Raw genomic sequence first — 144179 nt, 5'->3', positions numbered from 1 at the left:
TTTCTACAAGAACCATTAACCTTTCTGAGAAGCCAAAATGGCTCACAATGTCTTCGGGTTATCTCTTTCTGGTAACAATGCCATGAGTATGATATTTAACAATTTACAAAGCCCTTTCACCTATATACACTATCCTGTTTAAGTTTCACCACAATCCTGTGAAATAGGTTAAATTATTACCCCCTATTTACAGAAAAGGAAATCTGAATGTCAATCTGGTCCAGCAAAGCAGGCATATGACGGCACTGGGTCTTGGTCTAAATGTAAGTCCCAGAAACTGTGTTATCTGACACCTGCTTCTAACGTAAACTGCCCCGTCCGCAGCTCCCTGGATCAGGAAAGTCAGATCAGGCTGATGTCTGTGCATCAGTGATCACTGAGTGGACTAGAGGTGGACACCTGGCCTGAGGCAGCCTGTCCATCAGCTGGCTAATGGCTCATGAGGATGCCTGGGGCAAAGAGCTCTACCCCAAAGGAACAATGTGATTAAGCCCAGCCATTTGGACTAGCTCTTTTTGGCATTTAGATTGAAGAATTGGCCCATTAATAAGTAGAGGAAAATAGGGCATACATATCTTAGAAGAAAGGCAGAGAGATCACAAGAGGGAGAAGGCACATACCATGGGAGAGACAAAGGGGGAAGCCAGTCCCTCATGCTGCCTTGACCCCTGATCAGCTTTCTGGTTCCAGTTTTATTACTGTGATAAATCTTTCCTAGGCGGGCTCAATGTTTCTCTGCTCCTTGAAACCAAGGGAGACTTTCCACTTTCCACCTTGCAGCGTTCTTTGCTGACTTAGCCCAAAGCACTAGCCCCTGTCAGGTACCTGAAAGGAAAAGTGGGGCAAATGGGTCTCTCAAACCTCGGTAGGAGAGGTGGATGGTCTTATTTCTAGATTTTCTGCTACTCTCCTTTGCCTCTGCCCACAAGGCAACCAGCTAGTCGGGTCAATAAACACAGTTCATTGCAGTCTCCCCAGTTCAACTGGTGAGACCAACAACACACAGAATACACCCCTGAGTCCAGGTGGCTAGTCTGGTTCTTTGAAGACCAACTTCACAAAGATCAAAACTTCTGAATCAGAGAAAGTCAACTACGATAAGGTAAACATGTAGGTTTTTTTTTTTAATTTTTTTTTTCAACATTTTTTATTTATTTTTGGGACAGGGAGAGACAGAGCATGAACGGGGGAGGGGCAGAGAGAGAGGGAGACACAGAATCAGAAACAGGCTCCAGGCTCCGAGCCATCAGCCCAGAGCCTGACGCGGGGCTCGAACTCACGGACCGCGAGATCGTGACCTGGCTGAAGTCGGGCGCTTAACCGACTGCGCCACCCAGGCGCCCCAATGTAGTTTTGATTTACAACTCTGAGGCTGTGTTCCAAGGGGAAAGATTCTTTTTTTTTTTTTTTTTTTTACGTTTATTTTTGAGACAGAGAGAGACAGAGGATGAACGCGGGAGGGGCAGACAGAGAGGGAGACACAGAATCGGAAGCAGGCTCCAGGCTCTGAGCCATCAGCCCAGAGCCCGACGCGGGGCTCGAACTCACCGTCTGTGAGATCATGACCTGAGCTGAAGTCGGATGCCCAACCGACCGAGCCACCCAGGCGCCCCGGAAAGATTCTTATAAACAAAAGGGCAGGGGGTTTTTTCATTAAGAAAAATGCTTTTGAAATTATACTGCAGAGCAGTGTGATTGCTTTAGAAAATCTGTTCTGTAAATACTTCCCTATAACTAAAAGATGTAGCATTTGGAGGAAGGGAGGTGTCCGGAGGAATTTTCTACCCCAAGGAAAGACTTTCTTTGGGAGAATATATTTCCACTCATCTAGATCTCACAAAAGGGAAGATAATCTGATCTACTACCCAACACTAGTCCTTATACTCTTGCCTTTTTTTTCCTCTCTCTTCAATTTTTCCTTTTCTATTTTTCCTTCAGCTATAACTTTTTGCGCAGTTAATGTGCATCATTTTTATTGTGTTCAGACTTTGGAGAGGAGCCACTCCCTAAATACTTCTTACCTGTTTTAACACGAAGCACGCGAATACAAGTGCCCAGGTGTTTAAAATCAGTGAATTTCAGAAGGCAGCTGGCTCTGCCATCCAGAATCCAGGTGTCAAAACACCATGTGATCAGCTTGAATTTCTGGCAGTACCTAGAACTTCCCAACCAGGTATATCCTGACATGAAGCAGAATGTAGAAAATATCTACAAGCCTTCAAAGCTAAGGTAGAAACGTCCAAGCCCCTATTTTTTGTTACCAGGGAGAAAGGGCAGTGGGTAAATCAGTTAGGAATGTGTTTATGCAGCAAATAAGAACAACAGGGGGGGAAACCACCTAAAACACTGAAGAAGGGAAGATTCAGTAGCCTCTCAAACAGTGAAGTCAGGGCATAAATAGGGCCTTTCTTTACAATTCAACATCCTTAGCAAGTGTCTTTCCTGCTCTGATCACAAGGTGGCTATTGCACTTCTAGTTCAGGTGAATCTGTCCCTTTAAAAAAGTTCTTCCCTGGGGTGCCTGGGTGGCTCAGTCAGTTAAGCCTCTGACTTGGCTCAGGATCTGATCTTATGGGGGTTCCTGGGCGTTCCTGGGTTTGAGCCCCACATCCGGCTCTGTGCTGGCAGCTCAGAGCCTGGAATCTGCTTCAGATTCTGTGTCTCTGTCTCTCTCAGCCCCTCCCCCACTCTCTCTCTCTCTCTCTCTCTCTCTCTTTCTCTCTCTCTCAAAAATAAATAAACATTAAAAAAAAATTTCTTCCCTTAGGGCACCTGACTAGATCATGTGACTCTTGATCTTGGGGTTGTAAATTTGAGCCCATGTTGGGGAGATTACTTAAAAGTAAAGATTACTTAAACATAAAATCTTTAAAAGAAAGAAAGAAAGAAAGAAAGAAAGAAAGAAAGAAAGAAAGAAAGAAAGAAAGAAAGAAAAGAAAAGAAAAAGGAATTAAAAAGTTCTTCCTAAAAGCTTACCCAGTAATTTCTGCTTATTGGCTAGAACTGGCCCACATAACCAAACATTCCAGCAAGGGAGTCTGGGTAAATAAATATATTCATTTTCTGGCTTGTATAGCAGAGGGCAACAGGAAAAAGGCTTTCAGTAAGCCAACCACCAGTGTCTGCCACAGAAGGAATAGTAGAGGAAAGGAAGTGCCCTAAAGTTACCCACTGAGATGGGAAGTTCTTAGAGTTACTCCCACAGGTGAATGTCCCTTTCTAGACAAGACTGTGTAAATAGCTCTTGGTTACTGCCCAATGTTCTATCTGAACAACTTGTGTATGATCAGGCAGAGAAAAGATGCCTTCTGAGAAAGTCTATGGGGAGAAAAGTACTATCTGAACTGGAGATGGTCCGACTGGAAAAAGTTTTGCATGCCTCTGCTTGGCTAACTGCTACCTGATTCTTCGTTCCAGTAAGTATAGCAATTCCTCCAGAAGCCCACCTTGATTTCTTATACTGAATGATATGCTTTCGCTATGCCCCCAGGTAACCTTGAAGTCATCTCTCATAACATCTCTCTCTCTCTCTCTCTCTCATTTGTAAGGCTGGTTTAATGTCTTCTTTTCCCACTAGACGTGGAAGTTCTAAGAGGATAGAATCCATATCTGTCATTTTCACTGATACTCCCCAAGCACTTAGCACAACATCTGGCATATGATAGATGCTCAGTAAATTTTTATTAAATGGAATTAAACTGATCTGGCTCTCCTACTGTGTTGTGCTCCTTTGTAAGTTGTCGCATTTATAATGACATAGTTATTTGTGTGATTATCTTTTGAAGTAAACTCTATCTCCAACTCATAACTGAGGGCTCGAACTCATAACCCTGAGATCAATGCTCTACCAACTGAGCCAGCCAGCCCCCCACCCCATGTGATTATTCGTTTAAAATCTGTTTTCCCACTAACCTATTAGCCCTTTGAGAATAAGGAGTAAGTCAATTTGATTGACTGATGTATCTCCAGCCTCTTTCATATTGCCTGGTATATAGGTAGGGGTATATATATGTTCCATGAATACCTGTTGAATGAATGAATGAATGAATGATTACTTTAGTAAAGATGTGCACCCTCTCTGACCCTCAGTTTCCTAATCTGTAATAACAACTTGCAAGTTATCATGATTAAGTACCTGGCATGTGTAGAACTCAAAAATATTAATTCCTTTCCTCCCCATTGTGACCACAGACTGAATCTCCAGGGTTTGCCATAAGGATGAAAGAAAAGAGAACAGGGAATTCAAGGAATTTATCTGGGATTTGGAACAAGGAACTTTAATCTGTGACAGGAGGAAGGGGGTGTGACAGTCTGCTAGGGCTGTCTACCATGGACTGGGTTGGCTTAAAGACAGAAATTTATTCCCTTACAGTTCTAGAGGCTAGAAGTCTAAGATCAAGGTGTCAGCAGCACTGATTTCGTTTGAGCCTTCTCTCCTTGGCTTAGAGATGGCTAAAAGTCTTCTCCCTGTGTCTTCACATGGTCTTCTCTCTGTGCACGTCTGTATCCTAACCCCCCCCTTCTTATAAGGACACCAGTCACATGGGATTAAGGTCCATCCCTGTGACCTCATTTAACCCAAATTACCACTTCAAAGACCCTACCTACACATAACAGTCCCATTCAGAGGTCCTAGGGTTGGGGCTTCAACATGTGAATTTGGGGAGGACACAATTCAGCCCATAACAGGGAGCACTGGAAAATCTGTTGCTACTTCTCTCTCATTTCTAAATATAGCTCATACACAATCCTCCAGTGGTGGTAAATAAGCTTTAAAATGCAGGCAACCTTCACCTTAATATGAATCGCTTCATCAAGTGGAATGCTCTCCAACTAACCGTGTGCAATCAGTGACACAGGTGGGAGACGAGGTGCAAGAATGAGAAATAAGTAAATTGGCTCACAGGTTGCTACTGGGAAGGGCAGAGGTAGGTAGCCCAAGGGATAATAATAAACAGAACTTATTAGACATTTTCTATGTGTCATGCTAAGAATGAATGACATTAGTCCTCCTATTTATTCCTAACATTAACTCGATGCAGCAGATATATTACCATCATCCTCATTTTACAGTGGAGGAAGCTGAAACACAGAGTGATCGGGTCAGAGCAGAGATCTAAATCAAAGTTTGTCTGAGGCCAGAGCCCACGGTGCTGCTGTCTGGGGACAGTTTTCAACATGAGGACATAGACAGCACAAGAACAGGAGTGTCAAAAAGAGGTACGAGGGCCGGAAAAAACAAACTTCTGCTCTACGATTTTCCAAAAATAAAAGTTATAATTGTGTGCATTAATTTCGACATGCATGCTGGAGGCTGCCGTGCAAGGAATAGAGCTGCCAAATGCCCTGGGATGTACCACCCCACCCCAACACACTAGCCCCGCTGTGGGGGTGCAACTCTTATCTAGGCAGGAAGGGCTGGACTCAGCCCTGGGTGTTCCCCATTCTGGACAGCCTGTGGAAACAGATCCTGTCCTTAAACTCCGCCATGACTCAGGGCTTTCTCTAGGGCATGGTTCTCCACCCCGCCAGACCTAATACTCCTTTCTTACAACAGATATTTTGTAACACTTCCTTTGCCATCATGGAATTAAATCCTTAGATAATAGAACCTACCCACACATAATTTCAGGGAAAAAAAATAACACTACCTAGGGTGACCAACAGTCCTGGTTTACCTGGGACTGGAGAACTTCCAGGGACAGTGGATTTTCAGCACTAATTCTTTATTATAATATATGGAATAAATAAAGTAATTTAAAATGACATGTATTAGAAGCCTTTGCTTGGGGCACATTACATTAGAATAGCCACTGAAGTAGTCAGTTGACTTATCATGAATAAGTTAAGAAATAAGAATGCATTTTATGCCTCTCTGCTAACAAAAAAGTTGGATTTTAAGTCTTAGAAAGGTTTAATTTTAACTTAATTGCAAGAAGCATCAGGTCTCCTGTGTTACATATTTGCACATGACAGTTACAAATGCAGGCTGATACAGTTGTGTCATTCTGGTGACTCAAATGCCATGACCAGCACTGCAGCAGGTAGTGTGATTTTCTGCAATGGTGACATTTCTTGATAAAGTTCCGAATAAAATAAGTATGATCTTCCCTTCATTCAGTTGGTGACTGAATTCCTAAACACTTGTCTGACGCCAATCAGTTCTCCAAATGACACCTGGTTATCCTGCAATTCTGACACTGACTGAAGTTAGCACAGACCTCACAGGTTAAGGGCTCAGTCCCACAACACCCACCCCACCCCACCCCACCCCCGCCACCCTGAGATGCCAGTCACAAGCTGTAGGTCCCCAGGTTACCTGTACTTCTGTCTGAGTTGACGGCAAATCAGAGGTGCACCAGGAACCCCTCCTTGGATTAGATCATTTTCCAGAACAGCTCACAGAACTCAGAGAAACACTTACTTATGTTTACTAGTTTATTATGTAATTAAGGACATGATAAAGCATATCAATGAATAGCCAGTTGAAGAGATACACAAGGTAATGTATGTGGGAAGGGGTGTGGAGTTTCAGTGTCTTCTCATAGCACACCACTCCACATGGCGCCTCCATGGGTTCACCTGGAAGCTCCCCAAACCTTGTACTTCTGGAATTTTTATGGAGGCATCATCACATAGGCATGATCAATCATTAACTCAATCTCTAGGCCCTCTTCCTTTACCAGAAGACAAGGAATGTAGCTGAAAGTTCCAAGCTCCTAGTCATGTGTGATCAGCCCCCATCCTAAAGCTATCCAGGAACCCACCAAGAGTCACCTCATTAGAACAAAAGACACTCCTATCACCTAAGAAATCCCACGGAATTTGGGAGTTCTGTGTGAGAAACCAAGGTCAAAGACCAAATATTAGAACAAAAGATGTTCCTAGTGCTTTTCCCAGTTAAGAGATTGCCTTGATCTGTTGGTATATTTGAGAATCAGGTGTAAAGAGGGACAATTCTTTGTTGTGTGAGACGTCTTACTTATTGAAACAGGTGTCTTCCTCCCCGGTCACCGCCTACTAAATGCTAGCTAAATTCAAGAGCCCAGTCTTGAATTTTCAAATAGCCCCAATTGAGATCCACTTCTCTAGGGTGCCATCATGGAGGTGAGGAAACCCCTGGTGCCAACAGAACTAAGGATTCACCTAGACTGGAGATAACAGCTACCTTGTGGGGTATTGTGATGAATTAAAATGAGATACTATGGAAATGCATAGCACAGTGCCTGCGGCCATAGTAACCACTCAATGAATGGTAATCATCCCAGCTTTACTCTATTTCTTAAACATCCCAAACTTACTCCAGTCTGAGAGCCTTAGAATTTTTACTCCCTCTACTTGAAGTATTCTTTCCCAGTCCGGCTCCTAATCATTTACATCTTAGCTCAGAAGGTCATGTATCAGAGAACTTTTCATAGCCATCTATCTAAAGTAACAAACTTAAAAAGTAAATAAATAAATAAAGTAACAAACTTTATCCCTTCATATACCCGATCACATTACCTTGTTTATTTCATTCACAGCAATGGTCACAATCTGAAATTACCAGGTTCACTTGTCTACTTGTTTATTGTCTCTTTCTTCCCAGGCACCTTGTCTGTCTCACTCACTGGTCGTCACCAGCCTCTAGAGGAGAACCAGGCACTGAGTAAGGTCCTCAGTAAACACTGACTCAACAAGAGACTAGTGTGATTGTTAAACCAACGCATATGTGGCTTCAACTTAAAACTGATTTAGTTTATATGGACCTTAGAACTAGAAGGTCAACCATGAGATATTCCAGTCCAGCCTCTGGCATCTCCCCTTGCTACAGCTAAGGCAGGGAAAGGAGAACCTTTCATAGCATGGACAAGTTAAGACCAGCTCAGTCGGTTAAGCGTCTGACTTCAGCTTAGGTCATGATCTCATGGTTCATGAGTTCAAGCCCTGCATCAGGCTCTGTGCTTGTAGCACAGAGCCCGCTTCAGATCTTCTGTCACCCTCTCTCTTTGCCCCTCCCCCTGTGCAAGTACATGCTCTTTCAAATATAAATAAACATTAAAAAAAAAAAAGATGTGGGGGTAAATAACTCCTCACATACTTAGCCTCGAATACCAGGAACCTATGTCTTTTCATTCCCCAGAGGGACCTGAACAATTAATTTTTGAAGCAGTGAAACAGGAGGAGAGCTGGAGCCAAAGGCCAAGAAGTTGGTTACCTAGTCCGTGGCAGTCCAAAGAAGTGTTATTAAAAATGTTAAAAAGGAAAATGCAGAGGCCAAAAATGCCCATCTGGAGGACCAGCCAAGTACCCATGCCTGCCTTGAAGCTAGAAGCTATGGAGGCTGTGTTTGTCTACCACGGGCATTGAGAAGCCCCTAGAGAATTCAAGTTTATAAATAAATAGACACTGGGCACTTTCTACATGCAAATCAAAGAATGGAAATTAAATGACCATTTCCAGGTGTGCCTGGTTGGCTTACTCAGATAAGCGTCCGACTTTGGCTCATGTCATGGTCTCTTGGTTCATGAGTTCAAGCCCCGCATCGGGCTCTGTGCTGACAGCTCAGAGCCTGGAGCCTGCTTCGGATTCTGTGTCTCCCTCTCTCTCGGCCCCTCCCCCACTTGCACTGTGTGTGCCTCTCTCAAGAATAAATAAACATTAAAAAAATTTTGAGAAATGCCCATTTCCAGCTGCTCTTGTTCCTGAACTTTTCTCCAAGGAGATCGGAGGGTCCTGTTTTCTCATGATGATTGGATCTCTGGATCTTTGTAGACTCTGGGCGACCAAAGGCCTAATTCTTGAGAGAAAAGCCCAAAGAGGCTGCAGGGTGTCTTAATCCAACTTTGTTTTTATCTTTCCCCCATAAGGATTTAGATGCAGGGAATAGCATTGTGGGAACAGACACTGGAAACAGCAAGAGGTTTGGAGTCAGGTGGACACAGGCTTCAAATCCACCCACCAATGATTATTAACTAAGACCTTAGATGATTTACATAACTTGCCTGTGCTTCAGTTTCCTGTTTTTAAAATAAAGTCAATAATACTTTTGCTACAGGGTTCCTATATGGACAAAGTAAAATTGCAATATGCACAAAATGTTTGGTATACCTTTGGGGGGCTGCATGCCGAGTATTTATTTCCTCACCACTAAGGGGGAGGGGGACAATGACCTCAAACTGGGGGAGCATGATGAGGATTTGTGTAGAAAATAGAAAAGCAGAGACAAGAAGGAGGAGGCAAAAGTGACTAATGCAGGAAGAGGTCATAGCTGAGTTATCATGTAGGCTAAAATTACTTTAGTTCATAATCAGTAATAGGAGGCCCCAGTACACTTCAGTGATTCTGCTTAGGTTTTAGCTTCAGAAAACCTGGCTTCTTGTCCCAGCTCTGCTGCTTGCCAGGGAGCTGGGGCAAGCCATGTCACTTCTCAGGCTCCTTACAGGTAAAATGGGGTTATTAATACCTGGCTTATTGTGAAAATATACTGAGACACAGGATGGAAGGCACCTGACTCCCAGCAAGACTCATACTCTTAGTGGCTCTCCTTAACCAGTGAAGAGCTGCTGAGCCAGCACCTGACGGTACAAGAACAATGAACGTGAGCTTCACTTACTTATTAGCATTTCAGCGGGCATAGTCTAGATTATGCTGTGGTTACAAGTAACCCTAAAATTTCAGTGACTTAACTATGAAGATTTCTTTCTTTTTTTTCCTTTAGTTTTTAAGTAGGCTCCCAACATGGGGCTTGAACTCATGACCCTGAGATCAAGAGTCACATGCTCTACAGACTGAGCCAGCAGGCACCCTGAAGATCTGTTTCTGATTCACCCTGCTTTCTAGCATGGTCAGCCGGGGGCTCTATGCCACACCACTGTCATCCTCACTCCAGGCCCCAGGTTGACAGAGCAGCCACTAGCAGGAACAGTGCTGGTTGCCATGACAAGGAAAAGATAAGATGGTGAAGCATCCTGACTTTCAAAGCTTCCACTCACATTTCACTGGCCAAAGCAAGGCACATACCTTCGAGTGGGTGAGAAAGTACAGCCCACCATATGTCAGGAAAGAAAGAGAATGAGAATATTTGTGAGCAGCCTTAATGACTACTGTAGTTAGGGAGCAGAGACTTCAGAGCGATTTAATTATCTCTTTTCCCAAAGAAAGACTTGCCATGGATTAGCTTGTTGAGAACTGGCACGTTACCAAGGATATGTTTCTCTTTTCTTGATGAAAATAAATTATTAGCAAATAATCTTGCTGAGCTGTTGCACTTTTTGCAATATTTTTGTGTTGCTATGCCCACCGCTGGGTTTCAGTACACTAAATTAATTTCTGTAGGCTTCTTTATTGTAGTCGAGAAGATCTTCCTTTCTCCCGTGTCGTAAATGTGGACCTCCTTTATATGCTGCCTAATCACATTTTGAAACCCCAATTTCTGACGGCATCAGATGCATTGAACATTCTATCAAAAACCATGGATTTGAAATGGCCTGTGTTTGTATGTGTGTTTCCTACTAGAAGTTGGTTCTCTTGACCAGAATGCTTCCTTCTCACTTCGTAAAATGCACGTGTTTTCCAGATCCTTCTTTTGTAGGAAGCCTTCCTAAAACTCAGGAGGTGTATTGGTTATCTACTGTTGCATAACAAATTAGCCCAATACTTAGTGGGGTAAAAGAACAATAAACATTCGTATTTCCCACAATTTCTGTGGGTCATAAATTCCAGCAGAGCTGGAAGTTTTGAGTCAAAGCCTGCTGTGAAGTTGCAGTTAAGATACCAGCCAGGGCTGCAGTCACCTGAAGACTTCTCAGAGGCTAAAGGTCTGCTTCCGAGACACAGCCAAAGAGCCACTTCCAAGTGACCTTCCAAGAATCACTCACATGGCTGAGAAGTAAGTGTTCGCTGTTGACAGGAGGTCTCATTCCTCCCTACATGTGGCCTCTCCACAGAACTGTTTGGGGTCCTTTCCCCTGTGCAAGTGAGCTGAGAGAGGCAAAGACAGAGGCTGCAATGTTTTTCATGACTGAAACTCAGAGTCACACACTGTCACTTCCACAGCGTTCTAGCACACATTCAGCATAGGATACCACAGGAGGGCATTATACATGGTGTGAATACCAGGAGGCAAGGATTATTGGAGGCTGGCTTTCACAGGAAGTAATGCAAGAATTCTTTCAACTGACTTGAAGTCCACTCCAAATATAAAAAATAAAAACTAGGGGCGCCTGGGTGGCGCAGTCGGTTAAGCGTCCGACTTCAGCCAGGTCACGATCTCACAGTCCGTGAGTTCGAGCCCCGCGTCAGGCTCTGGGCTGATGGCTCAGAGCCTGGAGCCTGTTTCAGATTCTGTGTCTCCCTCTCTCTCTGCCCCTCCCCCGTTCATGCTCTGTCTCTGTCCCAAAAATAAATAAAAAACGTTGAAAAAAAAAATTTTTTTTTAAAAAAAATAAAAACTAGAAGATAAATTCTGTGAAGGCAAAGACTTTTCTCTTCTGTTTGTTGTGCTTACCTTTGGACATGACCTAACATAATCGATTCTCAATAAATATTGGTGTAATGAATAGGTAAGATGAAAAATCAGGAAAGATTTTTTTGAAAAGCTCTCAATAAAACATTCTAAGTACTATATATTTTTAAGTTCCAAGTAGATACCAAATAAACATTGAGAATATAAGACAAAGTCCACTCCAAGTTGGTCCAAACTCGTCAACTTTTAGTAGTAGCAAGATTTCATCAGGAAGGCAATGTAGCACAGTTTGTAGATTCTGGGTTAAAATCAGGAGAACTCAGCGATGCCTGGATGGCTCCGTCGGTCAAGCCTCCGACTTCAGCTCAGGTCATGATCTCACGATTTGTGGGTTTGAGCCCCACGTTGGGCTCTGTGTTGACAGCTCAGAGCCTGGAGCCTGCTTCAGATTCTGTGTCTCCCTCTCTCTTTGCCCCTCCCCTGTTCATGCTCTGTCTCTCTCTCTCTCAAAAATAAATAAATGTTAAAAATAAAAATTTAAAGAAATCAGGAGAACTCAGATGAGAACAAGCCATTTAACGTCTCTGGGCCTCAATCCCCCTACCTACAACAGTAGAGGTTTGGACTACATGATATCAAAGGTACTTCCAGCAAGAACATTCTAACATTATTTGAATGTCACCATACATTTGAAACTAAGCTTATGAGAAAATATTTCTGATCAACTTTATTGATTAGACAGTTCTTCCATATATGCTAGGTTTGAGGCTAATATGTGTACATAGGTCTGGGTTTGTTTAAGGTTGGCAGGGTGGATTATTAAGTCTATTTGAATAAAAATTCTAGAATTTCTTTCTGGGAAAGAATTTACTTTAATGGAAGTGAGAGTTTCGTTCAAAAACAATTTCTTAAAAATTGTATGTATGGGGCATGTGGGTGGCTCAGTTGGTTAAGTGTCCAACTCTTGCTTTCAGCTCAGGTCATGATCTCACAGCTTGTGGGTTTGAGCCCAGCATCGGGTTCTGTGCTGATAGAGCAGAGTCTGCTTGGGATTCTTTCTGTCTCCCTCTCTCTCTGTTCCTCCCCCACTTGCGCTCTCTCTCTCAAAATAAAAAAAAATAGACTTAAAAAAAATTGGGACAGGTGATTTTAGAAACAGCCCATGTCTACCTATCGAATTATCTAATTTCATAGCACCCATTTGCTCATGTCTGCTACCCAAGAGATGGGCTGAAAATAAAATGGGTGCATTAAAATTTGGGGCCCCTGGGTGGCTCAGTCAGTTAGGTGCCCGACTCTTGATTTCAGCTCTAGTTAAGATCTCGTAGTTCGTGAGTCCACACTGACAGTGCAGAGTCTGATTGGGATTCTCTCTCTCTCTCCCTCTCTCTCTCTAAGTATATAAATAAACTTGAAACAATTTAAAAAACAACAACAACAAAAAAACAATGGATGCTTTAAACGCTGCAGCAGTTTCTTCACACGTCACCTAGAGCTGAACACAGTACTTCCAAGTGTGCTCTGACCAGAAAGGAAGAGAATGCAAACATTCCCTTATCTGGGGCTTCAGAACGTTAGAATTTTATTCAGGGGGGTGTGCATTTCTGAACTCTTTTGATTCACAGTGAGTTGGCAATAATGAAAACTTCACCTGGACTTTTATTAAACCACATCTTCACCTGGACTTTGTATTAAACAGTCTCTTGTTGGAACCACCCCGTTGTTCTTAGTCTAGGTGTCCTCGGATCCTGCTTTATGCCACATATGCATCGGTGGTGTTTTGGTTAACATCCCCAAATTCCTCCTTCCCCTCCCTTCCATTCCATCTCCTGCTGGATCAACCAGGAGCCACAGGAGCCCACTGGCCTAGTTCACACAAATCAGCCTCCACGGAGAGCCGGGTGGACGGTGGAGACTGGATCTGGAGGAACAAGGGCAAGATATTCAGCACAGGTGGTCTTTTCTGGGTCATTAATGAAAATGTGGGACATTCAGGACCATGAATGGAAATCTGCATAGCCGCTAGAAATTTTTCATTTGATAGTCATCTATTACACACAGACTCTCTGGTATAATAGAACAAGGAATATTCTTTTTTGTATATGTTAAAATTTTCATTTTAAGTAGACTCCACACCCAACGTGGGGCTTGAACTCACGACCCAGAGATCAAGAGTCACATGCTCCACCCACTGTGCCAGCCAGGCGCCCCTGACAAGGAAAATTCTTAACATACTAATACCTCCTTCTAGTACTGTTCTTTTTTTTCTTTAGTTTTATTAAGATATAATTCACATCATACAATTCACCCATTTAGTGTATAAATCGATGGATTTTGGTATATTCACAGAGTTACACAACCATCACAACAATCGATTTTAGAACATTTTCATCTCCTCAAAAGAAACTCCATATCCATTCTCGTTCACCCTTCATTCCTCCTCAAACACCCCGAGTCCCTGGCAACCACTAATCTACTTTCTGTCTCTACAGATTTTGCCTATTCTGGAGATTTCACATAAATAGAATTATACGAAATATGGTCTTTTTGTGTTTGGCTTCCTTCACTAAGCATAATGTTCTCAAGGCTCATGCACATTACAGTGTATACCAGTGCTTCATTTATTTTTATTTTAATATTTATTTATTTTTGAGAGAGAGAGTACAAGTGAGCAGGGGCAGAGAGAGAGGGGGGAGAAGGGGACGGAGGATCCAAAGCGGGCTCTGCTCTGACAGCAGAGAGCCCGCTTCAGGGCTCAAACTCACGAACCGTGAGATCATGACCTGAGCTGAAGTTGGACACTTAACCAACTGAGCCACCCAGGGGCCCCCATTTCATTTTATTGCCAAGTGATACTTCACTGTATAGATAGACCACATTTCCTTTACCCACTCACCAGTTGATGGACATTTGGGTTGTTTGGGGCTTTTTGGCTGTGCTGTATAATACAGCTATGAATGTCCGTGTGCAAGTTTTTGTGTGCACACAATTTTCATTTTTCTCGGGTATATGCTCAGAAGAAGAATTGCTCTACTCACACAGGCCATATGGTAACTCTATGTTTAACCTTGTCAGGAACTGCCAGACTGTTTTCCAAGGGGGCCACACCATTTTACATTTCTACAAGCAGTGGGCGGTGTTTCCATTTCTCCACTCCCTTGCCAACACTTGGTACTTGTCATTTTCGTGACAGCCATAGGGTAAGTGAAGTAGTGTCTCCTTGTACTTGCGGTTTGCATTTCTCTGATTGGTAAAGATGCCAAGCATTTCCATGTGCTCATGTGCCACGGGCATGTCCTCTTTAAAGAAATGTCCATTCAGGTCTGCTGCCCGTTTTGGAAAATTAAGTTGTGTGATTTTTATTATTGAATTGTAGGGGTTCTTTATATATTTTAGATATGTCTCTTATTATATATACAGTTTGCAAAACTTATCTCCCGTGGTGTGTGGGGGGTGTCATTTTACTTTGTTGATGATGTCCTTTGAAGCACAAAGCTTTTGGGGCGCCTGGGTGGCTCAGTCGGTTAGGCGTCCAACTTCAGCCCAGGTCATGATCTCGCGGTCCATGAGTTCGAGCCCCGCGTCGGGCTCTGGGCTGATGGCTCAGAGCCTGGAGCCTGCTTCTGATTCTGTGTCTCCCTCTCTCTCTGCCCCTCCCCCGTTCATGCTCTGTCTCAAAAATAAATAAATGTTAAAAAAAAAAAAAGATTTATGAAGCACAAAGCTTTTAATTTTGGTGACGTCCAATTTATCTATTTTTTCTTTTGCTGCGTGTGCTTTTGGAGTTATATTCTAGTGCTGTTTTGAGAGCTACTTTTTCTTAGCTTCCTGTTCAGGTTTAGAAAAATAGTTCTGATTTCCCTTTCCTGCTCCAAATGACTTAGAATAGTAGAAGCTAATATTTACTGAGCACTTACTATGTGCCAGGTTTTTAGCTAAGAGTTGAGACAGCTTGGGTAAACCAGCCCAGGGCCCCAGGGTTAGGGGGATTAATCCAATCCGATTCTGGAGCCCATACTTCACTGTCCTACTGAACGTGTATCTTCCTCATCTTGACATTTGTTTCATTTTTGCAGGAGGAAAACAGTGTATCTGCTGTTAGTGTTGGACAAGTTACTCTGTCCATGTTCTTTGTTTCCTTCCCTTCCCTGAGGTGAGTCCTCCGCCCCACCCTTTCTAGAACTGCCAGAATCTACACAGTCTCCAACACACACACACACACTTGTCCAAAAGGGCAAAACAACAGCCTCGTTCATGACACAGAATAAATACCAAGTCCCTGATGCCACAACTGAAGCTGCCCTATCCCAGAGGTGCTGAGTCTTTGGTCATGACAGTCTAGGGACTGACAGGCAGGAGCAGCTCTGACACCCCTCGAAAGGGAATTCCGAGCTGGGGTTGCCCTGGAACTCACACCGAAAGCCCCAAATTTAAAACACTTTGCCTGTCAATTCAGTCAAGTCGAATCACGTGGGGTGATAAATGACAGAAGCTGGTCAGAGGAGCTTCTCAGTTCTTCCTTTGACTTGGACAATATTGACGTTTAAATTTCAACTTTAGTTTCTCTAAGTACACGAGGTCAGAATTATGTAACAGGAGCCCACAAGCTCCTTCCCCCCACCCTCTGCCCCCTTTCCCACTGTGTCCAGCTGCCTAACGCAGCCATTTGGAATTCCTTCAGAATGTCTCTCAGACTCAGTTTCCCTCTCTAGTTCATCCTTCTTGCCGCTGCACCTGCTCAGGTCCTTCTCATCTCTTGGGTGAACCAACTGGACTTATTTCATAGTCTCCTCTTCAATCCAATTGAGTTGAAACAAATGATCCCATCATGGTTATCTTCCTCAATCGATTATGAGATCTTTAAGGTCAGAGACCAAAAAGAATTAATTTCCCCAGAACTAAGCTTGGATTCTGCCATCTCTAGGCATTTAATTAGCATTTGTGGAAGGATTGCTCAGTGCCAGAATGTGCCCACCACCTGCAATAACAATTAAATGTCACGTGAACCGGGTGTTCCAGGAACCCCTCTCCTGTCCTGCTGTCGTGTGCATGGACTTGGCTAGCATTCGAAGGGGGAGGTCAAGGCAAAGTAGGTATCTTGTCTCATACAACTCGGGAGGGGGGAGGTCATCTGCTGGCCTGTAAATTCCTCTTTATCTTAGTGATGGGAAAGAGTCTGGCCTGTGTCCCTCCTAGACCCATGTCTACCCAGGCCCACCAAGTGACCAGGAAGTTTGTTGTGTTTCCTAGATACAACCACACCTAATTTCCTGAGCCTAAACACCCTTGAACACCGACGAAGGAGTAACCCCAAAAGTTAGGTAAGCATTGAAAATCATTCCTAGTAGCACAGATAGTGATATCCTGTCTTAGTAACCTGCTCCCTGTGACCTTGTGGGGAAAGGTGGAGGTGAGCAGACAGGACAAGGGATCAATCACATCGAGCTTTCAGGAGCTACACCGAATGGATGTTCCAGTTGCTCTCTACTTCTCTCTCCCCAGGCCTCTGTCACCCTCCTCACATCCTGTCTCTAAGTTTCCTAGGTAGCATCCCCATCCCTTAGCCACAGAAAGCTGCCCCATTCCTCACAAGAGGAAGCCGTCCTAAGTTGTCGCTGTCTCTTCTTAAGTGCAAAAATTAATGCCTTGGACTTCAGCTGGATGTTAATGGAAGATTTCCTCTGCCCAGCCTGCTGCTTGCTCTCAAGTAGGAGGAACGTGGGCTGGTCCTGTAGTGGAACACAGTGTGCACGTTCAGTGCCTTTCCCTCTCAGGCCGTGAGGGTGGCCAGCAGAGGCCAGTTTCCTCCTGAATTACCTAAGGACAGATGTCCACCCCCACCCCCACCCCGCGGTCAGTATTACTCATCTGCCAAAGAGAATGCAGGCCAGTAACACAGAGGCAAAGTACTTTTCAGCCATTAGCGTGTTTTTCACCTAGCCCTATGATGAAAACTTTGGCATTATTGTGGTAAAGTCGTTTTTGTTTCCTTCCTGGATCCATGTCATTACAAAGGTCCCTGTAAGTTGAGAATGTTTGTTTACTTCCTATGATAGAATTTGTTGATCCCCACATCTCTCCCCAGATGGAGCGGGGGTGGGAAGGATCTTTGCTTATCCTACCACAGCAGTAAAGAAAAAACTTAGAAGTTTGCCTGTAGAAAGAATTAGCAAGATAATTGCAAAGGGGATGTTTATGGATTCAGGGCCTTGATCTATAAAGTGTCCTTAAGAAACTGGCATCTTCAATTTCAAAGGAAATGGTGAGATTCCTAACCCACATGTGTCCTTTTGCCCAGGGGCCAGACTCTCAACTTGTCCTCCTTGGCTTCCTGCTCACTATCTGTAAGATGAAAGGAACTGATCTAAGATTTCTAGCAGATTCTTAGAATTCAATGTAATTCAATTAACATCTACTGAGTATCTGCTATGTGCGGTTTTGGGTGGTGAAAATGCAACTTTGTATCATTCAGGTAGAAATTCCCAGGAATCCTATAACCTGCTTTGAGAAATTGTTCTAGAACAAAGGTCGACACAAACAGTATTATTTCTTTTGCCTCGTCAACCTAACAGCAAAGGAAGAAAACATTTTCCCAAAATGATTTACCCTAAAAACCCTGAGATCTACTGGGGATTCTTGAGATAGGTCACTGGGGTTTATGGTTTTCCAAATTCCTTCTGCTTTTTCCTTCAGGAGTGACTTCACTTAACCTTGACAGTGACAAAGAAACTTCTTCAAGGAAAAATAACTTTGAAAGGAAAAAAAAAAGGATTTGAATAATCATTCAGATCTTAACCATTCTTCCAACAGGAAATATGAGCATATTAATGGTACCAGAAAAATGTGTCAAAAGAGGCTCAACTGGAAAAAGGTAACTTTTTCTTAAACTCTTTCCAGTAATGGAAATTATTCATGGGAATCCAACAGGGAGAAATCTCTGAGGGTAAAACACTGCTATTTTACTGGTGGGTCTTTAGAAATACCCTAACTTTCCATCCATCCCCATTCTAAGAAATCAACTTCCATTGGAAAATTCCAGCCTCAGGCAAAAAAAAGTCTACTTAATTTACATTATAATGTAAAACTCTGTTTGTCAGACAACTTCTATCACTCATCAGGGTAGCACTGTTTCTCTCTCTTTTTTGTAATGATACGTTACCGAATGATTCTAAACTTGCAGATGCAAGACTATACTTTCATGCATCATTTTTATAGTTTGTTTACTAGAGAAGTTTCTATGAACATGTAGAGCACTGGAAACCATGAGGGAGAGAGGCAGTGTTGTCTCCTGGAGTGAAACTGGCCCTAAGTTTGCTTCTGCAAAGGCCATTTGTCACTGATGATCTATCTTTCTTCTCTTTCTTTGTGACCGGGAGAGGGAGGGTGGATTTGTGAGAAAGAGCCCCCTGAATGGCTTTCTAATCAATTAATTAATCAAGGAATTCTCAGATGCATTTGCCTTCCTACCTTGATTCTAATGTCAGATTCTCAATGAAATTTGCACCAGCACACATACAAACAGAGGCTTTAGATGTAAGAGTCACTCTGGATGATATTCCCTTCCCACTTACCAAAAAAGGTAAGTTTTTTGTTTTTGGTTTTTGTTTTATTTATTTATTTACTTACTTATTTACTTTTGGTTTTTGCTTTGGTTTTACATCTCAGGACACGGTGTCACCTGCTATTTGCTGATCAAAACGTAAATCCAGTTGACATCCTTAATGTCTCTTTCCTACCTCCTCTATATCTCATCCATGCACTTGTCCTGCTGGTTCTGCTCCCAGCTCACCATCCAAGCCTTCCGCTGCTCTCGCTCTCCCCTGCTGCCATCCGGGCCCGAGCCGCCGACATCTCACATAAGGAGTGCCACTCTGGTTTCCTAAACTCTCTTCTCCTTCTACTCTTGCTCCCCTAAAATTCATTTTATCGCTTGGTTTTCAGGTTGATCTTCAAGAGCTTCAATCTGACCGTGTTCCTCTTTGTCCCCTTGACATCTTCCAATGTCTTCCACTACCCTGAAATAAAAGGAAACCTTCTGGCCTTGAAGACTCTGTGTGATTTGGCCCACTTTGAACTTGCTGCGTAGTCCTCATCTCCTACTCACCACTCCTAGCCTCTCTCTACAAAACGGTATTTCTCGAACCCAAACATCAACCTCCTTCTCACCTCAGCATCTATGCAATTGCTGTTTGCTCTCTCTGTAGTTCTCTTTAGATTCTTCTCACTGGACTTTCTTCCCCACAAGTGCTCCACGAACAAGCACCATAGTGATCACATGGGACCTTGTAAGAAATGCAGAAACTGGCACACAACCCCTCACCTACTAAATCATAACAGGCCTTATACAAGATCACCACGTGATTCATATGCAAATTGTAGGTTGAGAAGGTCTAGCTTAGGTCTCAGTGCAGTTGTCACCTCCTCTGAAAGGCTTAACTGACCCTCAATCCAAATTAGCTTCCCAAATCAAAAAACCATGTATTTGATTTTTTTCCGATGGCCGTTAACTTTAGATGAAAGTACCTTATTTGTTAACTAATATATTTATTTTTTTCCCCACTAGAGTGTAAGCTCTATGAAAGCAGGAGGCATGTTTACATTGCCCACTACTGTTTTACCAGCTAGCCTATGTCATCAATACATATTTGACAGATAAATGAATAATCACATATGACTTTAATCTTAATGATCAGAGAGACGGTGAAATAGAATAAGTTTTTGACCTGTATTTATCTGGCTTTATCTGACCTAATAACCAACCGGAAAAAAATATGAATCCAATCAATTGTTTTGGCATAAATCACCTGCTGTACTCCAGTGGAATTTAAGGAAGGAAGGAAGGAAGGAAGGAAGGAAGGAAGGAAGGAAGGAAGGAAGAAAGTGGGGAGGGAGTGGGTAGAGAAAGATGGTTGGCCTTGGAAGATGTCAGGGTAATAAATGAAATGACATTGCAAAGGATTCACAGGATAGGACTACAGAGATAAGTAAGAGATTATGGCAGGCTCCCCAACATGGTGTAAATTATGCTATTATTGGTATTTCTCACCTAGAGCTTGTAAAACATTGAAGACTGAAGCTTTATATTTTGTATTGTATTCCCAGGAACATGTCACTAACTAGTAGCCCTTAAGAAGGAGAAAGTATGTTAGCAATATGTGTGGGGTGAAAACCCTCAGTACTGTGTTTCTCCTTTATTCTCACAGAACTACCACACTCATAACACATCTGACACCAGATGTGCAAAAATTTTTTTTCCCACATCAAGCAATTCTGTGACACCAGCTTGGCGTCCTGCAAATGAACTCAATTCTGACATCTACCTGGAGATGGGATCAGATCAGGTTAAGGGCTCAGTCCCAAGAGACCGTCTCCCATTTCAGATGCCAATTTTAAGTAGTAGGTCTCCAGGTAACCCACAACTTCTGTTCAACTTGGGTAAAATCAGAGGTTCTCGGGGCGCCTGGCTGGCTTAGTCAGTGAAGCATGTGACTCTTGATCTCAGGTTGTGAGTTCAAGCCCCACACTGGATGTAGATATTACTTAAAAAAAAAAAAAAAAAGTCTTTTTTAAAAAAAATCAGAGGTTCCCATGACCTCCTCTCCTGTGGATTTGATTATTTGCTAGAACAGCTTATAGAACTCAAGGAAATACAGAGAGTTACCAGTTTATGAAAACATGATAAAGGATACCCATGAACAGCCAGATGAAGGTCTACATAGGATAAGGTTGGGAGGGTTCCAAAGGCTTCATCCTCCCAATACGCAGTGTTCACCAACATGGAAAACTTTCCAAACCCCATACTGTTGAGATTTTATGGACACTTCCTCATGATCAATTGTTAACTCCATTTCTATTGAGATCAAATTGGATAATTAAACATCAGGAGTTTGTGCTTTGCAAACAGGAGGGAATCAATACCTATGTGCTGAATGAATTAAGAAAAGAACGGCTCCCTTTCCTGATCTTTCGGGATGGGTAACTCCATAAACAAATATTAACCCTCTCCTCACCAAAGGTGGAGATTGTATGGTGAGAACAACAGCACAGTCGGAAGGGTGTGTGTTACAGCTCCTCGAGCAGACCGTCCTTCCCCATGGTGTACACAGAGCAAGGAGCGAGGCCTGCTTTAAGAGCGTAAGAGATGAGGGGCCTGGCTGGGTCAGTCGGCAGAGCGTATGCCTCTTGGTCTTAGGGTTGTAAGTCTGAGCCCCATGTTGAGTGTAGGGATCGCTTAAAAATAAAGTCTTTAAAAAACAAAAAGAATGCAAGAGCCGTATAATCACACCACACCTGTTTGAACGCTCTATTGCCGAGATTTTTAATAATTTTATCTTTGTATTGGATTTTTACACTACATTGATGGGAGCATGTGTGCAAGTAAAGACAGGTATAATATGAGTATCTACTCTTCCTTGTTGTTCCATTTGCATGTGACATTCTTGATGTCCCATGAGTGCAGAATTACTATGGATCCCCATGATGTCGGGGAGTTCAGTGTTACTCAAGGCAGACACAAGGTAAGTGAGTTCCATCTATAACAGAGGGTGGCAGGCACACAGAGCCCTGAGAGGACTTGCTTTCTGCTTGACCCAGAACTTGATTTGAATGCAGAAAGAAAGTAATGGTGCTCTAAATATAAATAATGTTGGGGCGCCTGGGTGGCTCAGTTGGTGAAGCATCTGACTTCAGTTCAGGTCACACGATCTCACAGTTCGTGAGTTCCAGCCCCGCGTGGGGCTCTGTGCTGACAGCTCGGAGCCTGGAGCCTGCTTTGGATTCTGTGTCTCCCTCTCTCTGCCCCTCCCCAGCTTGCGCTCTATTTCTGTCTCTCTCAAAAATAAATAAACATTAAAAAAATTTTTTAATATAAATAATGTTAGTTATTTAACAAATGACGAAAGAATCCCATCATATCCTTATTCATGTACTTCCCTGAATTAGCCAACCATGTTTGCAAAATATGATAACATACAAAGAAAGGGAAAGATGGAAACTCAAAGTTCCTCCTCTTTTCAAGTTTTTACTTATTCCTCAGTAAACCAGAGGTAGAGTGTTGGTAGAATGTCATCATGTGGTGAAATAAAAACAGTTGAATTGGTTTTGTCTGGCACTTCCACTGTCCTGGTAGGAACCAAATCCACATGCATGTGTGAGAAACAAAATATAGATTGTGTAACTTTACTATTCTGCACATAAGTTTAATAGTACTCTTATACTGGCATTTAAAACACACGTTGAGGGGCGCCTGGGTGGCTCAGTCGGTTGAGCGTCCGACTTCGGCTCAGGTCATGATCTCACAGTCCATGAGTTTGAGCCCCGCGTCGGGCTCTGTACTGACAGCTCAGAGCCTGGAGCCTGCTTCCGATTTTGTGTCTCCCTCTTTCTCTGGCCCTCCCCCGTTCATGCTCTGTCTGTCTCCGTCTCAAAAATAAATAAACGTTAAAAAAAAAAACCACACACGTTGAAGGGGTGGGGGGTAGGCAAAATGGGTGAAGGGGAGTGGGAGACATAGGTTGCCAGTTATGGAATGGATAAGTCACAGCACAGGGAAGAGAGTCGGTGGTAGTGTAACAGCATTGCAAGGTGACAGATGGTAGCTACACTCGTGGTGAGCACAGCATAATGTATGGAGGAGCTGAATCACTGTGTTTTACACCTGAAACTAAGGTAACGTGTGTCGACTACACTTCAATTTTAAAAAGTGGAAAAAAGGACATTACATAATATAAAGATGAATGCTAAATGTTATACCAATCTAAAATTTTAATTTTTACTTAGAATGACATTAAGTCGCAAATGAAAAATACCATCACAAATCAACAGAATGAGGCAGAAAAGAGCAAACTTTCTACATTACTTATTTATTAAATATTTATTTTTGAGAGAGAGAGAGCACAAGAGCAGGGTAGGGGCAGACTGAGAAGGAGACAGAGGATCCAAAGTGGGCTCTGTGGGGCTTGAACTCACAAACTGTGAGATCATAATCTGAGCTGAAGTCTACGGCTTAACTGACTGAGACACCCAGGTGCCCCTATCTAGCTAGCTAGCTATGTTTTAAGTAGGCTTTACTCCTAGCACAGAGCCCAACCCAGGGCTTGAAGTCACAACCTCGAAATCAAGACATTGAGATCAAGACCTGAGCTGACATCAAGAGTTAGATGCTTAACCAACTGAGCCAGGTGCCCCGAAAACTTTCTTTCTTTCTTTTTTTAAAAATTTAACAGGCTCTGAGCTGTCAGCACAGAGCCCCATGTGGGGCTTGAATTCACTAATGGTGAGATCATGACCTGAGCTGAAGTCAGAAGCTTAATCGACTGAGCCACCCAGACACCCCGTCAAAAACTTTCTATTTTAAAAATGACTGCTTTTAGAGTGCCTGGGTGGTTCGGTTGGTTGAGCAAGTGGCTCTTGATTTTGGCCCAGGCCACAAGCTCGCAGTGGTGAGATTGGCCTCACGTCCGGCTCCACACTGAGCTGAGTGCAGAGCCTGTATGAGATCCTCTCTCTATTTTTGCCCCTCTCCCCTGCTCACTCACCATCTCTCTCTCTAAAATAAAATAAGCATGAAAATGACTGCTTTTACAATAACCTCAAACTTGCTTCTAGCTAACAATCTGCAAGCTATCTCTCAAGGGGCTTTTCTTAAAGGAGACAAACCTTCCTCTCCACCCCCTAAAAGCACCACAAAACATTTCAAAATGTACCGACTTGAGTACTTTCTCCATCTGGTGCCATTTCCCTTTGATATGAACATACACTCATTCACTAGACATTCTCTGAGTGGAATAGCAGCTCAAAGCTTGAGAGGAACGTGGGTTCTGTTCCCTCTGGGCTAAAGCAAGGCTCATCCAGACCAGAATGACCTGGCAACCACCGGTTATACACGCGGATTTAAAGTTTAACTTTACACCAACAGTGCAGTGCAGTCCAGGGCAAGGTCCACAGAGATAGATCCTGACACCCTTACCTTTTAGTGTCTTCATGTCTCTGGGTCATTGAGACCTTTAGGTTTTGGCCTCCACAGGAAGACTTCAAAGAGATAATGCTGCTTCTGGCCTGTAGACCCCATGGCCTGTAGCCAGTTGGAAAACTGAAACTATTTACCCAACAGAGCTTCTCAAGCCCAAAGCCCTGGGAAGGGAAATACAGGAGGCAGAGGGTGCATTTCTGAATGCTCCCAGGAAGGTTGCACCATAGCTGGTAGAAAGCCTGGCCTGCCAAGTCAGAAGCTCTCTTCTTATCAGCCATGTGACCTCAGGCAAGCAACTCTCCATTGTCTAGGCCTCTCTCTCCTCATCTATAAAGTGGGAGCAATGAGGGGCACCTGGGTGGCTCAGTTGGTTGAGCGTCCGACTTCGGCTCAGGTCATGATCTCACGGTTTGTGGTTTGAGCCCCATGTTGGACTCGGTGCTGACAGCTCAGAGCCTGGAGCCTGCTTCGGATTCTCTGTCTCTCTCTCTCTGCCCCTCCCCAACTCATACTCTCTCTCTCTCTCAAAAATAAATAAACACTAAAAAAAAATTATAAAGTGGGAGCAATGATACTTTCACTGTCTGCTTCAGGAGGTTGTTGTGAAAAGTCAAATGGGATACTTTTATGGGAAAGTTCATTTTCAAATTAATGTTTTCAAATTAATATTTATTAAGCATTCACCATTGGTCAGGTTCTATTCTGGGTGATAGAGATATATCCGTGAACAAAACCAGGCAAATACCGTGTAAAGTTTGTCATTTGTTCACCAGGGATAACAACTATAAAAAAGGTACAAGTAGGTGCATCTGGGTGGCTCAGTCGGTTAAGCATCCGACTTTGGCTCAGGTCATGATCTCAAGGCTAGTGAGTTCAAGCCCTGAGTCGGGCTCTGTGCCGACAGCTTGGAGCCTGGAGCCTGCTTCAGATTCTGTGTCTCCCTCTCTCTGCTCCTCCCTTGCTTGCACTCTGTCTCTCTCAAAAAAAGGAAAAAGAAAAAAGAAAAGAAGAAAGAAAAAAGTATGAGCGGAGTAGCAACTTAAAGTAGGATCACATGGCAGATCGTTACAGGCATGGCACCTGACAAGTCATACTGTTGAGTGTCCACATCCCTTTGTGATGGACTCTGCTATTCCTGACTTGTTCATCAGGAACCCAGGCCCTTAGGAGCCCTGAAGCCTCCATTCTTGACTTTTTGAAGCATTCATGCTGGACTAGACTGTAAAAGAATGAGATTTCTCTGAAGAGATAGACTCTCTAACAGCAGCACTGAGGTCCAGGCAGGTGGGTAAGGCAACCGCACACCCTTTGGTCTCAGTCAGATGACTGCAGCTCTTGGATGACCCCAGTGACCCCAGCTGACCCATGGAATTGTGAAAAATAATCAATCTGTGCGTTGTTTTTTCTAAATATTTATCTATCTATCTATCTATCTATCTATCTATCTATCTATCTATCTAGAGATAGAGAACATATGAGTGAGGGAAGAGTGGAGAGAAAGAATCCCAAGCAGGCTCTGCACTGCCAGCACAGAGCCCGTCGTGGGGCTCCATCCCACGAACCGTGAGATCGGGACCCCAGCTGAAATCCAGGGTTGGACACTTAACCAACTGAGCCACCCAGGTGCCCCTAAATCTGTTTTCTTAAGAGCAGGCCACAGAAGGCCTCTCTGATAAGGTGATGTGTAAACAGGAATGGAAGAAGGAAGTTGTTACGGATTGAATGTTTGTGTCTTCCCAAAATTCATGTGGGGAAGCCCTCTCCCCCACTGTGGCTATGTTTGAAGATGGGACTTCTAAGGAAGTAGCTAAAGTTAAATGAGGTTGTGAGCATGTGCCAAGGAAAGGCCAGGTAAGGACATAGCGAGCCAGGAAGACAATTCTCACTAGAAACCATATCGGCTGCAACCTTGATCTTGTACTTAAATCCTCCAGAACTGTGAGAAAATCCATTTCTGTTGTTGAAGCCACCCAGTCTGTGGTATTTTGTTATGGCAGCCCAAGCTGATAAGACAGAGCCATGTAGGTATGTTGGGGAGAGCACTGCAGCAAAAGGAGGGGCTGGTGCAAAGGTCCTGGAGTGCAGGCAAGCTGAATGTGGTAATGCTGGAGCACAGTAAAGAGGGCCAGATGAAGGATAAAGGGTCAGAGAGGGGAAGACGCATGCAAATCAGAGGGCTATTGAAAGACTTTGACTATTACTTGAAGTTTAAAGGAAAGTCTGCAGTTTGGAGGGACGGAGTGATATGTTTTCAGAGGACATGCATTTCTGTCATATTTGACTTTTATGTAACAATGAACATGTGCTAACTTTTGTAGTCAGAAAAAAAGACTTCAGGACATTTAGAAGACTACATAAGAAAGAGCTAACAAGTACAAGCTGCGTCCTTTAATGCCAACATGTGGGTACAGGGGAAAGCAGGGAGGGGCAGCAAGAAATGAAAGGGTGGGGGAGACTGCAGCTGATGAGAAGGCCTTGGCTTCTTTGAGGACTTGTCCTGTTCTTTGGGAGCTGCACCTCTGTGGGACGGTGCAGGGCAAACATGGGGGCAGACGGTGGGGCAAGAACAGAGAATAAAGTGTGGGCTGAATTCTTTTTTTTAATTTATTAGTTTTTTAAATGCTTATTTATTTTTGAGAGAGATCGAGCGTGAGAGGGAGAGGGGCACAGAGGGAGACAGAGGATCTGAAGTGGCCTCTGTGCCAACAGCAGAGAGCCTAACGTGACACTCGGACTCAAACTGTGAGCCCATGGCCTGAGCGAAAGTCAGACACTAAACTGACTGAGCCACCCAGGCGGCCTTTTTTTTTTTTTTTTTATGTTTATTTTTGAAAGAGAGAGAGAGAGGAGGGGCAGAGAGAAGCAGCGGACAAAGGATCCAAAGTGAGCTCTGTGCTGACAGTATTGGTCCTGAGCCCACTTCAGGGCTCGAACAGGGCTCAAACGGGGCTCAAACTCAGGAACCATAAGATCATGACCTGAGCTGAAGTCAGGTGCTCAACCAACTGAGCCACTCAGGTGCCCCTGAATTCTTTATTGATAGGGATCAACTACATCTGATTTGCCCCAGAACTTAACACATTGCCCAGCTTCTATAGGGCAAGAGCTGGATTATTTCTTACAGAAACAGATGACCTGGCCTAAGCAGTTATTGTGTACCCCACCCCCCATTCTCACCCCTATTCTTTGTTAGTATAGCCGAAGTTTAAAGGGGATCTTTAAATCCCTTTAGTGTAGTAGAGGGCAGATCTTTGGCATAATGAAAGGGTTAAAAGTCCACTGGATTAAGCCCTGCATACCTTGTGATTGGTTCCTAGTCTTTCAAATGTAAGAAATTGGGGCACCTGGGTGGCTCAGTGGTTGAGCTTCTGACTCTTGGTTTTGGCTCAGGCCATGATCTCTTGGTTCATGAGTTCAAGCCTGTGATGGGCTCTGCACTGACAGCCTGGAGGGAGCCTTCTCTCTCTCTGCCCCTCCCCACGCTCTCTCTCAAAAATAAATAAATGTAACAAATTGAGCTGAATCTTCAAGTAAGGCTGAGATCTCACAGGTTCTCAGATAACACTTCACACCTCATCATCATGGGCTGGGACTAGCAGAGTTAAAAAAGCAACGGAAACACTGCCTTTTGTGTTTTCTTGTAAAACCTCCATTCACTTTGTTTTATTCTTTAGCTGGCAGAGGAGTAGATGAATAGACAAAGATGCTCAATGCAAGCCTGGACAGAGAGTACTTTTTAAATGAGCATTCTGTTTAAAGTGCAAATGTGCTTTGCTATCAGCAACAGATGCATTTTCTAAACATTACGTATAACCCATTTCTTTTTCTGAGTTCCAGAGGCGCTAACTCTGATGAACAGAAGGAAAGATTCTTTGTGTTTTGTGAATGATCACCCCCTTAGTCATCTGTTCTGTAAATCTGGCATTTCATGGATCAGGTATTTTAAAAATCCTTGAAGGAAGCATCGGCCAACTATTTCTGATGATAATTTTTTTAAATGTTTATTTATTTTTGAGAGAGATAGAGAGAGAGAGGGAAAGAGAGAGAGTGTGTGTGAATGGGGGAGGAGCAGACAGAGAGGGAGACAGAGAACTCAAAGTGGGCTCCAGGCTCTACGCTCTCAGCACAGAGCCTGACATAGGGCTTGAACCCACAAACTATGAGATATTGACCTGAGCCAAAGTTGGACGCATAACCAACTGAGCCACCCAGGAACCCCTGTGATCATAATTTTTTATCTTCTTGAATAGATTATAAAAATTTGAACATGTTTAGCCCCAATGACCAGTCTTAATGAAAGTTTCAAGTTAATGAAAAAGAAATACAGAATGATGATCAGCACAGTGAAGGGTACTAGAATATGCCATCCTCAAATATGCCACTTTGGCATAAGGACAATTTTGAGCTGAAGGCAACTGAGAAGAAAAAGATACAAAAAAAGCTCTCTGCCCACCCCTATTTGCCTAAAAGTAGGATGTAAATTTGCAAAGGTGTCCCGTCTCTTTTCTCTACCAGGAGGACAGAAGTTCACCACTGGAGATGACCCTAGACCTTATCAGCTCAGAGACAGCACCAGAGAAATCTACAAAACAATTTTTGCTAAAACTAGCCTTTATCTACCATTAATTTCCCCATATATTTGCCTTCCTACAATTTGTCACTCCTAGAAACTCGAAGCCCTTTTTTTTCTTAAGATTTCACTAAACATGTATTGTTCTTTTGCTAAAATGCTATGCAACTAACAAAACAAAGACAACCTACTGAATGGGAGATGATATTTGCAAATGACAGACATATCCAATAAGGGGTTAATATTCCAAAATATATAAAGAGCTCATACAACACACACCAAAGAAACCCAAATAATATAATTTAAAAATGAGCAGAAGACATGAGCATACATTTCTCTAAAGAAGACACACAGATGGCCAATAGACACATGAAAGATGCTCTATATAACTCATTATCAGGGAAATGCAAATCAAGACCACAGTGAGATATCACCTCATACCTGTCAGAATGGCTAAAATAAAAAACTCAAGAAATGATAAGTATTGGAGAGGATGTGGAAAAAAAGGAACACTTGTGCACTCTTGGTGGGAGCCAATTGTGGAAAACAATATGGAAGTTTCTCAAAAAAATTAAAAATTATTGTATGATCCAGTAATTCCACTACTGGGTATTTACCCAAAGAATACAAAAACACTAATTTGAAAAGATATATGCACTCCTATGTTTATTGCAGCATTATTTACAACAGCCAAACTATGGAAGCAACCCACGTGTACATCAATAGATGAATGGATAAAGAAGTTGTGCCGTGTGTGTGTGTGTGTGTGTGTGTGTGTGTGTGTGTATGGAATATTACTCAGCCATAAAAAAAGAATGAAATCTTACCATTTACAACAATGTGGATAGACCTAGAGGATATAATGCTAAGTGAAATAAGTCAGAGAGAAATAAGTACCATGTGATTTCAGTCATATGTGGAATTTAAGAAACAAAACAAATGAACAAAAGAGACACAGTGGGGCAGTTGATTGAGTGTCCAACTCTTGATCTCAACTAGGGTCTTGATCTTAGGGTTGTGGGTTCAAGCCCTGCGTTGGGTGCCATGCTGGGCATGGAGCCTACTTAAAAAAATAATAAAAAAACAAGGCTTTATATATAAAAGGAAAAAGAGAGACAAAGGGGCAGCTGGCTGGCTCAGTTGGTAGAACATGCAACTCTTGATCATGAGTCATGAGTTCAAACCCCACATTGCGTATATAGCTTACGTTAAAACAACAACAACAACAACAACAACAACAACAACAAACCCACAAAAGATTCTAAAGTATAGAGAACTGATGGTTACCAGATGGGAGGGGAGTGGGGGGATGGGTGAAATAGGTGATGGGGATTAAGAGTATGCATATCATGATGAGTACCGAGCAACATATGGAATTGCTGAATCACTATATTGTACACCTGAAACTAACCTAACACTGTAGGTAGAATTGTAAAAAATGCTATACCACGCGTTTGAATGACTCCTCTCTGGGTGCTCCCTTGTATATGCATCATGCACTTGTTAATAAACTTCTGTTTGATTTCCTCTTGCTAATGTCTTTTGTCAGTCTAATTTATAGGGCTGGGTCTGTGAACCTAAGATGGGTAGATGAAAAACAATTTTTTTTCCTCCCTTATATCAGCAACCAATTCCTTATCCTTATGTAACTAAAATAGTCAGCATTCCTTATTGAGGACCCAAAAAACTAGCTCAAGACACAGTCCTTTATTGCCGTTCTTCAGAAATTTGTCTTCCGGCCTTTGGTCAGATGGGTCACAGGGTCTGACCCAAGTTTAGAGAACTACTTAGAAACATTCATAACCAACCAAAGAGGGTTCCTAATGATACAGAGTCTGGTTACTCTGATTTGCTGAGCAAAATAAACAAGTGAATAAATGTATGAAAAGCTGCTTGTAAGACATTAAGTACCCTGTGACTTGTCTTTGCTGGCTTTTGAAAGGAGAGAAAGACACAATTCGTTCGTAATTGGTCAGTGTCCATTTTCCTAGCTCTACTATAATATTACATTATAGCTTTATTTTCCAGAGGTTTTTTTTTTTTTTTTTTTGGCTTATGGATATATCCTCCAAATGTTTTAGAAACTTTATTAATGAAAAGCATTAAAATGTATGAAGCCCTCAACATGCTTAGTCCTGTTCTAGGTGCTTCATACGTGTTAACTTACTGAATCCACACAATGCCACGAAGGAAATACTATCATTAACCCCATTTCACAGATGAGAAAGCAAAAGCACACCCATGTTAAGTGACTTGTCTGTTAGGTTGCAGGCTGGAACCCTGGCCACCACACTGCATTCCCTCAGTTCCAGTGACAAAGAACAAGTGGCTGAACTATTGGCAGAAGGCTCTATTTACAAACAGGGACTTACGTCTGAGGCCACGAATTAATTTAATTTCATACAACCAGGAAAGCAACTAAGTTCTAGCAACTAAGAACTCAGTACGAGTAGTTAACTTACTACCTCTTGCAATCTTCCCCAAAGCGACTACACGGGGCCTGATTCATGGCAACCGAGCACACGTGTTATTTACCCCGTCTTCAGCTCCGTCTGGTGGAAGAACTGAGGCCATACTTAGAATGTGTCATTGGGCTAATTTTATTCTGTAAATAATAGAATAACTGTTGACAATATTTTAAAACATCCCCACCTATTTCCGCCTCCTCTGACCTCCTTCTTATTGCTCCATCTGCATACTTTCTTGGTCACTCCCGACCAAGAAAATTTTAGTCTAATTGAGATTAATTTTAGTCGTGGTGAATGACAAGATTTTTCTGCTTATATTGTCTGTGTATTACTTGTGTTATATTGTAAAAGTTCTACTCACTTTTACAAGGAGTCAGAGATACACGACACACATAAGTGTTTTTCAAATGACAATTCACATTTTGGTTAAAATTAACTCCGGGGGCACCTGGGTGGCTCAGTCGGTTAAGCGTCCCACTTAGGCTCAGGTCACGATCTCATGGTTGGTGAGTTCGAGCCTGCATGGGGCTCTGTGTTGACAGCACAGAGCCTGCTTGGGATTCTCTCTCTCTCTCTCTCTCTCTCTCTCTCTCTCTCTCTCAATCTCTCTCTGCCCCTACCCTGCTTATTTTGTCTCTCTCAAAATACCTAAGTCAACTTAAAAAAAAAAATTTACTCCCAGGAAACTGAGCTCACCTTAGGTAAGATATTAGAACAAATTACAATGGATAAGGAACAATCACAAAGGATAAGAAATGCCAAAAACAAAAACCAAAAAAAACCAAAAAAACCCAAATCAAAACATTCTGGAGGCTTTGAAATGTAAATCTGAAGCGGGGTGGGTTACAAAGGTACCAGCAGGGGTGGGAATGTTAGTTTCCTCAACTTTATACATTCTTTCTTTCTTCTAAGCAGTTTCTTCCAGTAAAACTGGTTCTTTCTCCCCAGGGACCACAAATATCTGATTCTTGTCCTAGCCCAGATGGTGGAGTGCAGGGACCGTCAACAGAAGAAGAAAGAGATCCAGTAAAAATAAAGGTCAGGACAACGCAGGCGCCGGTGCCGCCCGGGTTGGTAACAGCTTGAGAATCTGTCTCAAATGCCATGCTGGAAAGAAAAGTCACATCTGCCTGGAGGGCCCAGCAAATGTTACAGTGTTTTCCTGCACCCACCTGTCTGGACCTGTTGAATGTCACTCTTCACCACATTTACTCTGCATCAAATAGTCCAGACAGAGCTTTCTCATTTCGGAGTAAACGACCATGAGTAAAGACGGCCATGCCTTGAACATTTAGTGAGGGGAAAATAATTACATTACCTTGGGTGGATTGCCTTTTCATGACTGTCAGACAGCCTACCAGAGGAAACAAGTCGTAACGCTAAGGACAGATGCTGAGACACATCAAAAACTCCTATTACTAAAGAATGAAGAAAAGCCTTGGCTTGGGGCAGATTTATACAACCAGATGTCAACACAGCTTTCACAACCTCTTTCTGAATTGCTGACAGAGCACCAGACATCTGCCATGTCGTTTGGTGGGAGAGCGTGACTCTGGTTGTAGACACACTTGAGTCTGCGGCTAGTGTCTGCTACCTACATGTGGAACCAGAGACAGGTTAGCTTGCCTGAATCTGTTTTCTCATCACTGGGGACAATGCTTTTCTCTTCCTGGTCTGGTGAGGATTGAACGAGATAAGCTAGGCGCATCCTCTGATTTAACAGTGCCCTGGTCTCCTGTTGGCTAGGTGGCCTCAGGCAGATTGTCTAACTCACAGTTCCCTCATCTGTCACACCACCCAGGTTTGCTGGAACAAGTCAGTCAGTCAAGTGCCCATCTAGTATACAGTCTGAGCTGCTATTGCTACTTATATTGCTCAATCCACGTTCAAAGGTGTTCTTTCACCTTCAGAAATGGAAACCTGAAACACATAATCCCCTAGATAATAGCAGTTACATAGAACTGATAAGTGGAAGGCGTCATCTTGAATATGCATCAGCTACTTCTTGGGCAGGAATGAAAAAATGGACTTGGGCTAAATTGTTTGCCTAGTGTGATGATAAATTAATAGCAGGCTGTGTTTGCTCACCGTTTATCTCCAGGGAGCTCTGAGCACCATGCTGACATAATCTTCAAAACATCCTGGCGAAAAGGAGCTGATGAGTGATTGAATCACCATCTTCAAGACGATGAAGGATTGTCGTCTGGATGGTGACCAGCTGTTCCCACCACAACCAAAGCAGATAAAGAGCCGGCAGGCCTAAGTCATAGGAAAGATTAGGGTTAAACCCTGGGAGATACATCTTGAAGAGGTTTCCATCCAGGCAGTATTTCATTTCAAAGTACTGAATTATGTGGCTACTATTGAATTATAGCTTCCCACTGGCAAATTGAAAACACAGATTTCTCTACCGTATACACACAACTTGGCTTAACACCTGGGTGATTCCTTTGGGCGGGTCTTCCCCTGAAATGACTCCAGCCAATTTCCATGCCAGGCTATTTGGCAGTTTCCCAGGGACATTCTGGAAAGGCTCAAATGAGCAGGTTATCCCACGGTTGAGTGAGCTTTAAGCAGCTAACCCAGACGCAGTCTGAAGGTGAAACAATGGAATGGGGTTGTTTAGCCACCTGGGCTTGTGAAGAGTGTCCATGGCCTGAACATGGACACATAGGTCATTAGAGCAGTTATAGGACCTTCAAAACTTCAGACTCCTCCACCATCTCTTCAAGCAGTCAACAACAGTAGGACTACACACTGCCTTCCTATGGTTGCCATAGTGATAGGAATGGTATGGTTGCCAGCAGGAGCAAAGGGGAAGCATGGAAGTTGGCATCAGCCACAAGTAGCAGCCCAACTCTGGTTTCCTCCCCAGTGAGAGCCCAGCGATGGGCTGAAGGGAGAGGCAGAGCCCAATGGTGGAAAAAACACTAGTCACCGGCACCAACCTCTTCCCAGCTCCTGGTGATGGCCAGCCAACTTGTTTTTGATAGGTGTGCTACTTCGGACAATGCTTCTCAAGTTTTGACATGCCTATAAATCACCTGGATATTACTTTGTTAAAATACAGATTTTGATTCCATTGGTCTGGGTAAGGATCTGAGATTCAGCATTTCTGAGAAGCTCCCTGCACAGCAGCTTGAGCAGCAAAGGCTCTGGGACTTGCATGTATGAGAGCCCCCTAATGCACAGAGGCCTCCACAAGACAGAATTTACTCCTCCTTTATGTAATCCTGCTCTCTGAATTTGTCAGGCCCACCCAGTCTTCTGTTGCAGGCCCATGCCTGCTTTGTTTCCCTGGGTCTGCAGTCTACACTGGACTCCCTTCTAAAATCTGCAGTTTAACCAGCAGCAATGGGGAAAGGGATGGCAGGCCCTTCCCTTAAAGGGCTCAATCCAGAAAGTGCACATTCCCTTTCCACTCCCACTCTTTTGGCTAGAATTTAGTCACACGGCCACAGCCAGCCCCAAGTAAGGTTGGGAAATATTTTATTTTGTACATATTTTATGCTGTGTTCCCGGTGTCCACTGAAAATTCCATACCAAGGAAGGGAAGGAGAGAATGCGTATTAGGGGACACTAACAGTCTTTTGTGACGGTTGGGGATAAAAATAATGGTAATGATGCAGTTTTGGGGGTGACGGCGGGGTTTGTAGCTGATGGCCAAGAAAGAATTCTTGAAGACGTCTTTGGTGCAAAAGGTGACAAAAGCTTTGGTGCAAAAGCACAGGGACAGGACCCGAGGGCAGGAAGAGCTGTAAGGCAAGGGTGGGGGTGGAGTGGGGGCTGGTGACCGGTTTAAGGAGTTGGGAGAGATAAAGTCTAGAGGGAGTTTCCAAAGAGGCTTTCACATGCTAAAGACTTACTGGAGGCCTAGCTATTGTCAAGCTAAGGTTGTTTTTCCCTCTAGCAAAGAATTAAGACAGTAGGGAGTTCCTGGACTTTAGGCCATTGACGGGATTGTCTTGTTCTTGTAAACTGGTAGAGACTCCTATTTATTTTTTTGTTCTTTCCTGTTTTTGGGTAGTGGGAGTGTATGTATGGAATATCATACAAGGTAGGGGGGGTGCTGTTAGCCTGTACTTTGCCCTCAGCTTGCCCCATGCTCCTCCATCAGTAACAGTAATCGTTATTGAGTACTTACTATCTGGCAGGCACAGCACCTTAAACGAATCACCTCATTCAGTCTTTACAAAAAGCACCGTTGGGAGGCAGTATTATTATTCCCATTTACAGATAAAGAAATTGAGGCTTAGAGAGGTTAAGTAGCCTGCTGCGGTCATACAGCTGAGGCAGAGTCAGGATTCAAATCCAGACACTGTCAATCCAGAGCCTGGAATCTTAGTAGTAGGGAAAGGACTGATTATAGGAACAGCAGGGGGGGGGGGCTAGGCCATTTCAACCCTCAGAGGTGCGGGTGTGGGTCCTGAGTCTGAGACGAAACCCTGCAAAAAATTGACTGCAAAAAATCTTGTGCATTCCACGAGAAACACTATGCTTACCTGCGACAATGTATACGTTGCTATTCTTTGGAGTTTGAAGATTTGTGAACCAAGGAGCTTATTATTCCCCTGATAGCTGCGACATGGTGGTCACCTGAGGCTATACCAGACTTGAAAGGCGATGGTCTGTGGCCCTGCTGTTGTCTCCCCGCCCACCAAGCCCCCCAAGCAGACACTACTCCGAATACCTGGTAGGGTTGTCCTGGGAGAGCCACAGCTGGCCAGGACCAGATGGGGCCACTTCTTGTGTCAGTCACAAGTTAGAGGACATTTGAAAACTGTTTTCCAAAGTTCACCCCCTCCTTCTTCTTTCCATGAAAAGGGCTTTTTGTTAGTTCAGGCTTTGTTTGGGGATTCAGTCGATAAAGAGACCATTTTATTGTAATGAATTACTGGCCAAGTGGTGCCAGAAATCCTAGTGAGAGGCCAGCACTCTGGCTTTTATTCAGCAAGGTGAATGGAAACAGCTACTGGGCGTGGGTATCAAGGGCACTTTGGAGTTCACTGCCATCAGCAACTTCGGGTTTAGTTGCTGGCTGCCTCTGAGTTCAGAGCGGGCAGTCAGAGAAAGTGCTAGCAATAAAATGTAAGACTTTTCCCTTTATCTATGAAAAATGTCAAATGGGCAGGAACTGTGGGCCAGGACTTTTACAGAATGAACTCTTTCTACCTATTATTAAATTGCTAAATCTCCACTACAAAGACTGAGGTCCCTGTAACAATTTCAGCTCATTCTGAATCTCCAAAAAAGCCAGTTTTCTCCGTTGAGCCAACTGAAAGTGGGGAGAGGGGGGGTCAAACAGGCACTAGTAAACCTCAGACTTTGTGGGACTCACACAGACATGGAATATTTAAAGTTTCTTTAAATGAATTCTCTCCAAATGGTGCTCAAGGGGCTTAGGAAAAAGAAATGAAAATACTGGTAAGCCAAAAGTCGTACATTCTAACTTGTTTTTCTCCCATGTCTGGTACATGTGGTGGCAACGTAAATTTGTGAGGACACATGGACTGACAGTATATTTCATCATCTCATTTGTTGTTTTGTTGAGACTCCAAGACCCTGTATATTTAAAGTTTGCAAGATGAATCAGCATTTCTTGGGAAACCGCTCTTAAAATATTGCTACATGCAAACAGTGGCAAGGAATGAGGCACTTAAATCAATGGACCATGAACTCTTCAGAGTTCAAGGAAATCATTAAGGGCTGATAAAGTCAATAGAAGTTTGGGTATGTTTGAAGGCATGTAACACCAATCAGTTCTAAGCGACTGAACCTCAAGTATTGATTAGGAAACGGGTACCCACAGGCCAGGGCCAGCTGTCAAGCTTGGGAGTGTCACACAGACTGGTTCCTACAGAAGACCTCTCTGCAGAGCACGGTGACCAGGGGGTGTCTTGCCATTTATGCCCTTCAAAATAACATACACTTGTTTTAAGAAAGGAAAGCAAGTTTCCTAGTCCATAAAGCAAGGATCGTTGAGATCTGGCCTGTTCACCTCACAAGCAAGATTATGAGGCATCCTTCTAAAAATGCTGTGCCCATAGTCTGCTGGTGGCATTACTATGCAGGGAGAATAGTGCCCTATGTGGCCGGTGGGAAGGAAACGTCTGTTTACAGGCAGAGTTGATGGGTACAAAACCTCCCTGAAGCTCCTCTTTAAGTGTTACCTCTCCCAGCCATAATTCATTCACGTAGATTCTGCACACCTTCTAGATTACAATTATAATTAATCATTTGTATAACTGGCGTTATTAGTATTCTCTTCCTTTGCTAAAAAGCTGCAGTAGCCAGGGACTTTGACTCGTTCCAGCAGTGAATTCCCAGTTCCCTGGACTGGCTAGGCGCATAGTAGAGAAATCAAAGGTGCGTATATGGAAGACAAATGGCTTATATATCCCAAATTTGCCCTTGTCCTTTGATTTTCTGAACCTGGGATTTTATACACTTGTCTTTTAGGAAGAGAGAGTGGCTGGGATGCTGGAGATAGGGTCAGTTCCTAAGGCAGCCAGAGAGGACAAGGCTTTCTCTATTAGTGGTAACACTTCCCAGAGTATTTATAAGTCTACAGCCAACAAAGATTCATCACCACTTGCAACGGGCCAGTTCTCTGAGACCAGTTTGAGGAGGAAAAGCAAGGATGTGAGTCCCTATTTTCACATTCTCTGCAAAATCCTTCAATTCACGCTAAAGTGTGACAAGAGAATGTCCAGTTTCTTTTTAAGTTCATTTATTTTTAGTTATCTCTATATCCAAAGTGGGGCTTGAACTCACGACCTCGAGATCAAGAGTCACATGCTCTTCTGTCTGAGCCAGCCAGGCCCCTCCAGTATCTTACTAGATGAGTCCAGTCTTGTCTAGAGAGGACATTATTTTGTCATCAGGAATGTCAAACAGTCCTCTTCTCTTGAAAAAACACCCCTGTAGAAAGGCTGAGAAACACCTGCTGACCAATACCTAAACAGATGGCAGCGAATTTCTGTACACTTTGTAGGTTAAAGAAGGAAAACCATCATCCAAAAAGTACATTCTGCCAGCATTCCCTTGGAAATGACCCCTCCTAGGTGCAGACAAACACAGGAAATACAGCTTGTCACTTAAATCAATAGTGAAAGTCAGTTTTCCAATTTAATGAACTTTAAGTCCCGTTTTCCCCCGCAACAGTGAAAAGGGCAAGAAATTAATGATCCTTGATTTTGTGTTATCGTCCAAATATTCATACATTGCAAAGTTTTTTTTTTCAAGATTAAAAATAATGTTTATTTATTTTGAGATTCAGGGGAGAGGGACATAGAGAGAGAGAGGGAGAGAGAATCCTAAGCAGCCTCTGTGCTGTCAGTGTGGAGCCCAATGTGAGCTTGACTCTAAGAACCGTGAGATCATGACCTGAGCTAAAATCAAGAGTCTGACGTTCAACCAACTGTGCCACCCAGGTGCTCCTGATATACTGAAAAGTATTAATCATTAAGCCATTATAATTTTTGTCCCGGTTGTAATTAATTTTTACAAAAATCATTTTCTATTCATTGGCAACCTTATAGTATTGGTAGAAAAATGTATCTCATGATCCAAACTCCAGACTATAGAAAAATAGCCATTAGTAAGGGGGATGCTATTTACTTTCCCTTGTTATTTTTTTTTTAAATAATCCCCCCCTGCCCCGCAAACTGAAAGTCTACACACCTTTATCGTGTTCCAGGCCTCCAAGAGTATAAAATCTATAAAATGGGATTCTCAGAAGCAGTAGCCCTAGCCCAGTATTATAAGAAGTGCTTATCTGAGGCACTTTAAATTAAAACAGGAAGGAAATCAATATTTCAGCAAAGCTACATTTACAAGTTGGGACCCGATGTGTCTTTAAGTGGTCTGAGTTAAAGCAATATTGCACCGGTCAAGCAAAGTAAATCAAGACATCTCCCAAAAGGTGGTAGAGTAAGAAAAATGCCAATTTAATCATTTACTTTAGCAGGCAAGCAATTTGTAAACATTCAGTAGCGGCAGCATCCAAGTTACAAACAATTTAAAAAGAAACCAAGATTAGTGATTATAATCGTTCCTTCCCTTTCCCCAAAAGAAAAAAAGAAAAGAGAAAAGATCTGGAAAGGAATGCCTGAAAACACTACAAACATGGAACATTCAGTTATGTCTTCTATCAGCCTTCTATGCGTCCTCTCTGTGTTTTATTTTTAAAGATGTATCTACTCCTAAAATGCATTATCTTGCAATAACTTGTACGTGAGTGTTTGCAATCTAGGAAGTGGTTCCTGCACACGGATGTGCACGTATCACCTCAGTTCAGATCCCATTCGCGAAGGGAATATTTATGTCTTGATTCAATGCTTCTTTGACTTCGAGTGGCAGGGTGTCAAAAAGATGGTCTTCCACAACAAGCCCGCTTTTCTTGAGCAGGCGACACTGGCCCAGCTGGGCTGGCAGGCGGTCCAAGCAGTTGCCCTTCAGCTCCAGCTGAGTGAGCTGGGAGAGCTGACCAATCTTCTCGGGGAGGAAGGTGATGCAGTTTTGCCCCAGATTCAAAGTCCTCAACTTCACGCATTTGAACAACTGTTTTGGCAGAATGTCCACTTTGTTCCCGGTGATATGCAAATGCTGCAGGTTCTGAAGCAATCCTATTTCTATGGGAATCGCCGAAATGTTGTTGTAGCTCACGTCTAAGCATCTGAGTTTCTGTAAACTGAACACTGCCACCGGTAAGGATTCGAGCTTGTTGTTAGAGAAATAAAGTGATTCCAAGTTTTTGACGTGGGTGATGGAGGGAGGAATGGTGGCAATCTTATTATGCCATAATTTTAAACACGTCAGTCGTTTTAAATGCTGGAAACTGATGATCTCCTCAATTGTGCGTATGTTATTCGATTTTAAATCCAGTTCCTGCAAATTTGAGAGGCTGAAAATAGCATGGGGAATTCTCTCCAGCTCACAGTTCTGAAGTTCGAGCTCGGCGACATTCATCATTTTCTTAAGGCTGTTCAGTACCAAGAGTTTAGTGCCGTCATTGTGAATGACTAACTTTGTAAGATGCGGAGCCACATCTGTAATGTTGGAGGGAACTTTGGTCAAGTTACTCTTCACGTGGAGAATCTTAAGGTGCCGCAACTCTCGGAGAGATTCAAGTCCGATCATCTTATTGTTTTCAGAGTTCAAATTGCCTATCAAGTATAACTCTCGAAGGTTTTTGAGCAAATATACCCAGGCAGGAATTTCTGCCACATCGGTGAACTTCACATGAAGGCATCTCAAGTGATCTCGGAGAAAGCTAAAAGCAGTCTGTTCCACTTTTGCAGGGCAGTGGCAGAGGTGAAGCTCTTGGAGGTTAGTCATCTGAGAAATCTTAGCGGGAATTTTAGCTTCCGGAATCAGTTCAAGTTTGAGCACATCCAGGTCTGTGAGGTCAAAGACAGCATCGGGCACGCCTGACAGCATAAACAGATGCAGCTCCTGCTTGTCCTGGGCGTTGCGGGACACGTGCTGCCTGAGTTTTTCAAACGTCCACTCGTGGTTCAAACTGATTTCCCTAAGTTTATTTTCACTGACTTCCGACAAGAACACACCAAAGCGCTTCGAATAGAGCTGGTCATATTGGTCTACCATGTGTAGAAGGAACGCAAAATCATTCTTGACATCTGGAATGTCACTGAAGCTGCTCTCTTCTCTGACTTTTTCAAAAGAATATTCCTTTAAAGGTATCCTGAATAACCAGAAGAGAGTGTAGAGGCAGATAAAACCATAAACACAAATAATGGATATGTAACTGATGAGAAGCTTTTTCAGCATGTAAGCCATATTGTGGGTGCACTCAAATACCTCGTAACCAGTCAGGTGCTCCACTTTGGGCTTGCAGACGTGTTCAAAGCTGATTGCGTTGACAAAGTTTGCGGTATAGCAGAGGATAAAAATGAATTTGGCTGTTTTGATAAATGTTTGGACCACGTAGAGCTTATAGATCAAGTCACTGTCTTCCACGTGAGCACGGAACTTCCTTACTTTCTCGAACAGGGCTTTGGCCTGCTCCCCATCTTTTTTATCAAGGATGGTCATGCTGGGGACTTCGATCACAGGCTTCTCGGCTGAAAATTTGAAGCCTGTTTTGTTGATCATCGGGGTACTGGCACTGGGGCTCCCTTCATCACTGCTGGTAGACACATGCTTTGGTAGAGTCTGGGCACCTGTTATTCTCTGCTTGTTTTCCTCCGAGTCTTCGCACGCTGTCTCAGACAACGCTTTAGTAGTCCACGGAGACTCAAAGCACTTTCCTAATATTGAAACAAAATGTTCTACTTTTGAGCATGTTTTTGGATATTTGAACCAAAAGTTGCTACTGACCATGAGAATAATAGTATGTATAAGAGCAAGGTATGGAAAGTACTTAGAATACCACGGAAGGGCCAGATGGTAACACATCTGATTAATAAATACGTATTGCTGAAAATCCAAGTTTGTTTTTCGGCCTGTTGGATCCTTCTTCTCTTTCTTTGTCTCCTGATTTGAAACTGTCGAATCTGTGTGAGGGTATGTGGCTCTGAGAGGTATGTCAGGTGTCACAGCAGATGTGCCAAAGGAAATGTCACTTGTCGTCCGCCCATCTTGGTCTTGGTCAGTGGCTGCTTCCATCTTGGGGATATTGGTGGTAACGTCGGCATTTCCCGGTGGGGTGTGTGCCTTTGAATTTACAGGAGATGGCAATACCGGCAAGCAGACCACCTGATCTTTGGTAAGTTGCATGGTTCCCGCAAAGATGGCTACCATCAACATAACGACAGCCAGGTAATCCATAAACACGTCCCACCATGGTTTCAGGATTCGGTAAGTTGGTTGAATGTCATTAAGTGAAGCAACTTCCGCAAGGGTAAACATTCCTAGAAAACAAGGAAACGAAAGACTTTATTACAAAGATACAAGTGAAAACATTAAGTAGAAAACAAAACAAGACAAAACCCAACACTTTACTTGCACCAAAGTAAAGTTTTCTCATCCACATCCTAGCTTTTTATCCAAGATAGGTATAGTAGTAAATAAACTAAAAGGAACGAACACATATGAGAAAAATCGCGGTCTGTTGTAGCTTTTCTCTCCTAGCCCAAGAGAAGAGAAAAAAATGGGAGAGGAATAATAAGAATGCCTACTAGGTAAGAAATTACAACACTTTGCTGAAGGTCTACAAGGGTTAGAGTAGAAATGGAGGCAGGAGCGGGGGCAGTTTGAGAACTATTTTAGGGATAGAACTGAAACGTCTTGTAACTTCCTGGACCATGAAGAAGGATATGAGAACAAGATGGTATTTGCTGTGGACTGGACTGATTTAAGGTTAAGACTGGAGTTTTAGGGAGAGGAGTGAGATGACTTTTATTTTGTTCAAGCCAAAATGGAATGGTCCGTGTACACTATTAAATTCTAGATAGCCTGTGTACCAGACTCAGGCTTACTGTTTATGAATGGTGAATGGTGTGCTTCTCCAAGCCTGGGGATGTTTACTTCTAAGGGTTATTCGGAAAGCTTAGATTAAGTAAGGACTATAAAGCTCTTATCACTCTGGTGGAAATGCGCCACAGACAGTTGAAATTAAGGGTCCAGAGTTTAAGAGGAGTCTTATTATACATACTTGGGATTTATCAATATATGTAAACTGAAACTATGGCTTTGGATACAGCACCTGTGGAAAGCATGTGGAAGGAGAAGAGGGTCAAAGACACAGGTGGAATGATCAGTGACATGACACCAAATAGGTCAGGCCCTGTAAGACCTTTGATCTCTACCAATACGGGTGAGCCCAGAAGCAATGAAGGGAATTCCAGCACCAGGACACCTGAAAATGTGGTCACCATTCACTGACAGCTGGCAGCTTTACAGTCTTGAAACTATACAAAGAGTCAAAGTACCAAGGACAATCATCCTAGAAATAACCAAGAAAAACACAATGTTTATAGGGTAAGTAGTAGGAATGGGTTTCTGTAATCATATATGTGAAACAGGTGTTTATCTTCTTGAATTTGAAGTTTCAACTTCTTTATTTTATTTCTTATTATTTTAGAGAGAGGGAGGGAGGGGCAAAGACAGAGGGAGAGAGAGAATCTTAAAAGCAGGCTCCACGCTCAGTTCAGAGCTCAACTTGGAGCTTGAGCTCATGACCTTGAGCCGATGACCTGAGCCGAAATCAAGAGTCAGACGCTTAATCGACTGAGCCACCCAGGCACTGCTGGAAGTTGAAACTTCTTGAAAAGGAACTTTACTATATTCTACTTTCTCGAGATGCTCTCAGGTTCCAACGTTCATATATAAAATGACTTATTTCTTTGAAAAGCTAGTAAAAAACAAAAAGATAAAAGGCCAGGTGAATATCTAAAGTTCTGGGAATACATTATACATTATTTTTTTAAATAAAGGAAGAAAAATTTTTATCTTACAAAAGTTGCCTGGTATGCTGTATTGAAAAGGATTCTGAGGCTGACTCTGACTGTGGCAGGAAATACTGTTACATGACAGGTTACTAGTGTCTCCCTTGGATGATATCAGTACTTTGATTCTGCTTGTTCTCTCTGTTGTAGAGTAAATCTCTGAGAGTTAGGATGGACCATACCTTATTTTTTCTCTCCACATATCTGGTACTGTACAGAGGAGTCACATAATTTTTCTCAATAAAATACAATGAATATCTATTCAATTGTAACAGCAATTCTCATATTTGGAGTTGTTGCGGTTTTTTGGTTTGTTTTAAAATTATTTTTTAACATTTATTTTTGAGAGACAGAGCATGAGTGGGACAGGAGCAGAGGGTGAGGGAGACACCAAATTGGAAGCAGGTTCCAGGCTCTGAGCTGTCAGCACAAAGCCTGATGTGGGGCTTGATCCCACAAACTGCGAGATTGTGACCTGAGCCAAAGTCAGATGCTTAACCAACTGAACCACTCAGGTGCCCCTTGTTTGTTTAAAAGTACATGCACACAAGCAAGAATGGGGCGGGGGGGGGGGGGGGGGGGGGGGAGAGAGAGAGAGAGAGAGAGAGAGAGAATATCTCTTAATAAGGCTCCAAGCTCAGTGCAGAACCTGATTCGGAGCTCGATTCCATGACCCTGGGACCACAACCTGAACAGTAATTGACAGCCAGATGCTCAACTGACTGAGCCACCCAGATACCCCTGCAGTTTTGTTTTGTTTTTTTAAAGTGAAATGTCTCGGGGAGCCTGGGTGGCGCAGTCGGTTAAGCGTCCGACTTCAGCCAGGTCACGATCTTGCGGTCCGTGAGTTCGAGCCCCGCGTCGGGCTCTGGGCTGATGGCTCAGAGCCTGGAGCCTGTTTCCGATTCTGTGTCTCCCTCTCTCTGCTCCTCGCCCGTTCATGCTCTGTATCTCTCTGTCCCAAAAATAAATAAACGTTGAAAAAAAAATTAAAAAAAAAAAAAAGTGAAATGTCTTTTATTTAATCAGGTAAGCATAAGCCCAAGAACTCCAAATACAGTCAGACTATTTACTTTTATTTTGTGAAAATTGGTAGAAATCACATTTCTAGATTTCAAGGGCTTAAGTATGAAATGTCTGGCACCCAGTCTTTATTAAAAAAATGATCAAGTAAGTGGGAGACAACATCCCACTGGAATCCTTTTATTCTGAACTCTTGTATCTTGTGTGTGTCTACAGTTTTGTGAGTGACTGGGAATTTAAGCAAAAAGCAAGATTATTGCAATGCACAGTGGGCCACACTAAATGAGAAACTGTTCACCCACGTGTCACATTGAGCTCTCTGGTCCCTGTAGAGGATGCACAAAACACAGCACCGAGCCACAGGCTACGGAGCAGCTCTTACTTCACATACAGAGACTGCAGAACACAGCTCACAAAGTTTCTTCCTGGCAAAGAACATCATATGGTCACACCCAGGGACGATGGTTTTAAAGGGCCATCAGTATAACTAATAGAAAATATATATATATATATATATATATATATATATATATATATATATATATTTTTTTTTTTTTGCACAAAACACTTCTTTCTAGTAAGATTTTTCTTTACTCTTCAAATAGCTGTATTGGGCTCTAAAAGAGTCAGGATGTTTGGGTTGGAGGATGGAGGGGAGAAGGGAATTTTGAAAGTCATCCTGCTGAGACTACTGGTTACTTCTCTGCCTCCAGTCTTTTATCTACTTATTATTTAATTATTGTTACAGAAGTAGAGTTGACACTAAATGCTCTATTAGTTTCAGGCGTATAAGATAGGGAGTTAACAATTACATACATTACGAAATGTTCACCATGGTTAAGTGTAGTTACTATCTGTCACCAGACAATGCTATTACAATATTATTGTGGGTTTTTTTTTTAATGTTTATTTATTTTGAGAGAGAGAGAGAGCGTGAGCAGGGGAGGGGCGGAGAGAGATAGAGAGGAAGAGCATCTCAAACAGACTCTGTGCCATCAGCATGGAGCCCAACGTGGGGCTCGATCCCATGAAACATGAGATCATGACCTGAGCCCAAATCAAGAGTTGGACACTTAACTGACTGAGCCACCCAGGTGCCCCAGCTATTACAATATTATTGACTATATTTCCTACATTGTATTTTTCATCCCTGTGACTTATTTTATAAGTTGAAGTTATACTCCCTAATCTCCTTCACCTATTTCAGTCATCCCTGCCCAGCCACTCCCCTCTGGCAATCATCTATTTGTTCTTGCATTTCTGAGTCTATTTTTCTGTTTTTCGTTTTGTTTTTTAGTTTCCACATATAAATGAAATCATATGATGTTTGTCTTTTTCTATCTGCCTCCATTATTATTCTTTTTTAATTTGAGAGAGACAGAGAGACAGAGAGAGAGAAAGAGAGAGAGAGAGAGAGAGAGAGAGAGAGAGAGAGCAGGGAACAGGGCCAAAGAGAGAGGGAGACAGGGAATCCAAAGCAGGACCCATGTTCAGAGTAGAGTCTGACATGGCATAATCCTACGACCCCAGGATCATGATCTGGGCTGAGTGAGCCACCCAGGCGCCCCCGTGTGCCTCCATTCTTGACTTCCTTCAATCCACCTCCCACCTGCTGCTCGCCCTTCAGTTAAAACTCCTCTTCTCCCAACATTCTCTATGCCCTAGGTTGGTAACGTCTTCCAGTTTCTCCAAACAGCCGTTCTTCCCTGTATGTAGGTCCTCCCACGCATTATTACCTCTACTTCCTTCCAACTTCCCTTCATGAGGCTATCAGGTTTCTGTTACCTTTTCTAGGAAGCCCTCCCTGACCTCTAGTCTTCTCTGATGTGTCCCACAGGACTCTGTACCTCTACCCATAATAGCCCTTATCACACTGTGGTGGGCTGATTACTTGTTTGATCTCATACTAGATTTAAAATTCAGCGGGGCCAGGTACCATGTCCAGCCTCCTTATTCCCGTACAGCCAATTCCTGCCACCTAGTAGGTGCTTAATCAAGGAAAGACTGTATGGCTCTTGATGGTCATCTTCAGCATCCTCCTCCTCAAAATTCCTCAAGGACATTTATTAACTATCTACACATGGTATTGGCAGAAGAGCATTTTATTAAACTTAACTGCCACATTGCAACTTAGGCCTACAAGAATAAAAACTACAAGTCAGGCTTCCACATAAAAATAAATAGCTAAAAACACAAAGTAAAGAAACTATGGGATCCTTGTAACCAGTGATATTCTGTAGCTGTTAAAGCTTCATCCGTGGTTTTAAATCACCTGGGGCTCAGACTCAGGACAGGAGTCCCGAGAAGAGGAAGTCGATCACTTTCTCAAGAGGAGGAAGAAAAAGCTAAAAGGAGAAGACAGAGCATTAGAGTGCTATAACTTCACAATGACCCCGAATGGTCACTAGCTCAGCCCCCACATCACCCCAGGGTGATGACATCGGAACAACTGAGATTGGGCATGCAAGGGTGGGCTCTCATCCTCCAGCATGCTGTCTTCTCTGCCACTGCCCACCAAGGGTTCTGGGGCTCTGCCATTTCCTCCAGCCCACCTCCCTTTTTCCTGTCTGTTGAACTCCTATTCTTCAAGTTCCAACTCAAACTTTCCCTAAACTCCTGTCACATGGTCTAATAATAATCTGTTTCTAATGTTTGTCTCTTCATCCAGATGTTGAGCTCCTTATGGGTACAGACTGTGCCTTATTATTCACCCTTGATCCACTGTGACCTGTTCTCTCCCCTCTCAAGAACAGAGAAGGCATTTGGTGATGACAATGATGAGGATGAGAGTAATAATGGCAGCTGTCATGTTGCCATCTTCCTTCCACACACCAAACACTGTACTGGGGGCCGTGTATCTGGTATAATTCCCTGCTTTTGTGCAGGATGCATTCCTGAAAATGAATGTATGAAAGTTTAGAGTTTTAAGTTCTGGAGGATGAGGGAACAGTTCTACTTCCAAAATGCTACCTAGTATCATAAAATCCACCAGAATTTCTAAAATTAAACTGACAGATAATACCAAACGCTGGTGAGGATGTGGAACACTCAGAACCCTTCAACACTGCTGTCAGGGGTGTAAATGGGCATAACCACACCGGGAAACTTTTGAGTGAGTATCTACAAAAATGGGACATATGCATACTCTATGACCCAGCAATTCCCCTGTGAATTACATACCTATGAGAAACACAGATCTTCATCATAAGGCATGTACAAGGCCATTCCCAGCGGCACTCTCTGCAATAGCCCTAAAGTGGACGCCAGCTAAATGTCCACCACCGGTAGAACGAAAAAGTGAAATGTGGTAGACTCACAAAGTGAAGTATCAGGCATCAATGCGAATGAATGGTCTGGTTACATGGGTCTGGCCAGTTTATAAAATGCGATCTGTACACTTAGGCCATATGCCTTTTCAGGTATGTATGTTTTAACGTCAATAAAAAGTTTCAAGAAGAAACAGGAAAAGAAGCTGCAGCACAAACCCCTGCCCCACGGATGTGCAGTGACAGCGGACGGAGGCTTCGCTTTATTCCCACCCCAAGGCACACACCTGCTGGCTGGCGTCACAGGCCAGGGAAGCCCGTAACCTTCTGGCAGCCTCCCTTCACTGACTATCCTGCCTGGCCTGGGAGAAGTACTCCTCTCCCTGGAGTACAAAAGACCGAATCTGCTACGGAAAAGAGGGTGCGCAAAATGCACGAAATGTGCGAAAGCTGGGGTTGGGAACAGTCGAACGCGCACAGATGGAACACGAGCGGAACACTGCCTGAATTCCATCTAACCTTCACAACGTTACTCTCATCTGCTCAAGTGTTGTTATTTTCCCCTGACAGACAGAGGAATAGGCTTGCAGGAGTGACGCTGTGGAAGTCAAATAATAAGTGGTGGAGTCTGGATTGAAAAATCTCATCTAGGGCCAAACCACATGTTCCTTCTAGCAGACTATCCTGCCTCTCTTCCTTACTTCGCGTGTTTGCAGTTTGCAAACTACTTCTCTATAAAGTTCCTTGGCTGATTTTCACAGTAACTCCCAGTGAATTAGGCACTGCTATTGCCCAACAGTATGTGGAAACCTGAGGCACAAAAAGCTTAAATGACCTCCCTGGGCTGATTAAGTGACAGAGCTAACAGAATCTTTCATCTCCAAATCTCATTCTCCATCACCCAGTCCTCCAATGGCTGTGCTATTGGCTAACGGCTGGCTGCTGAAGGAGGGAGCCAACCACTGTGTTCAGCTTTGAGGAGACAGAGGAATGAAATTATGTAATCATAACCTTCCTTAAGGTAACCTTTCATGACATTCACTCAGAATTCAAGAAAACCATGAGCCAGGCACAGCGAAGGGGAATACAGAGATAACGTATGTAACTCAGTCTGTGCCCCCAAGGAGTTCCCAGTCAAATGGGGATGAGAAGCATTAAGTGTGCTATTACAACACTGTAAGAAAACTGCTCTGACTGGGTTAATACAAAATACAGGAGGAACAGCACAGGACAAACCCATGTCTGCATCTGATAACTGGGATAACTGGGAGGGCTCCACAGAGAGGTGGTTTCTAACTTGAGATCAGAAGGAGGGGGACCATCATGCGGTGGTGGGGAGGGGAGGAAATATAATTTTGACAGAAGAAACAGTGCAAAGGTGTGGAGATATTGGGAATTATCTGTTACAGAAACTACAAAGTAACTACAAATAATTCTAATGTTATCCCATTATTAGTCTAGTATGCTCCTGTACAGGTATCACATTTTATGGGTAAGTCATGAGATAGAAACTAACCAAGGCATGGATGGTTTAAACGCAGTCTTAAGGAAGTGCCTGGACCATAGGGCAGGAAACCAGTACTTTCCTGCAATGTCAGCCTCTTGATAGCTCTTATCTCAAGCACAGGGCTTCAATAAATGCATCTGTTATCCTATTTTACCCATCAAAAACTTAGTAAAAACTTCCTACCTCCCAGGGAGTGTTTCAACCATTAACTGCCCCAGAACGCAGTTAGCACTTTGAAAACAGAAGTTGCTTTTCATATACACGAGTGCACACAAAGTATATGAAATACATACTCATATAATATAGCGTATTAAGTACATGATGATCTTCAAGGACTTTCTCATGTGAAAGTCAAGTCAATGAGAAGATCGGTATGTAACTTCTGTATCTTTGATCTCTTTAGTGAATCAAGACTCAAAATGGATATACACAGGGGTGTCTGCGTGGCTCAGTCACTTAAGCATCTGACTCTTGATTTTGGCTCAGGTCATGGTCTCAAGGTTCATAAGACTGAGCCCCGCATTGCGCTCTGTGCTGACAGAGCCCACCTGGGATTCTCTCTCATCCTCTCTGCCCCTCCTCACCTCGTGTGCACTCTCTATCTCTCAAAATAAATAAATAAATTTTAAAATAAAGAATGGGTATACATGGTTATCAGCAGATATTTTTTTAACCCAAGGAAGGCACATTTAGTAAGTAAGTACATTCTTTGGGCTCTCCTTTATAATATGTCTTGTAAAGGACTTAAAGAATTACATTACGAGGATGAGGATTTCACATTCCAAGGCTTCTCTGTTTATGGTACATGTGAAAATCAGCTTAACATTCCTGTAAGCACACATTTCTCATGGAAATTGAAGAAAGCTCTTGTACTAGAAGTGAAAGAGGGAAGTTAATGGATTTGGCTGAACAAAGACGAATCAGAAAAGATTCAGTCTAAATTCTTTTCCGATACACAATTCTATTTTCTTACCTGAAAGTATGACCAATAACAACGGAATAAACCAATGACCAATAGCCAGGTTCAAAAATTAGAAGCTATGATGATTGGATAACCCTGTGAATATACTAACACTGAACTGTATACTTAACTGGGTGAATGGTATGGTATATGAATTATATCTCAGTAGAGCTGTTACAACTGAGAAGCCAGACCTCAATCTTTGTTTATTTTACTGCCTCAACTGCCTTTCAACAGAAACAGGATAGTGAAAGTAGATAGGGTTGTAGCCTAACTGTAGGTATTCAAGCTAGGCTGCATTCTAGGTTCAAATATGTTCTAAAATGATTGCTATTCCATTTGATTACATTGAACTGGTTCTGGAGAAAAATCTTTAGGACTTTCCTTATCCTCACTGAGCATCCATGCCTCATCTATTAAATCTTGGCAACAATACCTATCTCTTAGGGGCATGTATTGGAAACAACTCAGTTTTTAGGGTCTGACACAAAGGAAGCCCCAAAGATGTCTGCTGAATCTGAGTGCAGAAAAAGGATCACAAAGGGGAAAAGCAAGTCCATTTTAATTAGTCTTTAAGTGAAGATGATCAGGTAAATTTCTTGAATTTTGAATAAGCATATAGCACTATATACAAGACAATACAACTTTGTACTCAACTTCACTTCTTTCAAAAACATTTCAATTAAAATTACTTATTTTTTCTTAAGATTTTATTTCTTTTTTTTAAAAAAAAATTTTTTTTTCAACGTTTATTTATTTTTGGGACAGAGAGAGAGACAGAGCATGAATGGGGGAGGGGCAGAGAGAGAGAGGGAGACACAGAATCAGAAACAGGCTCCAGGCTCTGAGCCATCAGCCCAGAGCCTGACGTGGGGCTCGAACTCACGGACCGCGAGATCGTGACCTGGCTGAAGTCGGACGCTTAACCGACTGCGCCACCCAGGTGCCCCTTAAGATTTTATTTCTAAGTAATCCCTACACCCAACGTGGGGCTCAAACTTACAGCCCTGAGATCAAGAGTCACATGCTTCACCGACCGTGCCAGTCAGGTGCCCTACAATGGAAATTACTTGTATTAGGCAGTGGCAAATTATACTAGAAAGAGCGTAACTTTGATGCCAAAGACAGCGGGATTCAAATGTTGCTTTTTGTTCATGTTTATTACCAGTATAAACATGGGTAACTTAGGGTCTATTGGAAAACTTACATTAATGGGATTATTATTAACATATAGCAAAATCCCAGCATCAAAACAGAAAAAAAAAAAGGTCACCTAACTTAGAACTTTAAAAATTAATCCCATTTGCACCAGGAGGAGGCCTTCAACACCCCTATTAAAAGGAATACAAATGGTTCTCAAATGTTATTTAATGTAGAGTGTAGAGTAGGAAGAAGCATAAGAGCTTAATTAATTAACCTAATATATATATTTTTCACAGAGGAAGGAGTTTCCTGTCCAATCAGATACTAATTTTCATTTTCTTTCTACTGTGTTCTATGAAAACCTAGTCAGTTTTCTTGGCCAAAGTGGGCAAATGGGAGAACACTCAGACTGTTGAGGATCAAATTCTCAAATCCTTCAGTGAAATAACTCAAAGCAGAACAAATTAAAGTTCATAAAGAGGTAATAAACTATCATCACTACAAGTAACCCTTCCTCAATATCCAGTGTGCATGTAAACACAGAAGTGTATGTATACACGCATGCACACGCATGCCACACCCAATTCAGACATCAAAATTCACATGATCAAAGAAAATAAATGGTTCAGATGCATAACAAGAGAGTAAGAATGTTTTAGTTTTTTCAGAGGTCTGTATCCCTGGTATTATGTAAGTATTAACTGTTACAGATGTTACATGGTATTAACAAATATTAAGGGTTTGGTATTATAATTATGCAAGACACTCTATAGCTGATGTAATTCCATATACAAATACGACTTACTTAGTGTTACTTCCTCTTAAAAGACTACGATAAGAAATTTTCTTTTAAAAATTGTTTTCTTTTGGGGTGCCTGGCTGGTTCAGTTGGTAGAGCATGGGATACTTGATTTTGGGGGTTGTGAATTCGAGCCCCATGTCGGGTGTAGCAATTACTTAAAAATAAAATCTTTAGGGGCACCTGGGTGGCTTAGTGGGTTGAGCGCGCCTGACTCTTGATTTTGGCTCAGGATCAAGCCCCATGTTGGGCTGAGCATGGAGCCTGTTTAAGGTTCTTTCTCTCTCCTTCTGCCCCTTCCAGGCTTGTGCACGCTCTCAAAAAAGAGAGACAGAGAGAGAGAAATTAAAAAAAAAAATTTTTTTTTTAAACATTTATTTGTTTTTGAGAGGCAGAGTGAGACAGAGCACAAGTGCGGGAGGGGCAGAAATAGAGGGGGGCAGGACACAGAATTCTAAGCAGGCTCCAGGCTCTGATCTGTCAGCACAGAGCCCAACACGGGGCTCGAACTCACGGACCTTGAGATCCTGACCTGAGCTGAAGTCAGATGCTTAACTGACTAAGCCACCCAGGCACCCTGGGAGAGAGAAATTTTTAAGAAAAGAATTAAAAAAAGAGTTTTCTCCTAACACGACTTTGGTCTAGATACCTCAAAAATAATTGAAAGAAAAAAAATGTTTAGGGACCCCCATCCCTTGATTTTACAAACCTCTTGCCATACAAAACTTACAAAAATCAAATTTCACATGGGGCAAAATTCACCCATTTTGCTAATCTCCAAAGACTTTTAATAAATCCATTTAACACCTGAAAGAAGAGGACTTTAGAAAATTCAGAACTTCTGAGCTACAAATACAAACTTACACAAAAGTATATTTTAGTACTTATTTGGAGTTTCTCTCTACAGTACTGCTATTCACAGAGAAAATCTACTTCAAAGGTAAGGAATATAACTAAATACATTTTAGTAGACCCAAGGCAAAATATCTTAGGAATTAACAAAAAATGTGCCAATACACTGTTGTGTATTTTCTTGCTTTTTCTTCTAGCTCTTAATAATAAAAGTCATGGCCCATGTTTTAAAGCTAGAAAATGAGATCTTATTTGTGGAACAAAAGAATCTTGAAATCAAAGGTTCCCACACTTCATTTTAGGCAACATCAGAGTTTCTTTCACAATTTATCACTAGCATTGCTTGACCAGGAACTCAGGCCACCAGAATTTCACAAATCCTTTAGTACCTACATACCTCGCTTAGTGTACCCTCTACTAGAAACTTCATTTCATTCAACAAATATTTACAAGGTATCTATATGCTAGGTACAGGTGCTGGGGATAAAAAGGGAAATAAAAGTAGGGAAAAATTAGTAGCTGTCCTTACTGAAAAAGCAGCTGAGAGGAAACACCAACAGAGAAAGAGGTATGGTAATGGCTTGATTAGCCCCTAAAAAGAGAGCCAACAGCTAACGGACCTCAATAAAGGTCCACACCATGAAAGCCATCCCACTCAACGACAAGTGTTTGGTCAAATGCTTTTAATACTAACTTCATCCAGTTTGTGAGGCAGCCAGTGGGATTTCTGAGGGGAGTTCTGTTTGCATTTCTAAATTCTTCCCACCTGTAAGATAGTCATCTTAGCCCAAACTGACCATTTTCTTTTTTCTTTTTTTTAATTTTCATTTTTTAATGTTTATTTATTTTGAGAGAGAGGGAGACAGAGTGCAAGCAGCAGAGGGGCAGAGACAGAGGGAGACAGAGTCTGAAGCAGGCTTCAGGCTCTGAGCTGTGTCAGCACAGAGCCCGATGCGAGTCTTGAGCCCAATGTGGGTCTTGAACCCATGAACCGTGAGAGCATGATCTGAGCCGAAATCAGATGCTTAACTGACTGAGCCACCTAGGTGCCCCTGACCATTTTCTTTTTAAGTTTACTCACCTTTAATATTGCCTCTCCAGAGTTATGACTGGCACATGCCTGGAACTGATTGAAGGAGAGTGAACTATCAAGGAGTTCCCTGATCCCCTTAGTACCTTTCCATGGTCCTGGGAAGTCTTGCCACATTCTGTTCCAGTTACCTTTAGGACAGAAAGCCCTTCTCACCACAAACCCACGGACATCTGCTCTGGATATAGACAGCTGGGAGCCTACCAGTCCTTATTCCTGATTTAGTCACAACTGCTAGAAAGCACCTGAGTACCTTGCCTAGTGCTCATCTTACTAATCCTGAGAGAACTTCTCAAAGTTAGTAACAGATACTCAGGTATAGCTACACTATTAAAAGGCTACTTGGCAGTTTATTAGGAGACCCCAGCCATCAGGACTAAAAATGAACACAGAGTTAGACAACTGTTGCTCATGATTGCGGCTGAACTGTAACTTTCATCTGTCTCTCTCCTTTTCTTCCTCCACTTGCATCTGAAGTCCTAACCTAAAGAGGAGAATTTCTTTTACCTGCATGTCCCCAGGCATGACACGGGAAAAAATTTAATAAAAGACGGAATCCTGGTGACCTATAACAGCATTCTAGCAGTGGGCACAGAAGGCACCGAACCTATGAGCCAAATACTGTTAATGACAGTGACATATAATCATGCCGAAGTCAACATAATCAGCTTTGACAGGAGTTCTTCAAAGTCCAAATGGACAACACTATACAACTCTTTTCAACGGGTTATTCTGAAGGTAACTTGTTTTGATAGACCATGCAGTTTGGCTCATGATTAAACATTCTGCAGAAAAACAAGAAGACAAAGGTAGGTTTGGGCACGCCCTCACCAGGAGATAAGACCAAGGTCTGATTCTAGAAGGAGGGCAGGTGATAAGCCAGTGTGAACTTTGGGACAGAGGCAAAGAGGCACCATTTTAGCACATAGCTAGGTGATATAAAGGCCACGCGGGAATGGGCCTGAGAGAGGCAGACTCCCTGAGACAATGAAGCTGCCAAAACCTGACTGTCCTTCTCCCTGTCCTCCTGAGGTTTTTCTGCCCTTCCGACCATGTACTGGATGCAGATGTTCTGCCCATATCTAACTGTGTGCGCAGTTTGCCGGAGTCAAGAAACATTTCAGTCAGAATACACGTCAAAGTGCTGAATAAGTACCTAGCACATGGTAAGTGCTCAGTGAGAGCTGCTGCTATTATTCACCGTGTTGAATAAGGCATTTTGGATAAAGGACCCTATAAACATTCTTTACTACTAGGTAATAAGAGAAGTTTGTCTTTCATGATGTGCCCATGTAAAAGCAATGGAATCCAGATGTTCTCCACTTAGCTGTGGCTTCCAAGAAATTCAGCTAAATTTTATATAGGCGTTATAACCATTAACCCTTGGCCTGAATCTTTGTTTATGTATTCACTCCCTCATCCCTCCATCCATGAAAGAGGTCTGTGTAAGTTCCTGGAGAAACTCTGGTGAGCACATCCGGACAGATTTCCTTTCTCATAGAGCGCACAGTGTAGGAGAGACAACTATTCATGGAATTGAAGATACAAAATGGTCAACCGAGAGGAGCTACCCAGCAGAGGACCAGACAGGCAGATTTGCCCTGCAGGGAGAGAAGAGTAAGCTTTGTGACCCCTTGCTTTAACAGGCCCCTTTCAAGGTCCTGCACCTACTTTTCCATCTCTAACTCTGTGTTCTTTTCCTTAAAGACAGCTCCCCAGTGTCAGATAACAGAAGATCCTGACCTTCCCCTGCTTGCATGGCATCATGAAGGTGGATAATAGGGGCTTTTCCTCCAGCTGGCAAGGTCAAGGAAGAAGTCCTGAGTGGAGCCAGGTGTGGACAGAGTGCGGGGGTGCTAGGCCAGATGAGGAAAGAGCCTCTGAGGAACTGAGGTGTCGGCAGCCAGCAGGCAGCCTGCAGTAAGCCATAGGGAAGTTTCTGATGTTATCAAACTAAGGGCAGCAGGGAGCCACTGATGTGTTCTGAGCTGGAGATGGGAGGTGGGTGAAAATCGGGATTGTGTCTTTTCAAAGATTGCTGTGGGCCTCAGGGAAAGGCTAGTGATGGAAGACATGAGATTAGGAATGCAGCTACTGATTACTCTGGGCAACAGATGACGGTGAAGACTGGACTGTGGGTGGACAAGGGGCGGAGACGGTAGCCTGGATGACTTATGAGCCAACAAGCTGAAGAAGTAACAATCGGACTTAATGGACTGGGTGAGGAAGGCAAAGGAGAGAAAGATGTCAGGGATGACCCCCAGATTTCTTTCAATTCTCTACTTCATTGTTTCATATGCTTGTTCTTTTAGATCCATTTACAGGATTTCATGTTTTCCTAAACCCTTCAAATCTTCTTTTTCCCCTCCACGCATCTTCCAGAATCCTTTATTTCTTCTTTTTTTTTTTTTTCCAAATCCTTTTTAAAAGTAAGCAGATTATATATAAGTGAAAAGAAATATAAGCCCTCACATGCTAGGGCATGAAATCTATAAGCAATGTTTGAAAAACACTGCTTTAGTGCTATCAACATACAGATGATTGGGAACTATGTTTTTACTGTACTTCTGGGTTGAAGCACAATTTCAAAACCAAAAATAGTTCTGCCTTCATCTATATTTAGAGAACACATACATATAATGCACTGCACTCTACAACACTATATGCAATATAATCAAGAGACAGCCAGTATATAATACTGTAAGAATCCTATAGTCAAAGCTTGTGATTTTTTGTGCTAATAAAACCTGTTTTCTGTAATAAACTAAAATAGGAACTAGTAAAAAAAAACAAACAGGGGCACCTGGGTGGCTAAGTCAGTTGAGCGTCCAACTCTTTTTTTTTTAATTTTTAAAAATTTTAATGTTTATTTACTTTTGAGAGAGACAGAGACAGAATGCGAATGGGTTAGGGGCAGAGAGAGAGACACACACAGATCCGAAGCAGGCTCCAATCTCCGAGCTGTCAGCACAGAGCCTGACGCAGGGCTCAAACTCATAAACTGTGAGATCATGACCTGAGCTGAAGTCGGCTGCTCAACCAACTGAGCCACCCAGGCACCCCGAGTGTCCAACTCTTAAAAACTTTTTTTTAAATGTTTTTATTTATTTTTGGAGGACAGAGAGAGAGAGAGACAGAGACAGAGACAGAGCATGAGCGGGGGGTGGAGTAGATCATGAGATCATGACTTGAGCTGAAGTCAGATGCTCAATCAGCTGAGCCACCCAGGTGCCCTATCCCAAGCGTCCAACTCTTGATGTCAGCTCTGGTCATGATCTCAGAGGTGTGGGATCAAACCCCATGTTGGGCTCTGCGCAGAGTGTGGAGTCTGCTTAGGATTCTCTCTCTCCCTCTGCCCCTCCCCAACTCACACACATGTGTGCGCTCTCCTTCCATCTCTAAAAAACAAACAACCCCCCCCCCCCCAATACCTTCATTAGACCTTTCACAGGAGATACAGAAAGGCAGCAGAGTTTCATTCTGTACTGTTTTCTTTAGGTTAATATTAAAATGAGTTTATATCTCATAAGTAAACAATAGCCAGGGAGTCCAATGGCTGTGAAGATGGGGCAAAGATATAAGGGGGAATAGTATGAGAACACAACCAAATACTTTAAACCTATACAAAAATATTCAAATGGCATAATTTATGCACAAATAATCTAGAGTCTCTTTTTACTGAACTAATAATTAAAAAAAAAATTTCAATTCCTGTAAGGTGGTAAGCATAATGGAGAAGAATGTGGCTTCAGGAGGTAGCCTGCCTGAGTTTTCATCCCAACTCTACCTCTCACCGCTTCATCTGTAAAACAGACATACAATTAATGTCTCACCCATCATTAGTGGTGTAAACCTGGGCCTTCATTTTCTTTTTCAATGAAGTGGGGATAAAATACCACTGTGGCAAGAGAGACAAAACATCCAGTATAATCTTGAACACACAGTAGGCATGCTAACTGAATGTTCCCACACACACCACTCTCCGAACCTGGCTCTAGATGTCCAGAAAAAAAATTAAGGAAGGTTGGAGCCCCTGAAGAAAGCACTGAGAGAAAAAAGGACCATGAAGGATTTGAGGGAGAAGAAAAAAACAAATGAAGAAAAAAGAATAGGGGAAAAAAAATCAACAACAACCCAAGATAAGAAGGAGGGGACTTCAAGATAATAATAAAGGTGTAAATCAAATACCGTAAAGGTTAAAAACTATCAAAATTCCTGGGGCGCCTAAGTAGTTCAGTTGGTTGAGTGTCCGACTTCGGCTCAGGACATGATCTCATGGTTCGTGAGTTTGAGCCCCGCATCTGGCTCTCTGCTGTCAGAGCAGAGCCCGCTTTGGATCCTCTGTCACCCTCTCTCTGCCCCTGCTTTGTTCATGTTCTCTCAAAAATAATAAATAAACATTAAAAAAAAAAACTATCAAAACTCTTAAGAATCATTAATGACCTTTGACAATCTCTATTACAGTGGAATTCATTACTGACATTCAAAACCATCTTATTAGGTTTAACAAAAAAAAATTCTCCCAAAGGTCAGCCTTCTAAAGTAATGAATATAAAACTTTATTTCCAAATTAGTGATAAACTGGTAAACTTGGCTGAATATAACTTTTGTCCTATTTCAAAGGGTTTGATAAAACAATGTTTTATTCAGATTCAATTTACTTAATCTTATTTCTAAGTGCTTAACATCTATTTGTGTTGCTCTTGTAAAAATTACAAATCATCTCTAGAAAAGCAGATCTGATAGGATACTTAACTGGTAGCCCTTCACTTGCTATAGTGTGTATGGAATTAATGGTCTTTTCCTTTTCCCAAATTATGATGAATTAGTGGAGTTTTCATAGAAAGCCACAATCATGATGATATAATTTATAACATTCCCCCTAGTTATAAAGAATTAGTGAAGCTGTAAAGCCAAATCACAATTGAATAGTCCATAGTTTGTAAAAAGTCCTGAAACTTTTCATATTGGGAAGGTACAATGACCTTACCTATACGTACAGTTACCTTAAGTATAAACAAGCATAATTTTTAATTTAGTACACTGCTACTTATCTTAGATGAGTTGCTTCTTTAAAGATTACATGAAATTACGGACCTTAAAAAATTTGGGGTATTTACTTTCTGAAAAAGCATGACATCTATTCAACTCTGAAAAAATGGCTCAAGATAACATTTTTGAAAAAAAGTGTTACATACTCAAGTACCAACGTATTTATTGAAGCATCTGCTGTTTTAATTGTAGAGATCATAAACAGTGTTCCTCAATCGATTTCATGTCATGGCCCACAGAGAAAAGGACATTTTTGCACGCCCTTGGGTAAACTGAAGAGGGTAAACACAATCAAGGCCGTGGGCTTCAGGCTCCACCCAAATGAGCGGATATTTCAACCATCTGGTACCCATTCCTGGCACAGATTGGCAACTGCAGACTAAAGTATATATAAGATATTTGATGTAAATTAAGGTCTAAAATCTTCCAAGTGATAGAATTTACCCATCTGAGGTGTGATAATTTTTGGAATGATTAAATGTTATTTTCCATTCTTCCTCATAAGAGCCAAACCCCAGTAAAAACAGATCATTATAGCCAAGAAACAATTTGCTCATTTATCTAATTTTACATGCGACACTTTAGAACTACAATAATGTGTAGTGTCTTGATGGACCAATATCATTAGGTAGAGGCCTGCTAATGCTAAAATGGAGGATGGCTGTTCAATCGCTCATGGACTCAGCATCAAGCACTGTATGTGTGTGAAAGTATTAAGGATTTGAGGTTGAAGTTAACTTACCTGGCCTATCACAGACTTCAGGAAACCTTTGTTGTCATTAAGCCCTCGAGCTCCTATCACTACATGTTATCAACAAATACTTGGCTTAAGTAATGTGATAGGTGCTGAGAATATGTATATACTAGAGCAAGACACATACAGTCCTTGACCTCCCAGAGCTTAAAGATCTGCCCATGCTTACTTTAAGTATGTATACTGGAAAACAGGAAGCATGAACCACTACCACCATTCTGCCCAGAATTATTTAGGGTCAACGGTCCTAACACATCCTGATCTAAAACGGCAACAAAGTAAGTGTATGGCTGTCAAGAAGCCTGTCAGAGCTGAGACCAGTACTATGCAATAAAAGTGAAAATATAGTTTGCTTTCTGAAATGGAAAATGTTTGAGTGACAAATGCTAAACACAAGAGGATGCCAGGAGAAGGTATAACTGGGACTAGCTCAGGAAAACCATGAGTTGTCACCTTTACAGGCCACCTGAGCTAGAAATATCTGAGGCTGTTATGCGAGGCTGATGTATCAATACAAGTCCAGATTTTTTTTTTTAATTTTTTTTTCAACGTTTATTTATTTTTTGGGGGACAGAGAGAGACAGAGCATGAACGGGGCAGAGAGAGAGGGAGACACAGAATCGGAAACAGGCTCCAGGCTCTGAGCCATCAGCCCAGAGCCTGACGTGGGGCTCGAACTCACGGACCGCGAGATCGTGACCTGGCTGATGTTGGACGCTTAACCGACTGCGCCACCCAGGCGCCCCGAGTCCAGATTTTTGTTAGGCAAATAATCTGTAGACACATCGTATCTTAAATATTTCATCCTATAGCAGTTGATTGAAAGTAGTTGGTATGTCAAGACAGTCTTTACAACTTTATGAATGGGGACTGACCTTCTATCATGGTAGTATGTTGCGTATTATAATTATTTTCCAGCAAGAAATCTAAAATGTTTACAAAGATGAAATAGATATAAACCATCTAAACAGTATCTCCTATCCATTAGGAAATGTGCAGAGAATGTACAGAATAGTTGTCCTATACGAAGCAGAAGGCCGCTGAAGCTGCTCGTAGCTTGGAGTGCCCTGCAAGGTGGGCTGAGAGCATCCGTATTTTGGCAAACACGTACGTAATTGTGCTATTAGTGTGCCACACCACACCAGCTGAGAAACTGACCCAAATTATGCAACACATTGATGGATGATGTTTGTTTAGTCATTTGACAGTGAAGAATACAGGAGGGCAGGATGAATGATAATTTCTCTTAGGAAGAGAATATATCAATATTATCTTTCAGAAAACGCTCTGTAGACGGCGATGAAAGGCTACCTGGAGTTGTACTGAGTGTGAAAATATAAGTGCCGAGACAAAAAGCCTGGAGGGAAGTTCCATGCTGTGTATGCTTATGTGTCTGGTGTCACCAATTTTTACCACAAATCCATTAGTTGAGGATAAGAGCTATAAACTGCCCTTTCCATGTTTATGCTCTTAACCGTGGATGGCACACCTTCTGGAAAGGGAAGGAAAAAAGTAAGAGGTGTTGAATCCCATTATTACCTACATATGGCAACTGCTACATCTTCCAGAGTAGGTCCAGATGGGGGAGAAAAAAAATCCCAAACACTCATTTTCTCCCAGTTTGACTCCCCTCCCCCACAGTTTGACTTTTAATCGACATAGTTCTTTGTTCCTGTGGTAGAGACAACTGACTATCCTCCAGAAACCATTCTCCCTTCCTACTTTTTGGTAACAGACACCTGCTACCGTCACCACTCAGTTGAGCCACATGTACTGTCCAGGTAGAGATCATATTTTCTAGTCTTATTTGCAACCGGGTATGGCCATGTAACTGAGCTGGGGAAACAGAATGTGAGAGGTGCCCGTTCACTTCCTGGTAAGCTCCATAAAGACAAGGCTACTTGATTCAGCCTTCCTTTTTCCTTTTTCCTGCTGGCTGGAAAAGGGAAGCAGGCACAACCTTAGAAGCCATGGGTAAGGCACAGCAGAGCTGTGTGCCAGCCGCAGGCTGCTCGCATCTGGACGGAGCCATTCTATTTAAGATGCAGCTGTTACAGCAGTTTAACTGGTACCATAATTAATAAAATTTCAAACTACTCCAAAATGCATCTTAAATACGAGGGTCCAGAAACAGAAAGATTTGGATATTCTCATTTGTGAGTACTTCTTTGTGGTTTCCCAGAACACGGAAGAGTGGAGGCTTTCCCAAAAGTAGGGTTCAGGGAAAGCATGACACTGTCAGATCCAAATTATTAAAAGGGCAATAAGGAACCCCTGGAAGGGCCTGAACGAGGAGGAGGGCGATGAGATCACTGCCCTGATTTAGAAAGAATTCTGCCCAGAGTATGGAAGTAGGACTTGAGGTAGGAAAGACTGGAAGGGGGGAAGTGAGTGTGAAAGTCATACTAAGTTGAGGTGACTTCCAGGTAAATTTAGTTTTTTAGCTTGAATAGCTAGGACTGGTGTAATACACTAAGTAGAGATTACTAGAAGTCACTTGACTTAAATCTCAGGGGAAGGATCCAGGATGGAATTATTCATTTGTGACTAATCAGTATATGAAAGATGAGAGGACGCAAGGGGAGTACAAATGGAGAAAAAGATCAAAGAATCCTGGGGATCACTACCATTTAGGGAACAGGTGGGAGAAAAGGATTCCGTGAAGGAGGAGAAGGGGGTCAGAGAAAGAGAAAGAGAACTGTGTTCTGGAAGCCCAAGGGGGCAAGTCAAGGATGTTAAGGAGTAAAGAGTGACTGGTGGGTTGGCAGTCAAGGTCACTTGAGACCTGAGCCCAAGCACTGTTGGCAAAGAAGTCCAGCTCACTGAGTGTAAGGATATTAGTGGGAATGGGAATGTTTGCTTCTGGAACGTGGGCTGGGAAGAAAAACAAAAGGCTGGAACAATAGCAAGAAAGGGAAGCAGGTTTGATGGAAGGGTGTACTTTTTAGGATGGGAAAGGAGTGGGGAGTTGGAAGTTAAAAATAACAGGGTGCAAAAGAACAGAGATGTTTTTATATGGCTGTTTGCTACCTGGAACATAAAGTTAAAAGATAGTGCAGTAAACCCATTTCTACAAGAAGCTTCAGCTCAAGGATGCAACATGCTGTTCTGACTAAGTTAAGGTAAAGAGATACAGAATTCATAGTTCTAAAGAAATTCTTTAACCGAGTTTGGATATATATTGTTTGCTTTTTGTCTTCAGTAAGTCGGTAAACATTAATCTCGCTATCCACTATATTACTTACCCAGTTGTAAAACTTTAAAGGGTCCTTTGTGGGGAACGTTGAAAGAAAAAAAGAATTCCACAACTCCTCTCACTTTGAAAAGAAAACACCACACACAGACCTGTGAGTTAACAGCTCTGTGTACGTTCAAGTAATCTAAACAGCATCAGGAGCTCTCACCCCCTGAAACTGTTAAGGTCGAGCATTAAAAGAACTCAAGTCAGATTACATTGAAAAGAAGAAGGTGGTCAAAGAACTATCTATCATTGCTAAGGAGAGTGTTAGTGACCTAAAGCAGCTTAATTTACTTCTCGTTTCCTCGGCCACAGCATGGAGGGGAAGACGGGGTGAGGAGGAGGTAGTGTATGATGCTGGCATCTGTCAGTGACAATCTTTCTGTTTTTACTTGAGAGAGAGAGGGAGGGTGAGACAGAGAGAGAGACTCCACTGATGTGTAACCTTAACTGACCGAGCCACCCAGATGCCCCTGTGAGTGACTATCTTGGCTGTGAGATACCATCACATAACAAGGAGACCGCTGAACATTCACAGGAGACAGGAGGAAAACTGCCCCCACCGAGGAATCAACACACACCCAAGCTCATGAAACTGTCACATCCCCCTGAGCAGTTTTAATGCCTGTTCTAGTTTTATTGAGAAAAAAAAATGAGGTTTAGAAAGCGTGAATTACCAAGATCACACAGCTAACAAACAAACAAACAAACAAACAAACAAACAAACAAGGATTCAAAGCCCCATCTGACTCTACCAAGCCCATTCCTATCCCCTTGAGCTTGTTTTAAATTGGAAATCTGGGGTGTCTGGGTGGCTCAGTGGGTTAAGTGTTCGACTTTGCCTCAGGTCATGATCTCACAGTTGGTGGGTTCGAGCTCTGCGTTGGGCTCTGTGCTGACAGCTCAGAGCCTGGAGCCTGCTTCAGAGTCTGTGTTTCTCTCTCTGCCCCTCCCCCAGATTGTGCTCTCTCTCTCTCAAAAATAAAATAAACATTAAAAAAAGTGTTTTTTTTTTTTAAATTGGAGATTGGCTCCAATTAAATTAAAAAATGTCCCCCTATTTATGAATTATTAGAAGGAATGCTTAAGTAAAGGAGACATAACCCTGGTGTTCAAAGGCTGCCTCAGGACACAAGGAGCAAAGTCCAAAAAGTGAAATGACCATTTACAATCCCACTGCCATTTCATAACAGGATTACCTAACACCTTTATCATCATCTCAGCTTTTAAAAGCACTTACGTGGATTCCAACTAATCTGATCCTTACAAACCCCTGGGAGACAAAGAAATAGTGTCAACGTCATTTTTTTAGCCAAGAAATTGTTGCAACAAGGCAGTGGCCCAGCTGATACTGGAAGCCGAGAGCTCTGTAATGTCAAACAGTGTACTTACTAGAATAGATGGTCTCACAATTTTACCTAATCTTCAGGAGTAGTTAGTGAAGTCAGACCAAATACTCACTAGAAACTCTTCTTGCACTGCAGCTTATGAAGCTTTCCTTTTTATTCTGAATTCATTTACTATAAACTGTAACTGTAATTCTTAAAGAGTAAATAACTCACTTGGGCCTGCCAGCTCTTGGTGCAAGATATGTCCTGACTGCCCAGGGTGAACAGAGTACTGCTGTAGCTATGACTGTAGGAATCCTACAGGAAGGTTAAGAGACTTCAATCAGTGCTAAGAATGTTAGTCAGTGGTGGGACTGCCTGCATTTACTACATTCTTATAATTCTACCTTGACAAATCAATTTCCTTCAGTGCTTCTGAAAAGATGCACCTTTGGCTCAGTCTCTGAGAATGAAAAATACTGGTATTAGGGAAAATAGTTCTACCTATTATTTTTAATTCAATGGTTACACAATCAAGCCCATCAAGTTACATCCTAATAATCTATACCTAATGGCTACTTTCCATAAAGTATAGTATGTGAGCAGGTAGTGTGTTTCTCAAGTAACTTGGGTCTTTATTCACTAATAACATAATCACAAGGAGAAGAAAACCAGACCTGAATTGCAAAAGCGTCGCTGAAAGATGGTAATACCACCAATACAAATTACAGTCCTCCTATAAATCAGAGACCATCCTCAATCTCACAGAGAGCTTCCTGCCCAGTAAAATCTGCCTTGATTGGTTTTCTTTCTGTTGTTGCTGTTGAAAAACCGATAGAGACAGGTGCCTGGGTGGCTCAGTTGGTTAAGCGTCAGGACTTCAGCCTAGGTCATGATGTCGCCATTCCTGAGTTTGAGCCCCGCGTCAGGCTTTGTGCTGACAGCTCAGAGCCTGGAGCCTGTTTCAGATTCTGTGTCTCCGTCTGTCTCTCTCTGTCTCTGCCCTACCCCCACTTAGGCTCTGTCTCTCAAAAATAAACACTTAAAAAAGAAAAAAAAAGAAAGAGTGAGCCAGCCCAGGCAGCATCATGAGAATTTCACACACACACACACACACACACACACACACACACACACACACACACACCCCAAGCAGCAACATGGGAATTTCAGGCACACACACACATACCGTTTAAAGCCCAAGTGAGTGCATCTAGTTTTTAAGGAAATACTAACAACAAGAAACAGGTTGAGGGTATTTTCCACTGGTTTAAAAATAAAGCGTTCTACCCTTTAAAAAAAAAAAAGAATCTTAGAATTATAGCAACAGGAAGCAGCAGCTGGATTTATCATCCTTCATTTCCTCTCAGAGTTGTAGTAAGGAACTCCCCATTGAGACAAAAGCAATGGAGGGGTAGCCTACTCCTGCTTGGACCCAGAGCCACATTATGCTGTGCACTGGCTGGCCACTTCAAAATCAGCCCACTCACTTTGTCTTCCAAAGCTTTCCATGACCAGGTCCTAGGCTTTGACAGAATGAGAAATCTGACCAGAAGTTAAACACACATAATGTAATAGCCCAGGGTCTAGGAAAGCCCAGGAACAACCCCTCTGCCCCAGATCTCTCTCCGGGGCTCCAGCAGGAGAGCTGGGCTTGGCTTCCTTCAGCCACTTGTGTGTAGCACAAGTTCTTTATTTCTCTTGGCCTTGGTTCCCTCATCTGTGAAGTGGCAACAGGACCACCTATTTCACAAGGTTGTACACGGGCAACAAGACAATGAATGTCAAAATACCCTGCAAGTCCCTCGTCAATAATAACACCCCAGAGTAACAGCAATACATACCCTTGTAGAAGGGGTTTTACCAGTTCCAAAGCTTGCACAAATATTATCTTTCCCTTTGACCCTCAAAATGATTCAGTAGCTTAGGTGGTGGCGGCTGCATCATCATCACCACCAACACTGTTATTAGTAGTGTTTTATAAATGAGCTGGTCTAGAAGAACATCATAGGAAAACTGCGTCTTCACTCCCTAGCAAGCATCCAGATCATTGGAATATACTTCTGGCAGCACATGAGAGGTAAGTATGAGGCTGGGAGTTATGAAAGCTGTGCACAATTCAGGTCTGCTACTCTGGGCAAGTCCCTTTAACCTCTGCAGGCGATATGATTCATCCATCTGTCATCGGGCTGGTGGGAGACAAAAATAAAATTAGACCTGGTTCCAGCTCTTGAAGAGCTCACTTGCAGGCGAGAGTGGGGGATGGAAAGAAGTGACATATAAACAGGATTAATACAAAATGGTATTTGCTTAAAAGATGGAGTTGAACAAAATGCCTTGGGATCACAAAGCAGGAAATGACTAACTTTGGGGAACTCATGGAAGAATTCCTTTCATTTGTCAACTGGGAAAAGAAGGAAATCAGACCACACATTTATCAATGTCTCTCCGAGCTAAAGCTCTGAGAAAACTAGGCTTAGAGAGGCTGTCAGCAATATTGATACACAGTACAAGTCTTCCTGGACACCTGTGCACAGCTGATACTGCATTTAAAACGATGCAGGTGGGGCACCTGGGTGGCTCAGTCGGTTAAGCGTCTGACTTTGGCTCAGGTCATGATCTCACTGTCCGTGAGTTCGAGCCCCACGCCAGGCTCTGTGCTGACTGCTCAGAGCCTGGAGCCTGTTTCAGATTCTGTGTCTCCCTCTCTCTCTGCTCCTCCCCCGTTCATGCTCTGTCTCTCTCTGTCTCAAAAATAAATAAACGTTAAAAAAAAAAAATAAAATAAAATGATGCAGGTATCTTAAGCAGTAGAAAAGTGTACTTTAGAAACCTCTGAGGGGTATCTGGGTGGCTCAGTGGGTTGAGCATCCAACTTCGGCTCAGGTCATGATCTCGTAGTCCTTGAGTTCGAGCCCCGCATCGGGCTCTGTGCTGACAGCTCAGAGCCTGTAGCCTGTTTCAGATTCTGTGTCTCCCTCTCTCTGACCCTCCCCCATTCACGCTCTGTCTCTCTCTGTCTCAAAAATAAATAAACGTTAAAAAAATTAAAAAAAAAAAATCTCTGAGCAACAAGATTTTTCAGAATATTACTCAAATACAAATCATACTTGCAAGTCTGTAGAAGTCTGTGGGAGCTGGGTCTATAGTTAGCCCTATTTGTAGTAGTTATAAGACTTAGATCCTAGAGCCAGACTGTCTGGGTTAAGCTCTGGACTCTACCTGTTCTCTAGCTGTGTAACTAGCTAAGCTACTTGACCTCTCTGTGCTTCAGATGAAATGCTGGTGGTGGTGGCAGGAGCAGGGGAGGAGGAAGAGGAGTAGTAACACCACCACCTACACCTACCTCACAAATTTGTTGTGAGGACTGAAAGAACTACTATAGGGCTGCCTAGGTGGCTCAGTTGGTTAAGTGTCTGGCTCTTGATTTCGGCTCAGGTCACGATTTCAAGGTTCATGGCATTGAGCCCTGTGTGGGCTTTGTGATGGCAGTGTGGAGCCCGCTTGGGATTCTCTCTCTCCCCATCTCTCTGCTCCTCCCCCTGTCGCGCGCGCGCGCGTGTGTGTGTGTGTGTGTGTGTGTGTGTGTGTGCGCGCGCGCGCGCGCGCGCACATGCACGCACTCTCTCTCTCTCTCAAAATAAATAAACATAAAAAAAAGAACTACTATATACACATACTTAGAGCAATTCTTGGCACATGATAAAGGCTGAGTTAGCTAGTATCATGATTTTCAGAAGTATAAGAATTGGCATTTTTTGGATTGCACTTCTACAGATACTCTCTTAAGCCTGAAAGTTTCCAATTTGGTCTCAATCCACAATTTTCATTTTTCAGAAACTTATCAAAAGTTCAATTAATCAAGAATGAAATAGGGGTGCCTGGATGGCTCAGTTGGCTAAGCGTCTGACTGCCTTAGGTCATGATCTCACAGTTTGAGTTCAAGCCCCACATAGGGCTCTGTGCTGACAGCTCAGAGCCTGGAGCCTGCTTCAGATTCTGTGTCTCCCTCTCTCTCTGCCCCTTCCCTGGTTGCACTCTGTCTCTGTCTCTTTCTCTCTCTCTCTCAAAAATAAAGATTTAAAAAAATTTAAAAAAAAGAATGAAATATAGGTTATCTGCTTCAGAAATACATACCCCCAAATTCTGCTTAAGTGAAACACACTAAGTATGATTTAAAAAACTGATTTCCAGGGACAGATCTGAAACTAACATAGGCAATACAGGTTTATGGTGATAGAAATGCTTGCACTTTAGAAAACCAGATGCCTTTAAAGGGACTATACCAGAGTTTTGAATGATACTTTGGAATTATAAAAAAGCTGAAAATGAAAGAGGGAGAACGCCCATATTCTCACAAAATTTTTTTTAAATTTAGTTTTATGTTTAAAACATTTTAATACTTTAAAATAAATATTCAAGGAATATTAAATATGCAAATGTAGCTACCCACTGAAAAATATAAGCGTTTAAACAACAAAGCTCTTTTCACTTTTCTCACTGAATTCACGCAGAATTTCAGGAAATTACTTGGGCTGCTAACAGTATTCATCATTTTTATGTAGTAGCCATCATGTGAAATGGATTGTATCCAGATAAAATTAAACTTCTGTAAATCAAACTGCCATATTTTAATTGGTAGCATTAGCAACACTCACCAAACCAGAAGATTCTGCATTTAATATTTAATATATTAAACATCATCATCCCATTGGCTCTCAACCAACATCAATACTTGCAGACTCTTGGGGCCTGTGGTTTTCATCTTAGTCAATAATGCTTAGCTTCAGGCCTCAAAATTAATCATTAAAATCTGCTGCTGCAAAAAATGTTCACTAGAACCCCACAAAAATAAAGAGAGGCAGGATATTTATCAGTCTTATGTTCTAGAAAGAATGGGATACTTTTTCTCAATACAAAACAGGTTTGTTTTGTGATTCTACTTAATGCTTTATAATGTATCCATAGGAAATGAAGCAAAATAATTCAAGCTATAATTTACTTAGATTCAAGTACATGCTAGACACATTTGAGGAGGGGTTTTACAAAAGTCCGTTTAATTGGCACAAAACTTTGAGACAAATTATTTCCCTAATTTTACAGGTGGAAAAAAAAAGCTTATAAATGTTAGGTAATATCCTCATAAAGTCACAGAGCTAAAAACTGAAAGACTGGGAAGCAAAACTAACCCTAAACACACACACACACACACACACACACACACACACACACACACACTTGCTTGTAGGTTATCCAGGTAATCATTTCAGAGACAGATAAAGAAGACTAAAAATGTTTCTTAATGAGGGAATTAGATGAGTCTACTTCATTTTGCTAATTAAGAATTACAAATGATATAAAACGAACCTAAAAGTGCTCTGTGGACATACGGTCAAAAATTTAGGAATAAACCTTATGAGAACAGAAATTTTAGGTGCCCCTGTAAGGTCAAAAGGCCATTTTCTCAACTAACCAATCCTTATAATCAAAGTTAATTAAAACCAAAAAGTATAGTGATATTTTAATAATTTTATAGAAAAGGTTTACTTAAAATAGGGCTCAACATTCAAACAATTCAGTGCCATTAAGTTTCATTGATGTACATTGAGAATGTTCATTGAGTTCATTGAGTCATTGGTGTTCATTGAGTATGCTCAGAAAATAGAGGAGTAAGATTCTTTCACGCTTTTATCTGCTTAATTATATTGTGTGACGTTCTGCTGTATTTGGTGCAATGATTTATAACTCCTAGAGTACCTGAGGGCCATAAACTCTTCCTATTAGCAGGTTTCCAGACTGTCCTGCCTTTTACTGTTTTATAATAAAATACTAAAATAATGTAACTAGTTTATGCATCAGGACAGCTGTTACTTTAGGCTCATACAAAAGAGAATTTAATAGTTAATCAACCCATCTAGGACAGCTTTATGATAAACATGACTCTAAAAACACTAGGTTGTTCTAGGAGAAACTATGCAAAGTTGATCGCATATTCCCAGAATAATGCATTCTTTGGGTACCCCAAGTTCTACTTCTAGAAGCAACAGCAAAGTGCTAGTAGAACTCTAGTTCTCGCCCTGACTAGCTATTGGATCCTAGCAATCTCTAGGTCTTAGGTTCTCTATCTATAAAACAGATAAGACTGTATTAGATTATCTCTTCCTTCCTGACATTAAATTTTAAGATTCAGTTCACACTTAAAATCCAAACTCTAATATATCCTTCAAAGAGAGCCATCTGCCTCCCTTCCTCACCCGGAGGCACAGTCAGCTGCTCAGAGTAGCTGAGTCCCCACACTGCTTTATTCACAGTTCATTAGGGTAATCATTAGGATATAATTATTTGTTTACCCAACAGAGTATAAGTGTTTCCAGAGGAGAAACTGTGCCTTACTGATCTTCGTGTATGTCATATAAGACTGAGATTCTAATTGCTTGGTATATAAAAAATATGCAACAGATGTTTTAAAAATAAATTCTTTGAACTACCCTATGAAGCAGGCATTCATTTGGTACCTCCTTTGTATGGGCTCTAGACCACATTCTGGAGATGAACCAAAGTTCCTGCCCATAAAGCACTTGCAATTTAGAAACAGGGCAATCATGTGTGATGATGAATAATAATACAAGTTTAGTACGTTTTAAGTCATAAGTTTTAAGTGAGTTTTATAGAAAAAAACATGCTCTTGGAGTTTAATATATCTAAGATCTTTTGATGCTTTAACATTGTGTGAGAGACCTTGCAAAGGCTTACCATTTCCCCTCTTCCAACTATTCTCCATATTATGGGTATGACTCTGTAGCATGCTCTTTTTTAAAAAAAAATTTGTTAATGTTTATTTATTTTTGAGAAAGAGACAGAGCACAAGTGGGGTAGGGTCAGAGAGAAAGGGAGACACAGAATCCAAAGCAGGCTCCAGGCTCTGAGCTGTTAGCAGAAAGCCCCAAGTGGGCCTCGAACTCACAAACCACAAGATCATGACCTGAGCTGAAGTCAAACGCTTAACTGCCTGAGCCACCCAGGTGCCCCTGTATCATGCTCATTTTTATTATTTTTTAATTAAAAAAAAATGTTTAATGTTTATTTTTGAGAGAGAGAGAGAGAGAGAGAGAGAGAGAGCGAGCGAGCACGCGCAGGGAAGGGGCAGAGAGAGAGAGGGAGACGCAGAATCTGAAGCAGGCTCCAGGCTCAGAGCTGTCAGCACAGAGCTCAACGCAGGGCTCAAACTCACGGACTACAAGATCATGACCTGAGCCAAAGTCAGACACTCTACCCACTGAGCCACCCAGGCACCCTTCATACTCATTTTTTAATGATTCAATTGTTCAGAAGACAAAGTGATCTTGATCTCAAAAGAGCAGAGCCTGATTCAGAGTGGACAAAGACTTAGATACTTGAAGATAAACAAAAGAAAAAACATTTAGGGAAGACTAATACAAATTTGTAATGGGAGGTGTAAGTTAAATGTGAAGTTACCTCACGCTGGAGCACGGAAAAGAAAAGGAGTAAAAAGGTATGTTTTTTAGTCTGGAAGTGTTTAGCTTTCAAGTTCCAAAACATCATTTTGTGTAGTACTCGTCTGTTTTCTGGTATTTATTTCTCTTGTTCATGCACATCCCCGGCGGTTAGCAACAAAAGGGAGTAAAGGCTGATAGCACTGGTACATAAAGGCACCGTGGAAGACAGGAAGCCCAGCACCTGAAGGATGGCCAAGAAGCCCTTCAGACCCTTTGCTGACAACTCATAATAGGCTCTCTGCATGAATACATGCTGACACATTTGCATGGAGGAGACTGAGGGGAACCGCTCTTTGCATTTCTTTTTTTAATTTTTTTTTTTTTTCCAACGTTTATTTATTTTTGGGACAGAGAGAGACAGAGCATGAACGGGGGAGGGGCAGAGAGAGAGGGAGACACAGAATCGGAAACAGGCTCCAGGCTCTGAGCCATCAGCCCAGAGCCTGACGCGGGGCTCGAACTCCCGGACCGCGAGATCATGACCTGGCTGAAGTCGGACGCTCAACCGACTGCGCCACCCAGGCGCCCCGCTCTTTGCATTTCTTAAGTAGCACCTGAATTGAGATGAGCCGGGGTGCACATTGCAAACCCAGATTTCTGGGCTCTGCTCAGACGTCTCCCTTTCTACATGAGTCGCACCACGCAGTAAAGCAAACTAAACGTAGCTTGGGAACTCTGGCCAGCAAGGCTGAGGTGAGATGACTCAGCCGGTTAGAGCTGTGACCCTTTACTTCTGGACTCATTATTCTGGTTCTTATCCCATGGCTGCTACAAATGCACAAGCACGGACTGGTCTGACTCCAGAGCCCATCTGAGAACATGGAGTGGCTAACACAGCTTGGCACGACACATGGGCAGGTTTTCCCGAAGAAAGCCCCAGTTCCTGGTTGACAACCAGCTCCCAAGGGTTTGGCCGAGAACACTAACAAAAAGGTCACTGTCCTCCTTAAACTGTACAATTCTATTATTTAGAAAAGGCACAGAAGTTAGGGAAAGTAGAAAAGTTGGGTGGGAGGTGGGATTGTGGGATTCTGTCAGCTAAGTACTATAAATCAATTTCCAAAGCTATGAAATTTATCATGGTAATAATAATAAAATTTCTTTCAGTGAGACTCTACTTTTTTCTATTCTTCAGGAACTGCAATGCATTTGCTTCTGTCTGAGCTGAGTGTTGCCACACAGGGTTCTCTGTATGTTGCTTATTCACCTGGGCTAAGTTATATATGCCACCAGATCACCAGGAAAAAAATGTGGCAGCCACATAAATCATGTGTTTCTACTCTACATCTGAAGCTTTAGCTAAAGGGCAGAGAAGGGCAAAGAAGGGCAATCTCAGGTTCAATCACACTGACAGATGCCGTATCTCCCTTCCATATCTCCCTTCCTCGCTAAATGTCCCTGGTGAGCAGGGCCAGGGTTGGCCTACTTTTGAATACAAGAACAGGTGTTGCAAGAGGACTTTCATTTACCCTCCCCATGTTATCACCCAGACAAAATTCCCCATAATAATAGACCTGGTCTCTCTCTCCGCCTTCCCCTTCCTCTTTCTTCTCTTTGGGACCTGCCTGCCTGCAGAGATGGTGCATTCCGGACTCCTCTCTTGTTGAGTGTTAGAATGCTTTACCTGCTGGCTGCCAGCTTCCGCTGTCCTGCTATGTTGGGGAAAAAGCGGGTAGTCTATCTAATTCAAGGATGAAATTTCAGAAGACGCACTTGGCTGCAGACCCAAAGCCACGTTCTCCAAAAAGTACTTTCAGTAATAAAGATGGCATTTTGCTGCCCATCAGCCTGACTCCTTTATCTTTCTCAGTGGCTTTTTAATTTGGGCAATGGAGGAGTTATTTTTGGCCCCCCTCAAACCTCAAGAGTGGGTAGGCCACTTGGCCTTACAGTTCGGGGCAATTATTTACTGAAGATATATGTACACTACACAATGTGGCGAGAAAGAAATGAAAATAATCTGTCTGGTCTAATCTGTTCATGGGTGGCTGTGACCATATCCCATCCCACCAGCTTCTCGGGAAGGTAGTCCAAAACATGGTATCCAATTTGTGTGAAATTTAGAGGGAAACAATTCATCTAAAATATATTCGAAAGAGAAACAACTCTATCAAAAATATTATCGATGCCTTAGCCCACGGAAATAGGTTTTTGACCTATGAGAAGCATGAACCACCTGGAAACTTTCTTCCAAATACTTTACAAGCCAAATGATACAAGTAAAAAGTTTATTACCCTTAGTATGATTTGTATGTTCTGAAGGGCACCACGAAATGTCTTCAAGTTCTTCCTTGTTTCTAACAGGTGAATATTTTACACTCTCAATCCTTTATAAAAGCATTATTAAAAGCCTTCAAAATGAAGTGTTTCTGTGTAAAAGTTCTACAGCTAGCCATTTGCTTGCAACTGAAAAAGCCAGTCATGGGTAGAATCGTAACAAGCAGAGACACCAGACAGCTAACAAAGTGACTTCAATATGTGTCATTATTATAATTCATCTCCACAAGTACCCTGTGAACTAAGTACTACCATCAACCTTAAGTGAGGGGAGAAAATGGTGTTCAAGTGGTTTACCACTCCGCCCAAGATTACTCAGGTAATTAACATTGGCAGCAGGGAGACTCAAACCCAGGTCTTCTGATGGTAAAACATAAGTGCTTTCTATGAAGTCATGATGCTGGAATTAGGATGCTAAGGTGCCTACACCCTCCCTCCAGTTTTCCAGAGACCTGGGCAGCAACAACCAAAAGAAGTAATCTGAAGCAGACAGAAGAGCAAGCTAGCTCACTGAGTTCAGATTCCCCTGACCTTCTGTATTCTTTCTCAGCCCTTTTAAGGAAGAAAAGTGAGTGAACTCATTTCATTTAATTTCCTTCCTTCCCTTCCCCATGCCTGACCCACAAAGACACAGCCCGGGAACCAGACCAGTGGGGAGCTGAGATCTCTAAAAACAGTTTCACATCTGTTAAACTATAGGATGCTCTGCTAACTCCAAAGGGAAGCTGAGGGTCCAGCTTTCTTGAATTCCCCAGTGGTCAGATGGTCAGTACAGCTGTGATGAAAACCGCAGCTGAGCCTGGGGGCTCTTTAAGGAGCCAAGCTAAGGGTGAAAAGCCTTTGGCTTTGAAGGGAGGGGGTGGGGGGAGGCTAAGAGAGCTCCTCCAGAATGCTCCCAATGACATCTCTATTGTAAAGTTTTCATCCTGTCCCCTCACTTATTTTCTAGACCCCACCTTCTCTGGTTTGTCCTTGGAAAAACAGCAACAGGCTTGAGTCTTGAGAAGGGGGAAGTTGGGTGGTCTCAGGCTAATTCCATGGGAATTCTATGATCACAGTTCTTCCTGGGGGCAAAAACAATGATGGACTGGAGCCACTCAAGCCACTAAATAAATAAATGACTAGTGAATGTTAAAATACCAGAGTTATTAAGATAATCTTAAAAGTATACTTATAGAAGGCACCTGGGGTAGCTCAGTCGGTTAAGCATCCGACTTCAGCTCAGGTCATGATCATGTGCTTTGTGGGTTCGAGCCCAGCGTCAGGCTCTGTGCTAACAACTCAGAGCCTGGAGCCTGCTTCAGATTCTGTCTCCCTCTCACTCTGCCCCTCCCCCGCTTGTGCTCTCTGTCTCCCCAAAATAAATAAACGTTAAAAAAAATTAAAAAAAAGTATACTTGTATTTTGGAAGAAATCAATTCAAAGCCAACTATAAAATTTCTGGGCTCAATTTGAGGCATCAAATTAGTCTTAAGAACTCCATTCAAGGGAAGTAGCAGACTGAAGTATTCATAAAATAAGAGACTCCTTTTTATGAGTCATGGTTATCACCACTATTACGAATGCCAGTAAATAACCTCAAAAGTCAATGGTGGTAAAGCACCAGAGAAAACAGTGAACTTTTAGAAGGTAACCCTCCTTTTTCTTTCTTTCTTTTCTTTTCCTCTTTTTTAAATAGGCTTCACGCCCAGTGCAAAGCCCGATGCAGGGCTTGAACTCACAACCCTGAGATCGAGACCTGAGCTGAGATCAAGAGTCCAATGCTTAACTAACTGAGCCCCCCAGGTGGCCCGGAAACCCTCTTATTTAGAACAAATCAATCAACAACACCAGAATGCTAAAAAAGCACATTTCAATGTGTGTAATTGTGCTCACTTGAAGAGTGAGAGGTAAGATACCTAAAACCAGCCTTTCTGGCTAATCCTGCCATTTCTCTCAGCGGTGAGAACAGTGTCACCTGAGTGGAAATTACACTTGGCAATGTGATACTGTGTACCTCACTGAAAAGGCATCCCCATCAGACAACTTTTATTTTGATCAAATACAGGGTAGAAAAACAGGAGGAGGAGAATGAAAAAAAGATGGCACTGCAAAGAAAAGACATTACCTAATATATTTAAGAGGAAGCACTTCCTGGAACTTCTTGTCAACAATTCACACCACCTTCATCTCGATGAGAATAAATCCAAAATCAGTTCTTCCTCTCCTCAAACAGAAAGCACTGCCACTTTCCCTGTGCTGTTCCCAGCCCACCAAACCTCCCAACTCTTCTTCCTTTGAACACATAGTAAGCGGAATGGTTAAGAGCAGGGTTCAGAAATCCCATCACTAGAGTAAAAATACTGGTCTGCCATGTATTAGCTGTTTGACCTTCAGGTTGGTTACTTAACATCTCCGTCCCTCCCTTTCCTTATCAGTAAGATGGAAAAAAATAGCACTCATCTGAGGCTGTGGTGAGGACTGAATGAATCCGTACATGTACTGCGCTTACACAGTGCCTGGCACACGATAAGCACTCTATACATTTAACTCTGATGATGGTGGTGATGATGGCAATGACAAGGACAGGGGCTTAACCAGACTGTGGTGCAAACAAGGACCTGGAGATCACATAGTTCCCCCAAGCAAGCACACAACCCACTAGAAAAAAGCCTTCTTATTCTGTGGACCCAGGGGACTCAAAGTGATTCTTCTCAGTGGCTACAGCAGCTTATCAGAAGGGTCAGGCTCAAAGGACCAAAGCCAGGGCAGGAGAGATACGGAGGAACAGAGACAGAGTGCTTGAGTCTGGGAGAAACTCGTTTGGGGCAGTTCCGAGAAGTGGTAGCAGCCAACAGTTCACAATCATGGGATTTAGAACTTAGAAAGAAAGTAACAGGCCAGTCAGATATGCACGTTTTGTTAATATGGCCAAACTCTCCACCACCCTTCCCTCAAGGTCCATCTTCCAGAAACTGCTCGAAGTTCCTAGAGCACTTTTTCACACTTTCATGGTTACCTTTGGCATGTAATCATTCTGGGGAATAACTGATGTCTCAATTCAATTATAAATTCTGAAAGGAGGTATGTGTGTGCCTTATACTCTCACATCTCTCTTCCTGGCCTATCCCAGCACCTAACTCCCACGATGGACATATTCAAATGGGAAGTACACAATGTAAAGGCTCTGAGTGAGCCAGTGCTATAGAGATACATGGTATTATATTAAAATAAGCACACACATGGCTAATACAGAGAAAAAGACACAGAGCAGCATGCCTGCCCCTTCCTTTTTGAGGCTTCAGTGAAAACGCTGAATCCCTAAAGTTTAGAGGTAGAACATTAAGCTGTCAGTAAAACTACTGAAAAGATTCAGTTCCAAGGAGAATTTGAATTAAATAACAAACCATAGGGGCGCCTGGGTGGCGCAGTCGGTTAAGGCGTCCGACTTCAGCCAGGTCACGATCTCACGGTCCGGGAGTTCGAGCCCCGCGTCAGGCTCTGGGCTGATGGCTCGGAGCCTGGAGCCTGTTTCTGATTCTGTGTCTCCCTCTCTCTCTGCCCCTTCCCCGTTCATGCTCTGTCTCTCTCTGTCCCAAAAATAAATAAACGTTGAAAAAAAAATTTTTTTTAAATAACAAACCATAAAGTAATAAGGAAGTCCAGCAAAACTCTGCTCTCCACCACCCCACCCACCCCTCCGCCACCATGATGGCCACTTTGATTGTTTTTAAAACAGTGAACATCAAATTCTTTTAAAAATTTTCTAGTGGTACCTTTGCTTTGCAGGTGCCCTAAATGCACGTTTAACCTATCTGGTAATCTAGTCCTACTTGGGCACCAAAGGATTCCCTGCGGACACTGAGAGGCAGGAGGCGTGGAAGAATGGAGTCGGGCAAGAGTCAGCAGGTGGAGAGGGAGGAGTGAAGACAGCAGGAACCAAAGCAGAGGGGCAGAGATGGCAGCTAGAAATCGGGCAACGATGCAGTCAGAGTGAGGTTCGTGAGTTCAATTCCTGCCAGCTTCAATCTAGAGAGAACTGCAATCTTCTCCTTTTACTGGCCAGAAGTGACAACCCACTGATGATGACTTACTCAACGCCAAAGCTGCCAGTGTGGGGTGGAGCAGGGACTGGAATCTGGGTCTCCCAATGCCTCCTTGGAGCCCTACCTCCTGGGCACGTGCCCCTTCTGGACACTCACAGGGCACGAGGGATCAGGGCTCAGAACTCAAGCAGCCACGAAAAAGCTCCCCAGTCTCCCCTGCCTCAGTGCCACATGTTGAAAGAGCCAAGAGAAGAGGCGAGAGAGATTAGGCTCCTGGTTATCCACTGTTTTGATGAAGCCATCTGCCCTTCTGATCAGATTTGCTGGATTAGAGATGTATGGGCACAATGTTTCCCAGCCAGGAGGACGTCTGGATGGATCAGGCCCAGGCTTGACAACTGATGGCGTGAAAGCACACGGCACAAGAAGTACGCACCATTTTCATTCCCAGTGCCCCTACTGCCTCCACTGGCAGAAGAAATGAAATCACCACTGGATGCATGGCTTTGTGGTTTCTTGATTCCTAAGAGTACAACCGTGAAGAACACAGGGTGAGTATAGGACATGTAAACCAACAGAGGAAGCTGCTTTAAGAACAGTCTTGAAAGGGATACTGTTGTGGTTTTACTGGCTATAAAATTAGGGCAGACACAGAAAATGACTGTGAGGCTCAACAGATGCTCCTGGTAAGTGCTCTGCGTGGCTTGTGGACCATCTCTCAGTTTAATTACAATCCGGACCTCCTGAGCTATAAAAGCCATCTTTATAAGATCCAGCCTCCTTCCTCTGAGAGCAACTTTCTCCAAGTATCACTATGCTTCAATGCCCACTGCAAGTGTTAAACACATATATGGTACCTGACCTGGACACAGTGTTCTTTTTAATCTTGGGATTTTGACGATGTACATAAATCACTCAGTCGCATTCCTGTTCCCTATTCCAAACACCTACACAAAATCAGGCAAATGAAGAGGAAAATAGATGAGTCCATCTCTTGCCTTCTTTCTCCTTTGACAGCTCTCAAAGGCACCCTACTTAATAAAAAGGTCATTTCTCCGGAGGGAAAGCAAGTGAGACTTGAATAAAAAGCTTGTCATCATTAGCATCACAATGTCCCCCTTCTTGATCCTCACCTACAAGCCTCTGCCACTCCTTCCCTCTGCCAAGTATATCCAGAGAACATCCAGCTTTCCTGCCCTCACCTTGACTTCCCCTTTGTCACCCATCAGTGCCTGTGGGAAGCCTTCCCCCAAACCTCTATGCCAGTAACCTACTCCTTCTAATTCCTTCTGTGAGGCTCTCAGAGTATCCTGTGCATTTTGGCACCTCCACACCCTTTTACAATTACCTGGCTTTGAGTCTGTCTTCCTCACTGAACTGTAGGCTTCTCCAGGGCAGGGATCACTACTTATTCATGTTTGTTTCCCGAGGATGAGTAATGGCACCTGGCACACAGCAAGAGCGCAACACTTACACGGTTGTAAGCCAGTGTCACACACATTCTTTTTTTTTTTTTGTAAGTTTATTCATTTATTTTGTGTGTGTGTGAGAGAGACAGAATCCCAAGCAGACTCTGCATCATCAGCGTAGAGCCTGACGTGGGGCTTGAACTCATAAACTGCGAGATCATAACATGAGCCAAAGCCGGATGCTTAACTGACTGAGCCACCCAGCCCTCCTGCCCCCATTCTTTAACTGGATTCTTCTTCTTTTTTTTAATGTTTATTTTGAGAGAGAGAGCGCAAGTGGGAGAGGGGCAGAGAGAGAGGGAGACAGAATTCAAAGGCTCCCGACGCGGGGCTCCAACCCACGAACCGTGAGATCATGACCTGAGCTGAAGTTGGACACTTAACCGACTGAGCCACCCAGGCGCCCCTCTTTAACTGGATTCTTAAAGTGACACTTAGGAATTGTTGGTCTCACTTTACAAAGAAACTGAGGTTCAGAAAGGTTTTATAGGCTCCCAAGGCCACCAGTTCTGGCACCTTCTGGCTCCAGGCTTGATTTTCACTGGACCCCATTACCATCAGTTACCTATACAAGTTCTATATAGAGGATGAAAGAGAAAGCTCAGATCCTCTGATGTAAGCATATATGCAGTGACCTGCTTATCTGAAGAAATAACACAGAACCTTCAAATGTGGATAAAATCATTGCTCTGAAGGGAGGAACACTGATCCGATCTGGAGATGGAATTTACACTCATTCTTTTCTCAAGCACCTTTCCATCCTAAAGCTCTGCAGAAATGTCTGGTGGATGTGAGTTAAAGACAAACAAAAGTTCATCTGATTAAAAGGTCACGAGACAAACTGTCTCTGGTTAAACTGCCAACACTGCCTCAGACTTCTTGAACGAGCTGGAGGTAGGGCCGCAGCAGCTGCCAAGCTAGAAGTCACCTGGGTGTGGCTGATTCACCATTAATGCTCTGAGAAGCAACAACCTGTAGGAACTGTGGCTGCTTGGCAGGACGGGGCTGGTTTGGTCTTTGACCCTTCATGACTCTGTTAAGTGCAGCTGAACTTCTCCTCAGCTGAGGAAAGCAGTTTTCAGCACAGCTGTACCCTAGAATAATGTGAGGGAGCCTCTGAAGTGTGGCCAAGCCAGGCCCCAGCCACAGAGGTGCTGACTTAGCTGCGCCTGGGGTGTGGCTTTCATATCTGCATCAGAAGTGTTTAAAAGCTCCTCTGTGGGGCACCTGGGTGGCTCAGCTGGCAGAGCGTCTGACTCTTGCTTTCGGCCCAGGTCATGATCTCGTGGTTTGTAGATAGAGCCTCATGTCGGGCACCATGCTCACAGTGCAGAACCTGCTTGGGATTCCCTCTCTCCCTCTCTGCCCCATACTCCCACGCCCCCTTCCCACCATATGTACTCGCTCTGTCTCTCTCTCTCTCTCTCTCAAAATAAAAATAAACATTAAAAACAAATAAAAGCTCCTTTACAATTCTAGCGCACAGCCAAAGTTAAGATGATAAATGCAACTGAAATGTCTTCTGGGCCCTTCCTTTCTCATGTGTCCATCAAAGTTTAAAACACTGAAGCGAATGGCTGCCAGCACTCTGGAGGTGTTGAAACCACTCTTTCATTACTTAAACTTTTCTAGAGATGGAAGCAGAACATTCCTCTACGATATCCTTGACTGGGAGATTTTCCAGCCTCTTCTAGTCAAACATTTCCAATGACAGGGAACTTGCTACCTTTTGAAAAGGCACTTTGGAATTGTATGCTTGTAACAGGTGACCGTTACAGCATGTAAATTACAGGTCTTCCTCAATCCAGGATGGTGTTGAGTTCTGACACACCCACCATTAAGTTGAAAATATCGTCTGTCAAAAATGCATTTAATATACCTAACACACCAAACATCATAGCTTAGCCTAGCCTACCTTACATGTGCTCAGAGCACTTACATTAGCTTGTATCTGAGCAAAATCACCTAACACAAAGCCTACCTGATAACGAAGTGTTGAATGTCACATGTAATTTATTCAATACTGTACTGAAAGTGAATGGCTGTGTGGCACAGCACGGTAGTCAGTGTACTAGTTGTGTGCCCTCGTGATCCTGTGGCTGACTGGGAGCTGCGGCCAGCTGTCTGGCATCATTAGAGACTACTGAACCAAGTACTGCTAGCCCGGGAAAAGATCTAAATTCACAATCTGAAGCACGTTTTCTACTGAATGTGTATCACTTCATACCACTGTAAAGTCAAAAAATCATTAAGTTGAACCATCATAAATCAGGGGTTGTCTGTATATCTCAGTAAAGCTGTGTGTGTGTGTGTGTAAGTAGTCCACAGTAAATGATCTCTCTCTAAGCATCAATTTCCTGATCCATATGGAGTGACAGTATTTCCTTTGTAGGACTTGTGAGGATTGGAAAGCACCTAGTAGCTGGAACATTGTAAGATGCTCAATGAATAAAGCTTCCCTTCCTCTCTCTATAAAGGTGGAATGGAAGTCTTCCCCCAAAGTCCTTTTTCAGGCTAAACACTGCTCATGTTTACAATCCACAGATAGTTAATGACTCATCAGGCTGTGGTTTTTCCATTCCTCATCCTCTCAGTTCTCCTGCTCTGAATTCTTAGATTTGGTTTTGTTTTTTTAAGTGAGCTCTACACCCAACGTGGGGCTTGAATTCATGATCCCAAGATCTGAATTCTCACGATCTACCGTCTGAGCTCAGCCAGACCCCCGTGAAATGCTAAGCTGTGACAACTGTTTGTGGTGGCATCGCTTCCAGAGCATCAGTGGGTTCCAGTACAGTGATGGTGGCATAACATCAACTGCGGACTGGTTCACGCTAAGTATTTTACAAGTTTTAGGAGCTCTAGATTCCCCCCACCTCCCACCCATATACTTGGTATCAGTTGCCAATGGGCACTAAACCATATGTGCAGGTTCAGTGACATTTTGGAGGGATGATGAGTCCTCTTTATTTAGCTCCTCAGGAGTAAGTACAGGGATTAGGTGGGAATTCTTCCCATTGTCTGCTGTGCCTTTCTTATCTATAATTCTGGCTTGGCAACATAAAACTGCAGAAACCAAACAGATATGGCTAAGACAGACAAGTTCAAATCATGGCACTCTCTCTCAAAGCAAGCCATGTAACTCTGAATATCAGCACACTTCTCTGAAAATGGAAACACAGCACCTTTCTACCAGGGTTACTATGGAAATTAAGTGATATGTTACAATAAAACACACAGCACAGTGCCTAGTACTTAACAGGTATCCAAAAAACTAGAAGAGTAATTATTATCAACACTGTGGTATGGCAATTTCCCATTTTTACACTAGACTGACCTGAATGTTAATCTGTTTGGCTAGGGTCCCGACCTCTCTGCTTAGTTCTTGCCATCTCTGTCCTCTGGGGCAGGTAAAATCTGGTCCTCACACGGGAGCTTCCCCTGCCCTCTGCCCTTCTTCACAGCCTCTCTCCCCACAAGCCCCAGAATGTGGACTTCTTGGCTCCTATCAGCACCTGCTGGTGTATAAATTGAACTGGAGTCGGGAGACCTGGATCCTAGGTCCTGCTCAGCCACTAGCTATGTGACCTTGGGCCAGCCACACGGACTCTTGGATCTCTGTTTCCCCTTCTGTAAGACGATGGCATCACACAACATGATCTCCAAGGCCTCTTCCTGATCCAAAGGTTTATGACCCCCTTCCTCTCCCCCCGCACCCCCACCTCCGGGCCCCCTCCCAGCTATCCTTGATCATTCCCAATGCACTCCTCTGCCTTCCCGCCCACCAAAGGGAAGTTCATGAGTACTGACCCTCTCCCCACACTCTGACTTCTGCCCAAGCCCTGGAAACACACTATTAGTGGCAAAGAATTTATAATAAGCCACTTAAGACATAGATTTCTGGAGGCTGGCCTGGAAACTAAAACTCACGTATTACATTATGTTTATTAGAGAATGTATTCATAAACCATTTTGAGATTGTATTAAGATGATAATCTCCACTAATGATTCCAACTACTGCCTGTTAGAATAATATAGAATATATATATATACACACACACACACACACACACACACATACACACACACACACACACACACACATACACATATACTGTAGAAATGTCTCATAAACATTTTCTGGCACACCTTTTTTTTCCTTGTGTTTCCCATGCAAACACTGCCCCTCCCAGGGCTGGAGAGGATACTGAGGAGTTTCAAACTCAGACATTCTATCCTCGTCTCACAGATTGTACGCAGAGATGTAAACTGCTTTTAAAAATATGATAAAGACATCACCAAGATCACAGAAACATTTAGAGATGATTATTCTTTTTAAAGAGCTCTTGGAGTGCCTAGGGGGCTCAGTGGTTAAGTGTCAAACTCATGATCTTGGCTCAGGTCTTGATCTCACAGTCATGAGTTTGAGCCCCATGTTGGGCTCTGGGCTGGGTGTGAAGCCTACTTTAAAAAAGAAAAAAAAAGAGCTCTTTTAGGACATCTAAAAAGAATTTCCCTTAAAATTTTTTTTAATGTTTATTTATTTTTCAGAGAGAGAGACAGAGAGAGAGGCTGAATGTGAGTAGGGAAGGGGCAGAGAGAAAGGGAGACACAGAATCCAAAGCAGGTCCAGGCTCTGAGCTGTTGGCTCAGAGCCCAACACCGGGCTTGAACTCAGCAACCACAAGATCATGACCTGAGCTGAAGTCGGATGCTTAACCGACTGAGCCACCCAGGTGCCCCAAAAGAATTTCCCTTTTAAAAGTTCAAAGCCTCAACAACTTTTAAGAAGCTCAACTGAATTGCTATATAAAATGAAACAGATCATGTATGAATAGAAACCTGCGGATACAAAGATATTTTACATAATTTAAAAAATTACGTAAGTCAAACCTGTTCACACAGAAAATTAGAAATGAAGATAAACCAGAAAAAGAATGAACAGATACACCTTTATATGAGTTTTTAAAATCAACATATATGTCACCTAGAAGATACATGTACTACATGGAAAATTTCACTACACACATATTTATATAGTTTTCTGACTCAAGTGGCCTTTGAAATTTCAGCAGATATTTCAGATACAACTATCTCGCTGTGAATTTCTCTAAACTATTTGCTTATTTACAATGATAGCTGAAAAAAACATACCAAGTCTGCCAAATCTGTAAATACACAGAGATTTAAAACGTTCATCAAATAAGAGAAACAAACACATTTAAATGCCATCTAACAGATGTTTAAAATATATTCCATGAATATGGCAGGCTTATCTTTTTGGGGAAGTAACGTAAAAGCCCTGCATATGTTCCTAGTACACTCAGTTATATATTTAGGAACACGTAACACTTGTGCTTCTCAAAAATTTTCACTATATTATCATACATGTTGTTACTCATCATCCAGCATACCTATCTGTTCTCAGACAAGCAGAGGAGTTAGTCAATACTGCTCACTGGAGCACCCGCCTGTTTCCTGAGTGATGGAGGGGAGGGTGGAGGACACGCCCCGGTCCTGAGGAGAACAATGAAAGAACATGAGCAGGTTGCTGGGAACACAGCTTTTCCCTTTGGCAACTGCATGGTTCTTTCTGAACTTGACAGAACTTTCCATAACATGTAAGCCAAGAGCTTCCTCACCTATATGGGAGAGCTTGCATCCTGACGAAAGCAAGGAGACAATTCTTTAAGTGGTTATTTATCTTGTCTTTATGTGTTTTTGTTTTTAAGTAGACTTTATACCAGTGAGGAGCCGATCTTTAGGCTTGAACTCACAATCCTGAGATCAAGACCTGAGCTGAGATTAAGTATTGGACACTCAACCCACTGAACCACCCAGGCGCCCCATCTTGCCTTTATGAAAATATACTTATGTCACTCACATACAAATAAGGATAAGTACAGATTATTTTCCTACACTTCAGCCTACTTAATATTGTGCTCCTTTTGCACACAAACTCTGTTAGCATTATACATAAAATAAGAATAAGCAGGTCGTAAAAAAGACCCTGAGGTATTCTCCTATGCCAACCTATGAAAAGACCTTGAATGCCAGTGCACAGGGCTCTCTGTCCTGTTCCTGTCTGGTCCCACGTTTTATTTTTTAAAAATGTTTATTTATTGTGTGTGTGAGAGAGAGATAGAGTACAAGCAGGGGATGGGAAAGAGAGAGAGAGGGAGACAGAGAATACCAAGCAGGCTCCATGCTATCAGTGCAGAGCCCAATGCTGGGCTTGAACTCATGAACCTTGAGATCATGATCTGAGATGAAATCAAGAGTTGGACACTTAATTGACTGAGCCACCCAGGTGCTTCCAGTCCCACATTTTAAATTGGTGATATTGCTGCAAAAAAAGTTTTGATTGCACAAAGCTTAAGAGGAGAGCAAAAGAGGGGCGCCTGGGTGGCTCAGTCAGTAAGGCATCCGACTCTTGAATTTGGTTTGCTCAGGTCATGATCCCAGGGTCGTGGTTTAGAGTCCATGTTGGGTTCTGCACTGGATATGGAACCTGTTTAAGATTCTCTCTCTCAAAAAAAAAAGAAAAAAAAAAGAGAGAGAATTAAAAAAAAAGAGAATTAGCAATTAAAACACCTCAAAAAGGCTGAAAGATGGGCCAAATCAAAACAGATTATAGTTAGAAGGAATCAAGTTAAATAATTTAATCCAAAAGATTTCAAGAGCACAGATCAGGGTGAAAGAAAGAACTGGCTTACCAGTTAGTATATCTATGAGAAAGATGTTGATGTTTTCACAGATTGGGACCTTAATACGAGCCAAAGAGGAGACCAGCCACCAAACAAACATTACCAGGTAGACAATGGCTGGGACAGGAGAGGAAGTGGTCCCACTAATCTTTCTGCTTCTCAGATCAAGCCTGCCCTTCTGTGTTCAGTTCAGTTCTGGGTATAAGTCCACATGTGACATAGCTAGTAGGTGAACCAGGGTTGTGTAGAGTCTTGAAAAATTAACTCGAAAGCATTTCGGTGCGTACTGTGATTTGTGCAAGGCACTATAAAGTGTGCTAGTACCCAGGGATGATAATGAATGAAAATGATAACAATGCAAATAACTAGCATATATCCTAAGCATTGCTCAAAGAACTTTCTATGTATTCATTCATTTAACCCAGCAGCTTACTTTGCTTCTTGGTCATCTTCTAGATACCTGAGGTTTCCCCATTTCTGCCCAAGTGAACCATCCCTACATTCAACAGGTTGTATTTAATCACTTATTCTTCCACATTTTGTAACATGTTTCCCCCCACTTTTCTTTTGTTAAAAATAAAACTCTGGGGTGCCTGGGTGGCTCAGTCAGTTGAACGTCCAACTTCAGCTCTGGTCATGATCTCACAGCTCCTGAGTTCGAGCCCTGTGTCAGGCTCTGTGCTGACAGCTCAGAACCTGGAGACTGCTTCGGATTCTGTGTCTCCCTCTCTCTCTGTCCCTCCCCCTCTCGTGCTGTCTCTCTCTCTCAAAATAAACATTAAATTTTAAAAATTAAAAATAAAATAAAATTCTAATAAGCACCAAACTGGGGCATCTGAATGGTTCAGCTGGTTGAGCATCCAACTCTTGATTTCAACTCAGGTCATGATCCCAGAGTTGTGGGATCAAGCCCAGAGTCAGGCTCTGTGCTGAGTGTGGAGCCTGCTTGAGATTCTCTCTAGACTCTCTCCATCTGCCCCTCTCCCTCACTCATGCTCTAAAATAAAAAAAATTAAAAACAAGCAAACACACACCAAACTGGTATATATCCATCATCATTTGACTTTTTAAAAGTGACTTTATTATAAAGGTGATAAACACTGAAAGAAAAACTGGAGAACACAGACACATGGAGAGAAGTAAGAGAAAAACAAATCAGATGATTTTCTGACCACTGTTACCATTTGTGGAGTTCCCCTCCACTTTTTGCTGTGAATACATTTGTGGCTTCCACTTTACATTGAAGTCATCATACTGCACATGCATATTTGCTATTTGACCTGGTGAAATTGAGTAGCATTTTTCTCTTTTACTAAATAGGCTGTTACCATCAATTTGTGGGGCTGTGAATGTACCATATGTTTTGAGATAAAAACCAAGGAAAATGTTTCCTCCTCCGTGCCCCCCACTTTAAATCGCTCATTACTGAGGGCTTTAAGGCCTCTGAAAAGATGTCCTTGTCCTTGCAAATCAATGCTAATAGAAAAAGAGAAGTAGTCTCTTAATTGCTGCTGTGATTTAATGAGCACTTGTTAGATGAGAAATCTTACTGAGTGAGCTAGACTATAAGAGCTGCTAGATCCTTTTTCCACTACTTAAACTTCTAAGAAGAAACTTGGGTTAAAAAAAAAAAAAAAAAAAGAAAATCCTACACGTGACTGCTATCTCTTAGGCAGTTATAAATCACTACTCCTCCTTGTCCTAAGGCAGTCTCTCCTACTCTTAAATGAACTGGCAAAAAGAGAAATCTTTGGATATTGAAGTTCCTGCTACCTGCTGCGGATGAGGTACTATACTTAAGAAAATGGGAGACAGAACTTCAAAGATTGATGAAATTCATCATGGATGAGGTGTGACAGGGAACAGATCCTCTCATTAATATCCCTCTCCCTTCCCTCACCTCTTCTTACGGAGATAAAGGGACAGAAGGAAAAATGCAAGCCAGTCTACATGTCCAAAAAGATATCTGGTTAACACCTAAAGCCAAGTGATGGGAGGGAACCTGGGGAGTGAACTTAAGTGACTTTGTGACTATTCTGCCTCCACAGCTTGAGATCTGAGGCCTGGCACTCTTCCCATGCGGGGCTCCGACACAAGTTCTTCACTAATGCCTAAGTGTGATGTGCTTATTCCATCTAAGTAAAAGGTTAAGCCATGGCAGTAAATCTAGCAGTAGTAAAATAAGGATTCTCTGGAAGGTTGAGGAAACTGTTTCTTAGTGCCATAAACAGCAAACTTATTACTACCTTCTTGTTCTTTCCAAATCCCCTAAATCAAAAACACCTTCCTCTGGGCAGTTTAATACTCTGGTACTGTCCTCACTAGGATGTACTGATGTCAGTATGAAGGTAACATATCCCAACAGTGTCAGAAAATTAATTATCGAGGCAGAAACAAAATGAAAAGCAGAGGGCTATGTGTCAAGATATTAAGCTCCTCATCATTTTTGAGAAGAAGATAGATGTCTGTGTTGACTGGAGCACAGCATTTGTACTGAGTCATAAGAAATGAAGTCAAAGGGTTAAGGTTTAGCTAGATTCCAGAGTATACTGAAATCCAAGAGAGTTTGGTTTTATTTAGTAGGGCAACAGAGAGACTGTGTAAATTCACAGTAACATGAAACAGCTTTGGAAAGCCTAGTCACGTCATGATATATGAGATACAAGGTAGAGGGTAGCAGCCATGCAGGGGGCGTTGAGAGACACTGGAGACTGGCTGGGATTGTTGTCATTATTTAGTTGGAGAGGTCATATATGGTATCAATGGGACTGAGAAAGAAAGAGCAGGTCACAAGAAACACAGGTGAGAACTGTAATCGTGTGGCCACGGGGAACAGAGGGGAGGACAGTTCAGTGACGCAAACATCTGAAAGCATACCGGCAAGCAAGCCACATCCCAGTTAGGGATTATCAGCCACCGCACACTTCTGGTTCAGGTCATGTCCTACAAGATTTATGGACCTCATTTCTTTCCATTGTCACACCAACTCTGAGAGGAATTATCACCCCACTTTACAACGAGGAAGCTTGGACCCAAAGACATTGAGGCCACTGGCTGGAAGAGTTGGGATGTGAACCCATGTCTGTCTAATGCTGTGGCTCTTATTCACTGTTGCTTCCCCACTGTCAAGGCTTCAAGAAATAGAAGCAGCCCACTCTTCACAAGTCCCAACCTAACGCAGCAGCCTCCTATACACCCAAAAGCTACAATTATTTTGCCTTCACCAGCTCACAGTATAATATCAAATACACGATTTCTGATATTTCGTTGTGAATATATATGGCACCTGGGGGTCTCTAAAGTGCCGAACAGATGTTAGGTATTATTTTTATTATTATGTGGGCGTTTTCCTACGGTGACTAATGTCAGGAAATAGAAAGGGCTCCATTACAGAGTGTGTCTTACCTACAGCCCAGCCCAAAGATGAACTTATTAAGGCTTACTTTGTGAGGTCATTTTCCTTTATACCAAGATAGACAGAACAAATGAAGCATCTGTGTCCACGTGCTTGGGATTCTTACAGAAAGGCCCATCTGCAATTTTGGGTACAGGCTGTAGCACGACCAGATGCTGTGCAAACAACATGCCCTACTTTCTTTAACAACGACAAAGAGAAAAAAGGTTAAAGTGAAACACTCTCAACTAGCTGGTTTGTTTTCCTATAAACTCTACCTACAAAGTATTAGCAATGAGTAAGCACGAAGTGGATCAAAGTAGCCACGTTGTGCCAGGTTCAGATGCCCTCCCCCACCCCAGCCTTGCCCAGTGCTGGCAGATGGTGTCTGGCTGGGCTTTCAGAAGGCACCCAGCTTTTCTAAAGTCCCTTATGTCTCCAATGACAGACTCATAGGCTGCTGGGGCTGAACAGGATCTGAAGAGTTATTTGACAAAGACGGTAATTAAGGTCCCAAGAGATGAATGCACAACGTTCTGCATTTTCTGCCCAATGGTCAATCTCCCAATTACACCCACTGAACAACATGCTGGAGGCTACAGAACATGGAAGGGCTGGAGAATTCACCTCTTCCTTCTTCCTTCCTTCCTTGTTCCCCTGCCCAGCTGAAACCCCATGGTCAGACATCTTATGAGGACCTCAGAGGCTCAGAGTCTGCAGCCTGGGCCAGCCCCTCTAAGAGCATCTCTTTCCAGTGGGGCTTTGCCAAGCGGTCTCGGACGGGCCTTCCAAAGGCATGCTGCTCATCTTACCCTCTCTCAGCATGTCAGAGGGATCCTGAACCTTAGAAAACCCGCCTCGGTCTCCCCCGACCCTAAAAAATAAGACCCTATTTTGATTCTGCAACTCCTCCAATTTACCCATCGAACTGTCACCAATGGTAGTTTCTGGAAGTACTCTCTGGAGCAACCCTTTAAAAACGCTGTAGGCTATTAAAGCCAAAACTCACTTGCCGGGCAGTCGATGTCCCACCATTACCTGCCCCCATCCTTTCTCGTCTCTCCACATTTTCCCATATGCCCTGTGCTCATCACCAAACAGAACCCCTGTTGTTTCCTGGGCGTAATGAGTGGCTCATGCCACTTCTGATGTCCGGAATACGCTTCGGGGCACCTCCTCTCTTCTCATGTGGAGCTGCCCACCTATTTTCCCAGGCCTGGCTCAAATGTCACTCTTCCTAAAAGAATGGCTCTCTATTACAGCAACAAGCTCATTTCTGTCTTGCAAAGAATACTCATTTATTCTTTATACATTAATTCAACCAATGCTTATTAGTAAAGCACTTGGGCACCAGGTACCTTGCTGGGCATACAAAGACACTTGGAATCAGAAATCATACAAATGATCAACTAGTAGTTATGTGATTCTGGAGGTACTGTGGCTTCCCTTCTTCCAAGCAGACCATACACTCCCTGATGACAGGGAATGAGCCCTCTTCTTCAGTATCTCCCACAGCACTTAATGCCATCTGTGGACCCGTAAAAACTCTCAAGCTCTCTCAGTCACAGAGTGTAAATGTACCGTAACTTATGTGCTTATCCTTGAGCAGACTGACATTACTTTTTTTAATATTCCCAATAGCCATTCTGATGCATGCCATGTAGCAGTCTCTCAGTAATTCTGAGGAATGAATGAAGAAAAGGAGGCAAGAAGCAAGCCACCGTGACAACAGGGATGTCTGTCTTCACATCTATGTCCCTGGGGTCCAGTACAGGGTTTGGCCCATATGGGAAATAACAAACATTTAGCAAATAACCATAGCCGCTGCCCTGGAAGAACTTGTCTCTTTACCTACGGTCACGTTTCCAGTCTCCTCTCTCAGCACATGGCCAGAGGAAGCTCTTAGGCAAGATTATAAGGAGAAACAGAAGTCCTGGGCCCAATTCCCAGGGGCACAAGGTCTTAGCTTCATGACTCCTTCCCTGGCAGCTGCTCTGTTGGGCAGGCCTTTAGCACCCGATCTTCCAGAGACATCACCTATGCAGAGGCACGGATGAACTGCTTCCAGACTGAGACCCATGAGCAGCTCACAGAAAGGCATAAAGTGACCAGCGCCAACTCCATCTCTTAGCTCCTGGCCAGTGGTACCCCCCCCCCCCCCCCATGGCCTTGCCACTCTGGGCCAATGCTTCTGCATTCAGTTATCAATTTGGAAATGAAAAGCAGAAGCTAAAAATAAAGTTCAGTGAAACTGTTCAAGGTTAATGGGATGGAAACCACAAAAGAATTCGTGCCTGAGGGCAAGGCCCATGGTTCTGGGAGATAGCACATAATCAGCACCACACTGGCCAGCGCTTTGTAACCTCTCATGGGCCCCTTCTCAGAACTGCTCTCGCTGTGTGGCCTGGACCACACAGCTCGGCACCCAGTTTGCCTCTACCTCATGTGGCTTCCAATTCTCTCTTTTTTAAAGCTTTTTTTTTTTTTTTTAAACTACTTATTTATTTACTGAGAGAAAAACAGAGAAGGGAAAAAGGGGAGAGTGCCGGGAGGGGTAGAGAGGGAGGGAAATCCCAAGCAGGCTCTGCACTGTCAGCGCAGAGCCCGATGAAGGGCTCGAACTCACATACTGTGAGATCATGACCGAGCTGACATCAGACGCTCAACCGACTGAGCCACCCAGGCACCCCGCTTCAAATTCTTTCTTAAGGTGAAGTATAGATGCAGTTTCATGTATATAATAAATCTTTCTTTACTGGACAGACTGTTCTCAAGGGAAAAGGGGTCTGGGATCCAAATATAATTTACCATTGTATACTTAAGAAAAAAAAATGTAGTCAGCATTTATAAATTGAGAGATTGCACATTAAAAATCTGACTCTTGCTTTTAAAACTGGAAGATCTAGCAGTCTGGGATCCACTTACTCCACGGCAACAACCACCCCAGCTGAGCTGTCCCCTCTCAGAAGGACCACGTGTCTGCCAGTTGACAACAGTCCCAGATCACTCCTGTTTTCTGATACTCATATCTGCTTGGCCTGGTGAACACCTGAGTTTGGAAACCATATTTAACGTAGTCAACCCAAGCAAGCGCCGGAATATCATCTCTGACTTCACTCTTTTCCTCACTGTTAGAGCTAACTGATAGAAAACTCTACTCATCTTTTAAACATTTCTGAAACTCTTAATTTTCCAATTCGCTCCCTCTAGTACTCAGTCTAATAATCTGTTAATGCCACTGGGACTAAATTCCACGGATCCTATACTTCCTAGCTGTCACTCAGCCTCCTCTCTTTCCTGCCATTTTCAACCCTTCCTTCCACCTACCCCCCGCACCCCCACCTCTCTCTCCTTCTTCATCCCAGTGATCTGGCAGACCGTAACATAGCCTTGTTCTAAATGCAAGTCTCTGCTTGTTCTGCACATGTTCCAAAGCTGCTGACTCTGGCTGGAGAAAAACACATAATCATGGTAACTGACAAGTTCTATTTTTTTAAAAAATGTTTGTGTGTGTGTGTGTGTGTGTGTGTGTGTGTGTGAGAGAGAGAGAGAGACAGAGAGAGAGACAGAGAGAGCTCAAGGAGAGACAGAGAGAGAGGGAGACAGATAATCCCAAGCAGGCTCTGCACTGTCAGTTCAGAGCCGGACTCAGGGCTCGAGCTCACAATCCATGAGATCATGACCTGAGCCATCCAGGCGCCACTCGACAAGTTCTATTTTAAATTCATGACCACTGATCTCTGCAGGGTCCTTAGTTTAGCCTCTGCAACCTGACCACCTTTTCCTCCCTCCATGACTCTTCCTCTCTCCTAGGTGACTATTTTGCCATTTCTCCTCTCTTTATAGAAATCTCCTCCCTACCCGTGGCTGCAAAACTGTGCACTCCGTGTTCCACTGAGCAAAGAAACAACAGAAGGAGAATATCTCCACACTCCCGTTTCCACCTTTACCAACTTTCCTGCATTTAGACATACATTCCATAGTCTGCCATATCTAAAGCAAGTCCTGCCCTTCTAGATACCCCAACAACTTCTCTGACTTCATCAATCTTCCAGCAACATTCTCTCTCTTAAGTCACTGGATTTTCCCCTCGCCACTGGGTCGGACCTGTCTGGAAACCTCATGCTGCCATTTTCTCCATCTTTAAAACCTCTCCCCATCACCTCATATCCTCTTCCAGGTTCTCTTTTACTCGTCTGCTCCCCTTTAAAGGGAAACTCCTCAAGAGATGCCCACACTCATTCTCTTTAAAAGACAGAACAAGGCTTTCGTCCCTCACTCTGCCAGAACACTCTACACCAGCTATCCAGGCTCCTCACTGAGCCTCAGACGGGCCAAGCATTGTTCTGTCTTGGAGCCTCTGCCCAGGATGCCCTTCTGCCTGACACACTCTTCCCGGAGATATCTCCACACGGTTCCTACCATCACCTCCCCCAGGCTTCCCTGCCTGCCACCTTCTCACACACACACCTTCACAGTGCCTAGTCCCCTTCCTGTGTTTTATTTTTCCCCACTGTCCTTACTGCCACATGGCATATTCTAAATAAATTTGGTTCTTACCCATCTCTCTCCCCTCTCATTGGCTGTCTCATTATTAAAGTTTTAAATACGATAACGTGTGTGGCTTCTGTTCTGTACGACCTGTGGATGTTTCCAAGATCACAGAATGCTCCCTGGATTATCATCTGAAGCATATAATTTGCACTCTCTAGCAGTTTCCCTTCTGTGGGGAGACCCGTCTGCAACTCTTGGATGAGTGTCTGGGAAGGCTGCTAGGAAGCACTCAAGGGGTGTCATTCGACATGGTCGACACCCACAGTTGAGTGCAAGTCTTCAGACATCTTGCATTGACGGATTGCACATAAACTTGCCACTTACTAAGTCACATGAATAACAAAACTCTATTCAATCAGATGCTTGCCAACAATGTCTTCAAGGTTATTTCCTTTTAAATATTTTTAAAATGTTTTTATTCTTGAGAGACAGAGCACAAGTGGGGGAGGGGCAGAGAGAGAGGGAGACACAGAATCTGAAGCAGGCTCCAGGTTTGAGCAGTCAGCATAGAGCCCGACATGGGGCTTGAACTCATGGACCACGAGATCACGACCTGAGCCAAAGTGGGACACTTAACCGACTGAGACATCCAGGTGCACCAGTCTTCAAAGTTATTTCTTAATCACTCAAATGCTAAAGTCACTTGGCAGACACAGACATAAAATTTCTTTTTACCAAATCACTCAAAGCTGTGGTGAATTGTAATACATTCAAACTACTGTTTGGGTAAAATCGTGCCACCATTTCTTCATCAATTGTCCAGGGAGGGGATAAGTAAAACAAGTCCTGTGTTTTGGGGGGAAAAAATGGTTCTATCAAATGGTTCTGCTGTTATTTTTAACATTAGAAAGAGAAGAATAGTCATTTTGTAAACCTCACCTAAGGAAATATGCCCAAATCTAGGAAAAACTACAAGCACAAGATACCCAGCATCACAGGTTAGAGCATTTTGCATGACAGTGAAACACATGATCTTCCCACCACAGTAAAATGATGTGTGCCACTAATGGAATATTGTATAACAATGATGGTTAAATATTGATATGGGGGGCACCGGGGTGGCTCAGTCAGTTAAGCATCCAACTTCAGCTCAGGTCATGATCTCATAGTTCGTGAGTTTGAGCCCCACATTGGGCTCTGAGCAGACAGTGAGGAGCCTGCTTAGGATATTCTCTCTCATTCTCTCTCTCTCTCTCTCTCTCTCTCCCTCCCTCCCTCCCTCCCTCTCTCTCTCTCTCTCTCTCTCTCTCTCCCCCCCAACTCACACTGTCTCTATCTCTCTCAAAATAAATAAAGAAACTTTAAAAAAATATATCACTATGGAAAAATGTAGTATCCCAAATGTTCTGCATACTACAGAACAACTTTACATTTTTAGAGACACAGAAAGAGGTCAAGATTTATTGTAATAATTATGTGAGGCTATTTTTTTCTTTTCTCTACGTGCCAAAATTTAGCATATTGCTTTTATAATTTAAATGCAGGGGCGCCTGGGTGGCTCAGTCAGTCAAGCATCCAACTTCAGCTCAGGTCATAATCTCGTGCTTTGTGAGTTCGAGCCCCACGTTGGGCTCTGTGTCGACAGCTCAGAGTCTGGAGCCTGCTTCAGATTCTGTGTCTCCCTCTCTGTCTCTGCCCCTCCCCTGCTTGTGCTCTGTCTCTCTCTCAAAAATAAATAACGTTAAAAACATTTTTAAAACAAGTATATCTAAATTTTAAAATTAAGAAAAGGCAATTTTGACACATACACGAAACGGCTCAACTGCACGTGCTGTTTTGTGAACTAGTGGGTCTTGAGACTTGACTCCACATCCTGTACCAAGTCCCCACTCATTGCTGACTTCCTCTTTCCATAGTTTCAGATAATCTTCTCTACATGGTAACGTGGTTTTAATTCCCAACTAGTTTAGATTTCTATAAAAGTTACAACTTAAAAATATATACCGAAAAACACAGATACCGAAGGTACAGACACCTGAATCTGTTGCCTCTCTCAGCAGACTGAATTACGTACAAATACCTACCAAAATCGCTTTCTGTGTGAAGAGTCCAAAGAATAGCTATTTCTTTTACTGGCCCATCATGTTTTTAATTATAAAGGAATGATATACTCATTTTGTAAATGCAAAGACTGACAGTGAGTGTTCACTGTTTCACTAAAAATTCCTCAGTGTATCCAGAGTTATACAAGAAATTGGAATATTTTTGTTAAACTAACTTAAATTCAACCATTTATTCAACAAAATGTACACATCACTAATGAAGATGCCTAGTGCTATATGGAAATGTGTAATAAATACAGAGTTCTAGTCCTCAGGGAGCTTGCGGTCTGGAGGAGGGGTAAGATGTTTACACCTGCAAATATCACTCAGTGATTCAAATGGGGATGTGACTCTTATCTTATTTACCTGTGTGTCTTCACCACCAGAGTTTGTGACTCATATCAGATGCTCAATAAATGTTGGCTGAATAGATAATTGAGGGGAAAATGTCACAGGCTATAAAGTGCAACAAAGGAAGGAGAAATTAGTTTGGACTTGGGGCTTGAGAAATAGAAATGGAAATGAAAATGAGAAAAGGCCAAAGACAGGTGGGCGAGAAGGAGAGATTAATGCTGGAATAGTTGGAACCAGTCGGTAAGAACCTGTTTTTCATTCTGTGGGAGATGAAACGCCATTGCAGATCTTTGAACAGGGCAATAAAGTGATACAGGTTATACCTGAAAAAATTAGTCTGACAGTCTGCATTTAGGAGAGCAAGTGTGGAAATTGGTTCAGAGACTTTTGCAATAGTCTGTGCAAGAGGAAATCAGGTGCTAAACACAAGAGGTTGAAAGGGGATAGAAAGGAAAATATATTCAGGGTATCTAGCTGACTGGGCAAGAGCTGCTGTTTTATTTTTAAAAATTTTTTAACGTTTTTATTTATTTTTGAGACAGGGAGAGACAGAACATGAACAGGGGAGGGTCAGAGAGAGGGAGACCGAATCTGAAACAGGCTCCAGGGCTCTGAGCTGTCAGCACAGAGCCCGACGCGGGGCTTGAACTCATGGACCACGAGATCATAACCTGAGCCGAAGTCGGCCGCCTAACCGACTGAGCCACCCAGGCACCCCAAGAGCTGCTGCTTTAAATCCCATTTTCTGATTTAGATTCAACCGATATTCTATTAACTCCTTCAGAGATATGCATATATGACACCAAGCTTAGACCCGTCACATGCTCATGGAGCAGTATTATTGCCCCTCACATTATGGATGGAGACAAAGTTTCTGCAGCACGCTCAGCAAGAAATTGGGGGGAGGGTATCAAGCCCTGGTCTCCCGGGTATTCTTTCCGGTCATGACACATGTTCAACCCAATGAGATTTCTCTGCATTCCAGGCTAGAACTGGAATCTAAAGTTCATCATTCCAATGTCAATATATTCTGCAGGAAACACTTTGCTTGTGATGGTCCTAGAAGTCGACTCTGGAAAGTCAACTTTTTCATTTGGATTAGATAATATGCCTCCAATACACCTCTTTCCCTTGTCTTACCCAGTTCTGTGTCTCTACAAACCCTGTGTTCAGCCACGCTAGACTCTTAACATTCCTTGCCTCACATATCCAGACCACATTTTCCTTTACACAACTGCTTTTCTGATCTGTAGAATGAAGAAGACAGTACCAAACATCACAGAGACATACAAAACACACACAAAAAAGTCTCACACGCAGTAGATACCAAACCAATGTGAATTATTACATCTGCACCCCCCCCAAACATATTTGTTTTTATTTATTTTTGAGAGAGTGAAAGAGAGAGAACAGACACACACACAAGTGAGGGAGAGGGGCTGGGGGAGAGGGAGGGGGAGAGAATCTCAAGCAAGCCCCATGCTCAGTGTGGAGCCCGATCGATGTGAGGCCCAATCCCACGACCCTGGGATCACGACCCAAGCTGAAATCAAGAGTAGGACGCTCAACTGACTGAGCCACCTCAGTGGAGCCTCCTCTTATTTGTCTTTTAAAGTTCAGTCCGCATTGACTCCATGGATTGATCCAGGAAGAATTAAATGGCTTTCTCTGTTTGCAATTGGATTTTAGTTTAGGTTTTTTTTTTTTTTTTTTTTTATAGTCTCCTTTATGTTCTGGCTAAAATGCTCATGTCTACTTCTCCAATTAGAAAACTAAGGCACTATCTCATTTACATTTTTATCTTCAACGAGGCTGGTATAGTGTGAAGGATACAGTAGGTCCCAAATAAATAGGTGCTGAATCCATCCATGTATACTTTCATTAGTAAACTGCTGATTAATCTTAAAATGGATTTGTCGGGAAGATGATTAGACAACACACATCACTGGAACAAATGTACCTACTAATGCGTCACATTTAGTAAGTCAGTCTCATTCACATACAATTTATCTAAAAAGAAATAATTCCTTCTACAAGACACTTTAAGGTAACATCACAGATTTCACAGGAAAATATTCGTTTGTGTTCTAGTATCTTTGAAGTGTGCAGTATCACAGCAAACACCGCCATCTCGTCCAGCTTCCTATCCATTCCCTCATCCCTAACAGAATGGTCTGATTGAGCTCATCCAAGGTCTATGAATAGCAGATTGCTGGCCAGCACTGGTGCTTAACAAATGTTTCCTTATACTGAGCTTACGTCTGTAACTTCTACACGTTAATTCTAGCTCTGCAATTTATATTACTAAGGTTTCCACCCCAAGAAAACTTATAATTGGAACCACAGTCTTCTAAGCTGCATCCTCACTCCACAGTTCACACAAAAAGAGAGGGGAAGTACTGAATTTAGAGCAGGAGAAAAGTTTTTATTGCTTACTCTCTTTCAATTCAAGTGATGCAAATGGGTGTCAATGGGCTGTAGATAAATGTGCTGGAAAAGCAGTAGATAGAATTGAACAGGCACGTGCAATGGGGTGATACGGAGCAGGGAGGTGCAGACAAGTGCATGTAAAAACCGAGCAAGTCCAACAGCTGTGCTCATTGTACAGCCTAATCCCTTAAGGGCCACATCGCATCGGAGACTTTGATACTTCCATATCCTCCCTCCCTAAGATGACTAAAGTTTCAGACCACACATGATTTTAAGCTAGAGGATATTAATAGTTGACTATTTTCTCATTCTTTCTGCTCTATGTCAAATGGGCCATGAAAACTTTCAGCAGGTTCACTGTATTTCAGATATATGCAAACACAATCTAGAATTTGAAAACGGAAAACAAACAGCACGCGATGGCCTAAAGATGGGATCACTACTTGCAGAATGAAACAGTGCCTACCATCTGGGCAAGGTTTTCTCCTTATATTGTTTGCTTATTGACGAGTGTTGCAACATGGTCTTACAGATCAAAAAGGCAGCCTTGGAGAGCAACTGCTGAGCACAGAATATCTGCTGAACACTGATGTTCCAGCCTTGGAGAACAGATCTAAGGGCTAAAAAGTACTGTCATATCATCACCATCTCAGAAAGCCTAAAAGTAGATTTTTTAAGAGGCCACATTCATTGGCTTCTGGGAAGTCTTTAAAAGTGGTATTGTTGGGGCGCCTGGGTGGCGCAGTCGGTTAGGCGTCCGACTTCAGCCAGGTCACGATCTCGCGGTCCGTGAGTTTGAGCCCCGCGTCGGGCTCTGGGCTGATGGCTCAGAGCCTGGAGCCTGTTTCCGATTCTGTGTCTCCCTCTCTCTCTGCCCCTCCCCCGTTCATGCTCTGTCTCTCTCTGTCCGAAAAATAAATAAACGTTGAAAAAAAAAAAATTTTAAAAGTGGTATTGTTTAGCCATGGCAAGTATATATATAGCACTGGATTATTTATTAGTAGACACTACTGAAGATGAGAAAGTTACCAAAGAGTCAGTTAAAAAAAAAAAAAAAACTCAAAGTGATCTTATTCTGAATTTTTTTTCACTTTTGGATTTCTACTACTATTATCATTTACAAACAATTGCCAACTCCCCCCTCCCAGCAGGTTCCTGCTGGTTCTGCTCACGGTTCTCTAACAGGGAAGACCATGGTAGGAGATTCTGACGTGTCTCAAGATAAAATAGAAACATACCTCCTTTCAAATGTTACGAGGATTTCTTCAACTTAGTCACTAAGAAATGTTCTGCTTCTAATTAAACATACCTAGTTCATTTGCGAAGAGTTTCTGGAAAACAATCTGGCCATCTATCTATCATCAGTGATAGATATATCTATCACCTATCATCTGTCTGCAGTGACCCATCAGTAAAACTCTGACAATACCTTGCTGCCTATGTCACATGCTGGATCCATCTGGGTTAACCGTAATGAACCTACTGAAGCACAGCTGGTCTCCAAATTAGAAACAAACTACATTAGTCACATTAGCGTGCAAGTTATCCTGGAATTCAGAATCCACTTTCCTTTAAAAAAAAAAAAAAAGGAGGGGTGCCCGGGTGGTTCAGTCAGTTAAGCATCCAACTTTGGCTCAGGTCAGGATCTCGAGGTTCATGGGTTCGAGCCCCATGTCGGGTTCTGTGCTGACTGCTCAGAGCCTGGAGCCTACTTCCAATTCTGTGTCTCCCTCTCTCTCTGCCCCACCTTTGGTTATGCCCTGTCTCTTGCTCTCAAAAGTGAATGAACATAAAAAAAAAAAAAAAAAAAAAAAAGGAGAGGGGTAAATAATAAGGATTATCTTCCTAACCTAGGCCACAAAAAACTTATGAAATAATGATAAGGGCAGCAAACACAAAGATTTTACTATGTGCAAGATGCTGTTTAAGCACTTTAACTTCATAACAGTCTTTGAAGGTAGGTACTATCACTATCTCTTTTACAGGTGAGAAAATTGAGGCAAAGAGAAACTAGGTAACCTAACCAAGGTCAAAAAGCTGATAAAGTGGTACAGAGGTAGATCCTGACACAAGTAACTCCTTAAAAATCACAATGGAAAAAGTGAAAAGGTATAAAATGCATCCTTTCTAGACTTCTTTCCCTGGTCTCCCTCTTCCCAGTGGCCTGAAGGAAACTCTTGCCAGTATTTAACTGACACCTCAAAGCCAATCCCAATCTGAAACCTTTGCTCTAGTCCTGCACAGTCTGATACTGTCGCCACCAGTGAAAGGTGGCTATTTAAATTTAAATTAACTTTTTAAAATCAAATTAATTAAAACCAGATAAAACAAAAATTCCAGTTACTCGATCATATCGCTCACTCTTCAAGTGCTCAGTGCCCAAAAGGCAAGTGTTTCTGGCTAGCAGAGCAAATATTTCCACCTTGACAGAAAGTGCTACTAGGTAGCTCAGCTGTCTGACAAAGTTTCCTATAATGGGCCAAATAGTAAATATTTTAGGCTTTGCAGGCTGTACGGTCTTTGCAGCAATTACTCAACTCTGCCATTGTAGCACAAAGCAGCTGTAGACAATGCATGAAGAATGAATGTGGCTATGTTCCAGAAATGCAGCCAGCTGTGCCACAGGCCACGGTTTACTATGGTTACTACAGGTCACTTTGCCACAGGTTTGCCCTCAAGGTTTGATTTTCTACCATCCTGCAACTTCTCTTAATTAGCAGAGAAAAAACTGCAGCAAGATTCCCCTGCACTCCGCGGAGGGAAGCTTGGGTCACATAACTCTCTTTTCTTATCTCATCTCTCTCCCCTCACAAGAGCAAGGGGGCACATCTTCTAACACAGTAGCTCTTAAGAAGCCTAAAATACAGATTTTGGGGCCCCATCTGCAAAGCTGGCTTTAGTGGGTCTGAGGTGGGGCCCAGGAAGGTGCATGTTAAATGAGCCCCACGGATGGAGGCGGGGGGGGGGGGGGGGGGGGGGAGTTACTCTGTGCAACACAGCATGAAAAATGCTAAGCCTTTGAAACACCAGGTGGGAGAAGGGAGGGAGGGTTAGGAGGTAAATTCCCCTCTAGAAGGTGTAATCCCCAAGCCAAGCAGAGAGAAGCTAGCACTTATACCCAACAGCCCCAGTAAAGTGCAAATGTCAACTGAGGAGATGAGGCACCAAACAGGCCAGCAGGAAAGAGCTCTGGGCAGGAGCAAGCGGGGAGAGTGCAGTTGGTCTGGCAGGGACGGCAGGGGACAAAGCAGCCTTCCTAAAGGACCTCAGGAGTGGACATACTCCCCAGCACGTGGACTCCCACCCTGTCTGCTGTTCCTGGAACCCAGCAGCAGCACAAAGAATTTTCAACTCTTTCTTTACATTATTTTTTTCCTTTATAAATGGATTCATTCAATATTAGCTGTGACCTTGTGCGAATCCCTCAGCTTCCCCCTATAATGAAACAAAGTATACAGAGGGTTCTTGTGAAAATGAAATCAGTGACTATGTGCAATGCACTTAGAGCACACGCTCAGAGTTAAGTGCTCTAGAGGCGTTTGTTAAATGAAAAAATGCCATTTAACATTTAATGATCGCCTCCTGCCCGTCAGGTACAGTGTTAGATGCAAAACACAGAAACAAAGAGAACCTCAAATGGAAACACTGCTGGATATGCTCTATGTATAAATAAGGGAGTGCTGTGGGAACACAAGAGACACAATTCTAGAAGTGTGTCGCACCACAATGTGCATATAAACAGAACTGCACTGTTCACTGAAAAATGGTTAAGATGCGAAGTTTTAAATTACCTGTTTTTTTTTTTTAACCACCATAAAAAAAGATCACAAATGAAAATTAAAAGGAGGGCGTGAGGAGAATGGGGAAGAAAAGTTGATGGGGGTAATTTGGGACTGGACAAAAGCAGGAGGGATGCAGAGAGGATGTAAGGGTAGACCCAGTTCCTAAATGGAAGACTGCATTCCTGGATACATTGGGGATGCAGCTCAGAGGTGTCACATGGGAAGCATAGGGGTTAGACTAGTTGTTTGAAATGGCATCTTAGTTTGTTCATCATTAAATCTCCAGCAATTACAAGAAACCAAAATACAAAAAAACAAAACAAAACAAAAAACCCCCAACCCCCTGAATGTTATTTATTGGGACTTAATATTATCAATCAGAAAATGGGGGCTTTTTTTTTTTTAAAGGACATCAAGTACCTGACTCTCCTGTTACAAACTAGTCATTTTGCTTCCAAGAGACTACATTCCACGAAGACTCTTTAGTCATGACTTCCACTGTGGATTTCTGTGGTGGTGTTTTATGACATGTGGTATTATCTTCCTAGGTAAGAATGTGTCATCTTATTGAAAAATAAACACTGTATCGTTACTCCAAAAAACAAAGACACAACAACAAAAGCTCAAATGGTGAGTGTGTATGGTAGCCCAGAAGACCCCGGCGGATCCGCTCACCTCCTGAATCCTCCTCAGAACGGTCTCCTCTGCTCCGCCCCCATCGCTAGCCCTGCCCTGCCAGGGTGCTGTCCTCCACCCCACAGTTGCCAGAGGCTTCCGTACTTGGGTATCCTCTGCCTGGAACGTTCGTTCTCCTGATACCCTATCTGGCACATACCTTCACTTCCTCCAGGTCTCTGCTCATGTCTACTGACTAACACCCCCTTCTCCCATTGCTCTGTCTCTTATCCTGCTCTATTTTTCTTATTAGCACTTGCTATAGGATAGATAACTCTTATCAGCTCCATCCACTACATGGTCTCCTTGAGGATAAAAACTCTGTGATGTTCCCTACTGTATCTCTAGCTCCTAAAACAGTGCCTGCTGTAGAGTAAATGATCAAAAACTATTTATGACCTGAATTGGAGTGTGTATGAAGAACACTTGACAAATCCTTATTGTATTACGGTATTTTGTAAGGGCCAAGTAGTCAAATATTTTGGAGTGTCTCACCTTTAATCACATGCATATTTTTAAACTTTTTTTTAAACTTAAAAAAATTTTAAACATAAAGACTTATTTAAAATTTTTTTTTAAATAGTAAAGCCAGGGGCGCCTGGGTGGCTCAGTCAGTGAAGCGTCTGACTTCGACTCAGGTCATGATCTCACAGTCCGTGAGTTCGAGCCCCACGTCAGGCTCTGTGTTGACAGCTTGGAGCCTGGAGCCTGCTTCGGATTCTGTGTCTCCCTCACTCTCTGCCCCTACTCTGCTCACGCTCTTTCTCGCTCTCAAAAATAAATAAACATTAAAAATTAAAAAAAAAAAATGGTAAACTCTCCGATATTAAAAAAAATCAAATTGCAAGATCAAAAGGATGTTTGTATTTTGCACAAGTCCAAAGATTCTACTTGTCTATTTAACATATAAATCAACATTGTTTATACCTTTATTCAGGTCTCTTGTTTATCCTCATAATGTTCTCGAGGGGTAGGGATGGGACAGATATTTCCCCCTACTTAACAATGAGAAAATAGTCCAGAGAAATTTCCTTGTCCACACACACCCAGATCAGCAACAAAGTTGGCAACATGGACACCCTTCCTCTCTCACAAGTTCTACTGAATCATTAGGGCCAACTGATTCCAGTCCCACTTATGAGATATTCCTGCTATAGAAACTGCTGAAATGACAGACAAAGCAGTCTTGGAGCTAAGAATTAAATGGATCTATGAATAAACATGATCACCAACCAGTTCAGCCCCAGCCTCCTCTTCTACCAACCTCCTCACATCTTTGAACTACTACTTAAGGCACTGTCCTTACCTTTATCTAGGAATGGCAATTATACTCTTCAAATGCCACCTTTTGACTACTAAATTAAACATCTATAATTCAGATTATTGCATACTTTGTCACTACTAGATTCTATGGACACCCCATTGTCAATATATACTGAGTGGAGAAGAAAGCAGGATCCACTGACAAATGGCTACAATGTGACCCCAGTCCTTAGTGAATTTTTTGTCAGGTGATAAAGTCATTGCAGTATAACAATGATCCTTATTACTCTGAAATAATGAGAAACATCCAGGTATAATATCTCTCATTAAAAAAAATAGTTTATAGGAAAACAGATTCATTACTCAGGAGTCACAGAGTCCAATTCTATCTTGTTACAGATGAGAAAACGGAGACAAATAGTTTCAAAGACTTGTCCAAAGCCACACTACTAGTTTTGGCAAGAGCCAGAGCTAAAACCCTTGTCTCCTGCCTCCCACTTCAGAGTTCTGCATTTACAAGCTTGACAATCCACATACAGTGGGATCTTTTCCTCCTAGTTTTTCCTTTTAATGATCTTTTCAGTTTTGTGTAGAGGAAAATTAGTCATTAAACAAAGTACCCACAGACCTTTTGATCGTTAAATGCCCCATAAATATTTGAGTGAACTGAACCGAATCTGGATATGACTTATCCCCGTAAGAAGCAGAATGCTTAATGCTTAAGACCATCCATTTGTGATTTTTGGTTTCCATAGAGATACATAACATTTACTGCTACATGTGGTCTGGCTTACATCTATGAACAAGCATTTCCTGATGAATGGCAACTCCCACAAGATATAATTTCCCAAATATTTTAGACAGCTGATGAAGAAAAAGCATTCCCCATAGAAAAGATTAACAACCTATTACGTCATTCAGCACTGAAAGGCACTCCAAGTTTGCTATGATATAGCTGAAGCCCTTAGAGATTTGTTTTAGGCACATAAGGGTAGACATCTAGGCTTTATTAACCAGTTTAACAGATGGGATTATAAAATTCAGGACTGAAAAACCATACCATCGATTTGATGCAACAGTCTAAATCAAGATAGTTTCCAATCCTACACAATGACAAGGAGGTCTTTGGTATTTCATTCTTCAATGATTAGTGTTAGCTTTACAGAAGGGCCCTATTTTATATGATGGTGAGTCCCCTCCTCTACTGTATCCAGCATATCTGCAACATAACAATGCTGTCAGTTCATTCTGGGCATAAACATGAGAAGCCATGGGAAAGAGCCATGAGCTTCAATAACCGCCTGGCTCTTCATTGCTTCCAGCTACTTGCCGTGGGGCAGGGCAGTGGAGGTGGGGGGTGGGTGTTGGAGTTCAGTGTTTCTGTTGAGAACTAAACTTATCAAAAATTTTCCAGGTTAGGTCATTAAAAATACAAGAGCAACCTAAGAATGGCTTATATGAAACGATACATTTAGAAATACATATATTTTCTCCTAGCATCCTCTTCCCAGAAAGCTGTAACACAGAAACTGGTTTTGATCTCTTTCCTATTTTGGAACTTTGTATCAACAACTTTGAGGAGTTGTTGAGTTAGAGCAAAGGGGTCAAATATTTTTCAAAAAGGACAGGTTGAGTCAGTATCTTGATGTTCCCTAGATCTCTCTCTCTCTCCCCTGTATGATTACAGAAGCCTGCACACATTGTTTCTAAGAACATTTCAACAAAATTGCCTTTAGTGAGAACAAGACAACTGTTCACAGTCTGGACAGAATAACTAAATCGTTTGTACTAGATGCCTGGTTGTAATGTGGCTTACAAAAGCCATCTTTATTCCTCTTAGGTTATTAACTATTCCCACCTAAATTCCCAAGACTTTATCCTGATTTCAACTCTAACCCTCTCCCAAACTTACGGAAATTGGGCAAAATAATTAAGAGTTAAATCTCTTAAAAGTAGTCATTCATACAAGTTTGAACAAACACCATAAGCACTTATTATATACCTGGCACCGTGCAGGAGGCAGAGTAGGGCACACTGTAAAGTCACTTCCTGAAAGGGAAAGGGCTGAGTTGGGGAAGGGAACAAAAAACACATCAACACCAACTTCAGGGAAATGCAGTTGTATTGAGTAAGCAGATAGAACCCACAGCAAAGTTAAAACAGTCAAATACAGACACTGCTTGGTTTCTCCAAAGGACCGCCTAGAGGTAGCCCTGGACTTTTCATGACAGCTATCATGGTAATTCTCTCAGAGATGCGGAATGAAGAAACAGAAGCTGGGGGAAGCAGAATAGACTGCGAATGTCTTTGTACAGAATATGACTAGGTTGGTTCATGTCTTGCTTCCTCTGTGACAAACAGGAGAATTAAGTCCTGGTCACCAGAGTAGAAGAACCCCCATAGAGACTAAGGAAAGCATCGACAGCCACCTGCCTGCCTCCACTCCCCCGCCCACCCCTCACTGGGCAGGTTCAGAACTCGTGTCTTGGCAATGAAGTGTTGCGACCTGGAATGGATATGCAACATCTCTGAAAGCTGCTAGAACACTCTCTACCTTGCATGCAGATAATAAGGCTGCCCTTCACGCACGCAGGGCAGCTCAACTCAACAGGCACTTACCATGGCAGTTCCATGTCGTTAACGCCATGCTATTTTCTGTCAGTGGACAATTTACATTTATTATTATTATTTTTTTTTTAAATAATCTTTTTTTTTTAACGTTTATTTATTTTTGAGACAGAGAGAGACAGAGCATGAACGGGGGAGGGGCAGAGAGAGAGGGAGACACAGAATCGGAAGCAGGCTCCAGGCTCTGAGCCATCAGCCCAGAGCCCGACGCGGGGCTCGAACTCACGGACCACGAGATCGTGACCTGAGCTGAAGTCGGATGCTTAACCGACTGAGCCACCCAGGCGCCCCGACAATTTACATTTAAACTATAGTACTTGTCCCCAAAGAACTTGCACTTAAGTTGGAGACAGAATATACTCTCGGGAAAGCAAATATGTATAGACCTAAGCCATATTCAAATTTATAAATTCTAAGTTTGAAATTCTGCAGAATATTCCTAGGTAGTGAGGAAGAAATCATTCAAGGGACTGAGCTATATAAACCAGGTCAAGAGAAATAGAATGACCCCAATGATGAATGTAGGTAAAAGCCATAGGTGCCCAAAAGGAAAACTGGAGAAACATAAGATAGCATTTAAAAGCAAACAATCCGAAATGAAGACAAAACATAAAAACAACCCCACAATATTTTCAGTGAAGCTTTACTTGGAAAAGAGTCACCAAAGGTACTGAAATAAATGTCTGCCACCTGTACCAAACCAAACCAGATAGGATAAGTCACCAACATCTTCCAACTGCAAATCACCAGAGCACTTTATAATGAAGGTGACTGACATAAATCATTAACTCTTGAGATGATACTTAAGGTATCTTGTTAGTGCTCCTCTAAGTAGCAGACAGAAACAAGTGTTAATGAAAAAACAAAAACAAAAACAAAAAACGGAACCCTACTGCTATCAGAGACCTAAGAGTAATTATGCCCTATGTAAATTAATGTAAATGCAAGCAGTCTAAAAACTCTAAGCGTTGAATTCTGTTCAAATGTATTTTAAGTCTAAGAGTAAATATATTTCTCATGAGGTGTAAGAGGATATCTTCTGAATATTTGAACCCTCAAAGACCGTTAGGTATAGGTACTTAGAAAAAAAGCACTTCTGTATGTTTTAATTAATCATTAATGAGGCTCCAAATACCAATTCAACCTCAGGTAATCATCTACCCACTTTCTTTAACAAAGTACAAAACCGAAGCTATGCTACACTGTATTACCCATGAGACTACGACCTTTAACCCTAGATATGGGTAAGATAACTCGACCCTGTAAATATAAGACAGCTGCAAGAAAAGGCCAAAGATACTCATCATGCTAACTGCTTGGGGCTCGTACCTTCTAGCAGTGGCAAATGAACTTTCCTTCACTAGCGTTTTATCTGTAAACAACTTACATAACTTTGCAACCTTGAGGCATGAATGAACCAACACAGGAAGTAACTTCACCATCCATTGCTTCAATGCTGTGTTTATGAAATATCTCATCTCAGGAACAGATTTTGAAGCAGAATTGTTAAAGCGCGGTTCTATGCCCAAATGGAAGGTATGGAGTGTCCTACGGAAATTATCTAGATTTAATTCTTCCCAGAAGAACAGAATAGTTCCGTTGAGAATACTACGTGTTTACTTCCAGATTATCAAACTGGACCAATGTTCATCAAGCTGAACTGGGAGGGGTACCCGGTCCCAGGCAGTCACTGCTCTGTCAGCTGTTCTTCCATTATAGCTTAGTCCTGAAGAATCGTATAGCCAAGGAGGGGGCGGATGCTGGGAGCTACAACCATGAAAGCACCTATGACATCAGATTGGATTCCTCTGGGGAGTGGCAGAATGCAAAATGCTTCTCATTTCCTGACAAAATGGTGTTTCTTGAGTTTCCCTTCTAAATGTCCATACCTAAAAGGAAGTTTTTTTTTTTTTTAATGTTTTTATTTATTTTTGAGAGAGAGAGAGACAGAGCATGAGCAGGGGAGGGGCAGAGAAAGAGAGAGACACAGAATTTGAAGCAGGCTCCAGGCTCCGAGCTGTCACACAGAGCCCGACGAGGGGCTCGAACTCGCGAACCGTGGGATCATGACCTGAGCCGAAGTCAGATGCTTAACCAGCTGAACCACCCAGGCGCCCCTGAGGGGTGTCTGGGTGGCTTGGCTGGTTAAGCATCTGACTCTTGATCTCAGCTCAGGTATTGATCTCAGGTTGTGAGTTCAAGCCCTACGTTGGGCTCCATGCTAGGAGTGGAGCTTACTAAAAAAAAAAAACTTCAGTGTACATCAATTTTCTAGAAAAACTAAAAGGCAAGCAAACACAATTTAACTGCTTTTATCTTCTAATTAAGTAGACTTAAGCACCCAACCAAGCTTAAGAGAACTACTACGGTTCTCAGACCATCAGAGCAGAGCTTGAACCTAAGTCTACCACTGGCTTTGGTATCCTTCACCCCGCTTCCTTCCCAATCCTTTAACTCTGCACTGATATGGCACCTACCCTACGTCCCCCAGCTAGAATTGTTGGAGTCCTCTTCAAGTCATCTGCCAACTCTCATATCCAGAAGGTTGCTGAGTCCTAACGGTTTTAGCTTAGAAACTGTTCACCCGGCCTTCTTCTCCCCACTGCCCAAATCCAGGCTTTAACCACAACCAAACTCCCTGCCACCTATTTCTATCTACTGCAGCCTACTGTCTTTAGAAAAGAAAATGGAAATCTAATCGTACTTTTCCCCTGCTGGTTCTGGGATCAAGTCCAACCTTCACAAGTGTGCACAAAGCTGCAACGACTACTTCAGGTGCACCATGATCACATACCCTGTGAGGTTCCTGCCACCCTCAACTGTACCTACAGTGAACAGGCCAAGAGAGCAATGACAAAATCCCCATCAAAATAATACGGTGGTGATATTTGCACCAGGTTCTTCTTCTACACCTTCCCCCAATTCCTGTTGCAAAGGCTCCGATGGGGGAGGAGGACTTTTTTTGTACTGAGTACAGTGGCTGAGAGGACGGGCTGGAAGCCTGGACTACTCCTGGCGTGCCCCTTGAGAGCTGGTGTGATCCTGGACAAGTTACTTATTCGTGCTGAGCCTAAACTTCCTTTTCTGTAACACGGGACTAAGGAGGGCTGACCTCACCTCAAGTGTTGTGTCAATTAAGTGACACAGTGAGTGTCTGGGTATTGATGTGCTTTATATGGGGAGGAATGAAGTGAGGTATGTTTACATAAATAAACCTCACGGGCATCACAGAATTCACAAATACTCTTCAAGCACGTGTGATGGGGTGTGCAGCAGTTGTGGGCGAGATGACGCAGATGTTTTTAAAGATACCCGTGTGATCTGAGGAGGCCTGTCAGCTTTTAAGGACTTGATCTAGGGATGCTTTACTTTGCAACCCCTTTTTATTTTTATATTTTATTTTTAATGTTTATTTATTTTTGAGACAGAGAGAGACAGAGCATGAACAGGGGAGGGGCAGAGAGAGAGGGAGACACAGAATCCGAAACAGGCTCCAGGCTCTGAGCCGTCAGCCCAGAGCCCGACTTGGGGCTCGAACTCACAGACCGTGAGATCATGACCTGAGCCGAAGTCGGACGCTCCACCGACTGAGCCACCCAGGCGCCCCATTGCAACCCCTTTTTAAATGATGTAAAGTTCCCTGGAAGAGATCAGTAGTTTCTGATTCTGACATTTTAGGATCTTAAACTCTTCTGATTTGTCTGCTTCATTACATCTTCTTCAAAACCAGGAATAAAAACTCTGTGCCACACACCAAGCAGAGTACTGGGGAATATAAAGTTGACTCTTATATTAGCCCACCATTAGAAGGCCATTCTTTGGCTTGGTTGTGCTGGTAAATTTAGTACCTTTAAAAGAAATCTCTTACATTTGGGTCCATTTTCCACCTTTTCGTGTTTCCTTTGCTTGCCACAGACAAGGATTCTACTTAATAGGTCTCTGAAAATGAGAGACTGCTCAACCCCTTCCACTTAAATTCTAACCCGTCAACAGGCAGTCCTTCCAGTCAGGGCAGCGATTTTCTCTCAACCTTCCAATCCCTGAAGTCACAGGGTCAAAATGTGGGTCATAATTTGTACCTTTTAAGAATTCCCAAAGCATGTATTTCTTAAATGTATTAGAATTCCCAAGAACTCCCAAGGAAATCTTCATTTTAAGGGAAAAAATTTTAGTTAAGTATCTTTACATGAAAAGATGTTCTATATCATTAGTCACTAGAGAAACATAAATCACAATGAGATACCACTACACCCCTACTGAGATGGCTATAATCAGGAAGAGAGATAATAACAAGTGTTGGCCAGAATGTGGAGAAACTGAGACCTTCATGCACTGCTGCTGGCAATGCAAAATGATGCAGTTTATTTTATTTATTTTTAATATTTATTTATTTTTGAGACAGAGACAGAGCGTGAGTGGGGGAGGGGCACAGAAAGAGGGGGAGATACAGAATCGGAAGCAAGCTCCAGGCTCGGAGCTGTCAGCACAGACCCTGACATGGGGCTCGAACCCACAAACCGTGAGATCATGACCTGAGCTGAAGTTCGACGCTTAACCAACTGAGCTACCCAGGCGCCCCTAAATGCAAATGATGCAGTTTAAATGATTAAAGTCTGGCAGTTCCTCCGTATGTTAAATACAGAATTACTACAGGACCTATCAATTCTACTCCCAGGTATATACTAAGAGAAAGGAAAATATAGGCCCCCACAAAAATGTGTACACAAATGTTCATAGCAACATTACACACAACAGCCCAAACGTGGGAAACAACCCAAATGTCTGTCAACCAAGAAGAATGGATAAAATTTGGTATATCATATCTAGTTTCAGTTTTGCAAGATGAGAAAGTTCTGAAAATCTGTTTCACCACAATGTGAACATAATACGGCTGAACTGACACTTAAGGCTTTTTTTTTTTTTTTTTTTGCCATAGGGGAGCCTGGGTGGGTTCGGTCAGTTAAGCATCCAAGTCTTGATTTTGGATCAGGTCGTGATCCCAGGGTCATGGGATCAAGCCTCACACTGAGTGTGGAGCCTGCTTAAGATTCTCTCTCTCCCCTTATGCCCCTCTCCCCTGCTCTCTCTAAATAAAAAAATTTTTTGGCATATCTAGACAATGGAACATTATTTGACACACACACAAAAAAAAGAAATACTGACACTACAACATGGATGAACCTTGAAAACATTATGCTCAGGGAAAGAAACTAGTCACAAAGGTACCATACTATATGATTCTACTCATATTAAATGTTCAGAACAGGCAAATCTACAGAGACTGAAAGTAGATTAGTGGTTGCCAGGGGCTCGGGGAGAATGGAGAATGACTTGTAATGAATTTCTTTTCTTTTTTTTTTTTAGTTTTATTTATTTAAATAATCTCCACATTCAACATGGAGCCTGAACTCACAACCTGAGATCAAGACTCACATGCTCTTCTGACTGAGCCAGCCAGGTGTTCCAAGTCTTTTTTAGGTGATGAAATATTATAAAGTTGATTGTGGTGATGGTTGCACAATTCTGTGAAAGTACTAAACACCATTGTACACTTTAAATAGGCCAATCGTATGTCATGTGAACTATATCTTAATCAAGCTATCAAAAATATGTAAGCAAAAACAAAAACAAAAACAAAAACAAAGGACAATTAAGTGAATTACTTGGTCCTTAGGTTAAAGCCATGACATTCTGTTTAGCTTAATAAAAGGCCTTCAGCTATGCAGTCTATATCAGTAATATTTTTACCAATTTTTCTTTTCAGTGTTAAGTATAAGGATCTGATACACTTCAAGTCCTCACGGCCTTTCCTAGCTGCTTTGCTGTGTTCTTACTACACTCCCTCCTCAACAGGTGCTCCTGAGTGACAGGGCTTCAGGGTTACCTGGGTAACCACAGATCACCTACAGACAACAATAGAGAGCCTTGAGCCCTTCCTGAGATGAGAAAACAAGGTTTCTCAGGTGCCTGCGTGGCTCAGTTGATTAAAGCATCTGACTCTTGGAGTTGGTTCAGGTCATGATCTCACGGTTTTGTGGGTTCGAGTCCTGTTTCAGGGTCAGAATCTGCTTGGGATTCTCTTTCTCCCTCTCTCTATGCCCCTCCCCCATTTGTGCTGTCTCTCTCAAAATAAATAGAAACTTAAAAAACAAAAACAAAAAACAAGCCTCTCCATTCCTCTCACCAAGCAGAGGCTTTGTAAGATACAGATATAGTTTAGGAGGCTAGAGAGGTAGAGACCCAAGAGGATGACCCACTGGAGCCAAAACACCTTTGGAAATCCAATGATATGTTTGTGCTTGGTCTGCAGTATGTTATGCGTGCCATAAGCAAGTGTTCTGACATGGGGCTCTAAGGAGCTCTAGAGGACCAGAGACATTCAAGAGTCTGTGACTGCTCCAAAAGAATCTATTTTGTTTTCATTTCACTGTTAATCTAAAAGAAACTGATATAAATACACAACGGGCCATCTGAATTATTCCCCTTACCAATACAGTGCCCAGGTTTGCATTTATGATCACAGTGGTTCCGAGCGATCCCCATCACTAACAGCACTTATAAATACGGTAGCAAGCACACAGGGCAACGATAAAGGCCATTGTTAAGACACTGAACAAGACTTTAATTTCATGACACCATGAAATAACAAACAGTAGAGTATGGTAGTATATTAACTGCTATAGACTAATAAGGAAAGGACAGAGGTAGACTTGATACGTCAACGATGCAGTCACACTAAGTGAAAGCCAAATGATATTACATTAATGCTTTCATAATAATGCCTTCAAAATAGCATGAAAGTATTGTAAAACAAAGGGTTTGTTTTTAGTGGTTCAAAAATTACAAAGTGGAGGCAATTATAAGAAAAAGAGTTATGTTCAAGTTGTTTTCAAAATAGTGTGAATGAGTCATTTCTATTATCTATTGACTTCCTTCAACAGTCTGACGCTTAGCCACATGCTAAAACTTAAAAAATTTTCCACATCTATAAGAACTAAAATCGACAAACATATCCCTGTTCCTGGTTTTAGTAACAGTTGAAGTAGGTATATGCTTGATGTTGATTTCAGTAATTCTACAATGCTAACCTTATCTTTAAATGTACAAGAAATTTACAGCACTAGCAAGAAAATGAGAAATCGTTAAAATCATCAAAATTGCAATTCAAGGACTGCTCACTGACAGATGTGTTCTGATAAGGTCTCACAGTTCTGAGATAGTAAGCAAGGCCTTCAAGTGCATAATGGGCTTCTGAATAACAGATTATGCTACAAACAAGTATTCCCTGCATTACTATTATCAAAATCAAAAGACTTATATGCACTAATAATTAGGACCTAAGGAAAACAAGTTTATATATATATATTTTTTAAATCAACATAGGTGATTCAGTTTCAGAAAAAAAAGCACTCATCATATGAATATTTTTCATTTAAATTTTAATGGTTTTAAAATATTGTTTGCATTTGTTTGTGACTTTTCAAGTGTTTCAATAGTTGCCTGAGTGCTATCAGCATAAGGAGTATATATTTTGTGACTATACACATTTAGTGTAAGGAAAGAGAACTTAAATCATTAAGAGGAATTTACTAAAATCTCCTTGAAAGAAATTTACGCGTAAGCAATACTGTATGTAATAACGTGAGCGTGATTTGGAACATGTTCATTCATTCAAAGAACATAGCAGATCCTACTGTGTGCAAAGCACAAAGATACAGAGGGGAAAAAAGACAGATCTATCTACGCTCACACGGAGCTTGGAATCTATCAAAAAAGGTAAATAAATGTAGTAAGCGAAATGTTAGGGAGGTACAAGGTACTGCAGAAACAAACATCAGAGGGACCTAATTTAGTGTAGGGGTTAAAGAGGACTTCTTGAAGCATATGACATTTAAGGTGAGACGAAAGGAAGAAACAGGAATTAGCTAGATAAAAGTGAAGCAGCAAAGGAAGGAGAGCATTCTAGGCATCAGACACATCGAGAAGGCTCACTGTCATGGAAGTGTAGCAGATTCAAGGCACAGAAAGACATTCTCGGGGCTGTGAACAGTGTGTCTGGAGTACAGTCAGGGGGAAGGGAAAGCAATACCATGACATGGAGACTTTCTCATGCAAGGTCTTAAAGTCTTCTTAAGGACTCTGGCTTTTAACTTCTTATGAAGAAGTTTTGAGGGCACTGAGAAGTCACTGGAAGATTTTATGCAAGCCACTTACATATTGTGTTTGGTCATGTAAAAGCCCCTAAGACAGCGAGTAGAGAGCACTAGAGGTCAGACACAGGGAGGGGGCTGGAGGTAGCTTCAGCAGTCCCAGCAAGACTGGGCAGTGGCCACTCTGGAGCTGTGTGTTGAAGAAGTATATGGGAGTTTCAAGGGACAGCAGGAAAAGATTAAGAATTTAAGTTTAAGATTGAATTGAGATTACTTGGCAACTCATCGCAAGTGGCAGGGAAGGAAGAAGGTTATACTAAGAGAAAGGGCCAAGTGGTAACTGGTGGACAGAGGTGTCTGTCCCAAGATGGAGGAAGAATTGCAAATCCTTAGGAGTTGAGGACCACCTGCATTCAAAGACTGCTTTGTACAAGTTGTCTTAAAAAAAAGTATTTTGTTTTTCTTGCAATTTCATACCTCTAAATCTATTATGAATAGTTTTTCTTTTTTTAAACAAAAATACTACTGACTTGCATAATCACTCACACCCAGGGGCGGCAATATTCAAAACAACTCTGTGTTCTTTTTGGGAAGTCTTGGTTCAAAGACAAAAATCAGAGAACAGACAAATCTTTTGATCCTTCCTACTGACACGGTGCTTCAATGCAAACCCCAAGCACTACTAAGACCTTTCTTTGATGGGACAAAGGGCAACAGCTCAACATAGGCACTTAGGTTTAAGAGGCTCACTCTACATTTTAAGCCACAGAAAAAGGATTTAAATATCAAAAGAGCTGGGAACTCAAGTTCAAATGACCAATGCACCTGGCAGAATTTAACCCAGCATTAAACCTCTCCATGCAAATTCACAATTTTCTAGGAACAAACAACTCTGGGAAAATTTTCCCATGACCCACCTCCTCATGAACATTTTTAATATTTCAAAAATGCTTAAAAGCCGGAACGAAGCAATTTTTAAATCTCAAAGGGTCAGAGCAACTGGAATTAGTTTAAGAATGCATTACACATGAAAGACACCAAGGCTCTATAAACAGGGCATCTTCTTCACACCAAAGCACAAGAAAACAAAGGAAGAATGAAACTAACACAGACCGCAGAAAATATCACATGAAAGGAAATCATGTCTGGCCGAGCCTACACCAGAAAAATCTCAAATAAACAGGTTTGGTTTTTATTGGCTTCCTAAAAGCAAGGAGTACAAAAAGAAGAATCACAACCATTTTGAACACCTCGCAAGTAGAATTTTATTAATATTCCTGGTTATTAGGATTACTAAGGAGACAAACAGAAGCAGAGGATCCAGGGCCACCCACCCTGCCTGGTTGTGCACAGGTTAGCCCCATTACCACTCACTGTAGTGCACAATCTTTTGGGTCTGTCTCTACCTCTTCCTCCAGGGGCCAGAAGTGGGAAGACTACAGATGCCCCTTGAACAACATGGGTTTGAACTTTGTAGATCCAGTTACACCCAATTGTTTTTCAGTAAGTACAGTACTATAAATGTACTTTCTCTTCTTTATGATTTTAATACTTTTTTCCTCTAGCTTACTTTATTGTAAGAATACAGTGTACAATACATCTATAACACAGAGAATATGTGTTAATTGACTATGTTGTCAGTAAGGCTTCCGGTCAAGAGTAGGCTATTAGTAGCTAAGTTGTGGGAAAGTCAACAGTTACACATGGATTTTTTTTAACGTTTATTTATTTATTTATTTATTTAATATTTATTTTTGAGAGAGAGAGAGAGAGAGAGAGAGAGAGAGAGAGAGACAGACAGAATCGGAAACAGGCTCCAGACTGTCAGCACAGAGCCCAATGTAGGGCTCGAACTCACAAACCATGAGATCATGACCTGAACAGAAGTCGGATTCTTAACTGACTGAGCCAAGCAGGCACCCCATCAGTTACACATGGATCTTTGACCACATAGGGGCTTGTTAAGCCCTTAACCTCCATGTTATTCAACGATCAACTGTATTTTCATGGGTGATCATTTATCTTATTTAATCAACACTTGTGTATTTACTACGTGCCACACACTGTTCTAAATGCTTCACAAATAAGAACCTAGTTAGTCCTCATTAGAACCATATGAGAGAGGCACTATGATTATTCCTGTTTTCCATGCAGAGAAATGAGGCAGGGAGAGGTGATAAAATTTGCCAAAAGTCAAAGTGCTAGTAAGTGATACCTCTGAGATATGAACCCAGTCTTAATCATCAGACTGTAGAGCTACAAAGGTTATTTTAATTTTCTCCTATAGTTCCTATATTTTCTTTAAATGAGGATTTACTGCTTTTATAATAAGGAAAAGCTAAAAGATCATTTCTACTTTGAAATACAAAACAAAAAATAAATAAATACATATATACATACATACAAACAAGGCCTCAAATACCTCTTCTATGAAATCACAGGAATAAACACCTCATCTGCTGGAAACCAAGGGGTTGGGCCAGATGATCTTCTTTGGATTACCTGCCACAGATCTTCAATTCCACACTCTGCTCCCCCATTACACAGGCAGCACAGGGAACAGAGAGTGTAAAGAAGAGTACCAATTAAGAACATGTTGTCTGGAAAACTGACCTGGATCTAGTTCCAGCCTACAAGCTGTATAAACCTAGAACAAGTGGCTTAAGCCCTGTAAGCCTCAATTTTCTGGCCTGTACAGCTACACTTGTCTCCTAGAATTAACTGACATGAAACACTTAAAAACAGAAGAGTGCCTAGTATAGAGTAAGAGGTCAAAAAACTATTGAACATAGAGCCAAACTCTCATATTTGCCTATTTAGATCATTCCTGGGCCAGGGCAATCAAATCAACCAAAGATCTCATGAAATAATTAAACATGGGCACAAGAAAGAATCTGAGTAGGAACCAGAAAGGTTTTCATCCATGCCTTACTTAGCTGTCAGCAACAGGACTAACAGGGTAGAGATCATCTCTGAGCCACAAAGAAATGACTTCTAGGTCTACAGGCTACGGTTATGGTGCTGCGTTGGAATGTATGAAATAACTACAACGTTAGGTACCAGGTCTCCAATTTGCCTTTTTCTAATACGAAGAGTTAAGTTTCAAGGAACAAGTTACTTCACCTGATTCTCCATTTCATTGCTTATAAAAGAAAACTGAATTGAGTGGCCCCAAAGATTCCTTCCAGCTCTAACAATCTGTATTTCTTTGATGGTATAAACCTGATATCACTCTTTTAGTCATGAAGTCTGTACTGATGAGATCTATCAAATTTCTAAGTGATACCACTCTGTCAAGCAAGTAGATCTTCAAATAGCTTGTAATGAATAAATTTTTTATGTTGCCGGTTTAGTTATCTACAGAGATTCCGCAGTTATCTTGAAAATGTTCTCTTAAAATAATGCTTCTGGCCCTTCTGGACCTATTCTTCTTCTCTCTCAAATACAATATCTGCAATTAGGAGCCTGGCTCCAAAAAAAGAAACTTAGAGGAAAAATTAAATGTTACCAATACAGATTTCTACATTCATAAGCCTTTGTATACTGAGATTTTTCTCTATCCATATCCAACTGCCATTTAGTGCTTTCGTGACCTTAATGATGAAGCAGAAAAAGCTCACAGGAAAGCTAAAGTAGTAATGGATCTTGGCTTCATCAAGGGTTTTATGACTGTCCCTTGTGCCAAATCCAAAGGACACAGAGGATCCGTAGCTGTTCACTCACTGACTTGCCCAGGTATCAGACATTGATGGCAATGTTACCCAAGGAGCTCAGGGCATCCCTGGGCACACTGGTGGACCCCAAGGCATAGGTATAGAGAGTAGGATGAGAAAGGAAGAGAAAAGAATTAAAAGCTCTACAAAATTTAACAGGAGGCCAGAAATGGAAGAGAGAGAAAGGAAAAGGGACACAGAATGAAAAGCTATAGAATCATATTCATTTGGAAGGAATAACTACACCAAAGTACTTTAGGTACATTAAATTCACATGACAAGCCTCACATCACCTTATCCTCATTTTACCCTCATTCTAAAGACAAGCAAACGGAACCTTAGAGATTTTAATTTAAGACTGAATGGTATGTGTGCACGTTGTGACCTCAGAGAACTCACTTTGTGCCCATGGGAGGCGTTGGTCTCTCTGCAGCCATGACTGAGGATGGACAGCCTCTCTGAGGTGCCCTCAGCGCTGGGACCCTGGATAGGACAGGGTAGCTCAGTCCAGTTCGGCATAGCTTTGGAGATTTGTTTTTCATATGAAGCCAAAGTCTGTTGCCCTGCAACTTCGACCTGCCTTTATCCCAGGAAATCAACACATTAGCAGCTATAAGGTTTCCTGTCAAAGCCCCCATCAGTAACTAAAATTTTCTAAATGTCAGAAATTTTTCAAGGAAAATCTCAAAAAACCATATATATATATATATATATATATATATGGTTTTTTGTTTTTTTTGTTTTTTTTTTAAATAAGACCTGTAAGGTAAGAGTTAAGAGCCTTGGGATTTGCAAACTTACTATAGGAAGGTTGAACATGGGTCTATCTTTGATTAGGTACTTCATAGAGGATGATATACATCTATTTCTATTAAGAAAGGAATCAGAGTTGCCTTAAGTTTTAATGTAAAAGATTTAGTTTAAAATATTACTGACTTGAGATCAGCGAGTACAGAGATTTTATCTCTTCCAGAAAAGCTTACATCGTACATTTCCTTTATCCTGGAATGGTTCAGATAAAAGCCTCCCTTAAGTATGAGATTTGTAAGCTTTCTTTCCCAGTACTGATGAAAGCTTACTTAAAAATGAAAAGCTCATCTAATGTGTGACCTTCAACTTAAACTGCCTGGCATTTAAGTTCCATCCATAAAGTGGGAATACTACTTGGTACACTGTATTTTAGGACTGTTGTAAAAATGTTGCCTTTTGGTCTGTTACTGCCCCCTAAAATATACAAATTACTCATCTAGAATTAAATGCTAAAATAAGCAGGGAAACTTAAACAAATATAGAAAAGATTTCATGTATTTATATATTATATGTATATATGTATATATTAATTTGGCAACTATATATTTTAATGCTCAGTATTTGTAAAAGGTACTGACAAAATCATTGTTTCAATTTTTGAATTTTCACTTCGCCGTTTGTAACCACCTCCTGAAGGCACAAAGTGGGAGTTCGCCTCTTTGTGAGAACACTGCTTTAACGTCTCCATCTCATACTGGGCATTTGTGGCACCACGGATCACAAGCTCACACTTCCTTCAAAGAGCAAGTGATCAGGAAACACATAGGGGAATCGTCATGAAATAAATGGGTGGTAAGGCAGACCAAAATTAGTGCCTACTGACTCTTCCCTGAGGGTACTTATTAAAGCATTATGGTTTACATTTAGAAAGGCAAAGATAACCTATTATGCTATCAGTTCTTTTGGGGGTAAAAGCTCAGGGTTGCAGATAATCCTCTTTCCCCATATTTAAAATAATGAGGGGATTATTTCTTTCTTCCATTCAGTTCTTAGCCCCAAACCATTTCTCACTTAAGTAATTTTCACAGCGGTACCTGAGAAGCAAAAAAGGCAGATAGAATGTCACAGTGTAGACAGTGACAAATTAAAAACTGAAGGAACCAATGGCAACTCAGGTCAAAGGCAGCAAAGCCAACACAGGTAAGGTTTAAATCAATGGGCAACATAGAAACAAACACTAGAATTCTCACCATTGTTTCTCCATTAACATTTCCATGTATCAAGTCTCTCACTCAGAAATGAGTTTATTTATTTAAAAAAAAAATTTTTTTTTAAACGCTTATTTATTTTTGAGACAGAGAGAGACAAAGCATGAACGGGGGAGGGTCAGAGAGAGGGAGACACAGAATCTGAAACAGGCTTCAGGCTCTGAGCTGTCAGCACAGAGCCTGACGCGGGGCTCGAACTCACGGACCACGAGATCATGACCTGAGCCGAAGTCAGCCGCTTAACCGACTGAGCCACCCAGGCGCCCCAGAAATGAGTTTAAAAAAGAATCAAATTACTTATCCTTAATCCCACACCTAACTGAAGGGTTTACTAATATGGTTTATACTGCAAATGTCAATTCATTTCAAGCTTATCTTAATAAGCATCACAAATCAGAAACTTGACTTCTGACCTCTCTACTTCTTATAAAATACCAAACATCAAAATAATATACAGGAAATGTATTCAATTCTATCCAGAATCCCTTCAACAGCGATATTTATATTTTTGTATTTCCTTCGAAATCTGTATGTATCTCAGCACAGTTGCAATAATCAATGTGCTCTGAATGAATTCTTTTTTACACTTATTTCATAATTTTTCCAACTGTCTTTGTTGGATTCTATTAGCTTTAAACAGAATATGACAACTAGTTCATTTCTTACCTTAAGTGAAATTTCCCAACTCTATTAATAGACTATATTAGAATGGAGACCTATAATTTTCACCTGGAAATACAGACAAAACTGGTTTGCTTTTTTAAAATTCTCTTCTTTCAGAAGACACAAAAAGCCTCACTGGTCTTTTGCTTACTTGGATGCAGCAGGCAAGCAGCAAGAGATAATGATCCCAATTTTAGAGGCTAATGAACTACTACAGTACTTATAAAATTTATGGCTTTCTTGAAAACACCTGGCAGATTAGTTGGTACTAAAACCATTTTTTATTTTATACATATATATTTTTAAGTTTATTTATTTATTTGGGGGGGGGGAGCAGAGAGAGAGGGACAGAGACAGAATTCCAAGCAGGCTCTGCATTGTCAGTGCAGAACCCGACACAGGGCTCAATCTCATGAACCCTAAGATCATGACCTGAGCCAAAACCAAGAGTCGGATGCTTAACCAAATGAGCCACCCTAGAACCATTTTTTAAACAAATCTACATTTTATCTGTTTACACTGAGCCATGCAATTTTTAAGTTTTAATGCGGGTTTGATTTACATGCAAATCCAAATAGATTGAGAAGATATAATCAACACCGAAAAAACAATGGTTATTTTCTCTACTATGGCAATGAGGGGGAGTTTTCTGAAATAGAGACAGCAATAGCCTCACATTAGTTACAAGCTCTTCACCTACTACTAGAGGTACTACCTCTAACAGTCTCTCCCCACCCTGCCCAACACAGGTTTCATACCAGGAAACCAAAGAAAGATTACAAGTTTTACAAGGAAAGCTCCACTTCAAACTGCTTTTCAAGTGTTCTTACACTGCTCATTATTTTGTGAAAGACACTTAAGAGGCATAAGGACATTCCATGCAGAGGAAAACTTAATTATGCAGAAACAGAGAAGTATGCTTAACTCTGTATTAAGTGAAAACCTTTTTTTACATCAAACCACATGGTGGATTGATCCCTAAGTCATTCTCACTGTGCAGGCAGAGAAGGTACAGGGCAGGAGTGAAAACCTTCCCAGCGCAAGGGGAGCAGCAGCAGACCCCTTCCCTTGTTCCTACCAGTGCAGTGATGGGGCTGTGAGGCAGTGTGGTGGTCTCAAGCTGGAAGACAAGAGAGGGTAAAGCATAGAATAGGAAATTTTCAGCTTATTTTGCTGTCATTTGCCCTCTCCTCTCCCTTCGAAAGGAAAAGAGCCTTTTTTTCTTTCTGATTATAAAAGCAATACCTACTTGCCATGAAAAGAATCAGATAATACAGAAAATTATAGAAAAGAAAATAAAGGGGGACCTGATTGGCTCAGTCAGTTGAGCATCCAACTCTCGAGTTCAGCTTGGGTCATGATCCCAGGGTGCTGAGATCAAGACCTAAGTCAGGCTCCACACTGAGTGTGGTGCCTGCTTGAGATTCTCCTTCTGTCCCTCTGCCGCTCTCTCCTGCTCACATACACTCTTTCTCTCTCTCAAATAAAAAAAAGAGGGGCATCTGGATGGCTCAGCTAAGTGTCTGACTCCTGATTTTGGTTCAGGAAATCATCTCACAGATTGTGAGTTCGAGCCCCACGTTGGGCTCTGTGCTAACAGCAACAAGCCTGCTTGGGATTCTCTCTCACCATCTCTCTCCCTACCCCTCCCTCATTCATGCTCTCTGTGTCTCTCAAATAAATAAGTAAATAAATAAACATCAAAAAATACTTTAAAAAAGTAAATACTACCTATAATTCTTCTACCCAAAGATTAACTACTCTTAATGTCTTAGTATATATAATCTTCCAATTTTTTTCTATGCATATGCACACAAACATGTTTTTGCTTTTAAAAAAAAATTTAGAAAGTGAAATCAATTGTAAACTCTACAGTGATCACCAAAAAAAAAAAAAAAAAAAATTCGTAAAGTATAATTGACATGCTTAAAGAGGAGATAAAATAGAATCATATAAAATGTTCGCTTAAAAACCACAGAAGAAAATGGAGAAAAAGGAAACAAATAGCCACTGCAACAAATAGAAAAGTTACCAACATGGTAGACATTAAGTCCACTAGATCAATAATCACCTTAAATGTGAATCATGTAAATACACCAATTAAATGATACAACTTGGGGTGCCTGGGTGGCTCAGCCAGTTAAATGTCTGACTTCAGGGGCGCCTGGGTGGCGCAGTCGGTTAAGCGTCCGACTTCAGCCAGGTCACGATCTCACGGTCCGTGAGTTCGAGCCCCACGTCAGGCTCTGGGCTGATGGCTCAGAGCCTGGAGCCTGCTTCGGATTCTGTGTCTCCCTCTCTCTCTGCCCCTCCCCCGTTCATGCTGTCTCTCTCTGTCTTAAAAAAATAAATAAACGTTGAAAAAAAAAAATAAATGTCTGACTTCAGCTCAGGTCATGATCTCGCGGTTCATTAGTTAGAGCCCCGTGTTGGTCCGTGCTGACAGCTCGGAGCCTGGAGCCCGCTTCGGATTCTGTGTCTCCCTCTCTCTCTGCCCTCCCCCACTCGCACTTTGTCTCTGTCTCTCTCAAAAATAAATGAACATTAAAAATTTTTTTAAAAAGATACAACTTAAAAGATTTTATTTTTAAAAAATAAACCCAAATATATACGGTCTATAAGACACCCAGTGTCAACACAGACCTAGGTTAAAAAACAGAGCAAGAGGGGCGCCTGGGTGGCTTGGTTGGTTGTGTCCGACTTCGGCTCAGGTCATGATCTCACTGTCCGTGAGTTCGAGCCCCGCGTTGGGCTCTGGGCTGACAGCTCAGAGCCTGGAGCCTGTTTCAGATTCTGTGTCTCCCTCTCTCTCTCTGCTCCTCCCCTGTTCATGCTCTGTCTCTCTCTGTCTCAAAAATAAATAAACGTTTAAAAAAAAAATTTAAAAAAAAAAGAGCAAGAAAGAGATCAAAGCTGTATGGAGCTTTGAGATCTGTTCTATCTTTTCTTGAAAGACAAGTGCAGAAAAAACTGGTCTATTGAGAAATTCTGTAAAGTTCTCAATGTTTAAGTCATTTTCCCAGTATACATAAGTATTATCCAATATTTCAATTTATTGACCTATTTTATAGGTCTGACCAAATATTGACCTATTTTATAGGATCTGAGGAATACAAAATTGCGTATTATATGAACCCACAAATTAATGGTAAATAAATACTTAACACACTTATTTCTCCCTAATCTTGCTTGTATCTAACAAAAATCTGCCAACCATAACACAACTGATGCCCTTCCTTAAAGATCAGCTCTCATTCCTTGTTTCTGGAAGTAGAGAAATATTAACAAATGTTCTTACTGCTACTTGAGAATGTGTGTGTGTATAATTCTGTAGATTCCTTCTTCCATGCAGTTTCATGACCAATGTGAGCTGCTAAGCTTTTATTACTAGCTGAGCTCTGAAATAATTCACTGATCTAGCATGTTTAAGTTCAAGTTTAGACTCTATATGTTTGCAGAAAACTCAGTGGGTTTTTCTCTGATCTTCCTGAATTGAATGCCCAAAAAAGGACATTTTCATTGCTGCATCTCTAGCATGGCCCACACTGACCAAACACACGTTGTAACTGGACTCCGCTAAACTAGGAAGTGGTCCGGTGATGACAATTTCACATATGCCAATGGAAGTTTCTGAATTCCACATACATATCCTGGTTCCGCATGTTAAAAGGGGAAAAAAGGCAGCATTCAATTTGATTTTCTGAGGTTCAAAAAAAATAACTGAAACTTTCCCATTGTGTGATGATGCTGGAATCTTTGATCTCCACTACTCTAAGTTCACAGTCAGGCTACTTAGTTTATTTTGAGAAAGCAAACCTTTCCTGTTGTTTCTCAGGAAATGGAAGAACACATTTATAGACTATGTTTTAACTTCACGTTTAGACGGTTTTAATTTTTTTTAACTATGTTTCACTTAGATGAATATTTAATTATGTGGCGAAATTAAGACTTTCAGAAAGAAACTAGAACAGTTGCCTGGAGGGAGAATAGTATTCTCAGACTTAAGCTAAAAGGGTGAATTAAAAAAAAAAAAAAAAAAAAAAAAAGTCTCATGCAAACTGTTACACCCTGTTTCTTCCTGTGAAGAATTTTCCAAGCATTAAGTTGTGTAATAGCTTAATGAAGAAAAAAGGAAATGCCCAAGTTTCTCTCAAATATGTAATAGCATAGAGAAAGATTAGAGAATTAATTTTAAAAAGAGTGTCCCATTACCTGTTTAGGCCTGTTAAATTATTACAGTAAGCTCTGGAGGTACTCACCTGATCTGGATTCACTTTTCTTTTATTTTTATTTTTATTTTTTTAATGTCTATTTGTTTTTGAGAGACAGAGACAGTGTGCCAGCTGGGGAGGGGCAGAGAGAGAGGGAAATACAGAAACTGAAGCAGCTCCTGCTGCTCCTGAAGCAGGCTCTGTCAGCACAGAGTCCGACGCGGGACTTGAACTCACCAGCCATGAGATCATGACCTGAACTGAAGTCGGACGCTTAACCGACTGAGCCACCCAAGCACCCCATCACATTTTTTTTAATCTTTTAAAAAACTTTTTTTTAATGTTTATTTATTTTTGAGAGAGAGAGAGAGAGAGAGCGCGAGCAGGGGAGGGGCAGTGAGAGAGGGAGACACTGAATCCAAGCAGACTCCAGGCTCTGAGCTGTCAGCGCAGAGCCCGACATGGGGCTTGAACTCACAAACTGTGAGATCATGACCCAAGCTGAATTTGGACGCTAAACCAACTGAGCCACCCAGGCGCCCTGATCTGGATTCACTTTTTCTTTTTAATCTTAAAAAATTTTTTTTAATGTTTATTTATTTTTGAGAGAGAGAGCACGAGCAGGGGAGGGACAGTGAGAGAGGGAAACACAGAATCCAAGCAGGCTCCAGGCTCTGAGCTGTCAGCACAGAGCTGGATGTAAGGCTCGAACTCACAAACCATGAGATCATGACCCACGCTGAAGTTGGACGCTCAACCAACTGAGCCATCCAGGCACCCTGATCTCGATTCACTTTTTAATGTTAGCTGAACTCTAGGGCTTTAAGATGTCATCCCTGTTTGTTTGTTTAAGATTTTATTTTTAAGTAATCTCTATGACCCAATGTAGGGCTTGAACTTACAACCCCAAGATCAAGAGTCACATACTCCCCTGAATGAGCCAGCCAGGCACCCTGTCATCCCTGTGCTTAACAGGAATCAGACAGTTTAAACAGCTTTGAAAAGTAAATGTTCATCCAGGGGAAGAACATTCCCAACTGAGCCTTCAGTGATGAAATGCTTCAAACTATTTCTGGTTTCTCTACTAGCAAAAAAATCAAGGTGTAGTGAAGGAGATGGGAAGGAGAAAAGTCTTTTGAGGCAAGATGCTGGAAATAATGCTCACCCTTCTTCGACTGTTGAATTCTCTTCCACAATGCTATCTTTTTTTTTTTTTTAATTTTTTTTTTCAACGTTTATTTATTTTTGGGACAGAGAGAGACAGAGCATGAACGGGGGAGGGGCAGAGAGAGAGGGAGACACAGAATCGGAAACTGGCTCCAGGCCTTGAGCCATCAGCCCAGAGCCTGACGCGGGGCTCGAACTCACGGACCGCGAGATCGTGACCTGGTTGAAGTCGGACGCTTAACCGACTGCGCCACCCAGGCGCCCCCACAATGCTATCTTTTTGATGAGGAGGGAGAAATACACCCAGTGAAAATAAAATGCAATCATACAAGGGAAAGAAATACCACAGATGACGAATGCAAAGACCTCCTACTGCCTTTACAAAGCGCCCTGTGAGGTCTTGGGGGAGTCAAGGCACACACACGCAGCAAACCTACCCTGTCATCGCCCTGCACCACTCACAGCCCCATGCTTCTCTCCTTTCCTGCTGAGCTCCTGGGTGCGGGCCGGCAGTGGATCCGGGGCATGCTATCCAACAGCTGGCCTGGCCTCTTGCTGTCAACTCCCCAAAGGCACTGGTGAGGGCTGATATCAGAGGGACTCCTGAATGATAAATGATGGGAACCTAGCTTCTCTTACTCTTCTGGCCACTCATTTTTGTCTAATAATGAACAGGTCTCGCAGATGCTCTGGGACCTACGGGAGACTCGAGGGGACATGAATTGTAATTTTCTCCCCCGAAAGGTGAGGACGGCGAGGCTCAGCGAGATTAGTGGACTTCCCCAAGGCCGTTGCCTGTTGATGGGAGAACTCAGACCCCAACTCGGGCTCCCTAACGTCCAATCTCTTAGCTCCTTCTGTGCTCCTTTTCCTTCCTTCCCCCTCATCCTTAGGTTCCTCAAATCACCATCTAAACGTAACGTTTCAGGCAAGGCTTTTGGGTTTTATTTATTTATTTATTTTTTTAATTTTTTTTTTCAACGTTTATTTATTTTTGGGACAGAGAGAGACAGAGCATGAACGGGGGAGGGGCAGAGAGAGAGGGAGACACAGAATCGGAAACAGGCTCCAGGCTCTGAGCCATCAGCCCAGAGCCCGACGCGGGGCTCGAACTCACGGACCGCGAGATCGTGACCTGGCTGAAGTCGGACGCTCAACCGACTGCGCCACCCAGGCGCCCCTTGGGTTTTATTTTAAAAGGTCAGTCATGGTATTTATCTTACTGTATGAACCAGAAGAAAACCCCACCATCAGCACCTAATGCCAGCTGACAAAACACCAACTGATACACTTTCTCATCCTAAATCCGTGAGCTCCTTTCTCCAAGTTTATTGCTACCAAGTCTCAACTATCATCCCCAGGCCCCCTCACTCCCAGATTTCATCGGCTCCTACTTTACTAAGAAAACCCAAGCCATCAGGAACGAACTTTCTCAGCTTCCTCCTCTTCCACTAGCACTCATCTATAGTTACACGTATCTTCTTCTTCTTTTTTTTTTATGTTTATTTATTTTTGAGAGAGAGAGAATGTGTGCATGAGTCGGGGAGGAGCAGAGAGAGAGGAAGAGAGAGAATTTCAAGCAGGCTCCATGCTGACAGAAACCTCCCTCCCTACGTAGGGCTTGATCTCATGAACTGAGATCATGACCTGAGCTGAAATCAAGAGTCAAGTCACTTAACTGAGCCACCCAGGTGCCCCCACAGTCAGATGTATCTTCTCTTCCTCTCCCGTCCCAAAGGAATGACTGTCCCTGTTCCCTCTCACGATACCTCCTTTGATCGTGCATACACTCCAGATCATATCTTTTCTGAAGCCTTACTCCACCACTCATTCTCTCTTCTTCTACTTTTGGTTACTCTCTCCGCTTATTCTCAAACAAAATACAAGCTCTGGTCACAATTACACCTGAAAAATATTCCTTCATGGACAAACGTGTGCACACATGCTCCAATTGGTGCCTCCCCCTCAGTCCTTCCTCACCCTTGACTTAAGAACTCTTCCGACTACCGAATACCAATTGAATTTCTCATGGCCAAATCCAGGCTCCCACTTTCAGTCTTTGCTCTACCTGGCCTTCCCGGGGCCTCCCAGAGACCTGAGAGCTTTTCCCTATTTACTATCCGGGTGCTTTGGCCAGTTCCTTACCAGAGCTTCAGAGAACTTATCTCTAAAAGCCAGTAACAGGGCTACCCGGGGGGCTCAGTCGGTTGAGTGTCTGACTTCGGCTCAGGTCATGATCTCACAGCTCTTGAGTTCGAGCCCCACATCAGGCTCTGTGCGGACAGCTCAGACCCTGGAGCCTGCTTCGGATTCTGTGTCTCCTTTTCTCTCTGCCCCTCCCCTGCTCGCACTCTGTCTCTCTCTCCCCAAAATAAATAAACATTAAAAAATATATTTTTTAAATAAGGTAAATAAAAGCCAATAACATTAATGATTTCAGGGGGTTTTATTCAAAGGACCATATGACAATAGAGAGAAACAAGACAAAAACCCTAGTGCTCAAGCTTCCCATCGGTTTTGTTTGTACCATTTCCTGATCTTGTTTCGTTCTCCCCTTTTGTCTGTTGGTCTCTGGTCATAGGGTCATCCATCAGTGATCTCAGCTACATTCACAGCTACAGTCATCAGTTCCAGTCACTCCCCAAAGCACATCTCTGGCTGTGACTTCTCTCTAGGGCAAGGCCTCTCAAGATCAACTGAACGTCCCAGGAGCACCCCAACTTGACTCCAAACTGAAGTCACTACTCTCTCTCCAAACTTGCTCCTCTCATACTTTCCATTCTGACTAATGACACCATCAGCGAATTTTCCCAACCAGAAACATCAGGGGCCATCTTTCTTTTCCCTCCCCTCTCACTTTCCATTCAATCAGTAACCAATTCTCTCTCCTAAATGAGTTTCAAACCCATCCTCTCCTTTCCTTTCCCACCATGCTCAACGTAATTCTGGTCCTCACTACTTCCACCTGGGTTGTTTTAATAGTCACTGGACTTCTCCCTGCTTCCTTTTCATGTACCTTAAGACCGTGACTTAAGCATTTATTTCATCTCTGGTCGGGAAAAAACACCACTACCAGAAATAGCATGGACATGGCTGGATCAAGAATCGAGGCCAAGATGTACCTCCAGCCCCCTTTCCCCTGCACCATGACCTCTCTGCTCCAGTCACTCATACTCTGTGGTCCTCGCACATTGAGCTCATCGGGGCTCCGAACCTGGACTATTTCTTTCATTTTTTTCCCTTCTCTACAGCCTGGTAAGTAATCTTATCCCTCTAATAATTGGCACCAAAATCACCTCCTTCATGAATTCTTCCCTCACAAATAAGAAAGGATAAATCACTGCCTCCTTTGTGCCCGATTCTATTATTATTTATCACAACGTACTGTGGTAAAGTGCCTCACTTTCTAAGTTCCAGTTAATGATTTATGTGTCTATCTTCTGAGGTCGGGCACTGTGTCATATTCACACTATATCTTCAACATTTAGCACAATGACTGGCACACAGCAGGTAGGAGGAAGAGAGAGAAGGGAAACTAAGATCTAGTAGTCTGGAGCTCAGCAAATGTCTGCTGAATGGATGAAGTAGCTTTGCTGTCAGTTATATTAGAATAATTGAATAAGAGAGGAGGCTGGTAAGACAGGTGGATCTGACAGCTGGTGAGGTGAGCATAAAGGAACCTGAATGAGAAATGGGAAATGTCAGCACAGATGAAGACCTCTCCTGAGTATGTAAGTTCAATCAGGTCAGTAGCTGGGGTTGTTATCATCAAACTTAGGTGAATACCTAATGAATCCTGTTTAAAGCACACTGGGAGAACAACTCCAACAGCCCAAGGGCATGGTCTTATCTGTCTAAGCAGGTTTTAGACTCTAGAACATTCTATATTATAACTTTATTGGACTTTGTGCAAGCTTAGTAAATTTCAGTAGACTGCAACCCTACATCCACAAAGCACCTATAAATAACTCCAAACAAAAGAAGAATAAAACATAGCCTATCACCCATATAATGCTAGACCCGATGGCCAAGAAGAATATCTTTGGTCCAGGCAACCATGCTATGCAGTATCTATTCTGAGACCAAAATTTGTCCCCCACAGTAATTTCACATTTACTTACAATAATATAAGCCATGTTATATACAACATGGTTTCATGCCATTTCATCAACTAAGGAAAAAGGACACTATTCTGCACAGGCATGCAAATGCTTGTTTATCAAATCAAGTGATCCAGCATTCAGGGTGACATGTATTAGAGCCTGGAAGAGGGATGAGACCAAGTGATCTGAGAAGAGTGTGGAGCAAAGTAAACTTGGGGAAAACCAAGTCAAAACTGGCAATGTTTTCCCAATAATAAACAGACATCTATAATCAACAGGTTTTCAAGAGTTTTCAGCCATGTATTACAGCATCACAAACGTTCACTCAAAAGCCATACTAATGCACATCCCAGATCTATAAGTACATGCAAAGCACTAAAGAGGAAAGAGAAGCCTTTGAAGTGAGACCCCCCTGCCCTACATAGATAACCAAGTGTGGAAGGGAGCTATGTTGCTAAAAAAATAAAACTGAGAAAGAAATGTAAGGTAAGGAATGTTAAATTACGTTACTAAATAATGCTCCCAGTGAAGTAAACACATTTCTAGAAGACGTCTGCAGGTGTTAAGAGTTAACACCCACAGAAATAACAGCAAGAAATCTACCTAAAATAATGTATTTTTGAACTTTATTTTTTTAATGTTTGAGAGAGACAGAGAGAGCGCGTGCATGCGTGTGCACAAACATGAGCAGAGGGGCAGAGAGAGAGGGGAGAGAGCAGGCTCTGTGATGTCAGTTCAGAGCCCAACGCAGGGCTCAACCCCACAAACCATGAGATCATGACCTGAGCCACCCAGGTGCTGCTATTTTTGAACTTTTAAATTTATATCAATCTTGGTAATATAAATGTACATGTAACAAGACATATTTGAAAGCCATAATAATTTTAAAAGGGTATCAATGACCCAGGAACACACAATTAAGTCACCTAAACAAATGAGAGATCTCAGAAAGAGATCTCTATCAATATACACTTATATGCTAGAGGCAGCACCAACTGTAGAGAAAGAGTAGATTATTTCGGAAACAGTGTTGGTCAAATTGACTCACAACATGACCAGTTTTTAAAAAATAAAAGTGCGCATGCTGGTGTGACTCAGTCGGTTCAGTGTCCGACTCTTGATTTTAGCTCAGGTCATGATCCCAGAGTCGTGAGATTGAGCCCTGAATCTGGCTCTACACTGGGCTTAAGATTCTCTCTCTACCGGGGTGCCTGGGTGGCTCAGTCGGGTAAGTGTCCGGCTTCGGCTGAGCTCATGATCTCACGGTTTCTGAGTTTGAGCCCCACGCCGGGTTCTGTGCTAACAGCTCAGAACCTGGAGCCTGCTTTAGATTCTGTGTCTCCCACTCTCTCTGTCCCTCCCCCACTCATGCTCTGTCTCTCTCTCAAAAATAAATAAACATTAAAAAAAATTTTTTTTTAAAGATTCTCTCTCTTCTTCTCCCTCTGCCCCTTCCCCACTTATGCTCTCTCTCATTCACAAATAAATAGTTCTACCTCATATATTAAATTCCAAATAGTTTAAAAACTCAAGAGTAAACCTATAAAACTTGAATAAAGTGAGGGAAGACTAAACCATGGTATGATCCTAGAACAGGGAAGGATTCCTGAAATGACTCAATCACAGACCACAATAACATTAAAAACGGATGGGTTCACCTACATTAAAATTAAAGATTTTTGTTGTTGCTAATGAAAGTCACCCTACACAGTTATCAGGCGAGTGACATACTGGGAGAAAGCGTCCACAATACCCAAAGCAGAGAAGGGATTCGTTTCTAGAATATACAGGAATGCTAGAAGAATTCTTTCAAAGAACTTATCAGAAAAGGGCAAGAGACCTGATTCACAGAAAAGGGAAATTAAATCAAGCAAAAGGAAGGGATGCTCAACCTCACTTATAGTCATAAAAAGGCAAAATTAAACTATGAGGTACAAATAACATCTATCAGATTGGCCAACATCAGGAAATTTGTTAATAAAAAAAGAAATCATCATGCAGTATTGGTGGCGATACAAACCTGCCAACAAACTGCAGAGTTCCCAGTAAAACCAATACGCTTACAGCCTAACATCCAGCTGGGCTGCTTGTGGCCAATATTGCCTCAAGACACTCTCACCAACAGAGTCAATATATCTAGGCTTTTTAGGGGAAAAAATGAATACATACTGTGTGAAAGCCAAAAATATTCATAAAAACCTTAACTCTTTCACGTCCCTAATTTCCTAATGCCTTTATATGCTCTGTGGCTGTAACTTAACCCCTGCTGAGAGGGCAAAGTTAAACTTAAGACTAAACGAAGTGTGATCATTTCTCTTCACTAGGGAGGTTAAGGACAGAAAGAAGCAGATATAAAGGAGGGACAGTTTTAGCATGGGGAATCAGAAATCTGGATCCCAGTCCAGGGCTTCACTTGTTTCTGTGAATGGGTAAGCTATAATTTCTGCCTGCCTCAGTTTCCTTACCTATAAAACAGGGAGATTATCCACTGTGCACAACACCAGGAGGATTAGAGACAATCCATGTAAAGGTCTAGCACACATGAAGTGTTCATTAAGTAGGAAGTGATTTTTTTTGTTGTTGTTTAATCAGAAAAAAAGACATTATGCACTAACCTTAATAAGTTTTGGTGCTCGGCCTATCCTGTCTTTAACAGAACACCAAAACCACAGAAACAGGCATGGAAACCAAAGAGACGGATTCAGTAGGAACTTATGTGTCCATTTTTTCCACCAGGAAATAAGGATAAGTAATATCTCTTTCCACGTACTTATCAAAAACTGTAAAGGTTAAGGTTGAGAGGAAGCTTCTTTTAGCTTCTGGTAAATGAAAATAAGGCTGCTGCTGGTGGTACTTAAGCCAGTGGCGATTATGCAACTGGTGTCAGAGTCCTGACTATATTAACGTAAGGAAAGGATATTCACAGAAGTAATGCAGGGAAAATGGTCTTACAAGAATTCCAGTTATCCCTAACTGAGTACTTCTAACACCTCAAAGTTGACCATGAAAAACAACCTGGAAACAAAATCAGATTCAGAGTCAGGACTTTACACATCATCTATTTAATATACAAGAAAGACGGAGATCGGCATCTTGATAATCTGACGGCTAAGAGACTGTACATTTAAATCACCATTTCGCCATCCCTAGCCTGGAGCAGTTGTTTTACTTTGGTCCTGATTTTCCAGCCCATGGACTTCAAGGTGCTGGCAGATTTCAGTGCACTGAACCCATGTCTCACATAGATACACACTCCTACTGTGTAAGTACAAGAAGATGTTATAGGCATTATTTACACTATATATTCAGCTGAATGATACATAGTACCTCTGTCACTCAATATTAGCAATCATCAGAAATAAGAAGTAAAACTCTAAGCAAATCAAAATCTTTGAAATCTTTAAGTATTAATAAAACCTTCCCAATTTGCGTGAAGGGTTGAGAACCACTGCTTTAAAGCTTGCAATTTCCAATAGAAGACAATTTTTACTATATAATGGACATGAAAAAACCAGAGGGTTTTGAAAAAATGAAAATGCTAACACAATCAATCTCTACTCTAGCCCTCTCTTGGTCATAAACTTCTCCTTGGCATTTAACATCAAAGCTAGTATGCTTTCATTCCTATTCACAAGCTATTGGAACTGTCCCAGACAGACAGAAATGGCAGTACATTGTTTATTAAGAAAAAATACATATTTCATTCTTCATTTATAAAAGAAAGACCACTTCCTTTATCTCTTTCCTGTCCCACCTTCTCCCCTTCTGATACTTGGTACAATTCTAAGGAACAGAAGTTATAGATCACTACAGATACTCTGTTGAAGACAAAATAAATATTGCATGCAGCATTTCCCAGTAAAAACGTACTCTCAATTTTATGTTCTTCTTAATGCCGCATAAAATATTAGCTAAAGAAAACCTTAACTTTAAGCATCACAAAGATAAGAAGAAATAAACGTATCTCCATCTGGAGAATACTACAAAATCACTTAACATAGAATTTAAAGCATACATGGATTTGCTATTGTTGTTCTGTAATATGACCTTTTCTTTCTTTTTTATAATCTCTATGCTCAACATAAGGCTCAAACTCACAACCCCAAGATCACGCTCTACTGACTGAGCCAGCCAGTCACCCCTGTGATATGACCTTTACTGTGGGTATCCTGAACTGGGGTGGGGAGTTGCAGGGCTATATATGGTGGTAGTACGTTATGTATGGCAGTGGGCTGTAGAGACAGTCCCACACATCGTTTCATAATTTATTATTTCTTTTCTGGGACATAAAGTGTTCTAGGGTTAAACCAGAAGTACTGCTTTTCTGTTCTAAAAAACAATCTGACCCTTCAAAAAGAGACAGTTTACTAAGACTTGACATAAAATATCTGTAAATTAAAATATGCCATTAGAATTCTGGCAGCAGAAAACAGATCAGATTGATACAAACACAGCTAAATCTAGTGACTAACACAGAGGAAGTGTAAATGTCAGATGTGGGAACAAAACAAAACAAAACAAAAACCCCTCAGCTCTGGGTAGAGGTTATGGGAAAAGATCCAAAGACGTAGGTAAGGCTAGTCTGGAGTCGGTCATTACCAGCTTGCTGGGAATAGCGAAAGACCACCTGAATCAGCATGGACACCCCTTTCTCAGGCAGCAACTTTCCAGATTACAAATGTGCCAAGGATGTGTTCATCAAAAGACGTCCCGGCATCTCCATTTACGTAGTCCCATTTTACAAGTCCCATTTCCACAGCCTCAGTTTCCTCTCTCCACAAAACAGAGTGAACAAGACCTGTTTCACCAGACTATGAAAGGGAGTAACAAATTCTAAATGCGATCTAGAAAATGTGCTTGTCAACAGAAAATGAAGAGCTCTTAAGATCAATTTTCATTATTTCTGGGTTATTACTTAATATTATTAAATTTTCCTAGGGTGGGAGCAAATCCTGTCTCTGAACAGGGTATGAGTTTGGAGAGTCACAAAGGCTGTTCTATTTTATCTTGAAGCAGAGCACCTGAAGCTGAAGATACTCCTCAAATAAATTAACAAACTGGAAAGCCAAGAGTATACTTGGGTATAAAAAGAGAGACAAAACAGTATGGTTGTACAGGTCTTTCAAGAGTCCCTCTCACTGACTTGTTTTAATCGTGTCATGTATCTGGCAAAGAGAAGAGGCCTAAACACGGACATATCACAATGAAATTCAAATTTAAGATATCCAAGTCCATCTATCTAGAAAAAGATGAAATTAATTGCTCAGTTCTCACAGTGTATCTTGGCTATTTACTGCTAACGCAATTATGCCAATTACTGATACTATCGCAACACTCAAAGCAGCTGCTTTCTAAAAGGGATTAAAGTTCTGAGGGACTATTGGAATAATGGGATCACAGAATTAAAATCACTGATGACAGGCGTTAAAAAAAGGGAGAGAGAGGGCGGTACAAATTTACCAGGCTACCTGACCACAAAAGATTTTCCTTTCAAAGCAAAATTAGTTATGTAAGGGAATATATTTTATTACAAAAGGTACAAATTAGAATAGCATAGCCAGCATATGACATCACGAATTAAATCTACAGCAAACGCTGCTCCCTGATGAAGCTTAGCCTCCCCATAAGGTGAAGGAGTTAATAAGTGCACCTGGTAGTGGGATTCTACACACTCCCTCCAGCGCTGTAGAAAGAGACCCTTCTTGACTTGCCTCCCCTCTAGTCCTCTGCTCACATCCCTTCCTCTAAGAGTAGGAAGACGCTACTGGCTTTAACACTGTTCAAACATTGCATGTGAGGCCAATCTCGCCATTAAACTGATTCTTCTCAACTATCCAACCTCTGTTAGTGGCTCTCCACCAGACTGGAGTTTCACCAGGTAGATAAATATAGGCAGAGAAACAAGGCCAGGCTTTCATTAGGGGAGAAGTCAATTTGACTTAGTCTGCAGAGACCGGAGCTGCCAGGGAAATGAAGAAGCACTAAGCCTGCGCATGAAACCACCCTCTTCTCGAGCAGTTTGTGCTCTCCGCCTGGGAACATCCGAGATGCAGCAAGACACAGATGTGAAATTATAAACTACTTGGTGAATGCGAGAAGTCATTCTCCATTTTCCTTTGGTGGAAAATGGAATATAATGAATAAAGACGTCTGGCTCATACCTTTAAGAGTACCTTCTGTCTGAGCGAGGGAGCCTGGTTGAGAGAAACCACAACTGGAGTTAAGCAGCCAGACACCAGACTAAACACCTCAGAAGTAGCTGTCCCTCATTCCTGGTCGCTACCTTTCCAGTGCATGTCTACATCACTAATTCCCTCTGTTCTGAAAGCCTGGCTCCACCCCCCCCCAACCCCCCCCCCCAAAAAAACAGAAACAAAACAAAACAAACAAACCCACCAACAGACAGCAAGACTCCGCTGAGGAGGTGGGCTTTTGGAAGCCGCGCACCAAGACTCTTGCTCCCCTTTCCACCTTACACCTCGCTCACCCTCTCTCTCTCCCTAGGTCCCCACTTCTCACACGCTACCCTTCCTAACATCCAAGCCTCCCAGAGACTTCGGAGCAACAGAGCGCCCCGCTTCGGGCAGCAGTGGCGGGAGCAGGCGGCGGCGAGGGCGGAGAGGGCAGCTGGGGACTCGGGGAAGCCTCCGGGCAAAGGCAGCCCCGCCTGGAAAGCGCCTGCCTAGGCTAAGTAAGCCCGGGCAGGTCCCGCAGGCGTCAGGCAGCCCAAAGCCCTCCCGCCCTCCAGGGGCGGGGGACCAACACGCCCGGGGGAGCAGGCCACAGTTGGGCAGAGACCCCTGGGGACGAAGGCGGGCAGGGGGGTGCCACCAGGCTACCGCGGCACGCACGCGAGTGAGGCTGCGGCGAGGAGCTGGAGAGCAGGCTCGGCGGCACCCAGGGGCGGCGGCCAGTGACAGCCCAGCGCCCGGCCCGCGCGGGCTCCCCGACCCGGCCCCACGCACCTGGACCAGGCGGCCACCCTGCTCCCTCAGGGCGCTCTCCGGGGACTTGGCTTCCGGGGGGAGGGGGGCGCTCCGCAGGCTGGCACCAGCGGCGACAGAGACTTCACTCCTCCATCCTGGGACCCGGCACGTTACAGACAGCCGTGCACTTCCTGTTTGAAAACACAGGGGAGAGAAAGAGCGAGAGATCCGAGTGTTGGCAGAGTGGAGGGAGGGGCGCAGACCCGCGCGAGGGAGGACACAGGGGGGCTGCGGGTTGCATAACTACCGCCGCCCCCGCCCGCCTCGCCATGGTCCCTCCGGGCGCTGTCCTCTGACCCGCTACACCGGCTTCTGGCGAGGTGGCTCCCCGAGGCCCGGGCCTCCCCCTGCCGGAGGCCTCGCGGCCGGAGCGCTCGCAGCCCTTCCGTTTCCAGCCCCTGCCTCGGTTCTCCCCTCCCCACAAGTACCGAGTCAATGGACTGCACGCTTCCTCCCGAGCGCGCAGAGCGCGGTGCCGCGTGTAGTCTGCCTCCGTTTTCCTCCTTTCCTTTCCTCTCCTCCCCGCCCCCGCCGGTGGAACAAAATCGCCTAGGGGAAGGTGTAAAGACGGGACCCAGCCTTTCCAGGGAGTGGAGGATGGATTTATGCAAAATTGTAAAGCGCATAGCCACATCCCAGTATATTCACTCCAGCTCAGCAACTGAAAGACCCGAGGATGGGAGGAAATTACTTGTCTTGCGCCTGGCTGAGTCAAGAGAGCGTGCACACTGCCGCGAACTTGGGGTGGAGGGGCGGGGAGAGCGTTCCAGGGGGGCTACGGTCTCTAGGCGCACCAACCTCAAGCTCACAATCCCCTAACATGACAGATACCAATCCCACACAGAAGATAGTGGTATAGTGCGTTCTTTCAATGAACAACTAAGGATTTCTCTGTGCTTATGAAATCAGAAAGCAGTTCCAACATTCTGAGTTTGGGTTGATTGTGCTACCCTCTGACTTTGGTGAACTTCGGGGTAATGTTTAAAAATTAATAAACAGATGGTTTAAGAATCTGCTATATGCAGAGCATGCCAGCCCTAGGAGTTTGTATGTGCGTTTAGTGCCTGGTTTCTGGACTTCCAGATGTGGATGGCTTCATCTGTACCCTCTCTGTCCTTGCACACAAATCTCTTGGGTTACAAGGTACTTACAGGCCTGTCTTGGATAAACAGCTCCTTTTGTCACAAGCTGATGGCTTAAATAAAATTTATTCATGTTTCAAAACTCAACAAGGAGAGTAGGACAATTATTCTATATAAAAAGCCAAATTTTGACTGAAGTAGAAATTGATGGACATTAAGTTCCTACTCTTGGCTAGACAGCATCTCATTTTAATCAGTTCTTAGTTTCAACATTTCCCAACAGATCTATGAATGTCCTATTCTCCTATTCCCAACTGAGGAAATAGGGTCAGAGAAGTTAAGTAACTGTCCTGATGTCTCAGCTAGAAAGTGGTCAAATGGAGAGCTGAATAACGGGTCTTTCCTAAGTATAAAATCTGGGCCATTTCCTCTACACTCTGCTAATTCTCAAAACAATAGTGAATCCTGGGAGACAAATCAAGCCCAGTGACCATCTGTGATCCATTTCTTCATCTCTAAATGATTCTGCAATTTACATGCTATAACCCTGTTCGACTACCTAGGGTCCTTACCCACCTCAATAATATGTACCTTTATTACCCAAGCAGAGGACACGGTGCTCTTCCCCAGTGCCTACAACTGGCTCTTTCAGCCTTTTCAGAATTACTCAATGGCAAAAGTTCAAAAGGTTCTAGGATAGCCACTCTTATGCCAAGGTACAAAGTCTGTGCAAGTTCAGAACCTAATCAGCTGACTAGTATTTGTTCCCTGAATTCTTTTTCTCTAACTGGGATTTTTTTAAGAGGGAAAATAAAACAACATACACATGACCTCAGCTTTGAGTGAAACTGTTGAAATTCTCTCCTTTTCTATTCCTCTCTGCTTCAGTGCTTAGCTCACACTCACCTGTAATAGTATGCTATTGCCCTCCTGACAAGCCAAGAAATAGAGCACATATAGAAAGGCGATTAAGAATCTTGGCAATGGCAAGACCCCAGGCACCTGCAGGGAGTGAAGGAGAAAGTTTATCCTGTCTCCAGATGAACTGCATCTCACCTGCCCTTGCCTGCCCCCTCCCTAAGGAGCACACTCGGCAGTAGGGCAGTAGGAGCGTGCTCGGCAAGAGCAGTTCAAGAGGGGCAGTGGGGGCTGGGTGGGGGCAGAGATACATCCCCATCCTTCAGGCATGCCCAGTCTAATGAGGGCTTGTCACTACAAACTTCTGAGGGGTCTCAGCATCCTTTTAGGGTCCCGCTGGGCCCTGGCTGCCATCTTTTCCTTCTCCCAGTCCTTTGCCTCCCTAGACTTGTCAATTCTTCATCTCTTTTCAGATCTCTTCATGTCTTTCATCCTTTTTCCCAAAGCACTACCATATCCCCCCCTCCATAAAGTACACGGTGGGAAGGCAACAGAAAGGAAGGCACGTAGCTCAGAACTGTTCTCACTTCTCTCTCATTTAAAAAAAAACTGTCAATGTTACCATGTTTTTGAGGACACAATTCTATTTTAAAATACATTTTTGGGGGCTCCTGGATGGCTCAGTCAGTTAAGCACAACTTTGACCGAGGTCATGATCTCGGGGTTCATGATTTCGAGCCCCATGAGGGTGTCTCTGCTGTCAGTGCAGAGCCTGCTTCAAATCTTCTGTCTCTTCTCTGTCCCTCTCCCACTCATGTGTGTGTATTCTCTCTCAAAAATAAACATCAAAATAAAATAAAATAGATACAATACAATACAATACAATACAATACAATACAATACAATACAATACAATACAATACAATACAATACATTTTGGTAACCCTGCCTTCATTTGTTACTCATTAGGACTCCAAGAGCCTAGAAGGAAAACCTCTGAAGAAAAAGTGAATTCCTAAGAAAATCCAAAGGGAACATGCTTAAATTAACTTGCATGGATCCCAAAGTTTACAGTTTGGATAATACATACAACACTCCTATGACTGCATCAGTCCCACACATGCTTCCTAAGAGCCACAAGGTCTAAGTACCATACTTTCCCATTGTTCAGCTATTCTCCTACACCTTCTGTGTTTCTGTGTTTCATGGAGAAGTGTTTCTACCTTATACCTGTTGAGAAATAAATACACACACACACACATATAGATTATGTATATCACAACCTCCTAGGAAGAGAAAAAATATGCTCCCCGGTAGGTACAAATCATGCCACAAGAGATAAAATTGATTTTGGAAGGATATTGGAAGTTCATTTTGAGTGTCTCCACTCCCTAGGTATGACAGTCCATGGATGAAGATGGCAACATTGTGAAAGCCATTTTGGAAGCTCCAAAGTAAGTGACGAGAGACAGCTTCTCTGAGGACTAAGAGGTGTGGAGGAGGAGATGATAAACTCATGTCTCAAATGATGCTGCTTATCTTCCTTCATCATAAAAAAGAAAGACAAAGACCTTACTTTGGTGGTTAAAAATGTTTGCCACAGATCTCTTTGTACGAGGACTCTTGGTCATTATTACAGCTGGATTTTGCAAACAAGAAAAAGAAAACTGACAAGCTGTCTGGTCACCTAAGTGACAGTCTCTCTCTGTACTCGCAGCCTTCAGTCAGTGTCCTTGTCTGTCTGCACTTCCAGGATGGCACCTGGAACAGGCTTTTTGGTGAAGGAGGTCTCTGGCACTCACACTCACCTCCCAGCCTTTGCAGAACCTGGGCCATGGCTTTCAAGGAAGACGTCCTCAGAGCCAACTGGCTGGCTAGACTGGCATCTACCCACAGAGGGGTATGAGCCATTTTCCAGGAGCCAGAGTGTCATTTCCCACGGCAGAAATGTAGTAAAGGGGTACACACCATTTTAAAAAATTCTGCCTGCACAATGGTTTAGGGTCCCTTCTGGGCACAGGGGTTTCCTGGCTTTGAAGGAGCTGAGAAGGAAAGCACTGCTTGGAGCACCCCATGGCAGGACTTCGAAAAGCCAGCCACAGAGGAGAAACACAGGGCCAGGGTGACTATAGACCTGGGCTGGTAGACCTCTCAGCCCAGTGCCCCAGGGTCCCAGGCTTCCAATCACACATAGGAACTCACCCAGGCTGCACAGAATTAGGAACTTGACCTGGGGGCCCACACATGCCCTGCCTCACTGAATTTGCAGAACTGCCTTTACAGGGAAGGGTCGCTAACCCTATGTGAGAAGAAGCAGTGGGGCTCACAGATGTTAAGTCATTTTCTCAAAGCAGCAGGTAATGGAGCTAAAACTCACCCTGGGTCTGAACTTCCTCCTTTTAATTAAAGAGAAACGAGTGGGTGCCTTTTTGGCTGTGGAGTTATAGTTCTGTGCTACACAACTTTTACTCAGAAGACTCTTACTTTTCAAACCCAACTTGTAATGTTCTCTTAGCTGCATCATGTGGCTTCATCACCTTGCCAAATTTTTGTAAAGTGTAAATTGTAAATGTGTATTTTCCAACAGGCCAACTCATTTTAAACCCTGGCAATGCAAGTCCATACAAATTAGGTTACATATGCTCTTGGGCTGTGGCTGAATATTACTTCATGAAATAATAAAGAAGACAGATCTACAGGTCAAACCGTGATGATCAAAATTTCAATACATTTTTTTCCTAGTCTCTCTCATTCTTCAGTTAGTATGGAAATATATAATAAAGTAGGCCATCCTGGCTGATGGGCAGTCACTTAAAGAGCGTAAGTATGAAAGAATAGCAAGAAACGACATAAGTTTGACTAAATGCAAATACCTGTACACAAGTTAAGAGTATTCAAAATGGTTCTGGCACAAACTGTTAGCCGTGGACAGCCGTGGGTTATTTACTGACTGCTGACTGTGATGTGTATTGTGTAGACTAAACACTGCCCTATAAGACATTTTTCTTTGGAAGGCACGTTTTGTCTATTCATCTTCTGTAGTGAGTATTTCTGCTTCCTTATTAAAAAAAATATTTAGGGGCGCCTGGCTGGCTCAGCCAGGCCAGCATGTGACTCTTGATCTTGAGGTTATAAGTCTGAGCCCCACGTTGAGTGTAGAGCTTAGTTAAAAACAAAGTCTTAAAAAAATTTAATTCTCTTTGTGCATCCATTTAAAAACTAATATATGAAAAATCC

General features: G+C 42.5%; 1 protein-coding gene and 1 pseudogene across 1 annotated transcript; one reads left to right on the top strand and one right to left on the bottom strand.

The window, feature by feature from the left end:
- Positions 1-18630: 18630 nt before the first annotated feature.
- Positions 18631-18861, top strand: LOC122482188 (annotated as a pseudogene).
- Positions 18862-39382: 20521 nt separating this feature from the next.
- Positions 39383-139081, bottom strand: LRRC8D (leucine rich repeat containing 8 VRAC subunit D). The gene is made up of 2 exons (XM_043575531.1): positions 138982-139081; positions 39383-42328 (listed from the first exon to the last, which is right to left on the bottom strand). The coding sequence occupies exon 2, from the start codon at positions 42324-42326 to the stop codon at positions 39750-39752; it is 2577 nt and encodes an 858-aa protein (XP_043431466.1). The 5' UTR covers positions 42327-42328; positions 138982-139081; the 3' UTR covers positions 39383-39749.
- Positions 139082-144179: the final 5098 nt, after the last annotated feature.

Source organism: Prionailurus bengalensis, chromosome C1, assembly GCF_016509475.1.
Source record: "Prionailurus bengalensis isolate Pbe53 chromosome C1, Fcat_Pben_1.1_paternal_pri, whole genome shotgun sequence".
Classification (NCBI taxonomy): Eukaryota; Metazoa; Chordata; class Mammalia; order Carnivora; family Felidae; genus Prionailurus; species Prionailurus bengalensis.
This window is presented reverse-complemented; position numbering and strand designations above follow the sequence as displayed.

Bases quoted from the DNA above. Each gene is read 5' to 3' on its own strand.
- LRRC8D (XM_043575531.1), bottom strand. From the start codon at position 42,326: ATGTTTACCCTTGCGGAAGTTGCTTCACTTAATGACATTCAACCAACT.